Source organism: Salmo salar, chromosome ssa04, assembly GCF_905237065.1.
Source record: "Salmo salar chromosome ssa04, Ssal_v3.1, whole genome shotgun sequence".
Lineage (NCBI taxonomy): Eukaryota > Metazoa > Chordata > Actinopteri > Salmoniformes > Salmonidae > Salmo > Salmo salar.
Genome location: NC_059445.1, coordinates 59,052,956 through 59,169,561, shown reverse-complemented (window position 1 = coordinate 59,169,561; position 116,606 = coordinate 59,052,956). Strand labels below are relative to the sequence as shown.

General features: G+C 43.1%; 3 protein-coding genes across 15 annotated transcripts; 2 read left to right on the top strand and 1 right to left on the bottom strand.

Annotated features, from left to right (window-relative positions):
• Nucleotides 1-52,365: 52,365 nt before the first annotated feature.
• LOC106603481 (zinc finger protein 346) lies at nucleotides 52,366-84,191 on the bottom strand. 5 transcript variants are annotated; one of them, XM_014197232.2, is made up of 8 exons: nucleotides 83,909-84,163; nucleotides 67,167-67,297; nucleotides 65,620-65,723; nucleotides 65,420-65,515; nucleotides 64,956-65,103; nucleotides 64,504-64,749; nucleotides 53,094-53,193; nucleotides 52,366-52,881 (listed from the first exon to the last, which is right to left on the bottom strand). In XM_014197232.2, exons 2-8 carry the CDS (start codon nucleotides 67,222-67,224, stop codon nucleotides 52,731-52,733), a joined length of 903 nt encoding a protein of 300 aa, XP_014052707.1. In that variant the 5' UTR covers nucleotides 67,225-67,297; nucleotides 83,909-84,163; the 3' UTR covers nucleotides 52,366-52,730. The 5 variants fall into 5 exon arrangements, with proteins under 5 accessions (XP_014052707.1, XP_014052706.1, XP_014052708.1 ...); XM_014197231.2 differs by having other exon boundaries at nucleotides 52,367-52,881; nucleotides 64,504-64,752; XM_014197233.2 differs by lacking the exon at nucleotides 67,167-67,297 and having other exon boundaries at nucleotides 52,367-52,881; nucleotides 64,504-64,752; nucleotides 83,909-84,191.
• Nucleotides 84,192-97,425, top strand: LOC106603421 (BRCA1-A complex subunit RAP80). Of its 7 annotated transcripts, XM_045717136.1 has the most exons (21): nucleotides 84,192-84,414; nucleotides 84,835-84,913; nucleotides 85,055-85,179; nucleotides 85,323-85,634; nucleotides 85,949-86,801; nucleotides 86,986-87,113; nucleotides 87,223-87,651; nucleotides 87,900-88,232; nucleotides 88,578-88,633; nucleotides 88,770-88,933; nucleotides 89,066-89,121; nucleotides 90,186-90,507; nucleotides 90,685-90,766; nucleotides 90,979-91,102; nucleotides 91,303-91,387; nucleotides 91,508-91,556; nucleotides 92,116-92,181; nucleotides 93,051-93,123; nucleotides 93,211-93,356; nucleotides 93,529-93,598; nucleotides 97,030-97,425. In XM_045717136.1, the coding sequence occupies exons 1-19, from the start codon at nucleotides 84,310-84,312 to the stop codon at nucleotides 93,241-93,243; spliced, it is 3,474 nt and encodes a 1,157-aa protein (XP_045573092.1). In that variant the 5' UTR covers nucleotides 84,192-84,309; the 3' UTR covers nucleotides 93,244-93,356; nucleotides 93,529-93,598; nucleotides 97,030-97,425. The 7 variants fall into 7 exon arrangements, with proteins under 7 accessions (XP_045573092.1, XP_045573093.1, XP_045573095.1 ...); XM_045717137.1 differs by lacking the exon at nucleotides 97,030-97,425 and having other exon boundaries at nucleotides 93,467-94,749; XM_045717139.1 differs by lacking the exons at nucleotides 93,051-93,123; nucleotides 97,030-97,425 and having other exon boundaries at nucleotides 93,529-94,747.
• LOC106603482 (AT-rich interactive domain-containing protein 5B) lies at nucleotides 97,105-115,995 on the top strand. Of its 3 annotated transcripts, XM_045717143.1 has the most exons (14): nucleotides 97,105-97,235; nucleotides 98,746-98,850; nucleotides 99,108-99,198; nucleotides 99,388-99,468; nucleotides 101,225-102,615; nucleotides 107,832-107,984; nucleotides 108,270-108,377; nucleotides 109,297-109,702; nucleotides 110,007-110,125; nucleotides 110,442-110,589; nucleotides 110,796-110,848; nucleotides 110,984-111,081; nucleotides 111,393-111,558; nucleotides 111,769-115,995. In XM_045717143.1, the coding sequence occupies exons 5-14, from the start codon at nucleotides 102,595-102,597 to the stop codon at nucleotides 113,059-113,061; spliced, it is 2,565 nt and encodes an 854-aa protein (XP_045573099.1). In that variant the 5' UTR covers nucleotides 97,105-97,235; nucleotides 98,746-98,850; nucleotides 99,108-99,198; nucleotides 99,388-99,468; nucleotides 101,225-102,594; the 3' UTR covers nucleotides 113,062-115,995. The 3 variants fall into 3 exon arrangements, with proteins under 3 accessions (XP_045573099.1, XP_045573100.1, XP_014052714.2); XM_045717144.1 differs by having other exon boundaries at nucleotides 97,175-97,235; nucleotides 98,746-99,198; XM_014197239.2 differs by lacking the exon at nucleotides 97,105-97,235 and having other exon boundaries at nucleotides 98,045-99,198.
• Nucleotides 115,996-116,606: the final 611 nt, after the last annotated feature.

Here is a 116,606-nt window from a genome sequence, read left to right as displayed (position 1 = left end):
ACTCTGGACGTGATACCTGACATTCTCAAGACACAGTACCTATCCCTTTGAAATTCTACAGCTTAGTGGGTTTGATAAGAGTTGTGAGTGTCTCCCAGAGAGTACGCTTGAAACTGCGCTTATAAAGCAGGACTGAGTAAAACAACGTGCTAATATCCCCCAGTGAATTCCCATTCATTCACATACACATCTTATCTGGAGATGTTGAGCAACCACAGCTCATTGAACGGACTGTACTGTTCAGATAAGAGAGTGTGTGTGTGTGTGTGTGCATGCTTGTGTGTGTGTATGAGTTTGAGTCAGTCTGGTGAGCGTTTGAGGACACTCCCTTGTCACGCGTATGTGTGTTTTCCCCGGTCCGGTAGTGGTTTTGAGGCCATTCATATTTTCCTATTGCATGTGGGCTCCATAGAGCTCACCACCGTAGCTTTGGTCAGAACAGACTGGACAGAGCAGGGGGCAGTGGGAGAAGAGGCACGATGGCCGGACAGGGACATGCTGAGAGAGGTCCGGATGGACAGAGCAGGGGCTGGGGGTAAGGGGGAGTGTTGGGCGCCAAGCCAGGTGTTGATTCAGTGGTTTATATCGGCTGACTGTGTTCCTGGTTCCCGGGTGGCTGCTTAGGCCACGATTACTCAGCCATCGTTGTGGGGAAAGCAGCCATCCTTGTGGGGCTACATCTCACACAATCTCCCCACCTGAATCATCACACAAAGGCAGATGAGAGGGCAGTGTTTTTGTTCAGGTTGTGGCTGTATGGCTAATAGCTATAGTGAATAGCTTACACAGAGCCCCGGAACGATATGGACATGGAAGAGGAGCGGGCACAGAGAGTTTCAGATGAGTGGGCAGTGTTGTTGTTCACGTTTACAGGGTGAAGTACAAGTGCTGGTTCAGGTTATTTATTTGTATTTATTTTTGGGGTCGAGGTGAGGAGGATGATTATTTAAGATACTGTTTGAAGAGGTAGGGTTTCAGATGTTTTCGGAAGATAGGCAGGGACTCTGCTGTCCTAGCTTCAGGAGGAAGCTGGTTCCACCATTGGGGTGCCAGGACAGAGAAGAGCTTGGTCTGGGCTGAGTGTGAGCTGCCCTCCTGTAGGGGTGGGAGTTCCAAGAGACCTGAGGTTCTAAGAGATGGAGTGCTCAGGTTGGGGTGTAGGATTTGAGCATAGCCTGACGGTAGGGAGGGGCAGTTCCTCTTGCTGTTCTGTAGGTAAGCACCATGGTCTTGTAGTGGATACGAGCTTCGACTGGAAGCCAGTGTAGTGTGCGGAGGAGTGGGATGACATGAGAGAACTTGGGAGGGTTGAAAACCAGGCGTGCTGCAGCGTTCTGGATAAGTTGTGGTTTACTGTTGAGCAATATGACTTTTAAAGAGCTAAAAATTCATGAAACGTGAATATTCTAAACAAAGTAGTACAGAAGTTTCAACATATCATAATAATTTTATAATTTTAATATAAATATCAAATCCAGTGCAAAATATTGAATGTTATTGGTGATGCTAGATGTTTTACTCTCTTAAATAAACAGTAATGTTAAAAATGTCTGCCTTAACCCTCTTCTCCATCTAGATTACTTTAGCAAAGCTGGCAATGATAATGGGTCCTCCTGGCCTAAATTATCTAGGGTTCATTACAACAATTGTTTTTATATACCATCCAATATCTCAAAATAGGCTACACGTCAGTTCAGCTCTAAAACCCTTCTGGGTAGCTAGGCTACCTGTCATCTGACTCTAAGAGGAAACAGAGATGTGTGTGTGTGTGTGTGTGTGTGTGTGTGTGTGTGTGTGTGTGTGTGTGTGTGTGTGTGTGTGTGTGTGTGTGTGTGTGTGTGTGTGTGTGTGTGTGTGTGTGTGTGTGTGTGTGTGTGTGTGTGTGTGTGTCAGTGTGGGTCCTAGCCCCATTGTTTATGAACTTAGTGGCCTGAGTCACAGCTTAAGGTGGGCAGGATGGGCTGGATCATGTGTCCAGCTCTTAGTGTTTGGGTGTTAAATAACTCGACGTTAATGAGATATGTCAATCACCGGGGAGGTGGGGAGACGTGTCGGTCGGCGCAGAGGGCAACACTGTGCTAGACTGCTCTGTGGCTGGCTGCTGGGTGGCTGGCTGCTCCGTGTCTGGCTGCTCCGTAGCTGGCTGGTCGGCTGGCTGCTCTGTGGCAGGCTGGCTGGCTGGCTGGCTGGTCTGAAGCTCTGGGGCTGGATGGCTGCTCCGCGGCTGGCTGGTTGGCTGCTCTGTGGCCGGCTGACTGGTAGCCTGCTCTGTGGCTGGTTGGCTGGTCGGCTGCTCCGAAGCTCGCTGGCTGTGCCATGGCTGGCTGCTCCGTGGCTGGCTGGCTGGTTGGCTACTTCATGGCTGGCTGGCTCCCTGGCTGTATGGCTGTCTGCTTTGGGAAGCTGTAGCTCTGGCTGTGTCAACAGCCCTGAGTTTCACGTTACTCCAAACGATACATTTTCAGAGGAATTCCGTAGGAGGCAGAAAACAAACATCCCGTACTGAAACACATAGGGAGGATGAGAATCGGCTTCAACTTCAAGTGCAACAAGTCTTTAGGATACTTCAGAACTCAAGGGATAGTAAAACTTATTGGCAATATAAGGCACTTTGAATATTTGATGACATCAGTAACCCACAGACTTACGTGCTGTCATAGACCTATACTATGGGGTTTTGTGCATAGGTGATGCGCCACAGTTTTAGTAGAAAGAATAACAGTGTTGTTAATCAATCCTATGCACCTCTGAATCCTGCCAGACACTGGCTGCCGCCAATCTAACACCATTAGGCTGCAGAAGAGGAACTAGTGCAGAATGTGATAATGGACATCAACATCCATTTGATCTAACCCACTCTGTGGAAGGTTTTATGGAGTCACACTACTGCGAGGTGTAGCTCTGTGCTTGTGATGTGCTAGCGTACGGGGTGGGTTAATACCGACACGTTTCACCTGCCTTGTGATTGTCTCCAACCCCAACAGGTGTCTCCCATTACCTCATGTGTATTTATACTTGCGTTTTCTGTTTATCTGTTGCCAGTTCGTCTTGTCCCGTCAAGTCCCACCAGTGTGTTCCCGTGTTTCCTGTGCTCTAGTTTTGACTTTTTCTAGTCTTCCCAGTTCTGACCTTTCTGCCTGTCCTGACCTTGATCCTGCCTTCCGTCCTGTACCTGCCTGACTCTGATTTGGATTACGACTCTTTGCCTGCCTTGACCTACCGATTGCCTGCCCCTTGCACGGTAATAAACTCTCAGACTCGTACTATCCGCCTTCTGTGTCTGCATCTAGGTCTTAGCCTGAGCCGTGATAGTACGAACTGGCCATGACTGACCCAGCAGACTCGAACCAGCTCCGCAACGCTGTCTCCTCCCAAGGAGCCACCATTGGAAGACACAAGGAGTTACTGCAGCCTTATGGAGGCTGGCAGAACGCCATGACCATGCATTCAATACATTGCTAGAGCAATTCCACGGATTCCCAACTAGGCAGCAAGCCACAACAGTAATCCCCCAGACTCTTAGCAACCCTGCCACCAGCGGCACTGGAGATTCTGAAACCTGCTGGGCATTTCTCTCCCAGTGCTCCCTCATCTTCGAGCTGCAGCCTTCTTCGTTCCCCTTGGACCGCTCGAAGATAGTGTACTTGATAACGCTGATGTCCGGGAGGGCCCTCACCGGGGCTACGACGGTGTGGAAGCAACAGCCCACCGTTTGCCTCAGGCTGGAAGAGTTTGTGGCAGAGGAGTGAAAAGTGTTTGATTCTCTGTTGTCTGGGAGAGAGGCTGCTCGTAAGCTGCTCCAACTACGTCAAGACTTCCGTAGTGTGGATTTCTTCACATTGGCAGCTGAGAGTGCCTGGAACCTGGAAGCCCTGTTCGACATGTTCCTTCACTGAATATCGGATGTGATTAAAGATGAGCTCGCAGTCCTGGAGCTGCCCATGGACCTTGACTCACTCATAGACTTGACCATCCAGATCAATGGGCAGCTACGGGAATGCAGGAGGGAGATGGGGTATTTTCCCTGTCGCGCTCGCTTGTCCTCAAATTCCCCCTCACCTCCGAGGAATCCCAGAAATACATTTCCCAGAGAATCCAGTGTCACCCGAGTTCCCTCGGAAATCACGAGGGCAGTCGATTCGCCTCCTACAGAGCCCATGCATCTGGGCAGGGCTAGATTGTCTCCTGCTGAGCGCTTACGCAGACTGAACACTAAGGGCTGTCTGTATTGTGGAGCTACGGGACATTTCTTATCTACCTGCCCATTAACCTGTTAGGGCTAGGGGGCAGTATTGACACGGCTGGATAAAAAACATACCCGATTTAATCTGGTTACCACTCCTACCCAGTAACTAGAATATGCATATACTTATTACATATGGATAGAAAACACCCTAAATTTTCTAAAACTGTTTGAATGGTGTCTGTGAGTATAACAGAACTCAAATGGCAGGTCAAAACCTGAGAGATTCCTTTACAGGAAGTGGCCTGTCTGACCATTTCTTGAACTTCTTTTCCATCTCTATCATTTACTAAGGATCTCTGCTCTAACGTGACACTTCCCACGTCGTCCATAGGCGCTCAGAGCCCGGGAAAAAACAGAATGTCGTCATTCCAGCCCCAGGCTGAAACACATTATCGCCTTTCTCAAGTGGCCGATCAAGGGACACTGGGCTTATGCGCGTGACCCGACCGCCCCGCCTTTGGGATTTTTTCCTCTGTTTGCCGAAAAGGAGATTCCCTGTCGGAATATTATCGCTTTTCTACGAGAAAAATGTCGTAAAAATTGATTTTAAACAGCGGTTGACATGCTTCGAAGTACGGTAATGGAATATTTAGAATTTTATTGTCACGAATTGCGCCATGCGCGCGACACTTCTTTACTATTTCGGATAGTGTCTGGAACGCATACGAACAAAACGCCGCTATTCGGATATAACGATGGATTATTTTGGACCAAACCAACATTTGTTATTGAAGTAGCAGTCCTGGGTGTGCATTCTGACGAAGACAACAAAAGGTAATCAAACTTTTATAATAGTAAATATGATTATGGTGAGTGCTAAACTTGCCGGGTGTCTAAATAGCGAGCCCGTGATGCCTGGGCTATGTACTTAGAATATTGCAAAATGTGCTTTCACCAAAAAGCTATTTTAAAATCGGACATATCGAGTGCATAGAGGAGGTCTGTATCTATAATTCTTAAAATAATTGTTATGCTTTTTGTGAACGTTTATCGTGAGTAATTTAGTAAAATGTTAGCGAATTCCCGGAAGTTTGCGGGGGTATGCTAGTTCTGAACGTCACATGCTAATGTAAAAAGCTGGTTTTTGATATAAATATGAACTTGATTGAACAAAACATGCATGTATTGTATAACATAATGTCCTAGGGTTGTCATCTGATGAAGATCATCAAAGGTGAGTGCTGCATTTAGCTGTCTTCTGGGTTTTGGTGACATTATATGCTGGCTTGAAAAATGGGTGTCTGATTATTTCTGGCTTGGTACTCTGCTGACATAATCTAATGTTTTGCTTTCGTTGTAAAGCCTTTTTGAAATTGGACAGTGTGGTTAGATTAACGAGAGTCTTGTCTTTAAATAGCTGTAAAATAGTCATATGTTTGAGAAATTGAAGTAATAGGATTTTTAAGGTTTTGAAAATCGCGCCACAGGCTGCCAGTGGCTGTTACGTAGGTGGGACGCAAGCGTTCCACCTAGCCCATAGAGGTTAAAAGACCAGGCTCATCAGTTAGTACGAGTACACTGGGGAGCTGTACGGGGAGTTTCCAATCTCTCACTACTCGTTACCCCATCTATGTTACCTTGTTGTGGGGAGACCAGTCCAAATCCATTTGGGTGCTCATTGACTCTGGGGCCGATAAGAGCTTTATGGACACTACCCTGGTGTCGGAGCTGGGTATCTCCACTCAACTCCTTTCCATCCCGATGGACGTCAGAACGCTGGATTGGAATTCTATTGGCAGAGTCACCCACAATACGGTTCCGATCAACCTGCGAGCGTCAGGCAACCACAGTGAGGCTATGCAGTTTCTGCTCCTGAGTCTCCTCATGTAACCATGGTTTTGGGGTTTTCATGGTTCCAGATGCACAACCACCTAATCGACTGGGCTACGGGTTCCATCACGGGTTGGAGTCCATTTTTGCCATGCACATTGTCTGAAGTCGGCGCAGCCTGCCCCGGAATGTCTCCTTGCGGGCATGGGTAAAGCCTCGGGACCTCTCCGCCGTTCCCGTGGTGTACCAGGACATCACGGGAGGTTTTCAACTCTGCCTGCGCTACATCTCTTCCTCCGCATTGACCTTCTCGCAGGCACCGCACTGCCTCTGGGGTGACTTTATTCCCTGTTGGGTCTGGAGACCAAAGCAATGAAAGGGTACATTGAGGACTTTCTCGCTGCAGGGATTATGCGTCCATCTGCCTCCCCCGCTGCGTCCATGTATCGACTACCGGGGTCTTACTGACTTTACGGTTAAACTTTACCCGCTACCACTCATTTCCTCAGCTTTCGAGCCTCTCCAGGGGACGGTCATCTTCTCCAAGTTGGACCTTCAGAACGCCTACCATCTGGTTCGGATATGGGAAGGAGACGAGTGGAAGACAGCGTTTTACACGGCTAGCGGGCACTACGAGTACCTGGTGATGCCGTTCGGACTGACCAACGCTCCTGCAGTGTTCCAGGCCCTAGTCAATTATGTGCTCCATGACATGTTGAACCGATTTGTGTTTGTCAACCTCGACAACATCCTTCCCAGTCAGCTCAAGAGCACATCCTCCATGTCCGACAGGTCCTCCAGCATCTCCTGGAGAACCAGCTTTTCGTGAAGTCAGAGAAATGTGAGTTCCATCGCTCCACCATCTCATTCCTAGGATACGTCATCGGTGCAGGGAATATTCAGATGGACCCTGACAAGGTGAGAGCGGTGGTGGATTGGCCTCAACCCACATCCAGAGTGCAGCTACAAAGTTTCCTGGGGTTTGCTCATTTCTACCGTCGTTTCATCTGAGGTTACAGCACCCTTGCTTCACCCCTCTCTGCACTCATCTCTCCCAAGATTCCGTTCATATGGTCTCCAGCAACTGACCGGGTGTTCTCAGACCTCAAGCAGCGATTCACTACAGCTCCCATCTTAATCTATCCGGACCCGTCCCGCCAGTTCGTGGTGGAGGTTGACGCCTCAGACATCAGATTTAGTTTAGTTTATTCATTCAACCATTTTAAAAAACAAGCACACATAAAACTTAAAACCCATACATGCACATTAATAAAATCATTGAGGATAACACACAATAAGGTCTGGGACTTATTTCCATTGTGGTCCTCTTGAGACAAGATGGCTAGACAAGATCGAACACAGTACGGCAGTGAAATAATAAAACAAAAACATAAAAGAAGAACATCTATCTCATCATTCCAGTTACATCATAGGGGTTATTCATATGGGCACAGAGGACATCAAACATATTTTTACTTTCTTTTTTAAAGCTGTCCAGAGAGGATGTTGTTTTTATAGGCAGAGGCAACTCATTCCATTCTGAGGCTCCAGTATACAAGAAAGTACCTTTCCCAGCATTACTCCTGAACCTGTATAAGCACACATCAGCAACACCTGATCTGGTGCTGTGATTGTGTGCATCCCTAACCCGAGGAAAGTAATCACTTAGATATCTGGGCGCAGGACCATAAATACTCCTGTAAACCAAACCTAGTCTAACCTGGGACACCCTAGCCTCAACAGGCAGCCAGTTTAGTTCCTGAAAGCAGCTCCTGCCTATGTGAGTACGTGGGCTCACCTTCAATACTACCCTGATCAACTTATTCTGGGCTATCTGGAGATTCCCCTTTATAAGTTTAGATAAGCCCCCAAACCAGGAAGTACTAGCATAGTCAAAATGGCATTGAATGAGGGCAGTAGCTAGCACTTTCATGGAGTCCTTATCAAGCAGCTTGGACTTTCTAGCCAAAAACGTATTCCTAGTATTAACTTTCCCTAGCACCTTATTGGCCATGCTCACACCTCCCAAGCTTCCATCAAGGATACATCCCAAGTAGCTAACAGAGGTTTTAGTAGTCAGCACCTCACCCCCTAACTCCACTCTGATTTCAGATGACCTACAAAATTTAGGTCTGGATCCAAAAATAATTGCTTCAGTTTTCTCTAAGTGCAGAGATAGCTTATTATCTCCAAGCCATTTGCTAATGTTAGTAAGCTCTGTGCTAAGTATGCTCTCCAACATAGTTTTACTTTTGTGAGACACCAGAAGTGTAGAGTCATCCGCATAAAGAAAAAGTCGGCAAGAACAAGCATCTTTCATATCATTAATATACAATAAAAACAGCAGAGGCCCAAGCACGCTCCCCTGCGGAACGCCACAACTCATTGGTTTTGCATGAGACAGTGAACCATTAACCTCTACTACATGCTCCCTTCCTGATAAATAGGACTCTACCCAGCCTAGAGGGATATTGCTTAACCTCTATGGGCTAGGTGGGACGCAAGCGTCCCACCCGTGGTGCACTCCATCAACAGCAGGTGCATTTCAAGAGCGGCAAATTTGAATCCAAATAAATGTCAAAATTCAAATTTTTCAAACATACAACTATTTTACACCCTTTGAAAGATAAACATCTCCTTAATCTAACCACGTTTTACGATTTCAAAAAGGTTTTACGGCGAAAGCATAAATTTAGAGTATGTTAGGACAGTACATTTACAAGAGTTGTGTGTAATGTTGTGCCAATTCAAAGACAGGCGTCACCAAAACCATAAAATCAGCTAAAATTATGCACTAACCTTTTACAATCTCCAACAGATGACACTCCTAGGACATTGTGTTAGACAATGCATGCATTTTTAGTTCTATCAAGTTCATATTTATATCCAAAAACAGCATTTTACTGTGGCGTTGATGTTCAGGAAATCGTTTCCCTCCAATAACCGGCATTCAAGTCAGCACCACAAATTAAATAATTAAAATTAGAAAACATTGGTAAAATATTATATTGTCATTTAAAGAATTATAGATTTACATCTCTTGAACGCAATCAACTTGCCAGATTTAAAAAGAACCTTACTGGGAAATCACACTTTGCAATAATCTGAGCACTGCGCCCAGAAAAATTTGCGTTGCGATACAGACTAGCCGCCATGTTGGGGAGATCTAAAATCGAAAATACTATGTAAATAATCCATTACCTTTGATTCTCTTCATCAGATGTCACTTCCAGGTATCACAGGTCCATAGCGAATGTAGTTTTGTTCAAAAAAGCTCATCATTTATGTCCAAAAATCTCCGTCTTGTTAGCACATGATCTAAGCCCGCCGGACTTCACTTCATGAACGAGGGGAAAAAATATATTTACGTTCGTTCAAACATGTCAAACGTTGTATAGCATAAATCATTAGGGCCTTTTTAACCAGAACATGAATAATATTCAAGGTGGACGAATGCATTCTCTTTTATAACGTATTGGAACGAGGGTACCCAACATGAACTCGCGCGCCAGGTGTCTAATGGGCCATCATCGTTCCATGGCTCTTGTTCGGTCAGATCTCCCTCCAGAAGACTCAAAACACTTTGTAAAGGCTGGTGACATCTAGTGGAAGCAATAGGAAGTGCCAAAATATTCCTCAGCCCCTGTGTTTTTCAATGGCATAGGTTTAAAGGTAATACAACACATCAGGTATCCACTTCCTGTCAGAATCTGTCTCAGGGTTTTGCCTGCCAAATGAGTTCTGTTATACTCACAGACACCATTCAAACAGTTTTAGAAACTTTAGGGTGTTTTCTATCCATATATAATAAGTATATGCATATTCTAGTTACTGGGTAGGATTAGTAACCAGATTAAATCGGGTACATTTTTTTATCCAGCCGTGCAAATACTGCCCCCTAGCCCTAACAGGTTTTAACCCCAGTGCCTCCAGTTTGGAGATTAGGAGACAGTAGTTAACTGTATCAAAAGCCTTCTGTAGGTCAAGCAGTACCATTCCACACAGATTTCCCTCGTCAATCTCTTTCCTGATGAAGTCAGTCAAGTAAAGTAGACATGAATGAGTGGAGTATGTTTTTCTAAAACCCAACTGAAAATCATACATTAGACCCTGTTTGTTAACATATTCATACATTTGCTCATGTACAATTCTCTCCAGGATCTTTGATGTTACACAGAGGATAGATACAGGCCTCTAATTCCCAGGGTCAGACTTCATGTCCCAGGGAAAGGTGACTTGTTCAAGAGCGAGATTAACAATATGCATAATACAAGGGCCAATTTGCTCAGCAGAATCTATTAGAAACCTTGCAGGAATATTATCCAGGCCTGTGGCTTTGGAGCATTTAAGCTCTGCCAGCATACTGACTATTTTGGCTGTTGCTACCTTTGCAAAAGAAAAAGAGTTTGGCTGAACCCCTAACTCTACATAATACTTCTTGACTTGGTTGCTTCCATACAAACCAGAACTGGTGGGCAGCTTGCTAACCAGCTTGCTGGCAACAGAAGTAAAAATAAAAGTTGAATTCATTGGCAACCTCTGCTTTTTCATATACCATCTCCCCTTTGATGTTCAGTCCAATACTGTTGGTGTGTTTTGGTAGTTCTACTACAGCCTAGTTCCTTAAATGATTTCCAAAGCTTTTTAGGGTCATTTTTGTTTTCAATTATTTTCTCAGCAAAGTAACCCCTCTTAGCTTCATCCATCCTGCTCTGTGCTTCATTTATGTGACGTTTATATAGGACAAAATCATGCTGCTCTTGAGTGTTCTTAAATTTCTTAAAGGCCTTATTCCTTGCTTGGATAGATTCTAGAATCTCATGATTAAACCAAGGGCTAGATCTCTGCTTTACCCTGACCCGTCTAATGGGAGCCATCACATTCACCACATCAAGGAATCTACATTTAAAGGCTTCCCAGGCACTGTCTACCCCTACACTATCTAGCACAGGTGACCAGTCAATTTTACCCACTTCCTCCCCTAACTTTTCTACACAGTATTTTTTGAGTCCTCTGATTCTAACGGTTTTGTGACACTTAAATATATCTTAAAAAATCCTCCTTGTGCAAAATGTAATAAAATGATCACTGATTCCATAGACTATTACTCCACTCTGCGATATTTTTGATTTATCAGACACCAATATTAAGTCAATTGTACTTTGCACTGTTGCACATATCCTGGTGGGATCTTTTATCATTTGGGTCAGAGCAAGTGATCTACAAAAGTGCATAAATACATTGTGGGCTGGGCTATTCTTTTTGCAGACATCAGTATTGAAATCCCCTAACAAAATGATTTCCTTCAACAGCGAATCATTACAGTTTGACAACACAATTTCAAGACCTTCATAGAATGCATTCTGCTTGGGCGGCCTATAACACACCCCCAACAAAATCGTCTTGGTTTTGGGAAGGCAGATATCCAGCCAGACAATCTCCAGATCGGCGTTTAAATCCGACCTGACGTTAAAAGCAATGTCAGATCTTACAAACGCACATATTCCCCCACTGTTCCGATTCCGATCCTTCCTGAGAACAGAGTAATTACCTATCTCAATTTCTGAGTCACAAACAGATGAATCCAACCATGTCTCAGTAAAACATAAGACACCCACCTCTGATTTGCAAACCAACAAGCGTATCTCATCGATTTTCTGTAGCAGGCTTCGGACGTTTAACCTGTTGGGGTTGAACGTGCCGTCCTTGACCAGCTCTCCTGCTATCTCTCTCAGAATGACCTTCTCGATCCAAATCAGTCAGGTTTCAAGGCTGGTCATTCAACTGAGACTGCTCTTCTCTGTGTCACGGAGGCTCTCCGCACTGCTAAAGCTAACTCTCTCTCCTCTGCTCTCATCCTTCTAGACCTATCTGCTGCCTTTGATACTGTGAACCATCAGATCCTCCTCTCCACCCTCTCCGAGTTGGGTATCTCCGGCGCGGCTCACTCTTGGATTGCATCCTACCAGACAGGTCGCTCCTACCAGGTGGCGTGGCGAGAATCCGTCTCTGCACCACGTGCTCTCACCAATGGTGTCCCCCAGGGCTCAGTTCTAGGCCCTCTCCTATTCTCGCTATACACCAAGTCACTTGGCTCTGTCATATCCTCACATGGTCTCTCCTATCATTGCTACGCAGACGACACACAATTAATCTTCTCCTTTCCCCCTTCTGATAACCAGGTGGCGAATCGCATCTCTGCATGTCTGGCAGACATATCAGTGTGGATGACGGATCACCACCTCAAGCTGAACCTCGGCAAGACGGAGCTGCTCTTCCTCCCGGGGAAGGACTGCCCTTTCCATGATCTCGCCATCACGGTGGACAACTCCATTGTGTCCTCCTCCCAGAGTGCTAAGAGCCTCGGCGTGACCCTGGACAACACCCTGTCGTTCTCCGCTAACATCAAGGCGGTGACCCGATCCTGTAGGTTCATGCTATACAACATTCGCAGAGTACGACCCTGCCTTACACAGGAAGCGGCGCAGGTCCTAATCCAGGCACTTGTCATCTCCCGTCTGGATTACTGCAACTCCCTGTTGGCGGGGCTCCTTGCCTGTGCCATTAAACCCCTACAACTCATCCAGAACGCCGCAGCCCGTCTGGTGTTCAACCTTCCCAAGTTCTCTCACGTCACCCCGCTCCTCCGCACACTCCACTGGCTTCCAGTTGAAGCTCGCATCTGCTACAAGACCATGGTGGTGCCAACGGAGCTGTGAGGGGAACGGCACCTCCGTACCTTCAGGCTCTGATCAGGCCCTACACCCAAAGAAGGGCACTGCGTTCATCCACCTCTGGCCTGCTGGCCCCCCTACCTCTGCGGAAGCACAGTTCCCGCTCAGCCCAGTCAAAATTGTTCGCTGCTCTGGCACCCCAATGGTGGAACAAGCTCCCTCACGACGCCAGGACAGCGGAGTCAATCACCACCTTCCGTAGACACCTGAAACCCCACCTCTTTAAGGAATACCTGGGATAGGATATAGTAATTCTTCTACCCCCCCCCTCCAAAAAAAAGATATAGATGTACTATTGTAAAGTGGTTGTTCCACTGGATATCATAAGGTGAATGCACCAATTTGTAAGTCGCTCTGGATAAGAGCGTCTGCTAAATGATGTAAATGTAATGTAAATGTGGGGCTAGGGGGCAGTATTTGCACGGCCGGATAAAAAACGTACCCGATTTAAACTGGTTACTACTCTTGCCCAGAAATGAGAATATGCATATAATTAGTAGATTTGGATAGAATGGTGTCTGTGAGTATAACAGAACTCATATGGCAGGCCAAAACCTGAGAAGATTCCATACAGGAAGTGCCCTGTCTGACAATTTGTTCTCCTTCTGTGGCATCTCTATCGAAAATACAGCATCTCTGCTGTAACGTGACATCTCAGGTGTAACGTGACATCTAAGGCTTCCATTGGCTCTCAGAAGGCGCCAGAAAGTGGAATGACGTCTCTCCAGTCTCTGGGCGAAAAACAGCAGGAGATTTTGTGAATGGTCAGGCTGAGAACAGTGACACTGGAGATGCGCGTTCATGTGAATTCTCCATTTTTTTCTTTCAGCCTTTGAATGAATACAACGTCGCCCGGTTGGAATATTATCACTATTTTACGAGAAAAATAGCATAAAAATGTATTTTAAACAGCGTTTGACATGCTTCGAAGTACGGTAATGGAATATTTTGAATTTTTTTGTCACGCAATGCGCTCGCGCGTCACCCTTCGGATACTGACCTGAACGCACAAACAAAACTGAGGTATTTGAATATAACTATGGATTATTTGGAACCAAAACAACATTTGTTGTTGAAGTAGAAGTCCTGGGAGTGCATTCTGATGAAGAACAGCAAAGGTAATCCAATTTTTCTTATAGTAAATCTGAGTTTGATGAGGGCCAAACTTGGTGGGTGTCAAATTAGCTAGCCGTGATGGCCGGGCTATGTACTCAGAATATTGCAAAATGTGCTTTCGCCGAAAAGCTATTTTAAAATCTGACACCGCGATTGCATAAAGGAGTTCTGTATCTATAATTCTTAAAATAATTGTTATGTATTGTAAAATGGTGTAAAATAGTCATATGTTTGAGAAATTGAAGTTATAGCATTTTTGAGGTATTTGTATTTCGCGCCACGCGATTCCACTGGCTGTTGACTAGGTGGGACGCAAACATCCCACCTTGCCCAGGGAGGTTAAGTGCACAAAATGTAAGCCCTTCTTCCCAAAGGCCTCATTGAATTCCCGATCCACTTGTAACTCGCCTCCCACTGCCCTGCCTCCGGTGGCCTCTCTGTCGCCATGGAGCACCCCTCCCCAGGTGCCACTCCATCGTCCTCACCACCGTGTCCCCCGTCACTCGCCTCTAGTTGCCTCCGCTCCGCTGTGGACCCCCCCTCCTCCGGTGCACTCTCCACTCTCGGTAAGTCCTCTGGTCCCACCTCACCTTCAATGCTCACACACCCCGCGGGTACAGCACACGGACAGCAACGGTAAGCTTCATTGACCCCGTGTCCAAAGCTAGAATTGCTGCATTTTAGATGAATCCACTGCACACATTCCAAACATACTAAAACTTTGCTGTTACTCTTTATCCAACGTTCGCAAGAGGAGCATGGGTGCATAGGCCGTTTGATGGGGTTCGTGATAAAGTGAGGTCCATTGATGGATATCACCAGATAAGAGAAGGCATAGAGTTATTATAAGATCTCCACCATTCATTTGCGATTTCAGACTGGATTTTGATGATCGTTTTGGCTTGTGCCAAGGTGCTATGAAAGTTTGGTATATAACATTCCTTCCAAATCCGAAGTGCTGGATGCCATCAAAAGTGTTTGCATGACTGAGAAGTTGCTGAGAATTTACTATTCTTTCATCTAAATAGCAGCTGCAATTATTTCCAGTAACATTTAAAACAAACACATAAAGTAAAAGTGCTGCCACCGTGCCGAACTTGCCGGTCGCCATCTTGTGCAACCCAGATTTTATCAGAGTGGAGGGTGTCCTGTCCCAGCGTTCTGCCGAGGACCAGAAGCTGCATCCCTGCACCTTCCTTTCCCATCGTCTTAACCCCGCTGAAAGGAACTATGACGTGGGAAACTGAGAATTACTTGCAGTTAAGATGGCGTTGGAGGAGTGGAGTAACTGGTTAAGGGCTGAACATCCATTCTTGGTGTGGACGGACCCTAAGAACCTGGAATATCTCCGCACCGCCAAGTGCCTCAACTCCAGGCAGGCGAGATGGGCCCTGTTATTCACTCTTTCCATTTCACTATCTCCTACCGCCCGGAGTCCAAGAATGTGAAGCCTGACGCACTCTCCCCAGGGGGGGGCCCGGCTAACCAGATGTTTGTCCCGGACTCTGCACGTACTCCGGTCCTGGAATGGGCAAATTTCTCGAGACTCACCTGTCATCCTGGCGCCTATCGGACCTTGGCTTTCACCCAAAAACGTTTTTGGTGGTTCACCATGGTTCCTGACGTCTCCGCATTCGTTGCCGCCTGCACTGTGTGTGCGCAGAACAAGACTCCTTGGCAAGCTCCGGCTGGCCTCCTTCAACCACTCCCTGTTCCTCACCGCACCTGGTCCCATATGTCCTTGGACGGGTCTCTCTCTCTCCATCAAATCAAATCAAATCAAATTTATTTATATAGCCCTTCGTACATCAGCTGATATCTCAAAGTGCTGTACAGAAACCCAGCCTAAAACCCCAAACAGCAAGCAAAGCATGTGAAAGAAGCACGGTGGCTAGGAAAAACTCCCTAGGAAAAACTCCCTAGAAAGGCCAAAAACCTAGGAAGAAACCTAGAGAGGAACCAGGCTATGAGGGGTGGCCAGTCCTCTTCTGGCTGTGCAGAGTGGATATTATAACAGAACATGGTCAAGATGTTAAAATGTTCATAAATGACCAGCATGGTCAAAAAATAATAATCATAGTAGTTGTCGAGGGTGCAACAAGCACGTCCGGTGAACAGGTCAGGGTTCCATAGCCGCAGGCAGAACAGTTGAAACTGGAGCAGCAGCACGGCCAGGTGGACTGGGGACAGCAAGGAGTCATCATACCAGGTAGTCCTGAGGCATGGTCCTAGGGCTCAGGTCCTCCGAGAGAAAGACAGAAAGAGAGAAAGAGAGAATTAGAGAGAGCATATTTAAATTCACACAGGACACCGGATAAGACAAGAGAAATACTCCAGATGTAACAGACTGACCCTAGCCCCCCGACACATAAACTACTGCAGCATAAATACTGGAGGCTGAGACAGGAGGGATCAGAAGACACTGTGGCCCCATCCGATGATACCCCGGACAGGGCCAAACAGGCAGGATATAACCCCACCCACTTTGCCAAAGCACAGCCCCCACACCACTAGAGGGATGTCTCCAACCACCAACTTACCGTCCTAAGACAAGGCCGAGTATAGCCCACAACGATCTCCGCCATGGCACAACCCAAGGGGGGCGCCAACCCAGACAGGAAGACCACGTCAGTGACTCAACCCACTCAAGTGACGCACCCCTCCCATGGACGGCATGGAAGAACACCAGTAAGCCAGTGACTCAGCCCCTGTAAAAGGGTTAGAGGCAGAGAATCCCAGTGGAAAGAGGGGAACCGGCAAGGCAGAGACAGCAAGGGCGGTTCGTTGCTCCAGCCTTTCCGTTCACCTTCACACTCCTGGGCCAGACTATACTTAATCATAGGACCTACTGAAGAGATAAGTCTTCAGTAAAGACTTAAAGGTTGAGACTGAGTCTGCGTCTCTCACATTGGTAGGCAGACCATTCCATAAAAATGGAGCTCTATAGGAGAAAGCCCTACCTCCAGGCGTTTGCTTAGAAATTCTAGGGACAATTAGGAGGCCTGCGTCTTGTGACCGTAGCGTACGTGTAGGTATGTACGGCAGGCGCAAATCGGAAAGATAGGTAGGAGCAAGCCCATGTAATGCTTTGTAGGTTAGCAGTAAAACCTTGAAATCAGCCCTTGCCTTAACAGGAAGCCAGTGTAGGGAGGCTAGCACTGGAGTAATATGATCCATTTTTTTGGTTCTAGTCAGGATTCTAGCAGCCGTATTTAGCACTAACTGAAGTTTGTTTAGTGCTTTATCCGGGTAGCCGGAAAGTAGAGCATTGCAGTAGTCCAGCCTAGAAGTAACAAAAGCATGGATTAATTTTTCTGCGTCATTTTTGGACAGAAAGTTTCAGATTTTTGCAATGTTACGTAGATGGAAAAAAGCTGTCCTTGAAACAGTCTTGATATGTTCTTCAAAAGAGAGATCAGGGTCCAGAGTAACGCCGAGGTCCTTCACAGTTTTATTTGAGACGACTGTACAACCATCCAGATTAATTGTCAGATTCAACAGAAGATCTCTTTGTTTCTTGGGACCTAGAACAAGCATCTCTGTTTTGTCCGAGTTTAAAAGTAGAAAGTTTGCAGCCATCCACTTCTTTATGTCTGAAACACAGGCTTCTAGCGAGGGCAATTTTGGGGCTTCACCATGTTTCATTGAAATGTACAGCTGTGTGTCGTCCGCATAGCAGTGAAATTTAACATTATGTTTTCGAATGACATCCCCAAGAGGTAAAATATATAGTGAAAACAATAGTGGTCCTAAAACGGAACCTTGAGGAACACCGAAATTTACAATTGATTTGTCAGAGGACAAACCATTCACAGAGACAAACTGATATCTTTCCGACAGATAAGATCTAAACCAGGCCAGAACTTGTCCATGTAGACCAATTTGGGTTTCCAATCTCTCCAAAAGAATGTGGTGATCGATGGTATCAAAAGCGGCACTAAGATCTAGCAGCACGAGGACAGATGCAGAGCCTCGGTCTGACGTCATTAAAAGGTCATTTACCACCTTCACAAGTGCAGTCTCAGTGCTATGATGGGGTCTAAAACCAGAATGAAGCGTTTCGTATACATTGTTTGTATTCAGGAAGGCAGTGAGTTGCTGTGCAACAGCTTTTTCAAAAAATTTTGAGAACAATGGAAGATTCGATATAGGCCGATAGTTTTTTATAATTTCTGGATCAAGATTCGGCTTTTTCAAGAGAGGCTTTATTACTGCCACTTTTAGTGAGCTTGGTACACATCCGGTGGATAGAGAGCCGTTTATTATGTTCAACATAGGAGGGCCAAGCACAGGAAGCAGCTCTTTCAGTAGTTTAGTTGGAATAGGGTCCAGTATGCAGCTTGAGGGTTTGGAGGCCATGATTATTTTCATCATTGTGTCAAGAGATATAGTACTAAAACACTTTAGTATCTCCCTTGATCCTAGGTCCTGGCAGAGTTGTGTAGACTCAGGACAATGGAGCTCTGGAGGAATACCCAGATTTAAAGAGGAGTCTGTAATTTGCTTTCTAATGATCATGATCTTTTCCTCAAAGAAGTTCATACATTTATTACTGCTGAAGTGAAAGCCATCCTCCATTTGCGAAGGCTGCTTTTTAGTTAGCTTTGCGACAGTATCAAAAATAAATTTCAGATTGTTCTTATTTTCCTCAATTAAGTTGGAAAAATAGGATGATCGAGCAGCAGTGAGGGCTCTTCGATACTGCACGGTACTGTCTTTCCAAGCTAGTCGGAAGACTTCCAGTTTGGTGTGGCGCCATTTCCGTTCCAATTTTCTGGAAGCTTGCTTCAGAGCTCGTGTATTTTCTGTATACCAGGGAGCTAGTTTCTTATGACAGATGTTTTTAGTTTTTAGGGGTGCAACTGCATCTAGGGTATTGCGCAAGGTTAAATTGAGTTCCTCGGTTAGGTGGTTAACTGATTTTTGTCCTCTGACGTCCTTGGGTAGGCAGAGGCAGTCTGGAAGGGCATCAAGGAATCTTTGGGTTGTCTGAGAATTTATAGCATGACTTTTAATGCTCCTTGGTTGGGGTCTGAGCAGATTATTTGTTGCGATTGCAAACGTAATAAAATGGTGGTCCGATAGTCCAGGATTATGAGGAAAAACATTAAGATCCACAACATTTATTCCATGGGACAAAACTAGGTCCAGAGTATGACTGTGGCAGTGAGTAGGTCCAGAGACATGTTGGACAAAACCCACTGAGTCGATGATGGCTCCGAAAGCCTTTTGGAGTGGGTCTGTGGACTTTTCCATGTGAATGTTAAAATCACCAAAAATTTGAATATTATCTGCTATGACTACAAGATCCGATAGGAATTCAGGGAACTCAGTGAGGAACACTGCATATGGCCCAGGAGGCCTGTAAACAGTAGCTATAAAAAGTGAGTGAGTAGGCTGCATAGATTTCATGACTAGAAGCTCAAAAGACGAAAACGTCATTGTTTTTTTTTTTGTAAATTGAAATTTGCTATCGTAAATGTTAGCAACACCTCCGCCTTTGCCGGATGCACGGGGGTATGGTCACTAGTGTAACCAGGGGGTGAGGCCTCATTTAACACAGTAAATTCATCAGGCTTAAGCCATGTTTCAGTCAGGCCAATCACATCAAGATTATGATCAGTGATTAGTTCATTGACTATAACTGCCTTGGAAGTGAGGGATCTAACATTAAGTAACCCAATTTTGAGATGTGAGGTATCACAATCTCTTTCAATAATGGCAGGAATGGAGGAGGTCTTTATACTAGTGAGATTGCTAAAGCGAACACCGCCATTTTAAATTTTGCCCAACCTAGATCGAGGCACAGACACGGTCTCAATGGGGAAAGCTGAGCTGACTACGCTGACTGTGCTAGTGGCAGACTCCACTAAGCAGGCAGGCTGGCTAACAGCCTGCTGCCTGGCCTGCACCCTATTTCATTGTGGAGCTAGAGGAGTTAGAGCCCTGTCTATGTTTGTAGATAAGATGAGAGCACCCCTCCAGCTAGGATGGAGTCCGTCACTCCTCAACAGGCCAGGCTTGGTCCTGTTTGTGGGTGAGTCCCAGAAAGAGGGCCAATTATCTACAAATTCTATCTTTTGGGAGGGGCAGAAAACAGTTTTCAACCAGCGATTGAGTTGTGAGACTCTGCTGTAGAGCTCATCACTCCCCCTAACTGGGAGGGGGCCAGAGACAATTAATCGATGTCGACACATCTTTCTAGCTGATTTACACGCTGAAGCTATGTTGCGCTTGGTGACCTCTGACTGTTTCATCCTAACATCGTTGGTGCCGACGTGGATAACAATATCTCTATACTCTCTACACTCGCCAGTTTTAGCTTTAGCCAGCACCATCTTTAGATTAGCCTTAACGTCGGTAGCCCTGCCCCCTGGTAAACAGTGTATGATCACTGGATGATTAGTTTTAAGTCTAATACTGCGGGTAATGGAGTCGCCAATGACTAGGGTTTTCAATTTGTCAGAGCTAATGGTGGGAGCCGTCGGCGTCTCAGACCCCACAACGGGAGGAGCAGAGACCAGAGAAGTCTCGGCCTCCGACTCCGACTCGCTTAATGGGGAGAACCGGTTGAAAGTTTCTGTCGGCTGAATAAGCGACACCGGTTGAGCATTCCTACAGCGTTTCCCTCCAGAAGCCATGAGAAAGTTGTCCGGCTGCGGGGACCGTGTGAGGGGGTTTATACTAACGTTACTATCTGTACTTACTGGTGGCACAGACGCTGTTTCATCCTTTCCTACACTGAAATTACCCTTGCCTAACGATTGCGTCTGAAGCTGGGCATGCAGCACAGCTATCCTTGCCGTAAGGCGATCGTTCTCCTGTATATTATAAGTACAACGACTGCAATTAGAAGGCATCATGAAAAAGTAAAAATATACGGTAATGAAAAAGTAAAAAACCGTCAGGTAGCAAAGTAAGATCGGCAACAAAACGCACAGCAGCGTAAATAAGTCTGCAAGTTGTGACCGGAAACAGTTGTGACCGGTCACAACTGTTTCTCCATCAGATGGTAACACCACCATCCTTACGGAGGTGGATAGGTTTTCCAAAGCCACCCATTTTATCCCCCTTCCTAAGTTGCCCTCAGCTAAGGAGATGGCCCAGCTCATGGTGCAGCACATCTTCCGGATCCATGGACTTCCAGTCGACAAGGTCCTCAGTTCTCATCCCGGTTCTGGAAGGCGTTCTGCACCCTCATTGGGTCGTCGGCCAGCCCGTCCTCTGCTTTTCATTGCCAGTCTAACAGCCAGTTGGAGTGAGCCAATCAGGGCCTGGAGACGACTCTTTATTGCCTCGTCTCCACCACTCTCACCACCTGGAGCCAGCAACTCATGTGGGTGGAATATGCCTGCAACACCCTTCCCTGTTCTACTACTGGCCTCTCGCCTTTTGAGTGTTCCCTGGGATATCAGCCCCCGCTCTTCCCGAAGCAAGAGGAAGAGGTCAGCATACCTTCTGCCCAGATGTTTGTCAGTTGCTGTCGTCGTACCTGGAAAAGAGCCCGGACTACCTACAGGTATTGACGACAGATGGACCGCCACCAGACCCCTGCTCCCACTACCGTCTTGAGCAGAGGGTGTGGCTTTCCACTCGGGATCTGCCCCACCGGGTGGAGTCCCGCAAACTTTCTCCACGTTGTATCGGCCCTTTCCCCATCTCTAAGGTCCTTAGCCCCTCTGCTGTTCGCCTTCTGTTGCCTCGCACCCACCGTATATATCACACTTTCCATGTATCTAGAATTAAACCCCTGTCTCACAGCCCTTTGTCTCCTGTTTTCAGTCTTCCCAATTCTGACATTTCTGCCTTTCTTGACAACTGATCCTGCCTGACTCTGATTTGAATTACGACTCTTTGCTTGCCTTGACCTACCGATTGCCGGCCCCTTGTACCGTAATAAACTCTGAGACTCTTACTATCCGCCTCCTGTGTCTGCATCTGGGTCTTAGCCTGAGCCGTGATATCTGTATTGGCTAACGCAGGCCAAGTTTGGCACGTTGGTCCACCAGTGTCTGGAAATGAGGTTAGTGTCCCATTATCTCCTGTCCCACTATCTCCTTATCCCCGGAAGCTATCAGGAAATACTGGGACAGTATGTGTTTATACTTGTCTACACACAGAGGCCGGACTGATAAGGCCTGAGTGTGTGTGGACACAGGAAGTGGGGTCAACACTAAAATAACACAATCACAAAGTGGACAGGTGTTAAGTAGTGGATGGCCACGCATATTTAAATCAACTGGAGATTTTACCTCACACTTACATTCCCTCACTTTTCTCACACACACACTCCTTGGAGGTGTCAGGTAATTGAAGATGACATCATATTGCTCTCAAAGTAGAGAGCTTGGTTTATAAGACTTTATGGCCTGGGAGAATTGCGAAAATGTGACAGTGTTTGAAAGTGTGGTAAATTCCATGGGTTGGCTATGGCACAGCTGGATAAGTGGTTACTACATAAGCTAGGGAAAAAGTCGACCAAAAGGCATAATAATTTTATCTGAGTTTCAACACATTAGCAGATGCCAAAACCACCAATTAAGACAAATGCAAACCCAAATTCCATTATTGAAGTCTGGGAGCTACATAATTGATCATATGAATTATGGAAAACATTTGAGGGGAAGAGAGAGACAGAGGGACAGAGAGACAAATAAGGCTCCCAATGACGAAGGAAAAATACACCCTTTAATTCTACCACCACTGTTCTCCCAAACAGGCAGGTAGACCTGCCCAGACAACGATAGCACGAAGATGGTGACGTGAGTGATGTCACTGTGGGAAGATGGATAAAGGTCTGGTTCCCTGAGTGTGCCATGGGAGAGGAAGGGAGCTTGCTACACACTGGATCACATAACCTGAAGCAGGGCCGAAGGTCACAGACAACACAGCCCACAGAAACAGGAGCCCCAACGCACGACAGGGGGATCAGGGGACCCACAGCTATAGTTACCATGAGAGAGAGGGAGGGAAAGAGGGAAGGAGAGAATGATAGAGGGAGATGTAACAGAGAAGGAGAGAGCATGAAGAGGGGAGAGAGGGAGAGGCAGTGTGAGAGAGAGGAGAGGGGAAAAGAATGGGAGAGAGAGGGGTTGGGGGTGGAGGTAGAGAGGGGTTGGGGGAGGAGATAGAGAGAGGTTGGGGTGGAGGTCACCGTCTTCAGTTGACCATAGACAGGAGGCCCCATATCTCCTTCACAGTTTCTCCAGCACCAGGCTTATTTATTGCTTTGTAATTTCGAGAAGGTGCCAGGGGAGATAGTAATTGATTTGGCTTGGATTTCACGCATGGTCCTGGGGGGAGATATGGAGAGGGGAAGTGAAGTGTGTAAGTGTGTGTGTGTGTGTGTGTGTGTGTGTGTGTGTGTGTGTGTGTGTGTGTGTGTGTGTGTGTGTGTGTGTGTGTGGTTGAATGTGTTTGAGCATGAATGTGTGTGTGTGTGTGTGTGTGTGTGTGTGTGTGCATGCATAAATGTGGATGTGCATGCCTGTGTGTGTGTGTGTGTGTGTGTGTGTGTGTGTGTGTGTGTGTGTGTGTGTGTGTGTGTGTGTGTGTGTGTGTGTGTGTGTGTGTGTGTGTGTGTGTGTGTGTGTGTGTGAGAAATGTTTCGGGCCTGCTGCAATCTGAGCGAGGATCTGGCCCGGCTGCCACCTATTCACACACAGCCTGCGGTAATCCTGGCTCTGCGGCCAGAGAGCCAAACTGAAACACTGACAACCCGTGAGAGCGACTCCTGTCGCTCCACCGTTAGGGTACAATGGAGGTCACGTAAACATTTGTAGAACTGTCAAACGCCAAGACGTCATGATACCAATGGCCTCGTGCTCAGAACGTGTCGTGTTCTGTGTGTGAATCAGGGGCCAAAAGAGAAAAAAAGCGCCAATAATGCAATTCAACCCAAACCTCAAGGAAATGGCTGCCTCCGTTTAGGGGAAACGGTTCTGGAACAGATCCCAGAGAGAGAAAGAGAGGGTGAGAGAGAGAGAGACAGAGAGATATGGGGATCAGGTGATCATTGGCTTTCATACCACATAATGAGGCTTCTCAGTCATGTTGAGACTGGTCTAACACTATTGCTTTAATGTATTGTTATTCTCATTAATATTGTTGTTGCAGTTGCTGTTAATGGTTATCCCATTTCCACTACTACTATTATTATTGATGCCTTATTGCAGATGGTCCCACCATTTGTTGTTATATGTATACTTCGACAATGTAAGTCATTTAAAGTCTACTGAATTTAAATGAGAGAGAGAGCGAGAGCGAGAGAGAGAGAGAGAGAGAGAGAGAGAGAGAGAGAGAGAGAGAGAGAGAGAGAGAGAGAGAGAGAGAGAGAGAGAGAGAGAGAGAGAGAGAGAGAGAGAGAGAGAGAGAGACTTCCCACAATCAAGCCAGATCTCTTTAGGGTGGAAAAAAAGTTTTCATGAAAGCTAAACATTTCTTTAAGAAGTCAGGCATTTTCTGAATTAAACTTTTGGGTTAAGAAACTTACATTAAAATAAATGTCTTACGTTTACGGACCCGGGTTCGGATTACAGTACATTGCCTTGGAGAGCTATAAATCAAAATCGGGCACCAATACAAATCAAAGCATCCGAGGGCTGAGCACTCCAGTGTTGAAATATCAACATAAGCACCCCTATAAGTGGTATAAATATATCAACGCTGGGCCTGGCCATTTTTAGGGCACCTATTTTACTATCTGTTGGACTAAGTTAACTAAATCCAGTAATTTAACCTCCAGAGAATGACAAGTAGGTCCAGACACTTGGTCACTCTAAAAGAAATTGGTCGAAGTGTGACGCAACAGTGGAACCTTAAATAATGTGTTTACTTAAGGTAACTTTTAGTGAAGGAGAGAGAATGTATGATGAGATGAGAGTATGATGCAACTAGGCTCTCTGGGTAAACCATCTGTAAAGTTCTCGGCCAGCTGAAGTCCTCACAGGGAAGGTGAAAAGAACAAACATAAACAGCAAATGTTACTGAGACAGGAGGTCCCACTGCTCCTCCCATACCACATTACTTATCTTCACACGCAGGGCATTAGCATGCAATCAACTATCTCTGACCTCACCATCAGGATAGGAATCATAACAAATATAGCCCAGCTATCTTAGTTAGGGTTGTGGTACTTTAATAACAGCCAAACGCCAAATTATTGAATAACAGCCTCAATGGGCTAGAGTAATTTTTGGGATCAAGTGAATCAAAACTGGTCTGCGATACAACACAGTAGTTAATTGTCCTATAGTCAAATTAATTATATAGGTTACAGTAGGTTTTGGGTACTGTAAAAACCGACTACTGCTACTAATACTACTATTATTACTTCTATCGTATTACTACCAGGAAGACTCAGACTCCCCTCACCGAGTAAAAATGTCAATGAATGATTCATTTGATTGACTTTAAAGGTCCAGTGCAGTCAAAAATGGGATTTCCATGTGTTTTATTTATATTTCCACACTATGATGATGGAATAATACTGTGAAATTGTGAAAATTATGATGATGCCCTTGTAGTGTAAGCGCTGTTTGAAAAGTTCAGCCTGTTTTGGTGGGATGGAGTTTTGGCCTGCCTGGTGAGAGGTGATAAGAGGGACTCCTGAGTGGCGCAGCGGTCTAAGGCACTGCATCACAGTTGCTAGCTGTGCCACTAGAGATCCTGGTTCCTGTCCAGGCTTTGTCGCAGCTGGCTGTGACCGGGAGACCTGTGGGGCGGTGCCCAGTGTCATCTGTGTTAGGGGAGTGTTTGGCCAGCAGGGATGTCCTTGTCCCATTGTGCTCTAGCGACTCCAAAGGCAGGCTGGGTGCATGCATGCAGACATGGTTGCCAGGTGTACAGTGTTTCCTCTGACACATTGGTGTGGCTGGCTTCTGGGTTAAGTGGGCATTGTGTCAAGAAGCCGTGCAGTGCGGCTTGGCTGGGCTGGGTTGTGTTTTGGAGGATGCATGGCTCTCAACCTTTGCCTCTCCAACCAATTTGGGAGAAAAAGGGGGTACAAAAAAAAATGTAATATAAGAAAAAAATATATATAAGAAAGTTCCAAACGTCTCTGCCAATAACAGCTAGTTTTCATTTTTCCCTTGACCACTCCCAGACAGTCATAGCAAAATTCTTGCTTGAGAAATTGCTCTTTGCTAAGAAGCTCTTTTTGTTTCTTTTTGACAATTTTAATTTCAAACAATCACAGTAAAATACTTCATTGTTAGGGGTGGCAGGGTAGCCTAGTGGTTAGAGTGTTGGACTAGTAACTGAAAGGTTGCAAGTTCAAATCCCTGAGCTGACAAGGTACAATCTGTTGTTCTGCCCCTGAACAAGGTAGTTAATCCACTGTTCCTAGGCTGTCATTGAAAATAAGAATTTGTTCTTAACTGACTTGCCTAGTAAAATAAAAAAAATTGCCAGAAATGATTTGATATTGAAATAACAACAGCTGTATTTAAGCTTGACTCCCTGAAGGATGCCTCAATCCTCCACGGTGCCTGCTAGTGCTTTATGTGACCACATTAGAAACCATGTGCAGATGGGACAGTACTTCTTGTGGGGTGCGCTGGAGCCTGTTGCCATATGTGTGCAGTATAATTGATAGTGGGCTGGGGCTCAGGAGGCGTCGTGGGCTGGGGCTCAGGGACTTGGTGCAGGACTGGGGAAGCCACAGAGACTCTCTGGGTCTCTACTAGAGACTCTGGTGTCTCCTGGATGTTGACAGGTCTGCATTAGACAGCTAATTACTGTCAGAGTACAGACTAGGCAGCCACAAACCTACACCCTCTCTCTCCACGTAGTAGACATATGTCTATTATCTTTCTCTCTCTCTCTCTCTCTCTCTCTCTCTCTCTTTCCCCCTCTCTCTCCCTCTCTCTCTAGTTTCTCTCTTTCCCTTTGTCTGTCTGTCTCTCTCCCTCCTCACTAAAACAGTTCCTCTAAAGGCCGCCGCATTCTATCGAGTTGAAATGTGGCGGGCCGTTTTGCCCATTTATTCCAATGAAATTTTGTGACGTTTTTCTGTTCGACAGATTTTTTTTCCGGCTGTTCTCACACACAAAATGTTTTCTTGAGGCAGGTTGAAATTCGGTAGCCGAAGTCTACGCCCCTTCGTCTGTGATTGGTCAACTGTAGAGGTGGGAACTATGGACAGGATTCTTCAATGAAGTGTTTGTTTTCATTCAACCAGAGAGTGGTCCGGCAAGGATACAAGTTTCTTATTCATCTTGATTCAACCTGAACTCTGTGGTTTCAACATGGTGAAGAACAACGACAACAACTTTGAGCTTGGCTTGGCATGGTAATATTGGTGCTTTTTTAAAGCTTAGTTGTTTAATGTAACTGTCCAGTGAAAAATCTCACTTTTAAAAGTTCATATTCTGTTAACTCATACCCAAATAATGTTGCTGACTTGTCCTACACTCTCATTTGTGTCCAAAGGTCTAAAGGTACGCCCACACCATTCTAACCCCAAAAAAGCATTTTTTTAACATACAATTTCATAGAAATCTGGAAACACTGAACAGTTACTTTAAGGTAGAATGCAAACACAGTCGTGCACTTAGCTGAGTTCTGTTAGGAGCAGAGAACCTAGTCTGCAGTAGTGTTACTAACGAGAGATCAGCCCTAAACATCCCCATGTGCCCCACTCCTTTTGTCCTCTTCACAGAAAGAGCCCCGTCCCCCCAGTTCACCATCCTTCACGGCCAACCCAGCTCAACCACAGTCTTCCCAGCCCATCCCCTATTCCCCTATCCTGCTTCCGCCCCCTCCTGCCTCCCTTTCAGGTAATTGGCTGTAAGGTATTATCTGCCTAATTATCAAATAAATCCATCTCCTCCTCTGCAGCGCAGCACTTTCACAAAACAGGAAGGCTGGATTAGAGGGCTGTGCTCAGATCCGGAGCCTGGCCGGCAACTCGCTGCGGGGGAATGCACTCAATGTGTACACACACACAGGCAAGCGTGTGCACCCACGCACGCACACCCACGCACGCACGCACGCACACACACACACACACACACACACACACACACACACACACACACACACACACACACACACACACACACACACACACACACACACACACACACACACACACACACACACACACACACACACACACACACACACACACACACACGGGAATGCAAGTACAGTTGAAGTCGGAGGTTAACATACACTTAGGTTGGAGTCATTAAAACTAGTTTTTCAACCACTCCACAAATTTCTATAGTATACTATACTTTTGGCAAGTCGGTTAGGACATCAACTTTGTGCATGACATCTTTTTCTGGAATTTTCAAAGCTGTTTAAAGGCACAGTCAACTTAGTGTATGTAAACTTCTGACCCACTAGAATTGTGATACAGTGAATTATAAGTGAAATAATCTGTCTGTAAACAATTGTTGGAAAAATGACTTGTGTCATGCACATAGATGTCTTAAATGCACAAAGTAGATGTCCTAACCGACTTGCCAAAACTATAGTTTGTTAACAAGATATTTGTGGAGTGGTTGAAAAACGAGTTTTAATGACTCCAACACAAGTGTAGGTAAACTTCCGACTTCAACTGTGTCTGTCCACAGTAAAACGAGTCCTATGTCGACATAACCTGAAAGGCCGCTCAAGAAGGAAGAAGCCACTGCTCCAAAACTGCCATAAAAAAGCCAGACTACGGTTTACAACTGCACATGGGGACAAAGATCATACTTTTTGGAGAAATGTCCTCTTGTCTGATGAAACAAAAACAGAACTGTTTGACAATAATGACCATCGTTATGTTTGGAGGAAAAATGGCTTAAGGACAACAAAGTCAAGGTATTGGAGTGGCCATCACAAAAGCCCTGACCTCAATCCCATAGAAAATGTGTGGGCAGAACTGAAAAAGTTTGTGCGAGCAAGGAGGCCTACAAACCTGACTCTGTTACTCCAGCTCTGTCTGGAGGAATGGGCCAAAATTCACCCAACTTATTGTGGGAAGCTTGTGGAAGGCTACCAGAAACGTTTGACCCAAGTTAAACAATTTAAAGGCAATGCTACCAAATACTAATTGAGTGTATGTAAACTTCTGACCCACTGGGAATGTGATGAAAGAAATAAAAGCTGAAATAAATCATTCTCTCTACTATTATTCTGACATTTCACATCCTTAAAATAAAGTGGTGATCCTAACTGACCTAAGACAGGGAATTTTTACTAGGATTAAATGTCAGGAATTGTGAAAAACAGAGTTTAAATGTAGCGGTGTATGTAAACTTCCGACTTCAACTGTAGGTATGCATGCAAGCACACACACAGACACACACACACATAAACACCTCCAAAGCCCAAATCACACATATAGTAGTACAAATCACAGGTATGTGGTTCAAATCTCTGTATAAAGTGTAGCTGGATGGAGAAAATGGTTATCTATTTCATGGGCCAGGAGAAAGGAAAACAATGCTATTAGCTCCCACTCCAGCCAATAATGCCACAATAATGTTTACGACCTGAGCGGGTTTAGAGCTAGTATTTCTGAAAAAGAGGTGCTCATTATGTCCTTTTATGGGCACAGGAAACAGAGTATTTTGTGAGTAACATTTTCTTAGAAATACTAAAATAGAAAACAATACGGAAGACTCGATCTTGCTCAACAAAAGGGCAGAAAGACAATTGCTGCGTATAGCTGCACTACATGACCAAAAGTATGTGGACACCTGCTCGTCGAACATATCATTCCAAAATCATGGGCATTAATTTGGAGTTGGGCCCCCTTTGCTGCTATAATAGCCTCCACTCTTCGGGGAAGAGCTTTGCTCTAGATGTTGGAACATTGCTGCGGGGACTTGCTTCCACTCAGCCACAATACCATTAGTGAGAGTGAGGTCAGACAGTGATGTTGGGCGATTAGGCCTGGCTTCCAGTTGGTGTTCCAATTCATCCCAAAGGTATTTGATGGGGTTGAGGTCAGGGCTCTGTGCAGGCTAGTCAAATTCTTCCACACCTATCTCAACAAACCATTTCTGTATGGACCTCACTTTGTGCACGGGGGCATAGTCATGCTGAAACAGGATAAGGCCTTACCCAAACTGTTGCCACAAAGTTGGAAGCACAGAAATGTCTAGAATGTCATTGTATGCTGTAGCATTAAGATTTTCCTTCACTGGAACTAAGGGGCCTATCCCGAACCATGAAAAACAGCCCCAGACCATTATTACTCCTCCATCAAACTTTACAGTTAGCACTAGCATTCTCCTGGCATCCCACAAACCCAGATTTGTCCGTCGGATTGCCAGTTGGTGAAGCGTGATTCATCATTCCAAAGAATGCATTTCCACTGCTCCAGAGTCCAATGGCGGCGAGCTTTACACCAATCCAGCCGACTCTTGGCATTAAGCATGGGGATCTTAGGTTTGTGTACGGCTGCTTGGCCATGGAAATCCATTTCTTGAAGCTCCCAACAAACAGTTATTGTGCTGACGCTGCTTCCAGTTGCAGTTTGGCACATGTTAGTGAGTGATGCAACCGAGGACAGAACTCTGCGGTCCTGCTCTGTGAGCTTGTGTGGCCTACCACTTTGCGGCTGAGCTGTTGTTGTTCCTATATGTTTCCAATTCACAATAACAGCATTTACAGTTGACCGGGGCAGTTCTAGCAGGGCAGAAATTCTACGAACTGACTTGTTGGAAAGGTGGCATCCTACGACGGTACTACGTTGAAAGTCACTGAGCTCTTCAGTAAGGCCATTCTACTGCCAATGTTTGTCTATGGAGATTGCATGGCTATGTGCTCAATTTTATACACCTGTCAGCAAACGGGTTTGGCTGAAATAGCCAAATCCACTCATTTGAAGGGGTGTCCCCATACTTTTGTATATATAGTGTATCTGTGTGCTATCTGTGCTCTGACCTTGAGATGCAATAATTGTGTGGAAAGGGGATGTTAAACATCCGTTAGTTGGACTTGGACACCCACACACACCCACACACTCACACCCACACTCACACAGAGTGGCAGCAGGCAGCCGTATAAACCCTGGCCCCTCTCTGTGGCATTATCTCATGCCCAGAGCACTCCCGCTCCATCCTCTGCTGGCTTGGCTCCGCGCACAGAAGCATTATGCGCATCTGCCACACATTAATCGTCAAATTATGGAAAAATTGCGCGTCAAAAGCCATTACCAGGGCCTGGGTCCCCAGGGGCCTTCTCTGGTCTCACACTTTCTTCTCTTCTCTTCTCTCCCTTTTCTATCTCTCTCTCTCCATGCTAGAAAGGGAAACACTTTCTTAACTTTTCGCACATCTCATTATTCTCTCCCAACTCTTCCCAGAAATACATTTCACAGTACTTTCTTCTTGCTGAATCATCCTCCACCATCATCCACCCCTCCACTGACCACTGCCGCCCCACCCAATCGCTCCCTCTGCTTCTGACAGGTAGTGACTGTCTCCCTCCAGACCACAGAATGCCCCAGATATTCTTGTCATGAATAAATCAATGTTTTCTCGCCTCTTGTTTTGGTGTTAAGAGTGTTTTTGTCAGCACCTCGGGTCCCTCTTCCTGACTGACCGGCATACTCGTGTCACACCCTCTACGCCCCCGGAGGCCATACATTTAGACATTGGCCCAGCTCTGAGACTCTGGCCTTGGGTCCCTCCCCCCAACACAACAACGTTTCCTTGTGTTTTGCATATTCAGGAAACAACTTGGCGACAGATTTTGATTCCAATATTTTAAAATCCGCATAAAAAAATATGCACATTTTCCCACCAGTGGTGTGTTTCCACCAAACTGACTTGTTGCAGATAAAAATCAGTGTGTGATGACGTAGTGCACACAAAATGTACTTTTTTGTTTAAGTTTTCATTTACCGAGTGTGGGTAAACTGTGCGGGTAGGCTAGTCGACATGATGAGATTATTATGGATAAGAGCAAGAATATTTGTATTTGTCAAACGGCAGTCAAGCATCGACCACCATGTCACCAGAATAAGAGCCTCAATATTTATTGGAAAGGAGCATCAAGATCACCTGCACTTTCACCACCCTGTGAAGTTCATCATAACTTATTTCCTCTGTAGCTTAATAATCTGCATAGTTTCCAGAGTCATCCATGTCATCGTGTGACTCCAATTTTACTTCGAAATGGCGTTTCCAGCTCCATTTATCGCAATGAATTTTACAGACACAAAAAGATCCAACCATGTCGAACGAACAAATGATCTGTCGGCATTTATACAATTTTAAGTTATGACTTTCCTCACATAAAAACTGTCGATGGAAACATGGTTGATATTACGCCCTCTACGTATGCCTCAAACCATTAACATATATTATGCCTGTCCCAACCCCCTTTAAACCTAAATATTATGCAATTTTTTATAATCTATCCCGATGCTGCCCTGCTGCAGTCTCAGTTTCACACCAGCAGAGAGACATTCATTACACGTTTCAATCCATCCACTCACTCCAGATTTATTTCTTTAATTAAATGAAAGATATACATTGATATCTGGTTACACGGCATCCCTGCCCCATCCTCCATTCTCCACCCACCCACCACCCCAAAAACTCTCACTCATGGCAAAATCATTTGGATGTGAAATTTGGTTCCCACCCAAAACCACTCAGGCTCTTGGACATGCAACAGGAATCGTTTAGGGTTGTGAAAGACAAGATCAGAGGTTTAGCCAGGGGCGAAGGAGAAAACACACTAGCAAAATAATTACACACCTCCTAAAATGCAAGCAGGCAGGCACGCACACACACAGTGTGTAAATGAAAGATCTGCGCAGATTACAGCCTTCAACCACATCCCTGCTTTTTTGTGTGCTAATTTGATAAAGCCAGTAATCAATAACTCCTAGAGGAATATCAACAGTGAACAAACGTCTAAGTACACCCAGACTAGCAAAAATGTAATGTACCTAAAGTTTTTAATTGTGCTTTGACTGCTTTATTGCCTTGCGAGGGCAGGTACTTTGCCCCTGAATTCTCTCAAGTGGTATTCTGACGGTAAAAACAACCCTGAGGATCAAATGCCGGAGGAACTCATTGATCCGATGTCAGGCTCACCCTGGCGGAGATTGTAAGAGAGATTTGTGGGGGCAGAGAGAGTGGTGGTGAGACAAAGGGTGTGGATTCAGGTAGCTATAGGGCTAAGGGGTGACCTCACATTACAGTACTGTGTCATGTGTTCCTGAGAGGCAGGGGGAGGCAGGGGATGAGGGGGTGAGCAGAGAGGCCTAAAGCCTGGCCTTTCACGGCTCTCAGGGAACAAAGGACCACTTATACTACCAGCAGTGACAGCTGAAAACATCTTTAAGCTGAGACTGTGTGTGTGTGTGTGTGTGTGTGTGTGTGTGTGTGTGTGTGTGTGTGTGTGTGTGTGTGTGTGTGTGTGTGTGTGTGTGTGTGTGTGTGTGTGTGTGTGTGTGTGTGAGAGAGAGAGAGTGGGGAAGTGAGAGGGGAAGAAAATCAGAGAGCGAGACATAGAAGAAAGGTATAAATATATGATGGATGTTTTGTAACCCGTATCTAGCTTCCCTTCAAAATACCCAGCAAAACAAATATTGGCCAATATTTTAGAGCTAAATCTGTATTCCAAAGGAAAATCACACTACAGACCAATGTCTTCACTGTTTGCAAAGGGTCCTTTTCTGGTCGCATAGTTGCGTAACAATCAGAACTGACTAATAATTACCATGCTCTCCATATTAATGTACCCTTGAAAAGGTTCCATTGAAAAGGGCACCAAGGGTTCTCTCCTCTGACTGACTGGCACAGTATGTCTGACCCTCCCAATGCCCTGCTTCCAATCACATTGGGCCTACATGTGAGCCCCTGTTGCTGAATGAGAGTCCTGACACAACTGAGGAACAGCAGGTCTCCCCCTGACCATGGATGCAGGGGAGGTTGGGCAATCCCACCCCTCTCTTCTACCCTTCTCATGAACCCCTCTCCCACCCTTCCTCCACACCAGCTGCTGTTTTGAAGGCTGGGATAAAGGCCTGCAGGTCAAGACCCAATCAGGACCCATACAATACCCATACATACAGCAACCATACAAGATCCATACATACAGGACCCATACAAGACACACGCATACAGGACCCATACAAGCAGTGTACAAAACATTAGGAACACCTGCTCTGTCCATGACATAGATTGACCAGGTGAATCCAGATGAAAGCTATGATCCCTTATTGATGTCACCTGTGTATGCGCCATTCATAGGGGGACTGGGCAAGACAAAATACTTAAGTGCATTTGAACAGGGTATGGTAGTAGGTGCCAGGCGCACTGGTTTGAGTGTGTCAAGAACTGCAACGCTGCTGTGTTTTTCATGCTCAACATTTTATCAAGAATTGTCCACCACCCAAAGGACATCCAGCAAACTTGACACAACTGCGGGAAGCATTGGAGTCAATATGGGCCAGCATCCCTGTGGAACGCTTTCAACACCATATAGAGTCCATCCCCTGATGAATTGAGGCTGTTCTGAGGGCAAAAGGGGGTGCAACTCAATATTAGGAAGGTGTTCCTAATGTTTTGTACACTCAGTGTACAAGACCCATACATACAGGATCCATACAAGACCCATAGATACAGGACCCATACAAGACCCATACAGTACATACAAGACCCATACGTACAGGATCCATACAAGACCCATACATACAGCACCCGTACATACAGGATCCATACAAGACCCATACAGTACATACAAGACCCATACGTACAGGATCCATATAAGGTCCCATACGTACAGGGTCCATACAAGACCCATACATACAGGACTCATAGGCCTGAATTACACTATATGGCCAAACCATGCAAATCCAAGCCGCGCTGGCCTTCTTACGCATCCACCATAGTTGCTGGATCTGCACTAGAACGGACAATGTAAAACAAAAATATCAGAGCCAGCACAGTATGGTTTGGGTTCAGCCCAATAATGTGAATAAGGAAAGGCCCATATACGACCCATTCAGGACCGTGAAGGACCCATATTGGAACATACAGGACCATAGAGCTGTGCAATAAGGACAAGAATCCATATCGAGATAAATTGCCTGAATTGATACGATAACGATAAATAGAACGATAAGTTAATTTGCACCACAGTTTTTTTAATTACCCTTTAAACTACTACTACTAGTTTGATTGTTGTAGCCATCAATTGTCAAAGTAACAATCACACATATTAGCAAACTTTTTTCATTTCAAACTTCACATTCCTCTAGTATAGGCTAGAGCGATATCAGCAAAATGCCTGCGATAAGTGGTCGGTACAGCCAGTGTCGATCATTTTCAGTTTATCATCCCAGCTTAATAGGACCAGCACAACCTGAATGTGGGCTTTGTCCCCCATCGCAGGGATTGGCGATAAGGTGTGTCTGTGTCTGGCAAGTGGTGACCCATCACCACCCATGACCCTTGAACCCAAACAGCCACAAAGGCTACTTGTCCCCAGAAGCCATTTCAAAGGCCATGTCAGTGGAACTGGAGAACCTTGACCTCACTTTAAGATTGCGATGGTCGGAAATTGTTGAGTAGGAGTTGTCTTATTCTCTATAATGCAAATGTTTTTTAATTCAGGAACATCATAATATATATGCCATTTAGCAGATGCTTTTATCCAAAGCGACTTATAGTCATGCGTGCATTTTACGTACGGTGGTCCCGGGAATCGAAACCACTGTCCTGGCGTTGCAAACACCATGCTTTACAACTGAGCTAGATAGGACCATATTATTAGTGTAAAGTAACTTGTAAATTAGCTTCGCTTCGCAAAAAAGGTGAGGCTAATGGGGAATTTCATCTTCCTATGTGGCCCAGTCAGGCCATATGGGCTAATGGGAGGTTTGCAGTGACAACCGCCGCACATTGTGACAGGGGGGTAGCGGTGAGCAGGAAGTATCCAACTGACTCATCAGATGAGTCCACCAGGAGCCCTCACAATGGAACAGGCAGGGGCCAGAGGCTCCCAGAGGGAACTGGTGCATGTAATGAGGTCATCTTCCTGCTGACACAGCATCTCACATTCAACATGAACACCAATATCCCCTTATTATTTAGGATACTGAAGTTTTCTTTTTTTGAGTTGAAGCTTGGTTATGAGAAACCCGGATATAACCCGGATATATACATCATAAAGCTTGGTTATGAGAAACCCGGATAAGATGCCTGGGATATGCTGATCTAAGACGGGATACTGTGGCATGTAAACATCTTATCCCGTTTACTGTTGTTTTATGGTCTGCGCAGGCTCAGTTTCACATATCATGGGTGTTGTGTGATGATGTTTTCATCTGATTGTCAAACAAATCACTTCAAAAAGTAGGCTACCTGTGCAGTTCAGTCCACCATAATAATTACATAATAATTAAGCCTACCATAATTCATTGATTATAATTTAAATTAAGTTTCTGCTTATAATTTCCTACATTTGGTAGGCCATATAATAATTTCCTACATTTGGTAGGCCATATAATAATTACTGACATTTGGTAGGCCATTTGTAAACTATAGTTTGATACATGCAGCTTTTCTTCTGTCATAACTTGATGCCCCAGAAGACTAATTAAAGTAGTGTTCACCAGAATAATGTCTTAATCTAGTAAACACTGGTCAATTTGTCTGTTTGGTTTAGGGACTGGGGAGAAAACGCAATAACAGTGGAAAGATTGGTCCTGTGAAAAATGTTCAAATGTCATCTGCTTGACCGGTTTTAAGGAAATGAAAAGCTTAGAAAATTACAAAATACATTTCTGATAAGACTTCAGTTCATCTTGGGTGCATATTTTATGTTGTTGAAATACTGTCTACTTGCATAACAGTGTCAAAGATAACAGATTAAACGCACATTCACATTTTCTCAAGACTTGCTGAATGAAAGAAATCATATTTCTCCACTCCTGTTCTCAAGACAAAATTAGCATTTGTATAATTTCACTGCAAGAACGGAAGGACTTACTATTACGCTACATGTGAGAGGTTATAGGCCTATAGTCAGTGTTCATATTTCAGTTACTATTCCAATTAACCCATATACTTAAATGAAGAATATTCTGTTTATTCACAGATACAGAGATACTCATGAGCGGGACATCAAAGTTGCATGTAAACAGTTTATCCAGAATAAGACCTTAACCGGGATATGAGCTACTATCGGGAATGCTGTGAGCATGTAAACGTGGTCCTTGAATGATTGGGAAAAGGCAAAAGGCTGATGACAAAAGACTGACCGAAAGTTGAAGTCGGAAGTTTACATACACCTTAGCCAAATACATTTAAACTCGGTTTTTCACAATTCCTGACATTTAATCCTAGTAAAAATTCCCTGTCTTAGGTCAGTTAGGATCACCACTTTATTTTAAGAATGTGAAATGTCAGAATAATAGTAGAGAGAATGATTTATTTCAACTTTTATTTCTTTCATCACATTCCCAGTGGGTCAGAAGTTTACATACACTCAATTAGTATTTGGTAGCATTGCCTTTAAATTGTTTAACCTAGGTCAAACGTTTCGGGTAGCCTTCCACAAGCTTCCCACAATAAGTTGGGTGAATTTTGGCCCATTCCTCCTGACAGAGCTGGTGTAACTGAGACAGGTTTGTAGGCCTCCTTGCTCGCACAAGCTTTTTCAGTTCTACCCAGACATTTTCTATAGGATTGAGGTCAGGGCTTTGTGATGGCCACTCTAATACCTTGACCTTGTTGTCCTTAAGCCATCTTGCCACAACTTTGGAAGTATGCTTGGGGTCATTGTCCATTTGGAAGACCCATTTGCGACCAAGCTTTAACTTCCTGACTGATGTCTTGAGATGTTGCTTCAACATATCCACAAAATTCTCCTTCCTCATGATGCCATCTATTTTGTGAAGTGCACCAGCCCCTCCTCCAGCAAAGCACCTCCACAACATGATGCTGCCACCCCCGTGCTTCACGGTTGGGATGGTGTTCTTCGGCTTGGAAGCCTCCCCCTTTTCCTCCAAACATAACGATGGTCATTATTGCCAAACAGTTCTATTTTTGTTTCATCAGACTAGAGGACATTACTCCAAAAAGCACGATCTTTGTCCCAATGTGCAGTTGCAAACTGTAGTCTGGCTTTTTTATGGCAGTTTTGGAGCAGTGGCTTCTTCCTTGCTGATCGGCCTTTCAGGTTATGTCGATATAGGACTCGTTTTACTGTGGATATAGATACTGTTGTCAACAAGAAATTTGTGGAGTGGTTGAAAAACGAGTTTTAATGACTCCAACCCAAGTGTATGTAAACTTCCGACTTCAACTGTATGTGGCAGGGACTACAGGAAATCACGGACTACAAAAAGAAAAGCAGCCACGTCACGGACACCGACGTCACGCTTCCAGACAAACTAAACACCTTTGTCCACTTTGAGGACAATACAGTGCCGGCCCGCTAACAAGGACTGCGTGGCTGACGTGAGTAAAACATTTAAACGTGTTAACCTTCGCAAGGCTGCTGGCCCAGACGGCATCCCTAGCCGCGTCCTCAGAGCATGAGCAGACCAGCTGGCTGGTGTGTTTATGGACATATTCAATTGCTCCCTATCCCATTCTGCTGTCCCCACATGCTTCAAGATGGCCACCATTGTTCCTGTACCCAAGAAGGCAAAGATAACTGAACTAAATTACTACCGCCCTGTAGCACTCACTTCTGTCATCATGAAGTGCTTTGAGAGACTAGTCAAGGGTCATATCACCTCCACCTTACTGGCCACACTAGACCCACTTCAGTTTGCATACCGCCCCAACAGGTCCACGGACGATACAATCGCCATCACACTTCACACTGCTCCATCTGGACAAGAGGAATACCTATGTAAGAATTAATTTGTTTGAAAAATTGCTTGTGTCATGCACAAAGTAGATGTCCTAACCGACTTGCCAAAACTATAGTTTGTTAACAAGACATTTGTGGAGTGGTTGAAAAACAAGTTTTAATGACTCCAACCTAAGTGTATGTAAACTTCCGACTTCAACTCTATACATTAAGATTTTTGAAGTAAAACATTTGCCATGCTCACATTGTGATTTAATTTGTTCAAAGTCCACATATCATAATTACTACAGAAGTAAACTTATTTTCAAACTGTAAGCTTATTTGTGTCTAAGGCCTACTACAAACTGGCCTTCTTCCATAGAGCTGGTGAATTCTATGTTCATTTGGGAATAAATAATAATCAAGCCAAGGCCAGGCTTGAAAAATGTAAGAATACATTTCGGACAGAAATAAAATAGGCCAAAAAGGCTCTGTGGAAAAGCAAGCACGATATCCAGATATGATAAATGTGTTAATTAAATCTGGCCCCAGTCTGTAATAATCTAATCTATCCGTTATTGCGAAATCCGCAAGAGGGTGAATTACAAACCGAGTATTTACTTGGGCCATAGTTCAAATCTGTTTCCTCTCAACACTAGGCATCTGTAGCATCTAAACAGAGGACCTTGATACTGCTTTGGTTCCAGACACCCTCCTGGAGTGGAGTTAAGGGGCACTTTCCAGATATACAAATGTTGAGCAGGCTTGCACAGAATATCAGATCTTTACATTGCCTGGAGAGGTGTTTAACGTCCCAGGAACCACATCAATATGATGTAATGATCTTGAAAGGATCTTGGTCTTGTACACAGATCAACAGTACAGAATGTGTGTATCTGGAACACACCCAAGACGCCCCGTTGAATTGTCCTCAGAAGGCATTTAGCTGCAGACACTTCAGCAGTGTGTTAAACGGTTCAGTGGATACACCTGTTCTGTTTGCCTGGCTGTGCCTCTGATAGCACTGGTTCACTCTCAGAACAGATCAGACCTGTAATTTACTCATTCTTTCTCTCCCCCCTTTTACTTTGTTTCAGGGTTGTGGGAGGTACAGATTATGCAGAAACTCACTTCCTGAGGAAATGTCTCTGGTGCTGACAGGCTACCTTCCTGCAAAGACTGTTATGCTAATCTGGTCTTGTTAAATGCTGCAGAATGTCTGTGGTGGACTGGGGAAATGCACCATGAAACTCAATAGGTCCAGGCAGGAAGAATTGGGATACAGTAGAGGAAGCAAACATGGCATGTTTTTTATCCCCCCACCACCCCGCACATTCTAGACCGCACTGACCCAGCCGAGGGGGGCAATATCTTGTTTTCAGAGGGGGTTTCGTCCCTGCCCAATTTTACAGCTGGATGGAGAACATCAATGGGGCCAGTGAGGCTGGGGCCAGACAATAGACAGGGAGCCAAGCCGGCACGCCAACCCAGGATTTCCTGGCTTAAGGCACAAAAAAAAGTTAGACTCCGCCGCACAATAAAGAATGAAACTCTTGTATTTTCAGAAATCGAGGTTGTGTAATCTATGAGCCCAGATCACAATTCAGAAATCCATTGCAAAGCAATGACGGACGTTAGTGATGATGTAGTATTGATGTGTGTGTTGGTGGAGATGGATGACCTATCAGGTGTATTCATAAGCTGCGTTGGCGAGTTAATGGAACTGTCCGCTGCAGCAGCACTGCCACCAAACACAACAGGACTTAAAAAAGCAAATAGAGACGTGGGGGTGGGCACTTCAAACTCGGCCGCCTCATGATCAAACAGCCTAACGGCAACCCTGGAAAATCCTGTCCACAGAGCTCTTTTCATCGGCTCTTAACTTGCATGGAAGCTGTCAGGACCAGTTAATGGGTTGATGCTGACTTCCAGCCAGTCTGCCATCCCAACCGTCCCCGTTTCTTTCCCCCCTAGAACTTTCGGAAGTCTGGAGTTTTTGGGGGGCTTTTTTCCAGGAGTGTCTGCTGCCAGGCGTTCCCCCAGATTAACCTCCAGTTTCAAAGACACCCCCAGCTGTACCCCTTTGTGTGGTGTGATACCCTTGTATTCATGTGTGGACTCATTCATCCAGTCAGTCACTGTGCTGTGCTCTGCTCCATCAGCTGCCAAAGCCTCCTTTAACAGATCCATTGGTGACCCCTTATGATGCAGACCCCATGATCATGGGCAGTTTGGAAGATTCTGCGAATCCTAAAAAAAAATCACGAGACTTCTTTATATAAACCATCAAAAGCTTGAAAGCAAGATGCCGGAGGCAAGTTGCAGATGACACCTGGTAGATGGTGGTAGAGCATTTATTTAAACTTTGAATCTGTACTCTGTACTCCTTGCCAATAATCAGTGTTGTTTTTTCAATCTACTTTTAGCAGAGCTGTGGTTAAACGTAATTTTCAGTCGTTTGAGTTTCGGTTCAAAACACTTGACTACTGTCACTAGACTAGAAGAATTCTAGAAAGTCACTTTTCACTCTCACCCCTTTATCTGATGTTTGACTTTCTTCCTCAATCCCTCTGAAAGATCCTGTGATGCTTCTGATTTACGGTCGATTGGGGATGCCCTCATCCTTCCTGCCCATCCCTTCCTCCACCCATTCATCCCCTTCTTCCTTCTTTCTCCCCCTTGCAGGGGACATAAGCCTCTTATGGGGCAGCCTTGCCAGGGTTGAGGGGCTGGGGACGGAGTGTGGCTGTTTTTGTGCTCCGGCCCAGCCTATTGGTGGCTGAGCAGACTGCGGGGAGGGTCAGGGAGGGCCGTCAGGCTGTGTGGCCGGCCTCCACTCCTTCAGAGAGGGCCAACAGTGCTGCCTTTGTGTGGCAGAAACAGGAGAAGTCACTGATTACAAGCAGCAAAGGGGAAAAGATCCCTTCCTTCTTAAACCCCTTCGATGGCAGCTAAGAAGCCTAACATGGTCTATTATTCCACCTTATTTAAAACACAAAAGCTTATTCTTGAGCTCAACATGATGGTGGAAGGTAGGTGGTAGGTCTTAACTAATATGAGGTAGTGAGTTCATTGCATTCTAGGACATATTAAAGATTATTATTGGGATGTGCCAACATTAATCCAAAGGAGTTTCTGTATGGCATGAACTTCCCTTTCAAGTACTGCTGTGAACCACAACACGTAGGATACCTAAAGCAGTGTAAGGCAGAAATCCTTCACCAGCTCTCAGAGAAACCTGCTGTTCCATATAGAGGAAGAAGCCCCTCATACCCAGGCAGGGATAAAGGGACTATCCAATAGATTGTACCTCCGCTGAACGGCCTGCTCCAGTTCAGGGTATAAGGCAGTGATCCATGCCTCCTAAATGCCCTTGGAACTGCCAAACAGAGGTGTTGGATTCGGAAAGCTGCTCATTTCACTGCTGCTGTGTACAAGCCTCTCTCTTCTAAGCCCGACCAACAGGCTCTGAAAGAGGTCATTGTGCTGGGCTTGAGCCCCACTCTTTTCTCTCTTCTCCTCATGGCCACGCTGGTTACATTAGCTCCCGTTTAGCCCTCCGCGGCTGCCTGCGATCTGCTTCGCATTCAGCCGATCAAAGCCAAAGGCCCTGTAATGCAATAATGTGTGTCCACAGGGGGAATGGTGCTCTGGGAAAGTGCAATAGGTTAGAATATCAATGAGATGTGCCTGTGACCGTAACCGCTCACCTGTTGTCTGGTTGGGTTCTGGTCAAGGTCCTGGTCTCATGGAAGCACTCTCAGGTTCCCTGGACATGTAAAACACTCACAGTTCAACAACGACGGCCATCTGGCTGCTGGGCCATGCAGGTTTTAGGTGGAAACCTTTAGGTTTGGGGAAAACCTTTTTAAAATCACATGCTGTGTTTTAAGATCTTGATTATGTTTAAGTTTACCCTGATTGGATTGTTTTATTTAAATTGTATACCACCTCCCCTCTCATTGCAGAGATCTCTTGCAATGTAGTCTACATATTCCTGCCAAAAATAGGTGAGATACAATGTAAAGCCCTTTAAGCCCTTGCAAAAGTGCCACATAAATCAAATGAATGATAAGTTTTCCCCTTGTAACCATTCTAAACCAATTCTTCCTCTGAGAATAGACCTCCTATTCTAACTCGACACCCTCGACAATCTGTCCGAATGGCAGGGAGGAAACAGAAAGCGGAAGCATTTGGATGAGCCAGCTTTCTCTCTCCAGTCTTTAACCAGATAGTGTGGCGATACCATGTCTATCATGTGACAGGGGCTCCTAACAGGTGGCTGTCTGAGCTGCCTGTTCACAGGTTGTACCACTTATTCCCAGCCTGCCTGAGGTAGATTAAGTGTGTCCATCTGTCAGAAGAATTAGGGATAATCCGCAGGAATTTTCAGATTGTGAGGGATGGCAATAGGAGGTGAAGAGGGAAGAGGAGGGAGTAGTGGGAAGGGGGATTGTCAGAGGGGTGGGGGAGCTGGAGAGGAACTTTCACTGGGGTGTGTAACCTGAGCTCCTCAGCCACCTGCACTGGTCTGAGAGCCCAGGAAATTGAGTCCATGGGTCCATTATCTCAGCACCACGAATTACCCCACTCTGCACTAGGCTATCGCTAATCCTCACTGGAGGAGAGTCACATGCAGACTACAGTATGTGCAGCTAGCCCCCATTATGCAACAAGTGCCAAGAGAAAGTTTGACAGGGATTAGTGTGAAATCAAATGGAGCGTCTAATCACAAGGGACTAGCTTAACCCTCTGCTCACTTGTTCACCATTAGATCAATCAACCCTTTGGCTTTATAACACAACAGTGGGCCTAACTAACCTCATAGCTTACAAGTTTGAACAAACACTCTGGGGATAACACTGCCTAGTGGTTAGAGTATTGGGCCAGTAACCAAAAGGTTGCTGGATTGAATCCCCGAGCTGACAAGGTAAATATCTGTCGTTCTACCCCTGAGCAAGGCAGTTAACCCACTGTTCCCCGGGCGCCGAACACGTGGATGTCGATAATGGCAGCCCCCCGCACCTCTCTGATTCAGAGGGTTAAATGCAGAAGACACATTTCAGTTGAATGCATTCAGTTGTACAACTGACTAGGTATCCCCCTATCCCTTTCTTCCAAACATAGAACATACATGTGTACATGGCAAATATTCACAACAGAAAATACACTTAATCCTAATTTCACATTCGACCTGCACACAGACCCCACAATACTAACAAAGGAGGCAGGTGTTGGGCCTGGCAGGCTAACCTGTAACGTCCCTAGCTGAGTGACTGACTGACAGACCGGCATGAGATAGGAGATAGTGGTGGCAGAGGAACGAGCTGATGACAACTCGTCCTGCCCTCCCTCTGTGATCCCTCTGATTGGCTGAATGTTCAGAGGGCCGGGAATAAGGGAATGTGCCAAGCAGCAGTGGAATGCCCTACCATGCAGGTGTTAACATTCGTCTCAGTTAGAGTGGATGGGATCGGGTTTCCATCCTATTGCTCCACAACAACTCCCACGCCACCACCCCTATAGCCACCCGTCCGTGCAACCTTGTTGAAACAACAGCGGTGTTGAAAATCATTCACAAGTGTGTTGTTATTTCCTGTTCCCTCCTCATCAGTCATTCAGCATTCCCAGACCACATACATCCCCATCTAGCATTCCCAGTCCCATTCCCACAGTGTTCATTCACAGGAAAGAGACAGAAAGTTAGACAGTTATTCAATTGATCGGGCTACAATGAGCAGAGGGTTAATAAAATAAGTTGTACTAAATTGAATTTGACTAACCATATCCCAAAGGACACAATACCTTCAGCTTCTAGGGGAAAATCTAGTCTTATTAGCAGTGCACCCAAAGGCGTATTCCCATAGATTGCATATAGAGTACAACAGTACAACATAATTCCCATAAAACTTAGTTGGCAAACAAGGAAATCGTTTTTCCACCATTCATTTTTCCCATAGGGGATTTTAGAAACACTTAAAATAAGTGCTTTGTTTCGTGTAGGCTTACTCTGGCGTGACGTTTTCTGAACCGTGTTAATCTCTCTAGGACAAGGTGACTTTATCAATATATTCGCCTGTATTTACCCCCCCAAAAATGAAATGCTAATTAGCTGCTAATGTGGCTATCATAAAGAACTACAAATGTCATGATGATCTGAACAAAACTGCCAAATCGAGGCAAAGGTAAGAATCTCTGGATTAACTATCTAATGTTAACAAAATGTTGTAATTCATAAATTGGCAACATTTCTTTAAATAGAAAATTCTGTGAACTGTGTTGTGCAAGTTTTAAATTGACACAATACCTGTAAGCAAAGGTGTCAGCTAGAGATGACGTGCCAGAGCTTGCAAGGATTTGTAGTCTTGCATGATGTCTACGTTGATGCTAATTAGCATTTTCAAATCTGAGAGTAAATAGAGCCGAATATATTGATAAAGTCACCCTGTTCTAGAGAGATTTACATGGTTATCAAACGTAAAGCCAGGGTAAGCCTACACAAAACACAGCCCTAATTTTAAGAGTTTCTAAAAAATATATGGTTGAAAAACGATTGGAACCATTTCCCTGTTTGACTGCTAGGTTTTATGGGTATTATGACACCTCCACTGTGGAGCTCTATTAGTAACCCCAGGGCTTGGAGTGGTTAAGGTTGAGTTTTTTGTTGTTGACAAAAGCATTGAAAGAAAAACAACCAAGAGTGTTTTCAAAGAATATGCTGATGTGCAAATCCAACATGTTGCTTATAATTTGTTTTCTTTGGAAGACAAGACATAGAACAGGCAAAATCCCCCAAGTTCTGGTTGCAAAAAGCAAACCTGAATCACGTGGGGGTAAAAACTAGGTGGGCAACAAAACAGCTCTCTTTTCCTGATACTCCTAAGCATGGTTTCATTACCTAGTCTAAACTCTCCATCAGTCATTCTCAGTCATGTCCTTGCGAGCTCCAAGTTCACCCCTAAATGCCAAACAAGGGGAGGTCATCTGTGAAATACAACCAAATTGCATTGCACCCACCAAGTCCAGAACAAACTTACATAGGGATCTGCCTCCCTGCTATCTGTGTCTCCCACTCCAACCTCCAACGGGTGGGAGGAGGAAGGGCCTTGGTTTGGTTCCTTGCTCAAACATTGAAATGCACAAGGCCTCCGGATGTCTCCATTTCTAGTCAATGTCCACCCAAAACTGTCACAGACAAAACATTGTGAATGAGGCCCTCATCAACCAATCCCTCAGCCAGCCTCAACAAACACACACATGCACGCGAGCACGCACACTCACTCGTTCTTAGGTCATGTGCATGGAAGGGAGATTTAAGATTTGACAGCTCCCCCAACCTGGACACACACACACCATATCTGACAGCAGTATTGGAGTGGTTCTGAGTGATTTGACCTCCTCTTCCCTGTTTTTTTACTGTCCTGTACAGTATGCTGTACTGTGTAATTCTAATAGACCAGGGGGGTGCCAGTTTTTCCTGGAAATGTATCCAGTTAATTTTGAGTCCCTAACTGCAAATATTGACTCATTGGTGAGTGAGTGTGTCATTTAAACCAGAGTTGGCACAGTCTATTAATGCATAATATGATTGAATGTTATAATAGTTGTGCAGCATGTGCTAAAGTTCTATAATTAAATGACAAGAGCAGTCTTGATAGTACTCATGTGAAAATAGTAAATGGAGCATAACTGAAATTAAATCTGTCACACCCTTAACACGCAATTACCTTCAATATGGGTATCAAATACACAGACATTCACAAACAAACTATTGTTTAAGTATGCCAAGGCATTTAGGCAGGAAATCATGGATCATTAAATGTAAAGGTAAGCATGCAATGGAAAATGTGATGAACCAAATAGACCTACTAAATACTCCTGCTCTAGTACCATTTATTGCAACAACAAAAAAACTGCATGGCTGCACTAATGATCTTCCAGATTATCAGATGTTCTGGAAAATGTGAAAGTGTGCAAGTCTTGTACAGGGACTTAAAAACAACAACATATTCCCAAGGTTCCACTTTGCTAGTACTGTACCTGCATGTTCAGGCTTTATTAATAGCAATGAGATGAATGTTGGGCTCTGTTGTCTCTGTACAGTCACATGCTCAAGACGAACTGAGGGTAGGTAGCCCCCTCCAACAACTAGTATCATTGGAATTTTTCAGATAGGCGTAGACAATGAACAGACCTGTCATCAATAGGCATGGCCATGGTGAATAAGTGGTCAAAGGTTAATAAGAGAAAAGGCTACTTACTGGTGGTTCTGTTTAGGGTAGTAACTACCTATTCTGTAACCAACCACACCCAACCACAATCATCCCCAGGCCCTGACATCCCAGTCCGCCTGGCTCCCAGCCCACAGTCCTAGACACCCAGACCAGGTAGTGACCTTGTTTAAGGGGCTGATGGTGGAATCATCCCCAGGCCGCATCCGCTGGCTCCCAGCCCACAGTCCTAGACACCCAGACCAGGTAGTGACCTTGTTTCACAGGGGCAGTTTGTCAGGCTGGTGGCCATCATCCCCAGGCCCTGACATCCCAGTCCGCCTGGCTCCCAGCCCACAGTCCTAGACACCCAGACCAGGTAGTGACCTTGTTTCACAGGGGCAGTTTGTCAGGCTGGTGGCCACCTGCCTGGAAGTTGGCTGAGGTTTAGCCTATTTGCACAATTGATTGGGAGGTTTGGCATATCTGATCTGTAATTATATGGTCTCCACATAATGAGGGTAATACCAGAGCTACTGTATATAATGACGAGATGGTCTTGTCTCCGCCCTAACAATGGGAGTCGTCGTCCCAAAGGCGGGAAGGTAGGTCACCTACGATTCTGCTTATTGTGGACAGATTTTAACGGGAGTGAATCCTCTCGTGTCGCACCTTCCTCTCTGTAAATATAGGAGGAAGAGAGTATGGCGGCTTATGCTTCCTCCCCCTCCCCACACCTAACCCCCAGCAGGTGGACTGCTCCTTACTCATTAAACCTGGCTATATTGGCTTTTTCATTTACAAACGTTATTTCAAGAATCATATTAGGGAGCAGAACATTTTAAAGATCTCAAGTTGCTTCCATTGGCATTTCAAGGTTCATGACCTGTACTTTTCAGTGTTATTGCTTTGTGAGTGAATCCAAGCCAAGTAAAGCAGAAACTGTCCCAATGGCCGAATATGGTGCAACGGTCTAGATTTGAAACCAGAATTCTCTTTCCTGCACAACACAAGCTGGAGATCAGACTCTAATGTTCTCTCTTGGATGATTTAAATGTGATAAGACAAATAAATGCCACTGTTGCTGTAAAAGATTTAAAGGACTTAACACATTGCATCTAATGTCTGGTGCTGTTGCATCTCAGGAATATCAGGGCCCATATTCATAAAGCGAGTAGGAGTTCTGATCTAGGATCTGTTTTGCTAATTTTGAATAAGATTCTATAAACAGGGGTGACCTAATCCTAGATCAGCACTCCTACTATGAGATTCTTTATGAATATGGACCCAGAACAATATAAGGATAGAGGCTCAGACTCCAATATACAGTATGTAACACTAAAAAATACATTGACAACATCCAAACTTCTCAATTCAGTATCTCCAATGTATATGACAAGGTACCATGGTTTATTTGAGATATTCATTTCAACTGTATATTTTGGGTTGCTATCATGTTAGTGCTGGCTTTCATCTCGTTCCAAAAGAAGAACAGCCCATTCATCCTGACCAAGACAAATCCTCCTGTCTGGTTGTGTTATGGCCATTTCCCCTTCTGACAACATCAGGCAGCCTGCACAGTTACACGCAATGACAGCACGAGGGTAAACACACTAGGCAGCCTGTTAATGTTTATGTAAAAGGTTAACCATACAACATTGCTATCCTATCTTCTGCTCCACAACAGGGGGATGTGTGCGGGGCCTGTTCCAGATGTGAGCTGGCCTACGTGAGTCTGCAGTGTTAATAAACCTTGGCACCTCTGACAGAGGCCTAGTAGTGCCAAGGTCTATGAATTGTGGCCCAGGACACCTCCCCATTGCAGTAAATAGAAGTTATCAATGAAAAGACAGCCTCCCTACCTCCTGCGCGCACACACACTTTATGAATGGAACTTGTACCTAAGCCAAATCAAGCTCATTGACCTCTTTGGCACAGAAGCAATGTCCTGAATAGACACAGGGAGAAATAAAGTAAAAAGCAGCCTTTGTATCAGCTAATAACTTCCCACCCAGTTTGATCAGTGTACTTCACTCAAACAAGATGGCCCATTTTAAAATAAGCTCTATACACACCTCAAAATTCAGCCATAAGAAAATGTCCTCAAATAAAATGTCAGCTAAAAACAAAACCATCACCCAAATAGACATGTGGTTAAATCTTAGTTGAGAACCACATGAAACAAACAGATGTGTATAATTATACTGTGATAACAATATAGAACATGTTGAAAAGCTGAACTGTTCTTGAGAAATAATTTGAGTGTTCACTGGATGTTTGCTTGTCTGTATGATGTACAACCCTGGCAAGAGGCTTCTGAGACCGATAGACTGGCTTGCTCTACGGCTCAGGCTAGAAAGGAGTAAGTGCGCCATACAGTGGCAAGCCCATAAAAAAAGTCACATTCAAATGTACAGTAATGTGATTGAGGAGCAAACACATTTGGGTGAGAGGAACACTGAGTAAATAGAATAAAAACAGGAAATCTGACTTTTGTTCAAACATTTTAACTAGATACGTTTTCTAGTACTTCAAGCCATACATAGTTCATATTGAAAATAAATCTCAATTTACAACACAATTTTTGTTTGTTTTAATGTATTTAGAAGCCCTCGAATGAATTACATCCAAAATCAATGCAACATTTCTTCAGCCAAAGGCTGGGCCACACATTCAATACTAAAATACCCAACTTGTCATGTCTGATGCTAAAAAAAAAAAAACTAGTCTTAAGACATGCCAAAACTGCACATAACCAAAACAACTAGTCACAAATTAAACTGGGGATGGGCTCTTATCAATCAAAACATGTATTAATGCCTTTATAGATCCATATATCACCTTTTCATTTGAAAGAGTAAATAAAGTACAAATCTAGGATACTTTACCATCTGTCAGTAACTAATGCACCGCACATTCAATCCCTCACTTATCTGATACAGCCAGTCTATGAACCATGTCCAAGTAGATATTTAGTATTTTCAATAAATGCAAAAACATAGAAAGTATCAGCACTAACTAGACGACAACAGCCTTTGAAATAGCTTATTTTAGTTTCACCACCGAAGAAACAATCTCAGATGATCTTTACAATCACATCAGACAAATTCCATTCAAATGCCACTCCATCAGACTCACAAAATGTTGACCAACATTCTGACAATCTTTCCTGGCCCTACCAGCACAGATGGACAACTACAGAATAAAACATTATTGCATGAATTCTACAACTATGACATAGCACAGCAGATGTCTAGTAAAGGTATATGTCACATTGTAAGTAAGTTGTTTCATATACTTTTTCCTGTGTGACCAAAACACAAATACATTGCTTTTTAAGTCCTGGTACCGACAGCGCATTCCTAATAAAGAGCACAGTTAGAATATGACATTACTTCTCTGCTGCGGCGTATTGTTAGTATGACAGCGCAGTTTGTAAACTGATACAAGCCCATGTGCATATAATAAAACGATTATAGGATGTGCTTATCTGCCAGTCATTTACTTAAAATAGACATCAATCTAGGTTCTCACAGAGGTTGGTGGGTGCAGAAAATGTAACATATATATATAAAAAACATCCAAGGCCGCATTTACACAAGCAGAAGTATTCTGATATTTTATCCAATTATTGTCAAAATAGCATTCTGATTGGTCAAAGGACTAATTAGTGGAAAAATATCAGAATTGTGCTTCCTGTATAAACACATCCCAAGTCACTCTCCATGTTGCTAACAGCAAACTGAAAGAAATATAATTAATAGAACGAGTAATAATTCTAGAAATAACTTCCTGTACAGGATATGTTGGAGTTTCTCCTCAGCCAGTCGAAGAGAAACGTTTAAAAAGAGAGGGATGAAATGATCAAGTGTTGGGGGGGAGAAACAAGGATTAGGAACCTAAATGGGAAAAAAGGTGAAAAAAATTAAATTTAAAAAATCCCACAGATCCAGAACACAACTGCAAGTCCCTTGCAAAAACCCAAAAGAATATCCAAGGAAATTCTGTCCACAGTCATATCATTGTACTGTATTATGTCTGGAATTTGAAATATTTATGACATCATTATGAACTGAACAGAATGATAGATATGTCCAGGAGCCTCTATTCCTCTCTGGTCTGACCGACTAGAAACACAACCAACACACACTGCTGGTCAAAGGTTTAAGAACACCTACTCAGTCAAGGGTTTTTCTACATTTTTACTATTTTCTACATTGTAGAATAATAGTGAAGATATCAAAACTATGAAATAACACATATGGAATCATGTAATAACCGAAAACAAAATTGGAGATTCTTCAAAGTAGCCACCCTTTGCCTTGATGACAGCTATGCTGACAGTTATACACATGGAATGCATTTCAATTAACAGGTGTGCCTTGGTAAAAAGTTAATTTGTGTAATTTTTAATGCTTTTGAGCCAATCAATTGTGTTATGCCAAGGTAGGGGTGGTATACAGAAGATAGCCCTATTTGGTAAAAGACAAAGTCCATATTATGGCAAGAACAGCTCAAATAAGCAGAGAAACGACAGACCATCATTACTTTAAGACATGAAGGTCAGTCAATACAGAACATTAAGAACTTTGAAAATGCAGTCGCAAAAACCATCAAGCGCAATGCTGAAACTGGCTCTCATTAGGACTGCAACAGGAATGGAAGACTAAGAGTTACCTCTGCTGCAGAGGATAAGTTCAGAAATTGCAGCCCAAATAAATGCTTCACAGAGTTCAAGTAACAGACACATCAACTGTTCAGAGGAGAATGCGTGAAATCAGGCCTTCATGGTTGAATTGCTGCAAAGAAACCAGGACTAAAGGACACCAATAAGAAGAGACTTGCTTGGGCCAAGAAACACGAGCAATGGGCATTAGACCGATAGAAATCTGTCCTTTGGTCTGGATTCCAAATGTTTGATTTTTGATTCCAACCGCAAAGACGCAGTATGGGTGAAGGGATGATCTGTGCATGTGCATTTCCCACCGTAAAGCATGGGGGGGGGGGGTGCTTTGCTGGTGACACTGATTTATTTAGAATTCAAGGCACACTTAACCAGCATGACTACCACAGCATTCTGCAGTGATACGCCATCCCATCTAGTTTGGGTTTAGTGGGACTATCATGTGTTTTCAACAGAACAAATGACCCAACACAACTCCAGGCTGTGTAAGGGCTATTTTACCAACAACGAGAGTGATGGAGTGCTGCATCAGATGACCTGGCCTCCACAACCCCCCGACCTCAACCAAATTGAGATGGTTTGGGAAGAGTAGTCGGAAGAGTAGTCGGACCACAGAGTGAAGGAAAAGCAGCCAACAAGTGCCCAGCATATGTGGGAACTCCAAGACTGTTGTAAAAGCATTCCAGGTGAAGCTGGTTGAGAGAATTCCAAGAGCGTGCAAAGCTGTCATCAAGGCAAAGGGTGGCTATTTGAAGAATCTCAAAATAAAAATATATATTTTTTGATTTGTTTAACACTTTTTTGGTTACTACATGATTCCATATGTGTTATTTCATAGTTTTGATGTCTTCAGTATTATTCTACAATGTAGAAATAGTAAAAATAAAAGAAAAACCCTTGAATGAGCAGGTTTTCTAAAACTTTTGACCGGTAGTGAACTGGAATTTAGACATGGAGTAGACAGAATGATATAGAGCTGGAGTAGAGATTCATCCATGAGGCAGATACAACACCACAGAAAGAAGAACACCACATTTAGGCTGCCCTCTGTCCAGGGATTGTTCCTGACATGAACAGGAAAAACTCTGGAGCCTACTTGTAACCTGTATTGTAACAAGGACGTAGAGTTTTTCCTGGTCAGGTGATCCTTCTGGCCCTAACTGAGGGAACTGTGGTGTTGGTGGGGGGTACTGGGAGGCACGTCACTCGTAATCTTGGCTGAAAGCGCCCCAGTCCTCCTGTACTGGTTCGGCTTCAGGCGTATACTGGTACTCTGACTGCTGGTTTTCTGCTGTGTACTTGTTTTCCGATGGGCTGATGAACATCGGGCTGCTCACTTTCTTCCCTCTGACACTGAAAAAATACATTGAAATTGATTAGAACAAAGCCACTAAAACATAGAAACAAAAACGTCAGTAACAGGTATTTTCTGCATACGTTAGCTGCTGTTTGGAATCAAAACAAACTAGCTTGGCAAATAGTGAGGTATACACTGGTGTGTGCATGCAGTGGTTGTTGTTTCTACTAGCTCACTGGGGATTGGAGTGAGAGAGAGGGATACATACTGGTTCTTATGTTTGGAGCCGCTGATGTGTGCCTGATACTGTTCCACAGAGTTGAGTTCGATGTTGCATACAGTACATGGGTAGCCCTTTACTGTGGAAGCTGGAGACACAGGAGGGACTAGTTGGCAAAGAACTCCATTTTAGACACATAAAACCTACATGCAATGACCCAATACTGCATTGGCACACAATTGATTTGCCTGTAGTGTCTGGCTCCTACTGTATATTACACTCCAGAGACACTTATTAACACCTGTTAGAAAAAAAGGGCCTCAAACATATGCAACACATATAGCCGATTAATTTGGGCCGATTTCAGGTTTTCATAACAAAATCGGTAATTGGCCTTTTTTGGACGCCGATTATATTGCAATCCACGAGGAAACTGCGTGGCAGGCTGACCACCTGTTACGCGAGTGCAGCGTCAAAAGGACCTTGTGGCTGCAAGGAGCAAAGGTAAGTTTCTAGCAAGCATTAAAAACTTCTTATAAAAAATATTTAAAAAAATCTTCACATAATCACTAGTTAACCTAGTAATATCATCAACTGTGTGTAGTTAACTAGCTTGTCCTGCGTTGCATATAATCAAAGCGGTGCCTTAATTTATCGAATCACAGCCCACTTCAACTTCGCCAAACAGGTGATGATTTAACAAAAGCACAATCGTTTCACAAATGTACCTAACCATAAGCATCAACGCCTTTCTTAAAATCAATACACAGAAGTATATATTTTTTTATCTGCATATTTAGTTAACATGAATTTCTTAACAGGCAATATTAACTAGGGAAATTGTGTCACTTCTCTTGCGTTCAGTGCAAACATAGTCAGTGTATATGCAACAGTTTGGGCCTCCTGGCTCGTTGCGAACTGTGTGAAGACCCTAATTATTTTGCCAGATTTTTACATAATTATGACAACATTGAAGGTTGTGCAATGTAACAGCAATATTTAGACCCGTTCAATAAAATACAGAATGGTTGCGTCTTTCACTGAAAGAATAAATGTTTTGTTTTTGAAATGATAGTTTCCGGATTTGACCATATTAATGACCGAAGGCTCGTATTTCTGTGTTTATTATAATTAAGTCTCTGATTTGATAGAGCAGTCTGAGTGAGCTGTGGTAGGCAGCAGCAGGCTCATAAGCATTCATTCAAACAGCACTTTACTGTGTTTTGCCAGCAGCTCTTAGAAATGATTGAAGCACAGCGTCGTTTATGACTTCAAGCCTATCAACTCCCGAGATTTGCCTGGCAATACTAAAGTACATTTAAGAACATCCAATAGTCAAAGGTATATGCATTTGTTTATTTATTTAATTAACCAGGTAGGCTAGTTGAGAACAAGTTCTCATTTGCAACTGCGACCTAGCCAAGATAAAGCAAAGCAGTTCGACACATACAACAACACAGAGTTACACATGGAATAAACAAACATACAATAGAATATTCTATATACAGCATGTGCAAATGAGGTAGGATAAGAGAGGTAAGGCAATAAATAGGCCATGGTGACAAAGTAATTACAATATAGCAATTAAACACTGGAATGGTAGGATGTGCAGAAGATGAATGTGCAAGTTCAGATACTGGGGTGCAAAGGAGCAAGATAAATAAATAAATAAATACAGTATGGGGATGAGGTAGATTGGATGGTCTATTTACAGATGAGCTATGTACAGGTGCAGTGATCTGTGAGCTGCTCTGACAGCTTGTGCTTAAAGCTAGTGAGGGAGGTAAGAGTCTCCAGCTTCAGAGATTTTTGCAGTTTGTTCCAGTCATTGGCAGCAGAGAACTGGAAGGAGAGGCGGCCAAAGGAAGAATTGGCTTTGGGGGTGACCAGTGAGCTATACCTGCTGGAGCGCGTGCTACGGGTGGGTGTTGTTATGGTGACCAGTGAGCTGAGAAGGCGGGGCTTTACCTAGCAGAGACTTGTAGTTGACTTGGAGCCAGTGGGTTTGGCGACGAGTATGAAGCGAGGGCCACCAACGAGATCATACAGGTCGCAGTGGTGGGTAGTATATGGGGCTTTGGTGACAAAACAGATGGCACTGTGATAGACTGCATCCAATTTGTTGAGTAGTGTTGGAGGCTATTTGTAAACGACGTCGCAGAAGTCGAGGATCGGTAGGATGGTCAAATACAAAACGGTATAGAGAGAAATAGTCGACGCGTCATAATTCCTATAATAACTACAACCTAAAAACGTATTAACTGGGAATATTGAACCACAAGCTTTCATATGTTCATGATCTGAGCAAGGAACTTCAAACGTTAGCTTTAACATTACACTTTTACTTTCTCCACGGTTTTTGCATTATTTAAACCAAATTGAACATCTTTCATTATTTGAGACTAAATAGATTTTATTTATGTATTCTATTAAGTTAAAAAGTGTTCATTCGGTAATGTTGTAATTGTCATTATTACAAATATATATATATATAGAATTGGCCGATTAAACGGCATCAGCTTTTTTTTGGTCCTCCAATATTCGGTATAAGTCAAAAGTTTGGACACATCTACTCATTCATGGGTTATTTATTTTTCTATTTTCAACATTGTAGAATAATAATGACATCAAAATTATGAAACAAAGATGTCGACCGATTAATCGGAATGGCCGATTTCAAGTTTTCCTAACAAATCGGTATTTTTGGCCACCGATTTGCCGATTTAAAAATAAAATGTTTTTTTACGCCTTTAACTATGCAAGTCCGATTAAGAACACATTCTTATTTTCAATGACGGCCTAGGAACGGGAGTTAACTGCCTTGTTCAGGGGTAGAACAACAGATTTTTACCTTGTCACCTCGGGGATTCGTTTTTGCAACCTTCCTAGTCCAACGTGCACTCCACGAGGAGCCTGCGTAGCAGGCTGACTACCTGTTACGCGAGAGCAGCAAGAGGCCAAGGTAAGTTGCTAGCTAGCATTGAACTTATCTTATAAAAAAACTAGCAATCTTATCATAATCACTGGGATAGGGGGCAGTATTTTCACGGCCGGATAAAAAAAACGTACCCGATTTAATCTGGTTACTACTCCTGCCCAGAAACTAGAATATGCATACAATTAGTAGATTTGGATAGAAAACACTAAAGTTTCTAGAACTGTTTGAATGGTGTCTGAGTATAACAGAAATCATATGGCAGGCCAAAACCTGAGAAGATTCCATGCAGGAAGTGCCCTGTCTGACAATTTGTTCTCCTACTAGGGCATCTCTATCAAAAATACAGCATCTCTGCTGTAACGTGACATTTTCTAAGGCTTCCATTGGCTCTAGGAAGGTGCCAGAAAGTGGAATGATAGCCCTCCAGTCTCTGGGCGAAAAACAGCAGGGGTTTTTGTGAGTGGTCCTTCTGAGGACAAGGACACTGGCGTGCGCGCGTGCACGAGACGACTCAATTTTTTTCTTTCACTGTTTGAATGAATACAACGTCTCCCGGTTGGAATATTTGCCATTTTACGAGAAATCGCATAAAAAAGTATTTTAAACAGCGTTTGACATGCTTCTAAGTACGGTAAAGAAATATTTTGTCATTTTTTGTCCCGAAACGCGCCGGCATGTCACCCTTCGGATAGTTACCTGAACGCATGAACAAAACGGAGTTATTGGAATATAACTATGGATTATTTCGAACCAAAACAACATTTGTTGTTTAAGTAGAAGTCCTGGGAGTGCATTCTGAAGAAGAACAGCAAAGGTAATCCAAATCTTCTTATAGTAAATCAGTTTGGTGAGTGTCAAACTTGGTGGGTGTCAAAATAGCTAGCCGTGATGGCCGGGCTATGTACTCTCACCGAAAAGCTATTTTAAAAATCGGACACCACGATTGCATAAAGGAGTTCTGTATCTATAATTCTTAAAATAATTGTTATGTATTCTGTGAACGTTTATCGTGAGTAATTTAGTAAATTCACCGGAAGTTTGCGGTGGGTATGCTAGTTCTGAGCATCACATGCTAATGTAAAAAGCTGTTTTTTGATATAAATATGAACTTGATTGAACAAAACATGCATGTATTGTATAACATAATGTCCTAGGAGTGTCATCTGATGAAGATCAAAGGTTAGTGCTGCATTTAGCTGTGGTTTTGGTTTTTGTGACATATGCTTGCTTTGAAAATGGCTGTGTGATTATTTTTGGGAGGGTACTCTGACAATCTAATATTTTGCTTTCGCTGTGAAGCCTTTTTGAAACCGGACAGTGTGGTTAGATTAACGAGACTCTTATCTTTAAAATGGTGTAAAATAGTCACATGTTTGAGAAATTGAAGTTATAGCATTTTTTAGGTGTTTGTATTTCGCGCCACGCTATACTATTGGATATTGGTGAGGCGTTCCTCCCTAACAGGTAACATTTTAGTCATTTAGCAGACACTTATCCAGAGCGACTTACAGTAGTGAATGCATACATTTCATTCATTTTTTTCTCTGTACTGGTCCCCCGTGGGAATCGAACCCACAACCCTGGCGTTGCAAACACCATGCTCTACCAACTGAGCCAACAATGAACACTTATTTTAACTTAATACATCAATAAAATCTATTTAGTCTCAAATAAAATAATGAAACATGTTCAAATTGGTTTAAATAATGCAAAAACAAAGTGTTGGAGAAGAAAGTAAAAGTGCAATATGTGCCATGTAAAAAAGCTAACGTTTAAGTTCCTTGCTCAGAACATATGAAAGCTGGTGGTTCCTTTTAATATGAGTCTTCAATATTCCCAGGTAAGAAGTTTTAGGTTGTAGTTATTATAGGACCATTTCTCTCTATACCATTTGTATTTCATATACCTTTGACTATTGGATGTTCTTATAGGCACTTTAGTATTGCCAGCCTAATCTCGGGAGTTGATAGGCTTGAAGTCATAAACAGCGCAATGCGAAGAGCTGCTGGCAAACGCAGTAGAGTGCTGTTTGAATTAATGCTTACGAGCCTGCTGCTGCCTACCGCCGCTCAGTCAGACTGCTCTATCAAATCAGACTTTATTATAATATAATAAACACAAATACGAGCCTTAGGTCATTAATATGGTCAAATCCGGAAACTATAATTTCGAAAACAAAACGTTTATTCTTTCAGTGAAACACGGAACCGTTCGGTATTTTACCTAACGGGTGGCATCCATAAGTCTAAATATTGCTGTTACATTGCACAATATTCAATGTTGTCATAATTACGTACAATTCTGGCAAATTAGTTCGCAACGAGCCAGGCGGCCCAAACAGTTGCATATACCCGGACTCTGCGTGCAATGAACGCAAGAGAAGTGACAATTTCCCTAGTTTAATATTGCCTGCTAACACGAATCTGTTAACTAAAGATGCAGGTTTAAGAAAGGCATTGATGTTTATGGTTAGGTACATTCGTGCAACGATTGTGCTTTTTTTCCACAAATGCGCTTTTGTAAAATCATCCCCCGTTTGGCGAAGTTGCCTGTCTTTGTTAGGAAGAAATGGTCTTCACACAGTTCGCAACGAGCCAGGTGGCCCAAACTGCTGCATATACCCCGACTCTGTTGCACAGAACGTAAGAGAAGTGACAATTTTCCTAATTATAAGACATTCATGTTAGCAGGCAATATTAACTAAATATGCAGGTTTAAAAATATATACTTGTATTGATTTTAAGAAAGGCGTTGATGTTTATGGTTTGGTACACAGTGGCGCAACGAGTGCTTTTTCGCGAATGCGCTTGTTAAATCACCCGTTTGGCGAAGTAGGTTGTGATTCAATGATAAATTAACAGCCACCGCATCGATTATATGAAACACAGGACAAGCTAGATAAACTATTAATATCTTCAACCATGTTAACTAGTGATTATGTTATGATTGTTTTTTTATAAGATAAGTTTAATGCTAGCTAGCACCTTACTTTGGCTACTTGCTGCACTCGCATAACAGGTAGTCAGCTGCCACGCAGTCTCATCATGAAGTGCAATGTAGTCGGCCATGATCGGTGTCCAAAAATGCAGATTGTTATGAAAACGGCCCCAATTAAAAAAATTATAAAAATATAAAAAATTCGGCCATTCCGATTAATCAGTCGACCTCTACCTGGAATGCATTTCAATTAAACAGGTGTGCCTGGTTAAAAGTTAATTTGTGGCATGTATATCCTTCTTAATTCATTTGAGACAATCAGTTGTGTTGTGACAAGGTAGGGGTGGTTACAGAAGATAGCCCTATTTGGTAAAAGACCAAGTCCATATCATGGCAAGAACAGCTCAAATAAGCAAAGAGAAACGACAGTCCATAATTACTTTAAAAGACATGAAGGTCAGTCAATCCGGAACATTAAGAACTTTGAACGTTTCTTCAAGTGCTGTCGCAAAATCCATCAAGCGCTATGATGAAACTGGCTCATGAGGACTGCCACAGGAATGGAAGACCCAGAGTTACCTCTGCTCAGAGGATAAGTTCATTAGAGTTACCAGCCTCAGAAATTGCAGCCCAAATAACTGCTTCACAGAGTTCAAGTAACAGACATCGCAACATCAACTGTTTAGAGGAGACTGCGTGAATCAGGCCTTCATGGTCGAAATGCTGCAAAGAAACCACTACTAAAAGGACACCAATAATAACAAGAGAATTGCTATGGCAAAGAAACGCGAGCAATTAGACTGGTAGAATTCGGTCCTTCGGTCTGATGAGTCCATATTTGAGAACTTTGGTTCCAACCGCCGTGTCTTTGTGAGATGCAGAGTAGGTGAACGGATTATCTACGCATGTGTGGTTCCCACCGAGAAGCATGGAGGTGGTGGTGTGATGGTGACACCGTCAGTGATTTATTTAGAATTCAAGGCACACTTAACCAGCATGGTTACCACAGTATTCTGCAGCGATACACCATCCCATCTGGTTTGAGCTTAGTGGGACTATCATTTGTTTTTCAACAGGACAATGACCCCAACACACCTCCCGGCTGTGTAAGGGCTATTTGACCAAGAAAGAGAGTGATGGAGTACTGCATCAGATGACCTGGTCTCCACAATCACCCGACCTCAACCCGACTGAAATGGTTTGGGATGAGTTGGACCGCAGAGTGAAGGAAAAGCAGCCAACAAGTGCTCAGCATGTGGAAACTCCTTCAAGACAGTTAGAAAATTATGCAAAGCTGTTATGCCAAGACTATGCAAAGCTGTTATCAAGGCAAAGAGTGGCTACTTTAAAGAATTTGTTGAACACTTTTTTGGTTACCACATGATTCCATGTGTCATTTCGTAGTTGCGATGTCTTCACTATTAATCTACAATGTTGAAAATAGTAATAAAATTTAATGTGGAAGGCACAGGCTCACTTTCCATTTCACCCTGACAAACCGGAAAATCCAGTTGTTGGGGACTCGGCAGCGGCTAGGTCTTACTTAGCTATTAACCTGTTGGGTCTAGGGGGCAGCATTTGCAAGTCTGGATAAAAAAAATGTACCCGATTTAATCTGGTTACTAATCCTACCCAGTAACTAGAATATGCATATACTTATTATATATGGATAGAAAACACTCTAAAGTTTCCAAAACTGTTTGAATGGTGTCTGTGAGTATAACAGAACTCATTTGGCAGGCAAAACCCTGAGACATTTTCTGACAGGAAGTGGATACCTGATGTGTTGTATTGACTTTAAACCTATCCCATTGAAAAACACAGGGGTTTAGGAATATTTTGGCACTTCCTATTGCTTCCACTAGATGTCACCAGCCTTTACAAAGTGTTTTGAGTCTTCTGGAGGGAGATCTGACCGAACAAGAGCCATGGAACGATGATGTCCCATTAGACACCTGGCGCGCGAGTTCATGTTGGGTACCCTCGTTCCAATACGTTATAAAAGAGTATGCATTCGTCCACCTTGAATATTATTCATGTTCTGGTTAAAAAAGGCCCTAATGATTTATGCTATACAACGTTTGACATGTTTGAACGAACGGAAATATATTTTTTCCCCTCGTTCATGACGAGAAGTCCGGCTGGCTTACATCATGTGCTAACGAGACGGAGATTTTTGGACATAAATGATGAGCTTTTTTGAACAAAACTACATTCGTTATGGACCTGTGATACCTGGAAGTGACATCTGATGAAGAGAATCAAAGGTAATGGATTATTTACATAGTATTTTCGATTTTAGATCTCCCCAACATGACGTCTAGTCTGTATCGCAACGCGTATTTTTCTGGGCGCAGTGCTCAGATTATTGCAAAGTGTGATTTCCCAGTAAGGTTATTTTTAAATCTGGCAAGTTGATTGCGTTCAAGAGATGTAAATCTATAATTCTTTAAATGACAATATAATATTTTACCAATGTTTTCTAATTTTAATTATTTAATTTGTTACGCTGACTTGACTGCCGGTTATTGGAGGGAACGATTTCCTCAACATCAATGCCATAGTAAAACGCTGTTTTTGGATATAAATATGAACTTGATAGAACTAAAAATGCATGCATTGTCTAACATAATGTCCTAGGAGTGTCATCTGATGGAGATTGTAAAAGGTTAGTGCATCATTTTAGCTGGTTTTATGGTTTTGGTGACCCTGTCTTTGACTTGACAAAACATTACACACAACTCTTGTAAATGTACTGTCCTAACATACTCTAAATTTATGCTTTTGCCGTAAAACCTTTTTGAAATCGTAAAACGTGGTTAGATTAAGGAGATGTTTATCTTTCAAATGGTGTAAAATAGTTGTATTTTTGAAAAATTTGAATTTTGACATTTATTTGGATTCAAATTTGCCGCTCTTGAAATGCACCTGCTGTTGATGGAGTGCACCACGGGTGGCACGCTAGCGTCCCACCTAGCCCCAAGAGGTTAACGCTCGCATTTGATTGGCTGGGAGTAGAAATTACATTTCCCGTCGGTATAGGCATTTCTTTATTTTCCATTTCCCTACCATGTCGGTAGAGCAGGGCGATATGAAGAAAATTCACATTGTGATAAAAGTATTTAGCTCGATAACAATAAATACAAAGACTAAAAAAAAAAAATTCAATGGACAGTTACATTAGCGGCAAGGCTCTAGACAATTTTTTTTGCAGTTCCAAGTAAGACAGAAGGTAGCCTATGATTAAAAAAGAAAGCAATTTCGAACCTAACCAGGGAATGCATGATTGACATTTTGATGTGCAATCTGTCAAAATAGGATCCTAAAATATACTGCTCAAAAAATAAAGGGAACACTTAAACAACACATCCTAGATCTGAATGAAAGAAATAATCTTATTAAATACTTTTTTCTTTACATAGTTGAATGTGCTGACAACAAAATCACACAAAAATAAATCAATGGAAATCCAATTTATCAACCCATGGAGGTCTGGATTTGGAGTCACACTCAAAATTAAAGTGGAAAACCACACTACAGGCTGATCCAACTTTGATGTAATGTCCTTAAAACAAGTCAAAATGAGGCTCAGTAGTGTGTGTGGCCTCCACGTGCCTGTATGACCTCCCTACAATGCCTGGGCATGCTCCTGATGAGGTGGCGGATGGTCTCCTGAGGGATCTCCTCCCAGACCTGGACTAAAGCAGTCGCCAACTCCTGGACAGTCTGTGGTGCAACGTGGCGTTGGTGGATGGAGCGAGACATGATTTCCCAGATGTGCTCAATTGGATTCAGGTCTGGGGAACGGGCGGGCCAGTCCATAGCATCAATGCCTTCCTCTTGCAGGAACTGCTGACACACTCCAGCCACATGAGGTCTAGCATTGTCTTGCATTAGGAGGAACCCAGGGCCAACCGCACCAGCATATGGTCTCACAAGGGGTCTGAGGATCTCATCTCGGTACCTAATGGCAGTCAGGCTACCTCTGGCGAGCACATGGAGGGCTGTGCGGCCCCCAAAGAAATGCCACCCCACACCATGACTGACCTACCGCCAAACCGGTCATGCTGGAGGATGTTGCAGGCAAAAGAACGTTCTCCACGGCTTTTCCAGACTCTGTCACGTCTGTCACGTGCTCAGTGTGAACCTGCTTTCATCTGTGAAGAGCACAGGGCGCCAGTGGCGAATTTGCCAATCTTGGTGTTCTCTGGCAAATGCCAAACGTTCTGCACAGTGTTGGGCTGTAAGCACAACACCCACCTGTGGACGTCGGGCCCTCATACCACCCTCATGGAGTCTGTTTCTGACCGTTTGAGCAGACATGCACATTTGTGGCCTGCTGGAGGTCATTTTGCAGGGCTCTGGCAGTGCTTCTCCTGCTCCTCCTTGCACAAAGGCGGAGGTAGCGGTCCTTCTGCTGAGTTGTTGCCCTCTTACGGCCTCCTCCACATCTCCTGATGTACTGGCCTGTCTCCTGGTAGCGCCTCCATGCTCTGAACACTAGGCTGACAGACACAGCAAACCTTTTCTTGCCACAGCTCGCATTGATGTGCCATCCTGGATGAGCTGCACTACCTGAGCCACTTGTGTGGGTTGTAGACTCCGTCTCATGCTACCACTAGAGTGAAAGCACTGCCAGCATTCAAAAGTGACCAAAACATCAGCCAGGAAGCATAGGAACTGAGAAGTGGTCTGTGGTCCCCACCTGCAGAACCACTCCTTTATTGGGGGCGCCTTGCTAATTGCCTATAATTTCCACCTGTTGTCTATTCCATTTGCACAACAGCATGTGAAATTTATTGTCAATCAGTGTTGCTTCCTAAGTGGACAGCTTGATTTCACAGAAGTGTGATTGACTTGGAGTTACATTGTGTTGTTTAAGTGTTCCCTTTATTTTTTTGAGCAGTGTATATATTTTTGGCTCTTCAGAGAAATTGCAGACATATTTGTAACTATTGGCTATATTATTCACCACCTGAGGAAGTGGGAACTCAAAACACTTAGCTAACTCTAAATATGATATTGTTGCTATATAAACCATGTAGGCTTATTGATTAATCAGTAAATCTAGGCTAATATCCTACCAAAACTTTTCAGCGCTAGGACAAGGCCACTTGATGTAGGCCTAGTGACTGCAAATAGTGCGCTTTGCTCCACGAGGGCATCAAAACCATACTACAGCCTACTCCGGTTGTAAAGTGGTGCAATTAACTAAATATTAAGAGGTGAGAAATAAACTATAGTTGCGTTAAACTGTCTCTCCCACAATTGCATTTTGAGCAATGTCAAATGCTTGAGCTTCTCATAATGCATCTCTCCCTCCTCCATGCGCAGTGGGGAGAGGGAGTGGCTCGCTCACAGCAGCAGACAGCAAAACAGGGACATGCAGATACATTCATAGCAGGAATCAGCAATGCATAGGCTATTCCTCAACTCAAAATTAGAAAGGTGTTCCTGATGTTTGGTATATTCTGTGTATATAAATATTTCCATCTTGACTCCACCCATTTTTATTGTCTTCCTAAGGAGAACTTCTCCAGGTTTACAAAAAGAGAAAAGCCTGGCCACACGAGGCTGTCCTACCTGGTGCAGTGGATGGCCCATAGGTCTCCATAAGCTTCTGCTGGGTCAGCTGTTTTTTATGCTTCTTGCCTTCATAGTGCTGCTTGGCCATGAGGGGGTTGTTGAACGAGGCATGGCAGATGGAACAGAAGTTGCCCTGGTCGTCCTCGGCCGGGCCTGACGATGCCACGTTGCTAGCCTCCTCTGACTGAGCCTCCTTCTTCTTCTTCTTCTTTTTCACTACTGGGGCCACAGCCTGAGGTAGTGCTACTGGGGAGGTAGGAGGCAGGATATGACACGTTCGTCAGACAGGAAGAGGGAGTTTAAGTTATATTTTTACACATTTGACAAATACAGGTATGCGACAGAGGAATAACACAGAATGAGGAGAAAAAGAAAATGCGTGCAGATGGGGTGGAAAATTTAAAACAGGCTTTTCTCATATATGGCCATAAGTGTAGATGGCCCATTACCTGCGGGCTGGTTGCCAAAGGTCTTCAGTCTCAGGTTCTTGGTGTGTACCTTGCCCTGGTAGTGGGACTCAGCCACCACCGGAGAGGAGAATGTCATGTTACATATATGACAGGCTTTGGAGCGGTCCGTCTCGCCATTACTGCTGGCCTGGAGATGGAGCAGGGGAAGAATACAGCAAAGTACAACAGAGGACACAAAAAGGTTAAGGGCGCTCTATCCATGAACGCAGTCTATTTATACTGGGCAGAGCAGGGCTGGATAAAACCTTTTCTAGCTGGTCCCATGTGACTCAGTTGGTAGAGCATGGCGCTGGCAACGACAGGGTTGTGGGTTTGATTCTCATGGGGAACCAGAAGGGAAATGAATGCACTCACTACTGTAAGTGGCTCTGGATAAGAGTGTCTGCTCAATGACAAAAAATACAACAAAAAAATCTAAATGTCTAGCTGAGAAATAAACTTACACTGTCTCCCGAAGGCGACTTGAACCTTTTGATGGTGGGCTCCTCTTCTTTGTGGATGCTCATGTAGCGTCTCACTTTGTTGGCATGCTTTTTGCTCTGAAAAGAATGACAGAATGAGAATGAAAACATCAGATGCTGCTCTGTATAGTGGTCAAGAAGATGACCATAAATAAATATCAAACTCAAGTGGGATCACCGACCTGATAATGTGCAAGTTTCTGGGAGTCAGAATTCAGGACAGCACTGCAGACTTTGCACAGGGCATCAGAAAACAGGTCACCATTCTCCTGTATCATTTTGTTTACTGAAAAATAATGTCAGCATTGATTTCAAAAAGAAGACATCAAAGATCTGTATATATATCCATCCATCCGTGGTATCACTATGATGCTCTTCAGCCTTTGATGAAGCGCTCACAGCTAAGTTAAAAGGCCCAGTGCAGTCAAAAAAGTGATTTCTCTGTTTTATACATTTCACACGGAGGTTGGAATAATAACTGAAAATGATAATGCACTTTAAGTGAAAGAGCTGTTTGAAAAGGCCACCTGACATTTCTGCCTGTTTTGGTAGGAGGGAGTTTTGGCCTTCCATGGTGACATCACCATGTAGTAAATTACCCAAACCGGCCACGCGCCAACTGATTTCGTCCCCCCCACACCAAACGCGACCACGACACGCAGGTTGAAAAATCAAAACAAACTCAACTAATTATATTAATTTGGGGACAGGTCAAAAAGCATTAAACATTTATGGCAATTTAACTTGACGGCTTCCAGTTGCTAGCTAATTTGTCCTGGGATACAAAAATGGAGTTGTTATTTGACCTGAAATGAACACGGTCCTCTACTCCGACAATTAATCCACACATAAAAACGGTCAACCTTATCGTTTCTAGTCCTCTCTCCTTCATGCTTTTTCCTTCTTTGGACTTTACATGGCGATTGGCATTTAACTTTTATAGTTACCACATGACCGACCAAACTCAGTTAATCTTTCATTCACCCATGTAGGTATAACCAATGAGGAGATGGCATGTGGGTATCTGCTTCTATAAACCAATGAGGAGATGGGAGAGGCAGGACTTGCACCGCGTTAAGCATCACAAATAGAACTGACTTATTTTAGCGCTTGGCAACGCAAATGCAAATTAATTGAATAACATGTGTTTAAATGTATTTTGCAACGCAAGCGGTGTGGTCAGCATGTAATAAGAAAGAGAAGTCCAAACTGCCTGACAAATTTCTCTTTGCTAAGAAGCGGGTTCTATTTAACCATTTTATTTGAAAGAAATCACAGTAAGGTACTAAATTGTTACGCAGATTTTTTTGATAGAGGTAACAGCTGCATTGGACCTTTAAATTAGAATACTGCTTTATGCGTGGTTGTTGTTATAACGTTAGCTAACTTAGTGGTACTAACGTTACTGCACTAGCAACTGATTTGGCCAATTTACTTAAGACACAGAAATAAAAACTAAAAGTACATAAATCAATGCAGTCCTTCGTAAGGCCAAGGCGGCTAGGTAACATTACTACTTTACTAATGCATTGCATCGACCTTGGAACTTGCTGATCATATGGCTAATAGCTAGCTAGAATAGTGCAGAGCTAGGTATTGCTAGCGTTGATTGTTTATGCTCTACTCACACGGGCAATGGTGGTAGCCCTTGGTTTTGGCTATAATAAATAATACATACTAGACCAAAGTGGATATCCATTATATTGAGCGAAGGAAAACATCAGCTTACCCTCCGCCGCCCCTGAAGGTAAATATGGAAAATCTCCATTAGGTTCCTCGAGCGCCATGTTTTCTGTCGTGTCAGCAGCAGCGGGCACATGCGTAATCGTGACGACACCAAAGAGCTAGCTTTCAAGACAACTGGAAATCGAAAAAAAATAGGTAAAATCATGACGTCAGTGATCTTCAGGACGGAAAGTCGGAGCTCTAGGTTTAGAAAGGTTAGAGTTCCCCGATTTAGAATTCCGAGTTGGATGACGGTTCAAAACTACTTTTTGAACCGTCCGTCCCCCCCCCGAGTTCCCAGTTGTCTTGAATGCACTGAAGTCGGAGATCGCCGAGTTCCCAGTTGCTTTGTATGGAGGACCAAATCTGGCATTAAAAAAATTATGAATACAAATGCACAAATAAATAATTGCAATAATAAATAATGAATAAATGCACACAAATGCATCAATACATAACTAAATGGATGAATACACACATAGATAAATCATTAATGAAAAAACTTTCATTTATTCATGTCTATTTTTTTCATTAATTTATTCTTGTATTTCTTCCTGCAATATGATGTGGGTGTGTCAAGCAAACGTATGTGGGTGTTATCTAACACCATTGGTTGATCAATGCCACAGCGCTTTGAGTGATTGCATGATAAAGAATAACATCAAGACGAAGCAGCTGCATTATAAATGGGATGCACTGTTGAGCGATACATCCTGAGGGGTTCGTGCTGATTGTACGGAGATTGTGACAGCCGGTTAAATGGCGTCCCTTGAGAGGGCAAGAACAAGATGTATGTCAGATGTGCAGTATTATCATAAGGAGACGTATACTTGGAATACGGAGGAGGAATGGAGGGAAAAAGAGAAGCAGAGGAGGTCTAAGAGAGGGAGGGAGGAAGACGGTGAGCTTGAGTCGGTTAAAAATGGCAGAAAAAAGGGAGATGGTTTGTTGAAGAAGAACGGTAGAAAGTGTAAGCAGAGTGAGCTGAAGACAGGAGGAGAAATGGAAATGAATGAGGGCGAAGTATCGGAGGTGGTAGGTGTGGTGAAGTTCTTGGAGCCCGAGGCTTGCACCGAGGGACAGGATAAAGATGAGTCTGACAGTAGGAGGGAAGTTTTTGGGAAAAGTGGACCCTTGCCTTTTGGCTGATCCATTTGTGGTTTTAGGGTGGGTGAAAACAGAGTTGGGTACTGTGGAATCCGTGAGGGTAACCAGAAGTGGTCTTGTGATAATTGTTTGTGTTTCTGCTGGTCAGAGGGAGAAGACGCTCGGCGTTAAACGAATGGTGGCAAGAAATGTGATTTGTTTCTCTCTCAAGAAAAGGGCCCCATTGAAAGGAGTGATTACTGGGGTAGCAGTAAATGTAAAAGTTGACCAACTGAAGGGGAAGATTCCTGGTATTTGTGATGCTCGTTGTTTGGTGCGACGCAGACAGGGTAACAGAAGAGTCATTGTCTGTTCTTCTGAGTTTTGATGTTGAGTCTTTGCCCGACAAAGTGATATTTGGTTATATAAAAGTTATCCTGTACGAGCTTTTGTACCAAATACATTACATTGTTACAGGTGTCAAGCTTATGGGCATGTGGCAGCAGTGTGTAGGAGGGAGGTTCCTAGGTGTGAGAAGTGCGCAGAAGGGCATGAGACAAAGGAATGTGTAGCATTGGGGAAAGTAGTGGTATTTGTTAATTGTAGGGGTATGGGCTGGGGATCATGCAAGAGAGGCAGATTGAGGTTTAGATCGCTTAACAAGAGTTCTGTCCGTGGTGCTGAATGCACAGTACTTTCCCCTCTGTGTTTAATAATGAAAATACCTACCCCAGAACATGGATGTGGTTTATTTCTGTGCATGTTAAAAAAGTAAAATAAGTAGCATATCTGGACATGATTTACTATAGATATATCTGTCAACACATTCATACACATGATGTATAATCTTGTAATATGATTCTGGCCCGGAATGGCAAAAATATATTCTGTGGCCCTCCATGGAAAATAATTGCCCAGGCCTGCTCTAGCTTAAAACGGGCATGCACAAAAAAGAGAGAGCTCAACATTATATTTAAACTACTCAATCAGTGTGAGGAGTGAAGTCTGATGGGCATTGACTAGAGCAGTGAAGTCAGGTATAGTTTCTGACGTCGTTATGCACAGGATTGCTGAGAGCTGAGAGTCAGTAAGAGATGATCTGTGCCTTGACTTGTTATATTTCATCACTGATAATGTCTGTTCACATACATAGGTTGACCCAAACAGTACAAACATCTGAGCATGACTCCTAATCTTTGGAAAGTTTTTGTTAATCGAGAAATGCATAGAACCTTGTCAGTGACATTGTTTTGAATAGTTCTCTAATCACTGCATCAGATTGAAGATCGATAAGTTGAAGTTGCAGGTCAGTGGGTGCGTTATCCACATTGAAGGTGAAAGGAGAGGAAACCAACAGCATGTCATTTTCCAACACTTTGAACTCTTCAAATTGATGAGAACTCACCGTTCGAAGCACACAGCAGCGATGTATACTTCTCATGCTGATCATATGATAGGGAACAGACTAGTAATGTCGGAAGGTGGGTGAGATTGTTGGCTTAATTTTCCAGAGAAGGCTTGACAAGGCTGTACACCTGATGTGCAAAAGGCCCTACCCTTGTAGTTTGGAATTCAGTTAATTCATGAGGGCCATGATGTCGATGGTGAAGGCAATATCAGCCAACCATTCTTTAACTTGTAGTTGAGGGAAATCCACATATTTTCCTTTCATTTGCAAAAACTCAGCAATCTCCGACTTCAGGTCCCACACCCTTTTAAGCACCTTCCCCAAACTCAGCCATCTCACGTTTGTGTGGTAGGGGAGATCTGCATGACCCGACTCTGTCTCTTCCAACAGTGAGACAAACTGCCTGTGGTTTAAAGATGTAGTGACTGTATCCACAACATGGCTCATTTTCAGAATACATTCACAGAGCACCTCCTGATGAATAAATGCAATGCAGGAAAATAATTTTCTGATCTGGGTTCAGCTCAGCTACTTGATCTTGTATCCTTTTCAAAAGGCCAATGTTTTTTCCTGTCAAGTTTAGGCACCCATCAGTGATCACACTAGATAACTTTTCAAAACTCAGTCCCAGCTTTGCCACACACTTATTAACCTCCTCCAATAAAATCTTTCCCTGTGGTAGTGCTCTTCATTGACTGCACTGAAGCTCCTCTGTCATTTCAAAGTCTGGGGTTATGCCTCGTAAGAATATCAATAACTGCGCCGTGTCATGTGGATCACTGCTCTCATCCAGGGCCAAGGAGAAATAGGTGCAATCCTTTACCATGTCTTTCAACTGTTGTTCCATATTCTCTGCAATGTCCTCAACACGGTGTGTCACTGTTCGTCTTGACAGGGAAACATTTTCTAACAGCTCTTTCTTGTCAGGGCAAAGTATTGCTGCAGAGTCAATTAAACATTCTTTAATGAATTCGCCCTCAGCGAATGGATTGCTATGTTCAGCAATTTTGTGGAGAGTACATAGCTAGCTCTCGCAATTCTGCTTTTGCAACTGAGAAAATAACTGTTTCGATGCACTTGCCCTCTGCTCTGACGACAAATTCCTATATTTCTCTGCATGCTTCGGCTGGAAGTGTCGGGACAAGTTGTAGTTTTTCAAGACAGCGGTGCTCTCTTTGCACACTAAGCACACAGCTTTCCCTGATACCTCAATAAATAAATGTTTCGATGTCCACTCTTGCTGGAACATCCTACATTCATTGTTTGCTTTCCTTTTCCTTGAAAAACAAATCTTCTGCAAAAATCAAATGAAATGTTATGTCACATACACATGGTTAGCAGATGTTAATGCGAGTGTAAAGAAATGCTTGTGCTTCTAGTTCCGACAGTGCAGTAATATCTAACAAGTAATCAAACAATTTCCCAGCTCAGTTGGTAGAGCATGGTGGTTGCAACACCAGGGTTGTGGGTTCGATTCCCACGGGGGGCCAGCACAGAAAAAGAATAAGAAATGTATGAAATTGTATGAAATGTATGCATTCACTACTGTAAGTCGCTCTGGATAAGAGCGTCTGCTAAATGACGTAAATGTAAATGTACCTAATACACACAAATCTAAAGGGGTGAATGAGAATATGTACATATAAATATATGGATGAGCGATGGCCGAGCGGCATATGCAAGGTGCAATAGAAGGTATAAAATACAGTATATACATATGAGTAATATAAGATATGTAAACATTATTAAAGTGGCATTGTTTAAAGTGACTAGTGATCCATTTATTAAAAAGTGGCCAGTGATTGGGTCTCAATGTAGGCAGCAGCCTCTCTGAGTTAGTGATGGCTGTTTAGCAGTCTGATGGCCTTGAGATAGACGCTGTTCTTCAGTCTCTCGGTCCCAGCTTTGATAAACCTGTACTGACCTTGCCTTCTGGATGGTAGCGGTGTGAACAGGCAGTGGCTCAGGTGGACGTTGTCCTTGATGATCTTTTTGGCCTTCCTATGACATTGGGTGCTGTAGATGTCATTGAGGGCAGGTAGTTTTCCCCCAGTGATACGTTGTGCAGACCGTGCCGCCCTCTGGAGAGCCTTGCGGTTGAGGGCGGTGCAGTTGCCGTACCAGGCTGTGATACAGCCCGACAGGATGATCTCGATTGTGCATCTGTAAAAGTTTGTCAGGGTTTTGGGTGACAAGCCAAATTTCTTCAGCCTCCTGAGGTTGAAGAGGCGCTGTTGCACCTTCTTCACCACGCTGTCTGTGTGGGTGGACCATTTCAGTTTGTCTGTGATGTGTACGCCGAGGAACGTACGTTTCCACCTTCTCCACTACTGTCCCATCGATGTGGATAGGGGGATGCTCCCTCTGCTGTTTCCTGAAGTCCACGATTGTCTCCTTTGTTTTGTTGACGTTGAGTGAGAGGTTGTTTTCCTGACACCACACTCCGAGTGCCCTCACCTCCTCCCTGTAGGATGTCTCGTTGTTGTTGGTAATCAAGCCCACTACTGTTGTCTGCAAACTTGATGGTTAAGTTGGAGGCGTGCATGGCCACACAGTCGTGGGTGAACAGGCAGTACAGGAGGGGGCTGAGCATGCACCCTTGTGGGGCCCCAGTGTTGAGGGTCAGCGAAGTGGAGATGTTGTTTCCTACCTTCAACACCTGGGGGAGGCCCGTCAAATTCCAGGACCCAATTGCACAGTGCGGGGTTGAGACCCAGGGCCTCCAGCTAGATGATGAGCTTGGAGGGTACTATGGTGTTGAATGCTGAGCTGTAGTCAATTAATTCTTACATAGGTATTCCTCTTGTCCAGATGGGATAAGGCAGTGTGAAGTGTGATGGCGATTGCATCGTCTGTGGACCTGTTGGGGCGGTATGCAAACTGAAGTGGGTCTAGTGTAGCCAGTAAGGTGGAGGTGATATGATCCTTGACTAGTCTCTCAAAGCACTTCATGATGACAGAAGTGAGTGCTACAGAGCGGTAGTAATTTAGTTCAGTTATCTTTGCCTTCTTTGGTACAGGAACAATGGTGGCCATCTTGAAGCATGTGGGGACAGCAGACTGGGATAAGGAGCGATTGAATATGTCCATAAACACACCAGCCAGCTGGTCTGCGCATGCTCTGAGGACGCAGCTAGGGATGCTGTCTGGGCCAGCAGCCTTGCGAGGGTTAACACGTTTAAATGTTTTACTCACGTCGGCCACGGAGAAGGGGGGGGCACAATCCTTGTTAGCGGGCCGGCACTGTATTATCCTCAAAATGGGCAAAGGTGTTTAGTTTGTCTGGAAGCGTGACGTCGGTGTCCGTGACGTGGCTGCTTTTCTTTTTGTAGTCCGTGATTTCCTATAGACCCTGCCACATACAGTTGAAGTCGGAAGTTTACATACACTTGGGTTGGAGTCATTAAAACTCGTTTTTCAACCACTCCACAAATCTCTTGTTAAACTATAGTTTTGGCAAGTCGGTTAGGCTACTTTGTGCATGACATGTAATTTTTCCAACAATTGTTTACAGACAGATTATTTCACTTATGTATCACAATTCCAGTGGGTCAGAAGTTGACTGTGCCTTTAAACAGTATGGAAAATTCCAGAAAATGATGTCATGACTTTAGAAGCTTCTGGTAGGCTAATTGACATCATTTGAGTCAATTGGAGGTGTACCTGTGGATGTATTTCAAGGCATACCTTCAAACTCAGTGCCTCTTTGCTTGACATCATGGGAAAATCAAAAGAAATCAGCCAAGACCTCAGAAAGAAAATTGTAGACCTCCACAAGTCTGGTTCATCCTTGGGAGCAATTTCCAAATGCCTGAAGGTACCATGTTCATCTGTACAAACAATAGTACGCAAATATAAACACCATTGGACCACGCAGCCTTCATACCGCTCAGGAAGGAGACGCATTCTGTCTCCTAGAGATGAATGTACTTTGGTGCGAAAAGTGCAAATCAATCCCAGAACAACAGCAAAGGACCTTGTGAAGATGCTGGAGGAAACAGGTACAAAAGTATCTATATCCACAGCCAAACGAGTCCTATATCAACATAAGCTGAAAGGCCGCTCAGCATGGAAGAAGCCACTGCTCCAAAACCGCCATAAAAAAGCCAGACTACGGTTTGCAACTGCACATGGGGACAAAGATCGTACTTTTTGGAGAAATGTCCTCTGGTCTGATGAAACAAAAATAGAACTGTTTGGCTATAATGACCATCGTTATGTTTGGAGGTAAATGGGGGAGGCTTGCAAGTCAAAGAACACCATCCCAACCGTGAAGCACAGGGGTGGCAGCATCATGTTGTGGGGGTGCTTTGCTGCAGGAGGGACTGGTGCACTTCACAAAATAGATGGCATCATGAGGGAGGAAAATTATGTGGCTATATTGAAGCAACATCTCAAGACATCAGTCAGGAAGTTAAAGCTTGGTCGCAAATGGGTCTTCCAAATGGACAATGACCCCAAGCATACTTCCAAAGTTCTGGCAAGATGGCTTAAGGTATTGTCAAGGTATTGGAGTGGCCATCACAAAGCCCTGACCTCAATCCTATAGAAAATTTGTGGGCAGAACTGAAAAAGTGTGTGCGAGCAAGGAGGCCTACAAACCTGACTCAGTTACACCAGCTCTGTCAGGAGGAATGGGCCAAAATTCACCCAACTTATTGTGGGAAGCTTGTGGAAGGCTACCTGAAACGTTTGACCAAAGTTAAACAATTTAAAGACAATGCTACCAAATACACTCAATTAGTATGTAAACTTCTGACCCACTGGGAATGTGATGAAAGAAATAAAAGCTGAAATAAATCATTCTCTCTACTATTATTCTGACATTTCACATTCTTAAAATAAAGTGGTGATCCTAACTGACCTAAGACAGGGAATTTTTACTAGGATTAAATGTCTTGAATTGTGAAAAACTGAGTTTAAATGTATTTGGCTATAAGGTGTATGTAAACTTCCGACTTCAACTGTATATCCCAGACAAGATTGAATGGGACAAGTAGACAAAGTGAATAGAAGTCCATGATTACATCCCTAACAGTTTGTATGAATGACTGGCTACAAACAATACATGTTGCCAGAATGGCTGAGAGAGAGTTGCTGTACTCTCTGGTAAGGCCCTTGCGTCCAGTACCACTGAAGGCCGCAGTATTCAGTAAGGCAGTGTAACCATCCAGGTACACGTCACCGCATGCAGTGGCCTGATGACAAATGCATTATGCACCTTTAAATCACCAAAGCCATGTTAACGTTTACTCTACATGTTTAACAAGGCAACCCTTTTGTTAGTGTCATTGATATGGAAATTCACACTCAATATTCAGTTCATAAGCATTGACAAATCGGGGTAGGCAATCCTGGCACTTCATGTTTTTAATTTAACCAACCTGGAAGACGAGGTGTATTGAATTTACGCAATTACTGAACTGATCAATTATCTCAGTTGGTCAGGGCTGCATTCAGTACATAAAAACATGATAGCAGTACTGTACAGAATGACCAGTTGAAAAACGGGGAAGGGTTGGGTTGTGGGTTCAAAATGCACCACAGCCCTTTAAATACGTCACTCCTTGCATCAAGCCACACCCACTGAACAAACATATCTCAGTCTGTTTAAGAACGTTTTGGGAAAGTGTTGTTCAGTACAAACCGTTGTGCAATGTAGAAAACGTTCAAGCGAACTGAACGCACCCCTGGTTTAGGGCTTAGTTGGAACAAAATCCTGCAGTACCTGCGGCACTCCAGGATCAGGGTTGCCTACTGTTAAGTGACTACTGTGCAAAGTATTGGGCAACAGCTTTCTTCCAGGGCCCATATTCACAAAGCATCTCAGAATAGGGAGTGATCTACGATAACCTCCCCCTTGTCAATGTAATTGTGAAAGTAAAATGGATCCTAAAATCAGTACACCTACTCTGAAGTTATTTGTGAATCGCTAGCCTGTCAGAAATGCCACTCTACCTGAAATGCAACAAAGATATAAGAATTAGCTTAGTCAGTCAATAACTTGGTTAACTATACTGAACAAAAATAAACTTAACATACAACAGTTGGTAGCTCAGTTGGTAGAGCATGGTGTTTGCAACACCAGGGTTGTGGGTTCGATTCCCACGGGGGGCCAGCACAGAAAAAAAAATGTATGAAATGTATGCATTCACTACTGTAAGTCGCTCTGGATAAGAGCGTCTGCTAAATGACTAAAATGTAAATGTAACAATTTCAAAGATTTTACTGACTTACAGTTCATGAGGAAATAAGTCAATTGAAATACATGTATATCTATGGATTTTACATGACTGGAATACAGATGCATCTGTTGTTCACAAATACACAAAAACACATGGGCCTCAGGATCTCATCACTGTATATTTGTGCATTCAAATTGACATAGATTAAATGCAGTTGTGTTTGTTGTCTGTAGCTTATGCCTGCCCATACCATAACCCCACAATGGGGCACTCTGTTCACAACGTTGACAGCAGCAAACCGCTCACATGGTCTGTGGTTGTGAAGCCGGTTGAACGTACTGCCAAATTCTCTGAAACGACGTTGGAGGAGACTTATGGTAGAGAAATTAACATTCAATTATCTAGCAACAGCTCTGGTGGACATTCCTGCAGTCAGCATGCCAATTGCACACTCCCTCAATATTTGAGACATCTGTGGCATTGTGTTGTGTGACACAACTGCACATTTTAGAGTGGCCTTTTATTGTTCCCAGCACAAGGTGCATCTGCGTAATGATCATGTTGTTTAATCAGCTTTTTGATATCCACACATGTCAGGTGGATGGATTATCTTGGCAAAGGAGAAAAGCTCACTAACAGGATGTAAACAAATTTGTGCACAACATTTCAGAGAAAAGCTTTTTGTGCTTATGGAACATTTCTGGGATCTTTTATTTCAGCTCTTGAAACATAACCAAACACTTTACATGTTGTGTTTATATTTTTGTTCAGTGTAGGTAATGAAACACTCATGTAAAATGTGCACAAGCCTAATCTTCCAAATTATATGGTAACAGTCTAGTTGCAGTGAAATTAGGAGGGGCATTTTTCTTGCCACCTTTCAATCACCAATAAACAGGCAGGAGAACAAAGTAGTTTGTCAAAAATGGTTGAATAGTCAGTAACTAGTTAGTCTTTAAACTATAGCTACAAATTACATAGCTAGTTCTTTTGTACAGTAGCTAAACTGAACTCTGACGGTGGAGTAAACTAAATGTTAGCTAGCTTTACCCCAGCAGCTTTCTGGCTAGTAATGGCATTTTTATCAGCTTTATCAATCAGATGAATAGCTAGCAAATATATTCTTACACCTGTCCCCCTTGTAGCAGCTTGCTGACCCAAGTTTTTGATGCATGCCTCCACGCGGAAAAGCATGTAATCTGGAGTTGTGTTTTCAGCAGCGTTTAACCAAAACAGTAAAAAGTCCCGCATTTAAACTGATGCAAACGGATACAAATAGTGGAATCATGGCAAATTTGGACTAGATAATGCTTAACAAGTTAGTAGTGTTATATTAATTCAACAAAAGACAACAATTAGTTAATTTGACAAAAAGGACAAGTCAGTTAAATCGCACCGTGGAAGTATTAGACTTCATAATTGCATTGGGGGTATACTTATATTTCACTGTACAGCCTTACTTATGGATCTTGGGTCCATGATATGGGGTAACAGCCTACTCAGTGACACCCACAGAACCCACCTGTGAAGAATTTACACAAATATTAGCATTTTAGCTCTTATTGCAGAATTTTGACTGGGAAATCACCTCCCCAGTCAGTCGATTGTGAAATGAGCCACATTATCCCACCAGTCAACCTACTACTTGTATTGAACTTTCATATTGCAATGTACAGACTTAGCTAGGGATCTTGAGTCCATGAAATGGGGTATCAGCCAATTGTGTAGTGCAATTTTCTTTAGGTGAGGGAGTGGACATGATCTAATATCAAAGTTTGTACTGACAGGTATAGCCTATTGAATATCATTGTACATTAGGCCTACACATAAAATGCATCCTCCAATTGCAATGTCTTCTACCTATGCCCACACAGTCAAATGTTTTTCTATTTTTTGAATTACTGTTCGGCAGGGAAATTAAGGCAGATGGCATTAAACTATCAGCTTTTCTTGTAGGCCTATTTTGTTGAAATCCAAGCTTAACCTGCCTGGTTGCACACACTGTTACATTTTGGCAGCATGAGGAAATAAATGTGACTATTCAGCTTCAGATAAGAAATGACAGATGTTTTTGGTGTAATATAGGCCTACTATGCTACAGTAGCCTTAATACATCCTCCAATTGCATCATATTTGGTTCTGTTATGTTAAATACACAATCATTGTGATCTTACGAGACATTGATTCAGCTTTGATCTATCTTTACTAAATGAGCACCATTGTGAGAAGTGAATCTTATATTTGTAATAAGTGATGAGTAGGACTATTAGGTGTAGGCAACAGAGCTTGATGAGGGTTATATTAAGCGATTTGAGCGCCCTTCGAATCATGGCGGTGAAAGGACAGCACCGTAACCAAGAGGTGTCACATCGTTTTGGGTTCCACTGCGCAAGAGGGGTCCCGTGGAGTTTTATGAACATCAAGGCAGACACGCTGGGAATTTGGATCCTAGATCTCGTTGGTGTGATGATGATGTTCTTATGGTTGATCAGTTTGTCTGCATAGGCAATAGATGTGGTACGTTTCTGTAAGCTAAGCAATCAGACACTAGGTCGAGTTCAAGTGTGTTGTAGGCCTACAGGAGCCCCAATTCCATTACAAACTGTTGAGGACAGCCGTTTCAACAATTTTCGATCTGTTGCTGTTCTAGTTACTTCGGATTTGGCACACTCAAAGTGGTCAAGCCACAGAAAGAGAGAAAACAGGGAAGAAACCATCATTTACCAGCCATAAGTTTGGACATACCTACTTATTCAAGGGTTTCTTAATTTTTTACATTGTAGAATGATAGTGAATACATCAAAACTATGAAATAACACATATGGGATCATGTAGTAACAAAAAAAGTGTTAAACAAATCAAAACATATTTATTTAGGAGTTTCTTTAAAGTAGCCACCCTTTGCCTTGATGACAGCTTTGCACTCTTGTCATTCTCTCAACCAGCTTCACCTGGAATGATTTTCCAACAGTCTTGAAGGAGTTCCCACATATGCTGAGCACTTGTTGGCTGCTTTTCCTTCACTCTGCGGTCCAACTCATCCCAAACCATCTCAATTGGGTTGAGGTCGGGTGATTGTGGAGGCCAGGTCATCTGATGCAGCACTCCATCACTCTCCATCTTGTTCAAATAGCCCTTACACAGCCTGGAGGTATGTTGGGTCATTGTCCTGTTGAAAAACAAATGATAGTCCCACTAAGCTCAAACCAGATGGGATGGCTTATCGCTGCAGAATGCTATGGTAGCCATGCTGGTTAAGTGTGCCTTGAATTCTAAATAAATCACTGACAGTGTCACCAGCAAAGTATCCCCACACCTCCATACTTCAGGGTGGGAACCACACATGCGGAGATCTCTCCGTTCACCTACTCTGTCCACCTTCTCTTCATCTATAAGTCTCTTCTTCTTATTGGTGTCCTTTAGTAGTGGTTTCTTTGCAGCAATTCGACCATGAAGGCCTGATTCTGATTTACCTCCCTAATCTTACTACATTTGCACACACTGTATATAGATTTTTTCTATTGTTTTATTGACTGTACATTTGTTTATCCCATGTGTAACTCTGTGTGGTTTGTGTTGCACTGCTTTGCTTTATCTTGGCCAGGTCGCAGTTGTAAACGAGAACTTGTTCTCAACTAGCCTACCTGGTTAAATAATAAAATAAGAAATTCAAAGTCTTCTCTGAACAGTTGATGTTGAGATGTCTCTGTTACTTGAACCCTGTGAAGAATTTATTTTGGCTGCAATTTCTGAGGCCGGTAACTCTAATGAATTTATCCTCTGCAGCAGAGGTAACTCTGGGTCTCCCTTTCCTGTGCCGGTCCTCATGAGAGCCAGTTTCATCATAGTGCTTGATGGTTTTTGCGACTGCACTTGAAGAAACTTTCAAAGTTCTTGAAAAGTTCCGGATTGACTGACCTTCATGTCATAAAGTAATGATGGACTGTTGTTTCTCTTTGCTTATTTGAGCTGTTCTTGCCATAATATGGACTTGGTCTTTAACCAAATAGGGCTCTATTCTGTACGTCAACCCTACCTTGTCACAACACAACTGATTGGCTCAAACGCATTAACTTGTTATGGATAGGGGGCAGTATTTTCATGGCCGGATAAAAAACGTACCCGATTTAATCTGGTTATTACTCCTGCCCAGAAACTAGAATATGCATATAATTAGTAGCTTTTGGTAGAAAACACTCTAAACTTTCTAAAACTGTTTGAATGGTGTCTGTGAGTATAACAGAACTCAAACGGCAGGCCAAACCCTGAGAAGATTCTGTACAGGAAGTACACTGTCTGACCATTTCTTGGCCTTCTTTGTCATCTCTATCCAAAACAGGGGATCTCTGCTGTAACGTGACACTTTATAAGGCTCCCATAGGCTCTCAGAAGGCGCCAGAACGGTCGGAATATTATCGCTATTTTACGAGAAAAAAAGCATAAAAATTGATTTTAAACAGCGTTTGACATGCTTCGAAGTACGGTAATGGAATATTTTTACATTTTTTGTCACGATACGCACATCACCCTTCGGATAGTGTCTTGAACGCACAACAAAACGCCGCTATTTGGATATAACTATGGATTATTTGGAACCAAAACAACATTGGGTGATGAAGTAGAAGTCCTGGGAGTGCATTCTGACGAAGAACAGCAAAGGTAATCCAATTTTTCTTATAGTAAATCTGAGTTTGGTGAGTGCCAAACTTGGTGGGTGTCAAAATAGCTAGCCATGATGGCCGGGCTATCTACTCAGAATATTGCAAAATGTGCTTTCACCGAAAAGCTATTTTAAAATTGGACACCGCGATTGCATAAAGGAGTTCTGTATCTATAATTCTTAAAATAATTGTTTTTTGTGAACGTTTATCGTGAGTAATTTAGTAAATTCACCGGAAGTGTTCGGTGGGAATGCTAGTTCTGAACGTCACATGCTAATGTAAAAAGCTGGTTTTTGATATAAATATGAACTTGATTGAACAAAACATGCATGTATTGTATAACATAATGTCCTAGGAGTGTCATCTGATGAAGATCGTCAAAGGTTAGTGCTGCATTTAGCTGTGGTTTTGGTTTTTGTGACATTTTATGCTAGCTTGAAAAATGGGTGTCTGATTATTTCTGGCTGGGTACTCTGCTGACATAATCTAATGTTTTGCTTTCGCTGTAAAGCCTTTTTGAAATCGGACAATGTGGTTAGATAAAGGAGAGTCTTGTCTTTAAAATGGTGTAAAATAGTCATATGTTTGAAAAATTTAAGTTTTCGGATTTTCGAGGAGTTTGTATTTCGCGCCACGCCCATCATTGGATATTGGAGCAGGTGTTCCGCTAGCGGAACGTCTAGATGGAAGAGGTTAAAGAAAGAAATTCCACAAATTAACTTTTAACAAGACACACCTGTTAATTGAAATGCATTCCAGGTGACTACTTCATGAAGCTGGTTGAGAGAATGCTAAGAGTGTGCAAAGCTGTCATCAAGGCAAATGGTGGCTACTTTGAAGAATCTCCTATAAAATACATTTTGATTTGTTTAATACTTTTTTTGTTACTACATGATTCCATAGTTTTGATGTCTTCACTATTATTCTACAATGTAGAAAATAGTAAAAATAAAGCAAAACTCTGGAATAAGCAGGTGTGTCCAAACTTTTGACTGTTACTGTACCTATAGGCTGCTATAGCCTACATATTCATGCCATCATTTTCCTTGAATTTTTGTGGTAATTAAATAGAATCTTTCAGAATGAATTTTACAGAAATATTTTTACCAGCTCAGTGTATTCTGAAATTGAAAAAAGTGAGGGAGCACTACGGCAGCACAACATCCCTGGTATCAGCCTACTCAGTGACCCCCACAGAGCACAACTGAAGAGTGTACACACATATTAGCATCATAGCTCTAATTGCAGGACTTTGAATATGGCAATCACTTCACTATTCAGCCTATTGACTGGTGAGCTAATGTGGCTTATTTCACAGTGGTGTCAAAGTCCTGCAATAAGAGCTACGACCTTAATATTTGTGTAAACTCTTCACGCTGTGTTCTGTGGGTTTCACTGAGTTGGCTGATACCTATGGATCTTGGGTCCATGAAATAGGCTAAGGCTGTACATGGCAATATAAAATGTCCAATACGCACAATAGACTGACTGGTGAGGTGATTTTCCACAGTCAAAGTCCTGCAATATGAGCTACACCGCTCATATTTGTGTAAACTCCTCACAGTTGCGTTCTGCTGGTGTCACTGAGTAGGCTGATACCCCATTTCATGGACCCAAGATCCATAGGGAAACATTGCAATTAGAGGTCGACCGATTAATCGGAGTGGCCGATTAATTAGGGCCGATTTCAAGTTTTCATAACAATCGGAAATCGGTATTTTTGGACGCCGATTTGGCCAATTTTTTTTAGAAATATATTTTTTGGCCTAGGAACGGTGGGTTCACTGCCGTGTTCAGGGGCAGAACGACAGATTTATGCCTTGTCAGCTCAGGGATTCAATCTTGCAACCTTAAGGTTAACTAGTCCAACGCTCTAACCACCTGCTTTACATTGCACACCACGAGGAGCCTGCCTGTTACGCGAATGCAGTAAGAAGCCAAGGTAAGTTGCTAGCTAGCATTAAACTTATCTTATAAAAAACAATCAATCAATCATAATCACTAGTTAACTACACATGGTTGATATTACTAGTTTATCTAGCCTGTCCAGCATTGCATATAATCGCTTAGGTACACGTTGCTCCAACCATAAACATCAATGCCTTTCTTAAAATCAATACGCAAGTATATATTTTTAAACCTGCATATTTAGTTAATAATGCCTGCTAACATACATTTATTTTAACTAGGGAAAATGTGTCACTTCTCTTGCAAACAGAGTCAGGGTATATGCGGCAGTTTGGGCCGCCTGGCTCGTTGTGAACTGTGAAGACTATTTCTTCCTAACAAAGACAGCCAACTTCGCCAAACGGGGGATGATTTAACAAAAGCGCATTTGCGAAAAAAGCACAATCGTTGCACGACTGTACCTAACCATAAACATCAATGCCTTTCTTAAAATCAATACACAGAAGAACATATTTTTAAACCTGCATATTTAGCTAAAATAAATCCAGGTTAGCAGGCAATTTTAACCAGGTGAAATTGTGTCATTTTGCGTTCATTGCACGCAGTCAGGGTATATGCAACAGTTTGGGCCGCCTGGCTCGTTGCGAACTAATTTGCCAGAATTTTACGTAATTATGACATAACATTGAAGGTTGTGCAATGTAACAGGAATAACGTTTTGTTTTCGAGATGATAGTTATTTGTATGCGTTTACATCAGTTTCAATGCAGGACTTTTATTTTGAAGGTGAATCGCAAATTACACTATTGTGGCAAATCGTTATTGTGGCTAGTTTCACATATGTAGTGCAAAAGCAGGCAAACACTATTGAGCAACAAGTGACATTGATCAACCAATGGTTTGTTAGATAACACCCACAGACATTAGATTGACACCCCCGTCATCATATTGGGGGAAGAAATACAGAAATAAATGAATACAATAATTATATTTTAATTATACAATGAATAAATAATATATACTTGTATACCTAGATATGTAGAGAACATTAATTTATTTTATTCCGTATTTCCTTGCTAATTTATTTAAATACTTGTGGTTCATTTATATGTAAATACATTTATAATTATGGCAGTTTTGATTCTCCAGTTTTCAACGCGGCATAATTTGCAGCAAAGATTGTGGTAACCTTAGCAGGATCCATCCTCTTTGGCAACCGGGTAAAACCTTTACCTTTTCTACAAACAAATGCTTTGTCAAAATAACTCATTTGAGGTGTTTCTGAGCTAGCAGAGTTATCTTAGCAAATTAGTAAACTATGATCACCTTTGGTTGAGAAAACAAGAAAGGGGTGCGTGAGTGTGCCGTAGTTCGCTAATTTAGCCGTGGCGCTGCTAAAAAGTTATGACATTATTTTTGACAGAGTAGTTTTACACAGCTTGCTGTAGTTTCATCTGTTAACATTTTAACGGTTCTCTAGTGTTGTAAGATCGCTTACCTTGCATGTTTGCTTACATATGTGTACCTGTTTGAAATGTGCATTCCAAAGAGAGCACATCACATTTCACCCCTCCATCAAAAAGTTCGCCCTGCTTTGAGTCACGTGGTCGAAGAAAATGGCTTCTTGAAACGAATTTTGTCAAATGTGTTGCTAAAAGTAGAAATTATAACTACCTAAAACTGAATGCGAGTGTTAGTATTGGACTTAAGGGTTTGTAACTTCAATCTCAAATCGTTATGCATAAGTAACCGTTCTACTTTCGTTTTTTCACGATTCTCAGGAAGATGGGTGTGCAGCAGATCTCAACTGTCGTAACTGAAGATAGCTAACGTTAGCTAACAGTAGCTAGCTAACTAACAAATCTGTCTCGACTTAAGCACCAAAGTCAACCGAACAACATGCCTCCTCGGAAAAAGCGAGAGAACAGAGACACCGATGATTGTCCCAGGAAACGACGACGAGCTCAGGAAGAGGGCAATGTCGTCATCTCAGACAGCGACGAGGTAACCAGCTGAACTGATGTTAACGTTACTGTATTTAGCTAGCTGGTAGTACACTGAATTACTGTATTTAGCTAGCTGGTAGTACACTGAATTGCTAGCAAACTATCTTCCCACACTAGACTCAGAACTACCGCGCTAGCTATATTTCTGTGTAAAGTGACCTTTCATTAAATCTTAGGTAGAATATAAAGACTGTATGGTATACTTGATAACTGTCTGCTTTCAAACAATTTGTATTTGGATCTCTAAGCTAGGCATCCAGGCTTGAGTAATAATATTATACAAACCTGGATGCCTAGCTTAGAGAGCCAAATGCAAATTGTCTGAAGCAGAGAGACTGCTTGGCCGACAGTTATCAAGCATAGCAGGCAGTCTTTATATTCTACATGTCATTGACAACTCATCTCTCTTCTAACCCAGGATGAAGACTTCAGACCAACATCATCATCATCAAGAGGGGAGCGCAAACAGGAGAAGGAGAGTAGAACACGATCAAACGGTATACTGACCAACATGTCTCCTTATTTGTAGCTAATTAGACCCATAATTTTCATGTACCACATCACCAGAATGCAACTATTGAAGCACTGCAAGATGGAACTTTAACCTACTGTACTGAAACTGTCCCTTCTCTTCACAGAGATGACAGAGGAGGAGATGCTGGACCTGGCCATGAGACTGAGTAAACAGGAGGCCAGCAGCGCTGCTCTCCGGCAACGACAGGAGGAGGAGGCCGTGAGGAAGGCCATTGCTGAAAGCCTCTACGTAAGTGTAGATATTACTGACAGAAATCAATTGTCGCCTGGAGATTTCCTCTAGCAGTCCTCACCGTTGTTTCGGATCAATCCAACCATTTGTATTGCATTCTATCTATCCTATGATACATGAGTGTTGCTGTATCCCTCCAGGCAGACAGCCCTACTCATCCCCACTCAGAATCTTCGCTCGGTGCAGGGAGCCCTACCCAACAATGTCAAAATTCTCCTCCAGAGGGAGAGAGCAGCATACAGCCCCCCAGGCGTAAGCTCTCCTACCCTAACCATGGTGTGGCTGACAGGGAGGGAGCCCGCGGTGGAGGTGTGCCTCCCTCAGACAGGAGGGGGAAGAAGGAGGGAAGCCCATTACTAGATATGCCTGACCTGTCTCAGACCCAGAAGGTCTACTTCCAGTCCTCCCCCCTCAGCCAAGCTTCCACCTCAGTACCTCTCCCATCCTCACAGGTCAGTGGTGCACACACACAGACCTACGCCATTACTTATCTGTCATTGTCTGTTCAACCCTGGCTGTTGTTCTGCATTTCTTCAGGGGCTTCAATGGGCCCAGATCTAACTAACTACGCTCATACCTTAAGACTTAACTAATGTATGTGTTAAGTTCTGGTGACAGCAGGGTAGAAGAACCAACAACTTACTTAGATCTAAATGTGTTTTTAACAACAATGTTAGCATCATCTTACACTCATCACAGGCTAAGAATGCATGCCAGATCAGTTGTTACAATGTTTTTATGATAACATCTTCTATGCCATTTTAAGGAGGAGGGGTCTTCTCAGAGGAACCTTTTCGGAGACCGCTCAGCCAACGCAATAGAATCTCAGGACTACAACAACTCCACAAAGAGTGACTCCCAGTCCCAACTCAGGATCAAGTCCCCTGTTTTCCCTTCCACTACAGCTCCCCAAGCCAGCAAACCTGTCCTGTGCCTGGAGAAGCTTAGCCAGGACCTCCTAGTAGACTGTCAGGCCTCTGGGTTCCTACTAAAGGGTCATCCTAGCTTAACGCTTCCCACAAAGTCCCAGAAATCTCAATCTTATCAGCCCGAGAGCCCCACATTCTCCAATACCCCTGTGTTTTCTGAAACAGAGAGAGGTGTGGAACCAGGCCAAAGTACTCTCTCCTTTCCTAAACGCGCCATGTTCTCTAATAGTGATTCAGTAGAGGAAGAAAAAGAGGCCAGTCCCACCGTTCCTAAAAGCCTGGTCTTTTTCAAGACTGACAGAGGAAAGGCAGAGGCACAAGGGAGTACAACTTCTCCTAAAAGCACCGTGTTCTCTAAGACTGAAAGAGGACCAGAAGAGAAAGAGACCTTCTCCGGAAGTCCAGTCTTTCCCAGAACTGATCAGATAAGGGACCAGGGTCCACAGAGCTGTGTTGAACATGTCTCTACAACAGGAGACTATGAGGATGGAGACAGAGATGATGTTGTGAAGAGCAGGGATGCCTCCGAGTGCCTTCCACCACGCCCCAGAACAACCCTGTCCCTGAACAAGAGATTTGTGCCTATAAGGAAGACCGCTGGAGTTTCAGACAAAGTTGTTGACCAAGAGGAACGTGAGGGTGAATCCTCGCAGAGAACTGTAAACAGGATTAGCACGCCTGCAAAGTTGGGTATGTTTTTTTCCCCTATTGTTTTAACCACTGTCATGCATACAAAGCAATGTTACGATCATACATTGAGTTTGAATAAGAACAAGAAATACCTTTATGGCAGGTTCAAATGGCCTCTCTGCCTGCCCTTTTGGCTTTTTATGTTCAGATTCAATGTATGTATTGACATGATTGTTCCCTGTAGCTGCAGAAGAAGACCTTAATTCAGAGGAGCTTACATTGGCTTTGGAAACTCAGCCAATGCAGGAGTTAACCAGTAATATAGCGCTACGCTGGTCAGATGACGACGGAGAGGAAAATGGTCCTGAAAAGGTGAAGCCAGAGAACTACAATATTGTCTATCACCAGTACTGTTATATAGCTTTTGGCCTCACCTGAAACCTAATTTACAGTGTATTGTGGAAACATCTCTCTCTTGCAGTCAGCTCACTCACCCAGCCCAGTCTTCCCAAAGGAGAATGACCTCCCTCAGTCAAGCAACCAGGGTCTCTCCCCAAACACCCACCACCAGCGTTCCCCCCAACACAGACACAGCCCCTGCCTCGTCCCCAAGAAACGCACTCACAACTTCAAAGGCGCCACGTGCGAGGAGGGGGAGAGCCAGTCCAAGTGCATCCGGAAGAAGTTCACATTCAAGGGCATGTATGGAGCCCCCTCTCTTCTCAGACAGGCTGCAGGTAGAAGGAGCCAGGATGAGGCCAAAGCCGGAAGCACCTCGTCCCACCAGCCCCTGGCCTCCTCCAGCCGCCTCTCCCCCCCCACAGACGGCCAGCGTGATGGGGGAGTGGTGCGCTACTACTGGGGTGTGCCTTTCTGTCCACGGGGGCAGAACCCAGACGCCTACACACAGGTGATCCTTCTTGGTCTGATGTCATTTTCATTCATTTTTCTCTCACACAGACATTTTCTGGATTATGAGTCAATGTGGGTAACTGACATCTGGGAACACAAAAAAGTGAGGGGTATGAATACTGTGTGCTATTGTATTGTGTAAGAAAAGTTCCATCCATTATTTTGTAATATTTCATTGATCTGATGTTAGATGTCAGGACTTCTAACTGTAAGTGTCTAATAGAAATGACATGATTTTCCTTACAGGTGATCCTGTCCCAGCTGGAGGTGTATGAGAAGAGCCTGAAGGAGGCCCAGAGGGGTCTGCTGAGGAAGGCAGGCTGGGGGGAGCCAGTCCTCCCTGGGCCCCCAGAGAAACCCTTCTCCAGGAGGGGACGCCTCGAGAGACGCAGGGCCCCACAACTCCTGGAAGAGGAGAGGGGGGGGAAATGTCAGGAAGAGCTAGTGGAGGTGGTAGAGGATGGTGAGGGAGAGAAGAGGGAGAGACAGCGGTCACGGAGGGGGGAGGGAGGGAGGAGAGGAAGACAGGAGTGGAAGGACTGCCAGGATCTGTTTGTGTCCTCTCCTGAACAAGAGGAAGTGAGTATTGCTTAATAATTAGAAATGCCTATTATAGGTAGCTTGGAGCAATGCATTTATGTATTTTCGTAGGCTGTATTAATATATATATATTTATATTTTTTGTGAAAAAATCATGTCAATCATATCAAAGGTTCTGATGGTGCTACAGTACTTACTAAAAGTTCCTTGTTACACTATCTAACCACCAGATGGCACTATCAACAATTTACAATCCCAATGTGTTATTATAATACGGGCTTAAGTGTGTGTCTTTTTGGGATAGACACATTTTGTTATGTAGAAAGGTCAATCCACTTGATGTTTTTCCCCCAGCAAATTTGTCTTTGTTTTGTCTTCCCATAGAAATCTCCCTCCCCTGTATTTCATGCAGATACCAGTCAGCTAGTTCTACTTCAACGGTAAGGGAGGCGTAAACTGCTAAATCATACACTATGGACCTAGGTTGTCTTTAATCTCAATGATACAAGTGTATTAATTGTGCACAAGAATGAAAAAAAGTATAAAGAATTCAAAGTTGATTTCTCATTTTATCAGGAGACTTGGCCTTAGAAGAGAAGAGGAAAGACTAGCAGAAAAACAACTGCCTGATTTACTGGAGGAGAGGGAGGAAGACGAGAAGGAAGAAAAGATGGATGATAAAGAGAGTGGAGAGAAGAGGGAGGAGGAAGAAGTGGATGTCGGAGGCTTAGAAGTTCCAGGTATAAGAAATTATGTAATTATTCCATAAACCAGTAGGTATATATGGTTACATTTGAATAATTAATGTTGTGAGCTTCATATCTAGCTGTAATTGTCATGTTGCTACTTCTCCTTGTTGTTTCTGATGGCAGAGACCCAACTCAGTGACGACAGCACTCAAGACCTCATTGTCACCAGCCCTGCACAGGTTAGAGTCACTTCAACACTACCAAAGACACTCATACATCAAATCAAATGTATTTATATAGCCCTTCTTACATCAGCTGATATCTCATAGTGCTGTTCAGAAACCCAGCCTAAAACCCCAAACAGCAAGTAATGCAGGTGTAGAGCATTTTGACTACGGTTCTGAATGATTCTCCTTCTTTTACCCAACACCTAGAAATAATGGGTGTGTGCATAGAATTGTGAGGCTATGGTTAAAATTTTAGCCATTTAGCACAGTGGTTCCCAAACTGTGGTGCTTACCTCGGGGTCCCCCCCTCCAAAAAGAAAACTCTGTCCGGCTTTCAACTTACTCTTGAAAGTTGTAATAGTAGAATCGAATGCACAAGGTACTATTTCGAAATTGGGGAGTGCATCATCAGTATTCCTCTTATCATTGCATACCTTAGTGAGCTGTTTATAACTTGTCAAATGTCCAGATCAACTAACCCATGTCAGGTAGCGTTTTTTAGCTAGATTGTTACCCTATACATTTTGTTGTGATGTTTGTCACTCAAATATGACATGAATACACATGAGACATGGCAAAATGTATAGAATCAAGAAAATTTGCTTTAAGCTGCAAAATGTTCTCTGCACCCCATGACAAAATGTGTAGAATTGCAGGAAATAAGCTTTAAACTTGCAAAATGTCCTCTCCGCCAACAAAATGGGTGTGAACAGTTTGTGTCATGAACAGTGCTTGGACCTATGGAAATATGGGTTGTGGGAGGTTCCCCAATGCAGGAAGGGGGGCCTGAGTGAAAAGGTTTGGGAACCCCTGATTTAGCAGACGCTCTTATCCAGAGAGACTTACAATTAGTGCATTCATCTTAAGATAGTTAGGTGAGACAACCACGTATCAGTCGTAGGAAGTACATTTTCCCTCGAAGTTATCAGCAAAGTCAGTGCTAGCAGGAAAAGACAAGTGCAGTTTTTTTTGTGGGGGGCATTGTGGGATTTATTTAAAGTACTCTTTGAAGAGGTAGGGTTTCAGAAGTTTTCGGAAGAGGATTGTTGATGTCTGATTGATTTGGCAACCTGTAGCCCCAGCCAGAGAGCCAGTCCCTTCCTCAGATCCAGACCTTTCTTTCATCACCCCGTCCCCTGGAACAGCGTGAAGAGGGGATGTTGGTGGTTGGAGAGGAGGAGGGGCGGAGGAGTAGCCCTGTGGGGATCCCTGCTGTAGGAGAGGATGTTCGGATGGAGGAGGATATTCCAGAGCCTGCCTTCCCTCGGAGCCCCAGCATGGACTGTCCCATGTGCATGCGTCTCTTCCCCCTGACGGAGATTGAGATGCACGCTGCCTACTGTGACGGGACCACCGGTATCATGGAGGAGGAAATGGCAGAGGAGAGCCACTTGCAGGGTGATACCATTTTCCTGTTGTAGGACAATACATCTGATTCTGAGTAGGCACAGCAGACCAGCATGCTGAAAATTATTAACTTGTCAATGTCGCCAAATTTCACAGTACCCACAAATGGTATTTTATACTACTTCAGGACTGATGTACATACAGTAAAACAGTCCTGTTGATATGTAGTTTCAGTCAAGGCTCGTAGGAAGAGGACCAGAAGGGGAGAGATCATTGGAGAGGAGCAGCCCAGCTCTTCTGGCTCTGGCAAGTAAGTAGGTATGACAGCATTTACCTTGGTCTAGCAGCACGTCTTACTCGGGTTACTTTGGGATTTTGTTGTGTGTCCCATCCTAAGGTGTTGAAAGTAAATGTCCCTTACTCCCCCTTCCTGCAATGCCTGTACATGTTAACACATATGAATTAATGGAAGACAAGCAAATGATGTTCATACCTTTTCTACGTGTGTTGTCTCCACGGCAGGGTGGTACAGGGAGAGAAGTGCTTCCTGTATCAGCAACTATATCCTCTCAAGGACCATGAGAAGCATGTAGAGGACTGCATCAAGAACAAAGAGGTCTCCAAGGCTGCACCCAGAGACGGACAGGTACTCCTGGTTAGCAGTACTACACACACTAGTACTTGTTTTTTTTCTTCTTCCTGGCACTGATTCTGCTGATAGCAGCTATTTCAAAGAAGGGTCTACTTGCAGTGACTGTGATATGTGGTTGTTTTTTCTTACTAAACTTGGTTGAATGCAATGACTTCAAGTTACTCTGGATAAGAGTGACTGCTAAATGACTGTAGCTCTTCTGGTCTTCTGTCTGTGTGACGATCTTCCAGAGTGGAGACTTGCTCAGTGCTCTGGACCAGACAGAGCATATATATTCAGGTACTGTACTCTAACTTTCTGTCATTGGCTTGTTTTACACTTTCCTGAAGCCTCTTTCCACCATGTTTGAATGGGAGAAAAGGAGAGCCAATGTTTTCACACTATTTGGTCTCTTTCTAGGGACTGCTGAGGCTGAACCATGTGATACCACCTTCAATAACCAACAAAGGTAAGCAAAACAACAGGAAATAGTGATGGATTCTTTTGGGGGAAACTCCATTTGACCGTTACTGTAGTACCAACCCCCGGTGACATGGGGAGGGGAGTCTGATAAGCGGACCCTATTTGTCTGTCAAAGATATACCCTGATAGTTAGTTCTCTGAAGCATCATAGCAAGTCTATTACATGCTTATAAGACTTCATAGTTGTCCATAGTGGACTAAGGCTGTTAGTATACCCCTATTTAAGTAGTTATTAATTTGCCATTATCTGCTGGTTTAGTAGTTCATAAAAAATGACTTTTTGAGTCAATATGAGATGGTAGTAAGCAGACTGCAGCGTTTAGTGCTGGTCTACACTTGATTGGGGATTCCACAGCACTCCTGTAACTATATATCATCAATCTACCTCTCAAGCCCATAACTTCTCTGTATAACAGTGTGCATGTTACACCTGCACTTGTCCAATATGAAATGCAAATTTTCACTCTCCGTTGCATAATGTTTTCCTACGGTCTACACCAATGAACATGACCCTGCTCTGTATAACTGTGTTACTTTTATTCCAGTGGCCTGATTGATGATCTGGACACAGCAGAATCTGGGGGAAGAGGAGACGCGCCCCAGGTTTCAGAGTGAGCACCTCGCCCATCCAATCCTTCACCCCTGTCTCAGAAGCCACAGACTGCCTTATCGACTTCTAACGCCAATGCTCTTCCTCTACCTCCTCTTCCTCCTCCAGGCCCAGCCAAAGAGAGAGATTAAAACAATAGTTTACAAAAAAATGTAAATTACTGTCAACCACTTTTTATACCCCTGCATATCTTTTATTTGTATTGTTTGTTACACTGAATTGAATGACAAAAATGTGTGTTATTAATATGGTATTAAATTATACTGATTTATTTTATCTACTTTCTTTGGGAGACATGTTTGTTGGATTGTTACTATGTGGATGTCATGAGGTATATGTGTAGTTCGAAACTATTTCTTGCAGTAATACATACAGAAATCTATGTAGAGTCAATTCACTTTTGCAGACCAACCAAAAGAATGCATGCATACCAAACCGTCCTCATTGTACATTATTGGGTTGTAGTTCTCCCCCCTCCAAAATATCAGGTTACAGCAGCCTTCATCAGTGCCACTGGCTGTATGATTGTCATAGAAATACAGTGCTACCAGTGTAAACAATTATTACAAGAGGACTGATTGTCAATTGCAGGTAAACATTTCTTAAATTTATTTTGTAGTGAATTTAGGTACGTTCTGTCGAGTTAATTTTGTTTTTGTTTTATGGTATATCAAGTATATGGTAGGGCTATTTACACCTGATGTTGCTTGAAGTATTTATTTCCAAAGTATGCTGAAAACGTGTACTTTCTTCTGCCAACACTACAAGCATATCAAGTTGTAAGTGATTCAATCCATGGAATGTGCTATAGAAGTACAGTTAACACTGCTATTAATCTTACAGCTCTTTGCCATCTGTGTACCATTCCAGTGATTCTATATCCTCCCAGATGAGCAGCAAGAAGACCAAGAGGGCCAAACTTAGCCAGGATTCCTCAGACCAAGTCAGCATATGCATATCTGCAGATACCTTCCACATGGTACACCTGCTGTGTGTGACCTTACCGCTGCGTTTCATCCTTCCTCTGCAGGGGAAAGTGTCTCTGAGTAGGATGAGGACCTAGGAGAGGTGTCATCTCACCTGCAGAAAGACCTGAATGAATGACTGGGCGAAGACACCAAAAGGCTCCTCTTAAGATGCTTCCCACCTTTGTGAGGACCACACCTAATGGAACAGGTATGTTATAAGAGACATGGTCTCGATGTGGTCCCGCGAAAGCGTCTTTTATGTGGACTGAATTTTGTATACTCAAGGAAGGTGGAAACTACTCTGGTTGGCTTCAACAGAGACTGGTGACTTCCTGGCACTAGACCTGGGAGGGACTAACCTACATGTCCTCTATTTGAAGTTATGAGAGGAGGATCAGCAGCATGAAAGATGTTTTCACCATCCTTGAGGAGGTTGATACTTCTGGAAAGGTATGTGTTAACATGCGAGTGTTGACCCACAGTGTTAAATGTAACACTTTATTTGTGTGTGTATGTGACCCACCGAAAGAGTGTAAAACTAACACTTTTCAAAGTGTTGACAAACTAACAGCCTAAGAGTGTTGGGTCTGTAACACCGTGGTGTTGCAAATTCTGACTTAAAATAACACTTAGTAGTTTTGCAGTCATTCTTGCAGTGTTGTTTTAGCGTTGTAGGGTGTAGAGCATTATTTGCATATTTCCCAGCATGCATTTCAAGTGAATGTTAGTGATACCCACCCATGACTGTGTTTGGTAGTAACAAAGACATGGTTTTGCAGTCAACATTAAGTCACTGCCTGAGTGAATGTTTTTTAATTAAAGTGAACTATTTATGTAGATATATTATACATTTCGTAAGGCCTAGTTTTCCCCCAATATTGTGGTCTGATGATCCTGGTTCAAGGGCCATATAAAATCTGCAAGTCACAATATGCTGGTTTTTGAAGTGATTTGTAATTCCTATTGGAATCCTGCCAGAGGGAGGATATTCAACGATTTTTATCACCCACAACCAGCATTCAGAATGACTGCTATGGTAAAGTACTAGCTAATGAAGAATACCTAAACCATCTAACCACATACAGATTGGATTAGTACATTTATTTTTAATTTTTGGGGGGATTAGTTTAGATTTGTTATTTATGTCTGTGTAGTACTATTCTAAAAATCAACCTGCAACAAAGCATGCTGGGAAATGTGTTGAGGCCCCTCCCTAGTACATCTTTTTCACTCAGAGTTAACAGAAATGAACTCGACTCAGTTGAGTAGCAACACCACACGGTGTTGATTCACACTTGATTTATCCCACTGGTGTTAACTCCACTAGAATAACACTCACCTCCACACTAAGATTTTAACACCTTCAAATTTTAACTCCGAGAGAGACCTCAGGAAAATAACTGAAGTTAGTGTGAAAGCGGAGAGTGTCGCAGAAGAAGAAACAGAGAATCCATCCACGTTCCTCGCAAAACCATGAGCAGCAATGAGCTCAGATGCAGAGGCTGTGCCAGTGGGTTAATTTAAAACTGCCTTGTTCAGGAGCAGAACAACAGATTTTTACCTTGTCAGCTCTGGAATTTAATCTTACAACCTTTCGGTTACTAGTCCAACGCTCTAACCACTAGGCTACCTATTGGAAAATAAAATAAATAAATGTGATGCTGGATGACAACATAATGATGTTTGTTTCCAACATTCGGGCTGTTTTCCTAAAGAAGTTAAATCTGCTTTGCATTTTGTTTCCTTTCCACGATACTAACGAGTATCCCAACCCTAGAAGGAACCAGTGACAGTAAAAAAACAGCAGGGATGAATGTTGAAACTTGTCGAAGGTATTTCAACAGGGCGGAACGTTGAGGGCATGCCACTACTCTGCCAGGCAGGCCCCAAACAAGAAAGAAACATTTTAGAGGATTTTCTATCTTCAGAGGTCTATAATATTTTTTTTATGGCTGACTGTGTTCCACCCAAACAATAGCAGTTCCTTTCCTGTGGAACTTTTTTGCCTGTTTTCTGACGTGTAGGTCAGTTTACACCCCCTAATAAAATCGTCAATTAGTCCATGTTTCAAGTCAAGGACATTGCTATAAGTTTTTTAATCTAACCTTTTATTTATCCAGGTTTCATTGAGATCAAATATATTTAACAAGGGAGACCTAATTGAACCTGGATGAATTAAGATGTAAGTATAGGGCTGGGTGCCTCCTGAAAAGATATCAACGTTGCCATGAGCAGATCTGCTTTACAACATTGATTTAAGATTAAAGTATCATATTTGAAGAGAACAGAAAAGTAGGATCTAGGGATTCATCCAGTCAACTTAAAATGATACATGACTTTCACTGGAGATGGAATATTTCTGACGGAGAATTGCACCTCCATACCTTCAGGCTCTGATCAGTCCCTACACCCAAACAAGGGCACTGCGTTCATCCACCTCTGGCCTGCTCGCCTCCCTACCTCTGAGGAAGCACAGTTCCCACTCAGCCCAGTCAAAACTGTTCGCTGCTCTGGCACCCCAATGGTGGAACAAGCTCCCTCACGACGCCAGGACAGCGGAGTCAATCACCACCTTCCGGAGACACCTGAAACCCCACCTCTTTAAGGAATACCTAGGATAGGATAAAGTAATCCTTCTAACCCCCCCTTAAAAGATTTAGATGCACTATTGTAAAGTGGTTGTTCCACTGGATATCATAAGGTGAATCCACCAATTTGTAAGTCGCTCTGGATAAGAGCGTCTGCTACATGACTTAAATGTTAAATGTAAATGTCAAGCAAGAATTTTGCTAGGACTTTCTGGGAGTGGTCTGAGTGGAAAGGGGAAAAGAAAACTAGCTGTTATTGGCAGAGAGGTTTGGAACTGTCTTTGTCATTGGTCTATTAACCAATTTACTCAGTGCTTAATTTGTAAATTGGGAGGTACCGGGAACAAAAAGCGAGCCCAGGAGGGGTGACCTGGGGAGGCTCTGAGGTACAGGAACGCACAAAGAAAAAAAAAAATGTTTATAACAAAGCAGTAGAGGCCTTATATAATTGCATGAAATGTGTTTAGAAATAATTTTAGATGACAGAAGACCTTTGCAGATTTTTTTGTAATAGCTCACAAATGATCGAAATGACAGCCAACTTTGACACTGAGAATCTGAGATCAATAAAAATGGCCCTGTCTTGAATACATCAATAGCCTAGGTGTGTGGAGACTAGGGTTGCAAAGAGTGGGGAAACTTTTTCCATGGGAAGTTAAGCCCGGGAATGTTGGGAATTTTGCTTAAATTCATCAATAAAGTTAGCTTATAACAGTGAACCTTTTTTTGTGGGATACACAAAGGCAATTCTAGGTCTTGAGGCATAGTTTAACCAAAATATCTCCAATTCAATGGAATTGCAACCCTCTGCATGCACAGTGCATTCTTCCATCACATGTGCAGTGCAGTCTTCTATCCCATGTACAGCTGATTCTCAAGATCTTGCACACTAATGAGATGCTATTGAGCCCACACTACTACACTGTCTGAGCCTAGGACTAAATACTTTCTGGGAAGTTTTGATTTCAGTACTATTTCAGTACTAGGTGGGGTAAATATATTTTATAACATACAATATCTTTTGTTAACTAGTAAATAGTATCCTGCAGCAAAATGTGTTTAAATCATTTCTAACTTAACAATTTCTGCCTGTTCGTTTTTGCTACCATGTGGGTTTTAGCTTGCTTGAGCCTGCTAACTGAGAAGTGTTAATTTACCTGTTTCCATACATGTTTCATTTTAAAACATTTATCTTACAAAGAATTTGTTTAATCTAACTGCTTAACTATTTATCTGTACATAGAATTGTATTTGTTTAGTTTTTATACACTTTTTTTCTTCTAATCTTTACAGGAATCTGCCACGGGCACTATCTGATGTGTGGAGACATTTCACTGCAGCTAATGTAGAAGGAAAAGCTGTGTACATTTGCAAATACTGTGCCAAATCATATGTGAAGAATGCAACAAAGATGCAGAATCATCTGGCCAAGTGCATAAAGCTCCCCCAGCGCTCACAACAAGCAACCTCTGACAAAAGTCCCTCTACTTCTATTCAAGGTGAAAATGATGAATCAAACACCTTATCAATAGCAACAGCTCATGGTCCTCCTGAATCAGAAGTGTTTTTGACTCAGTAGAGGAACGTAGTCAGAGAAATACGGATAAATGTCTTGCTCAAGCCGTGTATGCAACTGGTTCACCTCTGATGCTCACAGGCAATGTGTATTGGAAGAGATTTCGGAGTGTTCTTCGCTCAGCATACACCCCTCCAACCAGACATGCTTTATCTACTAATTTGCAGGATGCAGAGTTCAACAGAGTTCAAGGTCAAGCAAATCATAGAGAAAGCAGACTGTATTACAATCATCTCTGATGGGTAGTCGAATGTTCGCGGGCAAGGAATAATTAACTACATCATCTCCACCCCGCAACCAGTATTCTACAAGAGCACAGGCACAAGGGACAACAGACACACCGGTCTCTACATTGCAGATGAGCTGAAGGCAGTAATCAATGACCTTAGACCACAGAAGGTATTTGCACTGGTGACAGACAACGCTGTGAACATGAAGGCTGCTTGCTCACATCACACCCATTGGCTGTGCTGCTCATGCATTGAATCTGCTCCTCAAGGACATCATGGCACTGAAAACAATGGATACACTCTACAAGAGAGCCAAGGAAATGGTTAGGTATGTGAAGGGTCATCAAGTTATAGCAGCAATCTACCTCACCAAGCAAAGTGAGAAGAATAAGAGCACCACATTGAAGCTGCCCAGCAACACCCGTTGGGGTGGTGTTGTCATCATGTTTGACAGTCTCCTGGAGGGGAAGGAGTCTCCCCAAGAAATGACCATATCACAGTCTGCTGATATGGACAGCCCCATCAAGAGGATCCTCCTGGATGATGTATTTTGGGAGAGAGTGGTAAGCAGCCTGAAATTCCTGAAACCTATAGCAGTAGCCATTGCGCGGATTGAGGGAGATAATGCTATCCTGTCTGATGTTCAGACTCTGCTTGCAGATGTAAGATAAATCCTTACTGCCCTGCCCACTTCACTGTTGCTCTAAGCAGAGGAAACTGCAGTTCTGAAACACATCAAAAAGCGTGAAGACTTCTGCCTGAAGCCCATACACGCCGCAGCGTACATGTTGTACCCCAAGTATGCTGGCAAGAGCATCCTGTCTGGTGCAGAGATCAACAAGGCCTATGGTGTCATCACTACCGTGTCTCAATGGTTCATTTTAAGTCAAACTACAAATATGGGACATTGCCTGGAAAACCGTCTGTCAGCCACAAAGTCCTTTTTAAACCACTCATGTGACTGATCAGGAAAACACAAGTCAGAGAATTTAACTTAGACATACTCAAGGTAATACATCTTGGTGACTCATGTGGGCTGTGACTTTGCCAGCTTTTGATGGCTGAAAGCCATGCTCAGTTTCTAGAGAAACCGCATACGATTCCCCAGCCTGCATAGGTATGAATCCCCTTTCAGACCCGTCTCTTGGATTTTCACACTCCGTTGTAAAATGTTGACTCATTGTGATGTCTTTCCCTGTCCAGTGGTTTTACCACATTGCGGCCTGCCTGGCTGAGTTCCTGGAGCTGAAGGATCAGATGCTACCTCTGGGCTGTACCTTCTCCTTCGAGCAGAAAGACATCGACAAGGTTCATCAGTCAGCCAACACACACAAACACATGCACCCACAAAGGATCCATACATGCAGCCAGGACTGATATTAGTAGAAAATACCAAGCCCAGGTTACTTCTCAACATTGGACTAATTCAGAGTCATGACGTTTGAACATTTAATTGTCTTTACACTTGTTTGGACAGTCTATTTGACAACTTTGTCAGAAAAAGTCAAGGGCTAATAGTAAATGATGGTCAAATCTCACTCATTGTCTGTGACCTCGACTTCCAGAGTATCCTGATCCGTTGGACCAAAGGCTTTCTTTAACTGTTCAGGAGTGGACGTGGTCAGGCTACTGAGAGAAGCCATCCACAGCAGAGAGGTGAGTCTGTAGGCCTCTTTTACCATCCAACTACCACCACTTTCTAATAAACTAATATTTCTAATATTTTGATGGGATATGCATTTGGAATGTTATTACTACATTAGTAGAGCCTATAAAATAAGTTGTTATACCAGTTAATTTATTTCTGTCTTTCTTTCTCCCCCTTGGACTATGACTTTGGTTCAGTTGCAATGGTGAATGACACTGTGGGGACCATGATGAGCTGTAGATACAGGGACCAGAGCTGTGAGATTGACATGATCATTGGTAGGTAGTACCTATCTGTACTGCAGCCACACTACTGCAAACATAGCATTAGAGGAAAGAACACATATAAAGGCACAAGATGCCCCATTTAGCCTAGCAAGTGAAGGAGAGGGTGACTGTAGTAACCATATATAAGTCATGTTATTACAAATTGCTTGCCACAATGTTAGGGATGTCAAGGATAACCATGGAGTCCTATCTTGAAACATATCATGTAGTTTAGTGCGATTTCTAGCACTTCCACAATGCAATGGCTCCCTCTGCTGGAGATGATAGCAACTAGGTTTTGTTTGCGTTTTTGTGTGTGTGCATGCAATATGTTGCGTTCATTTCTGTGTAAGATTCTCTGCCTCCCCAGGGATGGGGACAAACGCATGTTACGTGGATTAGATAAAGAACATGAAGAGAGTGGGCAGGGAGGATGTATGTATTTACAGGTAGCCTGGCAGGTAGGAGCATTGGGTCAGAAACCGAAAGGTGACCGACAAGGGTTGGGGGGTGTTGTAGACGATGGGACATCCAAACTGAGTTTGACCTGGTGGTGGATCGACATTTACTCAACCCAGGCGTGCATGCGTATGTGTTTCTCCACCAAATTAATGAGCAGTCAAAAGTACGTAGCTAAAGTAAATAAAAATACATAACTTCTATGTTTGACTCTCTTGACTTTCATTTGCCGAATACAGGCCAAACCTCATTCACCCTGGTCAATTTATCTGTGTACTTAACTGTTTTGTGACTTTGTCCAGGACAGCTTTGAGACCAGATTCATCTCTGGAGATAGTGACTGACACACCATGCTCTTATGTGTCATATCTCTAGTTACACAGATCCTAAATTTAGCAGTTATTTTTTTTAAATCAATGTGCTACATAATACAGAAGCTACTACTGGGTAAGATTGAGAGAAATGAGTGCAACTGTCTTTACAACTATATATTATAAAATCGACTAGAAATGGAAGGGCTGGGAATTGCCAGGGACCTCATGATACGATATTATCACAATACTTAGGTGCCGATATGATGTATTGCAATTCGATACTGGAATTTTTGGGCAATTTAACGTTCCTAACATTGCTCACCATATGTCTGCTGCAAAGGGACATGAGAAAATGAGCTTTGATCAGTCATAGAAATATTGTTAGTGCTGAAAACAAATTAGCTCCCTCATTAAAAAGAAGCTGAAGAACTAGTTATGAAGGAAAAATACTGGAATTTTGGTGCCGGTACAGGCAACTAGCGCCAAAACTATATTGTGATATTGTCGTTACGATATATGGTAAAAATACGTTCACCTCAGAAATGTTATGAAATTATCCACAGGGTTATTTCAGTTTAAGTGGAAAGTTACAGATAAATCCTGCTTTTTATATTCTTGAATGGAGAATATCCTCTTGTGCTGCCATAATAACAATGTGGATTTCCTGCCTTTGTTTCCTCAGCATATTCACAAGTCACTGAATCTCAGTAATATGTCGGTCTAACCACTATCCTAAAGTTAATTACACCCCTCCCTCAACCTTATCCCTGCCTTTCCACTCTGTTTGTCTAAATGCAGGAATTTCACATGATGGAAAATTATTTAATAGAATAGTTATTTTCCAATTGTCCATGGAGATTGTATCTCTCTTATTCACTCCTTTGGTCCTCCTGACAGTGCAATGTCAGTATCAGGTGTGCAGGTAGCCATACTTTGATTTGACTATCTCCCTGTCTCTCTCAACATTGTTATCCCCCTGTTTCTCTTCCCTCCAGCTTCAGTAAGCAGCTCCAGTAGACCGTAAGAATTCTGGTCCCTAACTGTGACATCACTTTCCTCGTCTCGGAGGATGGCAGCGGAAAAGGGCACTGCCATGGTAACGGCGGTGGCACAGAAGCTGGCCATGTAGCCCCGACTGTTAGAGGACAGCAGAGGAGGATGAGGAAGATGAAAATTAATGAATGTGTTAGGCCAGAGTGGAAAGACTACTTGAAATGGAGCCCCATAAAAATGGCCACCTCAAATGCTTTTGTTGTACGGTACATGCTAAACAGCTCACTCACTTTCTCCTACTGTATGGAAAGTAATGAATTCATTAAGGTCAACTTTTTTATAGTAGGCGTAGGCTATTTATTTTTTTATATTTGTTTTATTGTACATGGTTAACTTTCAGTGAGGAAATTCCCTTTTTTCTGAAACTTCTGTGTGAAATATGTATTATGTATAAGAAATGTTACATTATTTTATACAAGAAAACTTTTAATGGGTAAAATCGCACTGTATTGTTAGTATATTTCTATACCAGATATTTGATACTTGGACATCACTGCAGCTATATTTGAATGGCAGCTTGGTAATACAATTTGTCTTGAAGTAAAAATCTCTGAATTTCATGGTCAAGCCAAGTTCCACAGAATGGAAAGAGACACATGCTCACTCCTGTTGGAGAAACTGTACAGAGGAAGATCAGGTCATTAAATCAATGTTTTCAGCAAAATTATACAACTTTAGAATATTCAGTCACTCTTAAACAACAGACACCTTTCTGAACACGTGTTATGTTGTTCAAAATGTATTGCAAATGAAAATGGCTAGCATTTGATATTGATACAATGTTGCACTGTACATTTCCCTGCACCCCCAGTAGGCTAGTAGTTATGTTGCACTTTTTAAGCCATAACACCTATCACGTGCTTGTCTTTGCTCACCTTTTCTCCCAGTGTGGTATAGTGTAAAATACAAGTCACGATTACTTAAAATGATCACCAGGCGTTTGTCTCCATGTCGGTACCATGGTTATACCCGAGGAGCCGGACTGACCAGCTCAAAGATTGATATTAGGCTACACTGTTACTAAATTTCAATTTGATGCAACACCATCGTGAAAAATAAAATAAGGACATTTATAAGCATGAACAACAATGATTTCAGAATGGGAAAAATGTCCTCTCATTAAAAATATCCACTTTCATATTAACAATAAGTTAGGCTACTCTCGCAAACAGTTTTGGCCACACCTAGATCCTGTCCTATTTTGATAAAAAACGAGGAGCCTTTTCTTGTGCATTTGTTGTGTGCCGGTGAGTACCCGGCTGTGTAACTTGATAGGGGGCTTCGAGAGGGAATAAGGGAATGTGGGGCTGCAATGGAGCAGAATGCAATACAGGTAAAACTGACACTCACTATATTGTTTAGAAATAAATCGTAATTTTTCTATGCGCACACATGCCATTTTTACCTGTTGACATCGGGAATAAAAAGACTATTTCGGTCTTAATTTGATATCAGTTTGCCGGTTTTCAAGTCTGTAATTTTGTTTAGAATGTAGACTTGATTGTCCTATCAAGCTAACAAGTCTTGCAATTGCAACTTAGCTGAATGAGTCACAACTTTCCAGTGGAGAAAATAGCTCGCTATGATTTTTGAAAGCCCCAAATTTCGCTAACATGGTTTCACGATTTTATTTGCCAGCGTTTGCAATGTAATTCAACTTCAATATTTCTATATTTTCTTCCTGTTAATGATTAATTTCTTTGTGTCGTGTCGACTACCTACGTTTTTTACCCCCACCCCCACATTAAAGAACGTTTATCTGACGATTCGACAATATTAAGATTATTTTGTTTTTCAACTAAAACAATGGTGTAACTTAACCGTGTTTTGAATAATTCGAAAACAAATATCTTAAATTTACAGTGACGTGATATTAAAGATTACAACATCATCGATGCAACTAGGTGGAGCAATATATTTATCGAACAAATAGCCAACATATGGATAGAAAAAAACCGCCGACGTTATGTCGTGTGTATTTGGTATTGCTCAGAACGGAATGAGGATTTTCGTGATGGAAATCGTTGTACTTTTTACTTGAAATTGTGATGATTATTTTTGATTGTATCATACCAGGCCTACAAAAACGCACAGGATGATTTTGTTTCTGTCGAATTGAAAGACTTCAATAACAATAAACCTACATTGGTTTTATATTTAATATCAGAAATATTAAAGTTATATCATTCGTGATGGTATTTAAGTTATAGGCCTGGCAAGCATAGTTTTCTCTACATTAATATTATATGTCCCTCGGATCCTCCTCTGTTCTAAATAAATCCAATAATGTACTTTTGTACCCCTTAGAATGTTGTAATATTGTGTTAACGATCATTTGTATATTATGATATCCAAGGTCACATAATGTTCTTTTGCAGATAGAACACATTTTCTATTAGTTCCTCTCTTCCTGGAACAGCAGTGCCAATCTAAAGCCATCACGAGCATTGACGTAATCCTATCTGTTGGTTAGTGTTTCTATTTAAAAATCCACTCCAAAAATGTAAAGCCCAGTCTTTTATATTTTGTGGCTTTATTGTAGAATCAACCTTACTTAATTTTCACCACTAGTTGGCCAAGTGATCAACGTGTTCTGTTCCTGCTACACTAGGTAGGGGACGGGGTTGTCCACAAGAGGGGGTGGGGAGGGGTGCGAATTTGAGACATTTCCGCATTTAGGCATCTGGGCTAGGCCCTATAATAGGCCTACAGGGGTGTTAATTTTAGAAGACCCTGAACATAGATAATGGACCGACCTATTCTTTTTTTTTAGATTAGGCCTTCAGAGTAAAAAAAAAAAAACTTTATAGAAATTAAACATTATTACAGCACTTTTCTTCATAGTTTTGGATGAAACACCCCAAAATGTTTTTTTTTTTTTGCATAGATAAATTGTATAGTTTTTATTTTATACCCCTCCAAAAAGACAATAGAATATGCTTGGAGGCCCATATCTATGAGTTGCCTACTAAGTAGATTAATACTTTGGAATGTGTTTTGGTGAATGGTAACGCTAAAGTGGCATGATGCTAGAGTGGCGAGCAGAAGGGCACTGTATTTAGCCATTGTAATTTATGGCCACTTGCAGCGAGGTCACTCACGCATAGAGACATAGACTGTGCAAACTATACTGAACAAAAATATAAATGCAACATGTAAAGTGTTGGTCCCATATTTCATGAGTGGAAATAAAAGGTCCCCGAAATTTTCCATAAAGCACAAAAAGCGTATTTCTCTCAAATGTTTTGCACAAATTTGTTTACATCCCTGTTTGTGAGCATTTCTCCTTTGACAAGATCATCTATCCACCTGACAGATGTGGCATATCAAGAATCTGATTAAACAGCATGATTACACAGGTGCACTTTGTGCTGGGGACAATAAAAGGCCACTGTAAAATGTGCAGTTTTGTCACACAACACAATGCCACAGATGTCTCTAGTTTTGAGGGAGCGTGCAATTGGCATGCTGACTGCAGGAATGTCCAACAGAGGATTGAATGTTAATTTCTCTACCAATGTCGTTTTAGAGAATTTGGCAGTATGTCCAAACGGCCTCACAACCGCAGACCAAATCTAAACACACCAGCACAGGACCTCCACATCCGGCTTCTAAGCCTGCAGGATCGGCTGAGACCAGCCACCCTGACAACTGAGAAATACTCCTGTTTCATGTCTGTAATAAAGCCATTTCGTGGGAGAAAAACTAATTCTGATTGGCTGGGCCTGGCTCCCTAGTGGGTGGGCCTGTGCCCTCCCCAGCCCACCCATGGCTACATCCCTGTCCAGAAATCCATAGATTTGGGCCTAATACATTTATTTCAATTGACTGATTTCCTTATATGAACTGTAACTCAGTAAAATTATTGAAATTGTTGCATGTTGCGTTTATTTTTGTTCAGTGCATTTGGAAAGTATTCAGACCCCTTCACTTTTTCCACATTTTGTTACGTTACAGCCTTATTCTAAAAGGGATTTAAAAAAATCCTTGTCAATATACACACAATACCCCTTAATGACAAAGGAAAAACAGGTTTGTAGTCATTTTTGCAAATGTATAAAAAAAAAAAATTGAAATATCACATTTACATAAGTATTCAGACCTTTTACTCAGTACTTTGTTGAAGCACCTTTGGCAGCGATTAGTCTCGAGTCTTCTTGGGTATGACGCTGCAAGCTTGGCACATGCATTTGGAGCTTTCCCATTCTTCTTTGCAGATCCTCTCAAGTGCTGTCAGGTTGGATGGGGAGTGTCACTGCACAGCTATTTTTCAGGTCTCCAAAGATGTTTGATCAGGTTCAAGTCCGGGCTCTGGCTGGGCCACTCAAGGACATTGAGACTTGTCTCGAAGCCACTCCTGCGTTGTCTTGGCTGTGTGCTTAGGGTCGATGTCCTGTTGGAAGGTGAACCTTCGCCCCAGTCTGCGGTCCTGAGCGCTCTGGAGCAGGTTTTCATCAAGGATCTCTGTGCTTTTCTCCATTCATCTTTCCCTCGATCCTGACTAGTCTCCCAGTCCCTGCAGCTGAAAAACATCCCCACAGCATGATGCTGCCACCACCATGCTTCACAGTAGGGATGGTACCAGATTTCCTCCAGATGTGATGCTTGACATTCAGGCCAAAGAGTTCAATATTGGCTTCATCAGACCAGAGACTCTTGTTTCTCCTTTGGGTGCCTTTTGGCAAACTCCAAGCGGGTTTTCATGTGCCTTTTACTGAGGAGTGGCTTCCGTCTGGCCACTCTACCATAAATGCCTGATTGGTGTAGTGTTGCAGAGATGGTTGTCCTTCTGGAAAGTTCTCCCTTCTGTCAGTGACCATTAGGTTCTTGGTCACCTTCCTGACCAAGGCCCTTCTCCCCTGATTGCTCAGTTTGGTCTTGTGGCCATCTCTAGGAAGAGTTTTGGTGGTTCCAGACTTCTTCCATTTAAGAATGATGGAGGCCACTGTGTTCTTGGGGACCTTCAATAGAGTAGAAATGTTGTGGTACCCTTCCTCAAATCTGTGCCTCGACACAATCCTGTCTCGGAGCTCTACGGACAATTCCTTCGATTTTGCTCTGACATCCACTGTCAACTGTGGGACCTTTTATACAGACGGGTGTGTACCTTTCCAAATCCTGTCTAATCAATTGAATTTACCACTGGTGGGCTCCAATCAAGTTGTAGAAACATCTCAAGGATGATCTATAGAAACCGGATGCACCTGGGCTCAGTTTCGAGTCTCATAGCAAAGGATCTGCATACTTATCTAAATAATCCATTTCTATTTTTGATTTTTTTAAATACATTTGCAAACATTTCTGAAACGGTTTTCGCTTTGTCATTATGGGGTATTGTGTGTAGATTAATGATGATTTAAAAAAAATATATTTAATCAATTTGAGGATAAGGCTGTAACGTAACAAAATGTGGAAAAAGGGAAGGGGTCTCAATACTTTCCGAATGCGCTGTACATATTAACTAATGTTGATAAATGGTGAGTAATGCAGGCCTTTGCCAAGAACATTGGGTGGAATCTGAAGGTGTATGTTCATGGCCAAATTAATAATTTCTGTAATGTGAAGGGGTGTCTGTGTGTAAAGAGTTGTGTTTGATAGTCAGTTTATACACATTGATGGGATAAATAACATCTATATTTAATTCAAACTTTGACATTTAAATGATGCTTTCCTTGTCTGTTAGACATTTGTGAGGGGCACAAGTTAGTTGAACTAATCAAATGAAGTATTTTCTTTTTAAATGAAGTTGATTTATGTAGCAGATGTCAGTTGGGCTGTACAAGACATAGTCACAGTGCTATTGCTCCCAGTATAATTGCTGAAAATAAATGGTGACAGTACACATGGTTTTGCTGTTAAACGAAAGCAGCTTATAATAGTGAAATGAACATACAATTATCAGAGCAACAGCTCTGGTGGACATTCCTGCAGTCAGCATGAACCTGTATATAGCCTCGCTATTGTTATTTTACTGCTGCGCTTCAATTATTTGTTACTTATATTTCTTATTCTTATTTTTTTGTAGTTTTTACTGCATTGTTGGTTATGGTTTGTAAGTAAGCATTTCACTGTAAGGTCTACACCTGTTGTATTTGGTGCATGTGACAAATAACATTTTATTTTAATTGCACACTCCCTCAACTTGAGACATCTGTGGCCTTGTGTTGTGTGACACAAGTGCACATTTAGTGGCCTTTTATTGTCCTCCAGCACAAGGTGCACCTGTGTAATGATCATGCTTCTTGATATGCCACCCCTGTCCGGTGGATGGATGATCTTTTTCAAAGCAGAAATGCTCAATAACAGGGGTGTAAAAAAATGTGTGCACAAATTTGAGAGAAATAAGCTTTTTGTGCATATGAAACATTTCAGGGATCTTTTATTTCAGCTCAAGAAACCAACACTTTACATTTTGCGTTTTTTATATTTTTGTTCAGTGTACATTATGGTCCGAGGTTGATTCAAATCACATGCCTAGTCACATTGAACAGACGGGAATGGTTAAATGACTCTAACCGCTCTTTCTTTTTTTGTGAAAATTGCTCTCAGTGGTTAGGTGCTCCCTCCTGCCTGCGTGGATCCTTTGCCTTCTATAAGTCAGTGAGCTGTGGGGCCTTGGCCGGGGCCCCTGCACTGGTCTGGAAACTGGGGGAGTTCTACTATGTCCGCTGTGGCCCCCAAGAACCTGTGTGCATTGCTGAGGTACGACTTCCCATAGCTCCGTTAGTTAGCGCATGATACTTGCCATACCAGGGTGTATTCAGGGTGGTGAAATGTGCAAAACGTTGCAGATGGATACATAATAATCTGTTCTTCACTGAGGATTTCTACCTGATTTTTGAGCGTTCTGTAACATTGCAACCTCCTAAACAAGACCCAGAGTTTTGAGTTTCATTCCTTCTTGTGTCACATGTACTGCTTACGTATTAATTGTAAGTCGCTCTGGATAAAAGCATCTGCTAAATAACTATGCATTTCTTATTTCAGGTGACTTTACTGTGGGAGGATCAGGCCCAACGCCATCTACTGGCCAGCTCCAGACTCTACTACCTCCCTGAGGATACTCCCAAGGGCAGGACCAGAGAGCATGGAGAGGTGAGGGGGGGGCACTGAGCTCTATAATATAGACATCATTTGGGGGCAACCAAGGGGTGTGGGTCTGGTGTTTCCTCACAATGTTTATTTTTTTGGTACTGATAGATTAATTGAAAATATTTATTTTTTGTATAAAGAATGAATGAATGTGTATATCGTTTTTCATCGTTTAGGATTTTTCAATAATTTTCACAACTCTGCTATTCAAATCTGAAAAAGATATACATTTTCACATCTACATTACTGTAAACACTGAACGTGGGTGTCATTTTCTCTGTTCAACGTAGAAGTACTTAGAATCACACAAAATTACAGTCCATATCTGTCATTGCTAGACTAGTATGTCATACACAGCCTAACTCATGAAAGGACATACTGTATTGTGCAAGATAATTTGTTGCTTAGGAAAAATGTGGCTTGGGTTGACGTAATAATGGATTGTGTGTGCCTGGCATTTAGCCGACTTGTTTAACCACCGATAACTTTAAGCAGGAATCCTTAGATTGTTGTGTCACTTCTCCCCTCATTCAAGTGAAACATTTTGTTATTAACCTAGACAATTCATGTGTAGTTAAATGCATTTTCATTCAAGTCGGTTTTTTAAACCTTCCGTTTTAATAATGCACAAGTATGGCAAAGACTAGTTACATGAGATGTATTTATTTTCCCAGGTGGTTGTTGCTGTGATGTAAATCATGAGTTGTTATGAGTCCCAGATTTTCCAAAGTTGTTTCCTATTTCTCTACAGTCCTATGTTAATAACAAATGTGTTGGGAGGAGTAGGGGGCCTGATGGCTCCTCATGTGCCACAGGCTATTGGCACTCTGACTTATATCATGTGAAGTATTTCCTTGATTCTTAAAATGTTTGACCCTTTCTTTTACGGTATGCACCAATTTAAAGAGTGTGTGTTCCTCAGGATGAGGTGTTGGCCGTCTCTAAGAAGATAGTGGTGCGGGTGGAGGATCTGGTGAGGTGGACCTGTCCTGAACCTCCAGGATGGAAAGGAGGAAGCCAGAAGTCCAGCGAGACCAACAGTCATCACAAACCTACCCCCATCATTACCAATGGACCCCCAGCATCACTCAAAGAGAAGGGTGAGAGTGAGCGTCTGGGGGTCAAGGTGCTCAGCTACCCCCAGTACTGCCGCTTCCGCTCCCTGCAGAGACGCATTCAGGACGGGGTGGTGTTGGGGCTGCAGGATCCCCATCTGCTGGCCCTGGGGGGGATCAGGGTGGCCCAACTCAACACCCGGGTCCTCTACTGCAGGGACACCTTCAACCACCCCACCCTGGATAGCAACACCAGTGTCTGGACACAGCTGGGTGAGTGGCTGGGGGAACTTGATCTCTCTATGTTGATGAACTGTAAATGTGGCCATTGTGTGGCCATTGGCCAAAGTGATTTGATTTTATGAATCTAATTGTGCAATGGAATCTGAAATGTGATGACAAAGAAATTTTTATTAATTAATGCCAGATCAAACTTATCTTATTGACCGACTAATTTACTGTATGTTGTGGACAAAATGTGCTGAAGTTATGGGATATACAAAAATACAATATTTTTTTGGGGCACATGCTTCTCTTCTTATTTGGAATTAGGGTGAAATGTGTGTCTCGTTCCCAGGATGCACCTCCCTCAGCTTGAAGGGGCGACCCCTCAAGAGAAGAGGAAGGCCAGAAGGCCAGAAAGCTGTGGAGCCACCAGCACTCAACCAATCAGAGTCCTGGATAGAAAGAATAACGGTACAATTTGTTTTGTTCTATAAAGTTTTGCTATGGCTACATACCAACTTCTTCCAGTTACTTTCAGATGTCTTATTATTAACCTCATATTCACTTAATCACTTTATATCCTAGTAATTACCTTGAGTTTTTTGTTTGTTATGAAATGCATCACAACACACTATTTATGCCAAGTAGTTACTATTCTTAGAAATGAAAATTCCACATAATTTGTTAATGGACACCAACTGAAGTGGGACTGTAAGAAAAAAGAAAGAAATGGGACTGTACAGCATTACCACATGTAGTAGGGTTGAAAACATTATGTATCGTGTAGGAAAATGAGATGGGCAGTTTGGAGATGCAACGTGAGGGGGGCTGTCTCCCCCACCCTGAGGAGCAGATGTTCCTGGATCAACTCTACTGCTACATGGAGCGCTGCGGCTCACCCATCAGCAAGGTGCCCAACCTCGGCTTCAAGAAGAGTGAGTCACAACAACCATTAATATTCATACCAAAGACTTTGAATACAAAGTGCGTTTTCCCTACGGAACTAAATAAAATGTTCCCATCATGTGGTTATGTCTTTGAACAAGCTCTTTATCTGTCAGTGATGTAAACCAGACAGTCAAAGTCACAGCTCTTAGGACCTATGCTATGCTTTAACACTCTTACCTGTGTGTGTCCACAGTTGACTTGTTTGTCATGTACTCTGTAGTCAAACAGTTGGGGGGCCATGAGAGGGTGAGTAGTGAAAGCCGTCGTTCTTTATCAGCCACATATCTTATACACTAGTGGATAGATCGCAATGTCTGAGCAAATTACTTAGACAATTACATTTTTATAAATAGTTCTAACTCTTTACCATCTCTCCTGTAGGTGACGTCCCAGCGTCTGTGGAAGAAAGTGTATAATGAACTAGGAGGAAGCCCGGGCAGCACCAGCGCTGCCACCTGCACCCGGAGGCACTATGAGAGGTGAGGCAGGAACACTGCTGGTGCCAGACTAGTTTACATTGTGCCCCACCTAAAGCATGCCTATTTTTCTTGTGACAAAAGGTAACCATGTTCATAACTAAAGTGCACAACTATTACCCGTGCTTCAGCTGTGAGAAACTGAGTCAGGGCTGAAACTATTCATAAAAAGTTTTCAAAAGATTGTAGTTCTAGAATGATGCCGTTAATGTACTTGATGGGAATCCCCAGCAGTTGAGGCTTCTTGGCCTTGGTGTTTCCTTACAAAACTTGTTTTTCATTCTGAAACTTTTGGCTTTGTGTGTTTCCCTCAGGCTGATTCTTCCTTACGAGGAGCACAGAAACGGAGGTGGTGCAGAACTAAAACTCCCAGCATCCTCTGGGCCTACCCGGGTTAGGGGGATGAGTGGGAGGAGACCGCTGGTGAAGGGGAGAGGAGCAGAGGCCAACCAGGAGAAGACTGTAACCCCTACCCCTCCAGTGAGTCTGTCTGCTAATCTCTCACTCTACATACAGTTAATAATTTTTGACTTGCTCAGTAGATGTCAGTCATTTGATATTTAATATGCAGTCACCACTCGTTATGTCTTGTTTTGATCTGAATCTGATGTAAATGAATGTATGATTGTATTCTATGATGTTATAGAGACTAAAATGAGAATTCCTCATGTATGGCATCTCTCTCACTAGACTATTTCTCCAGACGGTGTCGTGGTAGTGAAGAGAGGCCGTGGTAGACCTCCAGGCAAAAAGAACCAGGTCAAACACCTAGTCTCCAAGGCCAGTCCAGTGGTCCTGTCTCCCCCAGCTAAACCTAGCCTGGACCTTGGGGCCCAGCCCCCTCTCCAGGCCCCCTCTTTCGAGTCCTTGTCTGTGTTCCAGGGGCTAAACCTGGCCAACCTGCCACTAACCCCAGACCTGTCTCCCATGTCTGCCCCCTTCCACCTGCCCAAAACCGAAAGGGAGGTAAAGATGGAGAACGGAGATTCTCCAGCACCATCACCCACTCTGTCTCCTGCCACTTTCTTGCCTGCTCTCCCCAGGCTCCACACAGGGGGGTCCTTCAGAGGATTCAGCCCCACTAAAGGCCTCTGTACCCTTGATCTCTTTAGGAGCCGACTGGGCCTCACTAGCCTGGACACCCCTGGTCTAACCCCCCAGGACCCTGCCTCCCACCAGCCCTCCAGCCTTTACCTCCAGGCCAAGACAGGGAGCCCAAACACCACCCTTCTCAATGGGAACCAGCCCCACCCCCAGTCTCACCATCAGTCCCACCACCAGTGCTGGGGGTGCGGGCTGGATGAGGAAGCCCAGTGGGGGGGTAGCAGCAGCAGCACCAGGAAGGTCCGTAGCAGCAGGCCTCCTCTGCCCCCTCTCCGGGTCCTCCCGCTGGATCTGGACTGCAGCCTGCAGGTGCGCCAGCTGATGCGTACGCGGTTGGGCCCGGCCCAGCTCCACTCTTTCACCAAGCGGCTGTCGGAGGTCTTATCCCAGGACCTGAGTAGCAAGCCACATCTGCCTGCCACCCCTCCCCCAGAGCAGGCCCTGCCCCTCAACCTCAGCAAGTGCTCCACCACCAAAAGATCTGCCTTTGATGAAACTGACTACAGGATGTCTTCAGGGGATCAGGATAATGGTGACTCCACACTCCCCTTAGCTAAAAGTTGTAGGGTGGAGTCGTGTGATGAGGCTGAGGACTTGAGCTCACCCAGCAGGGCCAGAGCTTTCCTCCTGGAGCTGCCCCAGCACACCACAACCACCACCAGCCCAGACACCTCTACTACACCCACCCAGCTTTTCCTCACCAAGTCTGGGGAGACCTGGGGAGACACCCCCCTGGAGAACCAGGGCAGGACGTCTGACTCTGAGCCAGCAATCCAGGTGAAGGTGGAAGAGGACCTGAGGGAGAGCAGCTTGGTGGAGCCTGAGGAAGACTGCTCTGTCTGCAATCAGAGAAAGATGAGATGGAGGGGAGGAAACTAGAGAGGATAGAACAACAGTGTAATATCATAAAGATGGGCGATGGCATATCAGAGAGGGTGAAGGGGACTGAGGATTCCTTAGCCCACTCTGCCAGTGACTCTGGGGGCCAGCAGGTGCCAATGGATGATGAGGAGATGGAATGTGATGTTGAGGCATCTATCAAAGGGCTGCCCAGTCCTATCCTACCCCCAACCCAGGCCCAGCCAAGCTGCCTGAACACCTGCACAAAACCCCAACTGCACATAACAGACTCATGACCAACACCAACAATCACTACACCACTCTACCTTATAGGAGGATACTGTCAAACACACAATCAAAGACTAATCCTTTAAACTCTGTAACGACTCACACACACACACTTTGAAACACTGCCATTGCCTTTAGATGACACCATTATATTGTTCTGTATAGTACTATGCATCATACAACTTTCGTGCTTCTAACTTTATTACACAAAAATTAGAGTGCAGAGGTTTTTACAACAATTCACCAATTTCCTGAAAAGGATTGGATAAAAGATGTGCCTTACATCTGTTGCGCTCTGATTTCGTGTCATTCACACAGTACAACAGCCAGGGGTGTATTCATTGCCAAATGGGAAAGGACCTATCTGAATTTGTACAATAGAAACTCTAGTTGTCATTGCAAAACATTTTTCCATTGCAAAATGCTTTGCTACAATGTGCACTAATGAATACACCACAGGAAACAGTGTTTGAGTCCTATTTGTACTTCCTGTTTGCGAGTCTTTAACACTGACAGGATTTGCACACCTACTGTACTTGTTCCTTTTTTTCTTTCTTTTATGAGGCAGTCATTTATGAATATTTCCTCTGATGCCAATTTTTTGGGTATTTTAATGTTTGTGTCTAGTTTAGAGAAACAATGCTGACACCACTTGAGGTTTTTAGTCCTTGGTGCCTTGATCAGAGTTTGACCCCAGTATGTCTGGTATATTGTATCTTGTGTATGGACCTGGGGTGTACTCCGATCTGTTTTAGAGTAGCAGGGGAATTCTATTGACTTCAAGAACCAAAGGCCTTTCATAACTCATTCAATAGAGAGAGTACAAGTTTTCAGTTGTGCTTTATAGATTTTTCTAAATAATTTTAAAGATATATCCCTGTTGATATATCTTTATGATATATCTGGATCAAAAATCTGAGCTATTTGTGGTTCATCCTGTTAGTGTTGAGTGTCTATCCTCATTGCAGCCTGATATATTTCTTTATGTATAAAACAGGCAGCGTACCTTTGGTGAAAGGGCCACATTGGGTGAGTTGGCAAAATGTTGTAGTTGAGCTACACACAATTTTGGTGTGGTAAATTCCTTATCAAGTTGAATAGAGATTAGGGATTTAATTAAATTATTGTTTGTGTAGCTTTTTGATGTTATTTTGATCATTTAGAGTTTAAGATCAAATGTTTACATTCAATAATGCAACTAATAATATTAAGTTGATTTTGTATCTTTAGTGCTTTGCAGATGGTCAGACTGGTACTGTGTTAGAGTTGGTTCAGAGTATACCTACTTCTGGAATGGGAACAAGAGTCCATCTTCATTCAACTATGGTGGACTTAGATTCTCTGCTACTTTTTTATACTTTTTAGCCAGTAGTTCTGAACGTAGCACTTATGAGCCAAAAGTAGACCCGGAAGATTGCGTACTACGTCACATATGCAGATATGTGCGCCACTTCATTGCTCACACTCACTCTCTCTCTATTAATCTCACTCACTCACTGAGCTGTTGGGCCCGCACTGCAACCTCATTGGAGATCACTGGGCAAGCCTATTGGTAGCTGTCATATTGCTAAGGGACTGGCCCACTAGAGATTTTGTGGCTAATTGAGGTAAAACAGTAATTCTTCTCATAAATTATGCATGTATGAACTACACATTGACACATCCATCCCAAAGTGGGAGGATTACAAAATACTTTCTTAGTTGCCAAAGTACCAGAGAATGTCTTTAAACTATTCTTAGAAAAAGAAAAAATAGCATATGGAATTGATTTGCAGTTGACTCCGATCTACTGTCTTTTATTTTTCCCCTATCTCCCCCCCCCCCTTTATTACTTGAACAACTGCTACAGAGTTAATGTCATGTAGTTATATCTCTATTTAAACCTGTGTATCAGTTGAGCTCATCTTGCTCATGGCAGACATTGTCTCTGGTATTCCTTTCGCTGTATGTGAGAGTAAGACCAGTGCCATGCACATCTTGACTCCTGTACTCTGACAATTGATTATATGGTAATTTCAACCATTTTTGTTTTAACACTGTATATTTATATTAAAGATGTATCTGTTAAAAGGTGGGGGTTGCAGATTTTTGTATGAGTGTATATAAGTCTTTTAAGGGGCGTTTTACAAAAAAATTCAGACACAGATTAAGTCTAATCCTGTACTAAAATCTGTTTTTTGGAGATTTTCCATTGAGCTTGTGTTTTAGCCCAGAAATATTTTTAATCTATCTGGGAACCACCTCTAGTGTATGAAACTGTGTCACTCTTTCACGAGGCATGATGTATAGAGACCCGCAGTTTCCTAAAATGACTACTAGATGGTGACAAAACACCAGCACTGTCCTGTGACAGGCCTGGCGAGGCATTCTACAGTCCTGAAGGGGAGGAAGGATACTCTACCTAGCCTACAGAAGTAAGTGCTGAGTTTGCTTCAGCGCTAAACAGATCATTGCCGATACATTCCATCATTGAACAGCCCAGAGATCTTGAATAGATATGAGCTTCAATGGGCCATGCACTTGGGCATGTGTCAAAATGCCCACCTTCAGCTATAATTTGAGAAAGTGTTATGGTAACTGCTAGGCCTACATGTGTCAGGAATCACAAACCATTTACTGAGACCTTCCAGATAAATGGATGTGTGTTTGGGGGACAAGCAAATCTTATTAAACATATAAAATGTGCTTTCAGTAGCCTAGTCTTGCTTTATTGTATTGTTTATCCACCCCTGTGAACTCATTCAATATCCCACAAGCACACAAATACTTCCATACTTTTACATATCAAACACACTGGTTTCTTGTTGATGGAAGCAGCTCCTGTATTCAATCCTTTAGCCAGGCCTGACATTTAGTTAAACAATCACACCAAAGAGGAAGTTAACACATTCCAGAAGCCACCAAAACATTGCTTTGTTGTGCTGGTCGCTGCTCAGTGAAGAGGTAACTGGGGTTCAGGTTGGGGCAGAGATGTGCTATTGTCTGTTTAGCCATGTCATGGACTGGGGTCACACTTTGTCTTTCTTTCTGTGACCGGGATAGCATGCAGAGAGCCTGGTTGACCTGCATTTTTGGACACGTTTTTGTAGAGTACTGAAATTCCTGTCATTCAGCTGCTATCGGTGGTCCGATTCTGTTTTCCAACTTAAAAAGCTCTCCATGGGTCCAGGCTTCACTGGTCTGGTATGTGGATAGTATTTTTTTCTGCACAGCAAGAAGTTAACCCTTTGAGTCATAAATCTTTTTTCTGTAAGTCTGGCTGCCTTGTCTCAGAGTGAGACACTCAAACCGCACGT

Excerpts from the sequence above, each read along its gene's own strand:
- LOC106603481 (XM_014197231.2), bottom strand. The coding sequence starts at position 67,224 with ATGGCGCTCGAGGAACCTAATGGAGATTTTCCATATTTACCTTCAGGG. Across the intron at positions 65,104-65,419 it reads AGTCGCCTTCGGGAGACAGT|GCCAGCAGTAATGGCGAGAC; the intron begins GTAAGTTTATTT and ends CTCCATCTCCAG. Across the intron at positions 52,882-53,093 it reads GGCTCCAAACATAAGAACCA|TGTCAGAGGGAAGAAAGTGA; the intron begins GTATGTATCCCT and ends GTATTTTTTCAG.
- LOC106603482 (XM_045717143.1), top strand. The coding sequence starts at position 102,595 with ATGGAGCAGAATGCAATACAG. Across the intron at positions 110,849-110,983 it reads AGTTGGGGGGCCATGAGAGG|GTGACGTCCCAGCGTCTGTG; the intron begins GTGAGTAGTGAA and ends TCTCTCCTGTAG. Across the intron at positions 111,559-111,768 it reads CTGTAACCCCTACCCCTCCA|ACTATTTCTCCAGACGGTGT; the intron begins GTGAGTCTGTCT and ends CTCTCTCACTAG.
- LOC106603421 (XM_045717136.1), top strand. The coding sequence starts at position 84,310 with ATGCCTCCTCGGAAAAAGCGAGAGAACAGAGACACCGATGATTGTCCC. Across the intron at positions 91,103-91,302 it reads CTGCACCCAGAGACGGACAG|CTCTTCTGGTCTTCTGTCTG; the intron begins GTACTCCTGGTT and ends AAATGACTGTAG. Across the intron at positions 91,557-92,115 it reads ACCTTCAATAACCAACAAAG|TGGCCTGATTGATGATCTGG; the intron begins GTAAGCAAAACA and ends CTTTTATTCCAG.